The 143,202-nt window shown below is 47.6% G+C and overlaps 4 protein-coding genes across 4 annotated transcripts; 1 reads left to right on the top strand and 3 right to left on the bottom strand.

Moving 5' to 3' along the window:
• Positions 1-9,115: 9,115 nt before the first annotated feature.
• On the bottom strand, positions 9,116-16,136 carry RPUSD1 (RNA pseudouridine synthase domain containing 1). Its single transcript, XM_065412752.1, has 5 exons — positions 15,955-16,136; positions 14,553-14,676; positions 10,213-10,315; positions 9,997-10,098; positions 9,116-9,516 (listed from the first exon to the last, which is right to left on the bottom strand). Exons 1-5 carry the CDS (start codon positions 16,134-16,136, stop codon positions 9,116-9,118), a joined length of 912 nt encoding a protein of 303 aa, XP_065268824.1.
• A 2,140-nt stretch (positions 16,137-18,276) lies between these two features.
• On the top strand, positions 18,277-67,104 carry CHTF18 (chromosome transmission fidelity factor 18). The gene is made up of 22 exons (XM_065412339.1): positions 18,277-18,361; positions 19,009-19,284; positions 19,881-20,025; positions 20,771-20,969; positions 21,120-21,209; positions 22,651-22,703; positions 24,518-24,662; positions 25,408-25,620; positions 26,754-26,851; positions 26,959-27,082; positions 27,966-28,111; positions 29,126-29,219; positions 29,314-29,412; positions 29,827-29,957; positions 30,379-30,547; positions 32,401-32,625; positions 32,855-33,004; positions 42,597-42,727; positions 54,386-54,530; positions 58,929-59,057; positions 65,763-65,820; positions 66,933-67,104. Exons 1-22 carry the CDS (start codon positions 18,277-18,279, stop codon positions 67,067-67,069), a joined length of 3,042 nt encoding a protein of 1,013 aa, XP_065268411.1. The 3' UTR covers positions 67,070-67,104.
• A 668-nt stretch (positions 67,105-67,772) lies between these two features.
• GNG13 (G protein subunit gamma 13) lies at positions 67,773-70,506 on the bottom strand. Its single transcript, XM_065412837.1, has 2 exons — positions 70,409-70,506; positions 67,773-67,878 (listed from the first exon to the last, which is right to left on the bottom strand). Exons 1-2 carry the CDS (start codon positions 70,504-70,506, stop codon positions 67,773-67,775), a joined length of 204 nt encoding a protein of 67 aa, XP_065268909.1.
• A 21,638-nt stretch (positions 70,507-92,144) lies between these two features.
• On the bottom strand, positions 92,145-119,351 carry LOC135884540 (uncharacterized). The gene is made up of 19 exons (XM_065411960.1): positions 119,160-119,351; positions 117,663-117,792; positions 117,127-117,220; positions 115,722-115,872; positions 115,431-115,593; positions 114,781-114,906; positions 114,121-114,183; positions 112,354-112,476; positions 111,166-111,321; positions 107,181-107,234; positions 104,933-105,150; positions 103,428-103,504; positions 100,159-100,269; positions 99,187-99,273; positions 97,838-97,945; positions 97,497-97,618; positions 96,403-96,525; positions 94,206-94,245; positions 92,145-93,260 (listed from the first exon to the last, which is right to left on the bottom strand). The coding sequence occupies exons 1-19, from the start codon at positions 119,332-119,334 to the stop codon at positions 93,183-93,185; spliced, it is 2,199 nt and encodes a 732-aa protein (XP_065268032.1). The 5' UTR covers positions 119,335-119,351; the 3' UTR covers positions 92,145-93,182.
• Between the last annotated feature and the right edge of the window lie 23,851 nt (positions 119,352-143,202).

A 143,202-nucleotide genomic window follows, 5' to 3' on the forward strand; every position in this document is an offset into this window, starting at 1 on the left:
TGGGGGTCATAATGGACCACAAGCTAAATATGAGTCAACAGTGTAACACTGTTGCAAATAAATAAATAAATAAATAAATAAATAAATAAAAAAGGAAACATCATTCTGGGATGTATTAGCAGGAGTGTTGTAAGCAAGACAGGAGAAGTAATTCTTCTGCTCTCCTCCATGCTGGTTTGGCCTCAACTGAAGTATTGTGTCCAGTTCTGGGCGCCACATTTCAGGAAAGATGTGGACAAACTGGAGAAAGTCCAGAGAAGGGCAACAAAAATGATTAAAGGTCTAGAAAACATGACCTATGAGGGAAGATTGAAAAAATTGGGTTTGTTCAATCTGTAGAAGAGAAGACTGAGAGGGGACATGAGAACAGTTTTCCAGTACATAACAGGTTGTCACAAGGAGGAAGGAAAAAAAATTATTCTCTTTAACCTCTGAGGATAGGATAAGAAGCAATGGGCTTAAATTGCAGCAATGGCTGTTTAGGTTGGACATTAGGAAAAACTTCCTGTCAGGGTGGTTAATCACTGGAATAAATTGCCCAGGGAGGTTGTGGAATCTCCATTACTGGAGATTTTTAAGAGCAGGTTAGCCAAACACCTGTCAGGGATAGTCTACGTAATACTTAGTCCTACCATGAGTGCGGGGGATTGGACTAGATGACCTCTCGAGGTCCCTTCCAGTCCTATGTTTCTATGATTCTGTGATCTGTGCCTCCAAGGTAAAATTCCTAGCACAGCCCCGTTAAGCCAGAGGGTGCTGTTCTCATTGTTTAGCTTCTTGTCTATATGCTGAATGACTCCCAGGCAAGGGACATCAAACCTGCCCAACTGGTTCCCCTGAAGCAGCATGTTAGTCAATACCGGCATTTACGTTTCTGGTTTCTATTTTAGAATGATCTCCTGCAAAGATAGCTGCCTGGCAGAATGATTAGGCTACAGAAACCTGTTCGATGTGATATTATCTACAGGAAAAGGCCTTTGACTGCCTAAGGCTTGCAACCCGAGGTCAGGTCTAATATTGGGAACGAGAACACAGCACGGGGACCTTGACAGCTCATTGCTTACACGGCAGGCAGGGGCTTAAAGTGTGCATGATATTGAGTAGACATCAGTCAGCATAAACACAGCAGACTTAACAAGGACCCCCTCACACTGCCATGTGCACCATCAGCCAAATGCTGAAGACCCTTCTAAAGATGAGTGCCCTTTCTGTATGTCAATGGGGAAATGGGGAAAAGCAAATGGAGGGTGAAAATGGAAAGTAAGGGGTCGGGGCAGGGGGAATAGAAAATGTAATCAAACCCCCAAAGAGGTTGGGTTTGGATTGTAGGGAAAGGTTCTGGGACCGGGTCCTATTTTATCCCAGCTGCTTCTCCTGCTCTTATAGATAATCTGTTAGAAGATACCTAATCAAGACTTCCATCACAAAGGGGTCTGTGAAACCTGCATGAACCCTGAGCAATATGAATTAAACCCAGGAAACTACACTCCTTAGGGCCACTTCTCCCTGAATAAAGAACCTGTGATGTACCAAAAGCATTACATGTGAAAAAGGGTATTATGAATAACATCCCTCTCCGCAATTTCCTCCCTGAACTAGCTGAGCACAAGTAAAACAAATCTCTCACCTCTCTATCTAGCTACCTATGGCATTTCCAGTGTGCCAATCACCACGTCTGTGCCCCCAACAGATGGTTAGTATGTTTAAATCCAAAGTTACCTCGGTCTCATTTGGCTCAGGAGAATAATAAAATGCTGGTATTGTCAGTGGGACCATTCTGCCTACAGTGAAGTCTGTTTTTTACAGTAATAATATTAAAGGTTATTAGTAAACGAGGCATCATCCTCCAGGTGAGGTGAATGAACAGAGTGCTAGTCATTGAGGCAGAGCCTGATGGCTGCATATGTAACAAATCAGGAGGTAAGCTTTCAAACAGCTGCACCGGTAGGTACCTATCAAGATGTGGGCCAAGCAGACTCTTCAGAGATGCCCCAAGACAGCGAGTGCCATCTGTGTGGCAGGTTACTAAATAAGGGCCAATTTCTCCACTGCTGTAACTCCATTGACTTCAGTAGAGTTACCCCAGAAGGCCATTTGGCCTGTTGGGTTTAGAGCTATGGCCTATTCCTGCCTGGGAAAGGCAGGGGCGAGAAAGGGTTGAATTGCAGACGTTTGAGACAGGAATGGCCCCTGTAGGCAGAGCTGAGCAAATAACTCAGAGAGGACAACTGATGCATCCAATTTCATCTCTTGCTCTGGGTTCTAATCCCGGTTCTGACATTGACCTGCTAGTGTATCACTTACTTTCTCCGAGACTCAGTTTCCCCATCGGTAAAATGGAGGGCTATTATTTAACAGCTTCACAGAGGCGTTGTGAGGCTTAACTCAATAGTGTTATAAAATGCTGTGTACGTGCAAAGTATTCAGAAACCTAGGCAGTGGCATCTCTAAGCACAGGACTCAGGAGTTCTGGGCTCCCAGGCCTAGGCTCTGAGTCTAGGGAGACAAACACCTTCTCCTCCTCCTCCTTCTCCTGGAATTCAGTCACATTTCTTGTTGAAATATTGCATCAAAAGGAGCCTCTTGTTCTTTCGCTTCCCTGTGAAAAATTTCACCAACCCCTCCACCGATAATATATGGTCTATAAGGTAAGGATTCTATTAAACCAACTAGTGGAAAGTTCCACACATGGCCACCAAAGGAATGGTTCCACCCCCAAACATGGCTGCAAGCTGTTTATAACACCCTGCTACCATCTGACTGTCCTTCGGCAGCCTGTGTGAAACGAGCTGGGGAAGTCTCAGTCCAATTTCCAAGGGACATGTTGCCAGGTTACTAAAAGCCCCATTGTCATTTGTCCCCCATGCTGACGGAATCAGCAAAGAGGCCCAGGACTGATTAGCTCTGAAGAATGATCCACTCCCAAGCCCTACCCCCCCCTTCTCAATTAAAAAAAAGAGCAGTTTTTTAAAGGCAGATGCGGATGGGAGATTCAATCATCATCTAGTGACTGGGGGGCATTAATAGAGCCCTGCACGTATACAAAATTTGAGCCTGAATCCGTCCCCGACCCACGGATATCGGCAGATTTGCAGGGCTCTAGGCATTAAGGCTCTGAACAGTATTGTGAGCATGAGGTACAATGTAAATCCGTCAAAGAAACCAAAAATCACAGTTGGCATCTTTGCACCCAGTGCTTCCCATCTGGTGGGGTGGTGGGAAAGCAATGCACTGGGATCTTCTCCTTAAATGCTTAGGGCCATTTTTCACCTCCCTGAGTGCCTGGCCTGGCTTTTTCTCACCGCAATTTGCTAAAAGCTCTTTAACGATGAAGCCCATTTGTCCATCTTCCGCGCTCCAGTCGCTGCTGACCAGGAGGGCCTTCAAAAGTTTAGCACCGGCAGCTACTATTGGTGGGATTTCCCTTGAGTGACTGATCTGAACTAAAGCCTGTGTTTACATAGCAGGTTTGCCGGGTTGGCGTGAGCAGTTGGGAGACTCAAGATATTCCAGCCTGGCCAGTATGTGCTCATTCCTCCTTAAAGCCCCTCCTGGCTTGTCTGGCCTTCCTTGATACTGCAAACAATTGCTCTGCCTTCCACGGTCACTAGGCTGCACACGGCCCTGCAGCCGGTTGCACGGGGTTTAATCAAGGACTTGCGGGGTGTGTGCGTGTGTGACTCTCCTGTCACTTACTATTGTAACCCCACTGGTATCAAAACCAGCTTCTAAACCACTCAAAGGAACCTTGGTTTGAACGTGCTTCAGCTGCTCAGTGTAGACGGGATCAGTGTAGACGGGATCAAACGTCGTTTGGAAATTTCAAAGCCAAACCAGTTCTAGATTGGTTCAAGCGAATGCAGGCCAAGCTCCTGTGTGGAGAGGGCCAGAGAACTAGGAGGGACCTGCTGTTGCAAGGAGGACGACAGGGTCGGGCTCGGATTGCTGAGGTCACATTTTGGGCATTCTGAGTGTTAGGAGCGGCCTGGGCAATGCAATGCAATGGGTGTGTGTGTGTGTGTGTGTGTGTGTGTCTGCGCGTGCAGAGAGCGAGAACATTCCTGCTGTCCCCTCACTCAGAGCAAGGGGCTGACGCTCTGCTCTGACGCATGGAACTAGCATCCTGGATGCACGGTGACTCATCCGAGCTCGTGTCTGAACAAGGAGAACATGAAGTTTGATGGGCTAGACTCACCCTCCAGCTCCACCTCCAAAGAACCCATGAAGCTCAAGAGCAGGTTGGGGAGAGCATGTTCCTTCCCCGCCTGTCGCTGGCCTGAGTCTAGGTGACCGGGTTAGGCAAATCACAAAGACGGTCAAAAGTCTCGCTCTGTGTACATGATATGGAGGTATCTGGTTTCAGCTAGTGTGTGTGTGTGGAGGGGATGTGGGAGGAGGGTCGGATTTAGGCCATGAATACAGGTAAGAGAATAACTAGGGAAGATTATCAAGTATCAGGGGGTAGCCGTGTTAGTCTGTATCCACAAAAACAACAAGGAGTCCGGTAGCACCTTAAAGACTAACAGAATTATTTGGGCATAAGCTGTTTTTTTTACCCACGAAAGCTTATGCCCAAATAAATCTGTTAGTCTTTAAGGTGCCACCGGACTCCTTGTTGTTTTTTTAGGGAAGATTATGGAGACAGTAACTGGGCTGCAATGAACAAAGCACCCCTTTAAACTATGCTTCATTCTTCCTTTTCCCTCCAAGATCACCATGGAGGGAATGGTTTATCTCCCTAAGGTCCTTATCTGACCTTCATCACTGGAGGCCTCTCAATTTTAATGAATGCATCCTCACAACTCCCCTGTAAGGAAGGGTAGTACTGCTACTATTTCTCAGGTGGGGAACTGAGTCACAGAGCGACAACATGACTTGTCCCAAGTTCACACAGGCAACCAGTGGGGGAGCATGGAATTGAACCTACCCACGGGACCCTCTTGGTGTTCCATAGAGTCCGTTCCTTTAGCAAAGAAAAGGAAACTTGTCTAGTAGCATTTGTAGAATGGAGATAATTCCTCATCAGGATACCGGGAGGAGCAGTGCAGAAAGCTTTGCCTTAATTTAAGGGCTAAGGACACTGGCTATTTTTTTTTTTTTATATGGCAGCATCCTTTTCATGCGACACCCTGTCTGTGTGAATTAAACAGGCCATTGGTACAAACACGGTGCACACTTAGTGGTTTATTACAGGAATGTCCACAAATGCATTAACAATAAACAAGGATTATCCTGAGGTTTACAAAATGTCACAAAATACTCCCACAAAAACTACCCACACCACATTATAAATATATAAATAGATCAACTTAAGGCTCCTAGCAAATTACCCAAGGGAAGTAACCGTCAAATCTCTACCACATGATAAACACGAAGAGCAAGCACTGTACAACAGGGTTCCAGGGTGGAAGCAGTGTGAAAGCATTACTGCAAAATATATTTCTCAATCAACAATTCATAAAATTTCAGGAAAAAAATATTCATCTCTGATTCCTGCAACATTGGATAAAAGTGCAATACATAAAGTCTAAACCCTCTCGGGCATGCAGAGCAGACAGGGGATGCTGTGGTCTTTGCACCAACATTTGGTCCACAGGGTCCTGGATGGAATGTTTTCAAGACTTTAAACATTTGGGACAAGTTTCGTCCGTCAACCAGTGAACAAACACTAGGGTGCGCTCACCTAACCAGTGAGGTTGCCTGTACAATGGCTTAATTTCCTCTTTGCGTGTATGTGTGTGGGAGAGCATGAGTTCTGGGTCATCACAGCGAAGACAAATTGAGATCTTCATGGCCAACATGCAGCCACGCTCCAATGTGAGCCAAATGGCTCATGCCACACCCGCCGATGCTGAGCTGGTAGGATCTATGCTGAGCATATCTCAGCTGGAAGACACTTTCTAAATCTCTTACAGGGTACAATTCACCCCAGCGTACATGCCCTGCACCAGGCCTTGTGTTAAGAGCATAAAGTGTTGCCCAGGACTTTGTGTGTGATCTTTCCACCACAGTGAATTTCACCTTCCCACACTGATCAGGGAAGTCACTTACTCGGTATACTGGTGCTCATCATTGGCTTAGAGTTGAAGGAATCTCATCAGGCTACTTCCCAACAGGCTCCACTCCCTACACTTCCCCCATCACTGTGCGTATGTGTGACAAAGGTAGGTCAGACTGGGACCTTTGGTGCAGACATTACTGATAAGAGTCTTAGAGGTTTTGTCCACGGAACTTCTCATCCCTGATCCTCTACTTCCACAAATATTCTGTCCACCTCCAAACGGGCAGCTAACATTAGCCTGCATAGCAGCAGTATGTAACCTCCAGCCAGTAATGCTGATAAGCAGGACTGCCCTGAGCCAATGCTAATGCTATTCCGTGAATTGCTTCTCAAGATCATGACTCCTATGATCATGCTTCAGCCAACTGATGCATGTCACGTCTTTTGACTAACACAATCTCCAGCAGTCTCTGGAGCAAGAGATATGTTCTCTACTGGATGAGGCTCTGTCTGCCTGGCAAAATACCAGCAGCTGAACTAGGATACTCAATGGGGAGGTTCAGATACTAAAGCAAACCAAGCTAGAGTCTCTGCTTCCTGTAGCTACGAAAATTTGCTGAACGCTTTGCTCCTAATGAATGTCCCTCAGGATCAATTCACATTCATCGACCAGCTGATCACTGCTTCGGATATGAGTGGGAATAGTGTTGGGAAGAACCATGAAAAATAATGACCCACCAGGTATGATCTGGCCCTAACTGCCTGCGACACACGCACAAAACATCAAGCAAATAAAGTGCCAAACAGGAAGATTCTCCTAATCATGCATCAAAAGCTCTGATGATGAACTGTTATCTCAAAGACCCATTTCATGGCAATTCCATAGTTTCTGGAAGCTGCAGACACATACATGCATCCACTGGTGCAATGAGAGGTAATTCTATAAGACACAAACCCTCCTCCCGATGGGTGTGTCAGTCTGAGCTACACATGCTCCAGAAGGAGAACATACCAGCTATAGTGCCAGAAACAAGCGAGCCTCCGTGCATTACATTGGCAGCTGAGACTATACTGAGGATGTAGCAAATGGCGTCCATGGAAATAGGTGACGAGACCCATTCTGAGGGGCAAAACCCGAGCATGATTTAAGTGACCCTGCAGAATGTTTATGTTTCCATGTCCCGGGGAGAGCGGCGAAGTTCTTTTCATCTCCCAGTAGATATATTTGTCATCTGGGGTAACAGACAAGGTGGCTGATGTAATATCTTTTACTCTGACCTTGAGAAAAGCTCTGTAGAAGCTCAAAAGCTTGTCTCTTTCGGAAGTTGGTCCAATAAAAGATATTCCCTCACCCCCTTTGCCTCTCTAATATCCTAGGATCGGCATGGCTATAACAACACTGAGACAGTGTGCACTGTCAGATGCACAATAGGCTGGGGATTAAGGGACCCTAAAGGCATGCACTGATATGACAGCTCAGTGCTTAGATACTAAGGTGACTGGTGTGATATAAATAGCTAAGATACACAGGTCACAATAGATCTGAATGGGCTATCATGGTTTATTGTCCCAATAATCTATGACTGTCTCACAGAATTCCATTACAGTTTTATTCCTTTATTTTAAAACTACTGTTAAAAGCCGAAGGAGAAAATTAAAACACAAAAATGGCAAGTACAGCAACAATGAAGGTTTGAATGAGATTTGCAAAGCAAGGAAATTCTCGTTTAAGGCTTCCCTTCAACTCTTGACTCTCCTAAAACAGGGACACTGAGTCCCAGCCTTCCTTGCTATGGTTTGTGTGCACCAGCCCTTTAACATTCCTTTAGTTGTGTGTGTTTTTCCTCTAGTCTCACTGCTGAAGTCCTAAGAAAATTTAAACAAATGGTCTGTGATGCCTGAGACTGCCTATGGCACCATCTACTGGTGAAAGCCAGGCAGTGCCCTGTCACAGGCATTAGGAGAACGAGGTGATTCTCATGAATTTATTTAGAGTTGTGTTCTCCTGCTGAGAATTGCCTGGAATGCCCATTTTTAGTCATAGCAGTAGTGACATGTGTATTTCCAGGCAAGAGCAGGCTCTTAGAAAAGGAGCATATAAGTAAAGGGTGTAATAAAATCTCACCACCTGTAGGAAAAAGTTTTGGGGTGTTGGATATTTTTAATCTGCTACTGGTGCCAATGTACTAGAAGTGTGATGTTACAAACATCTGAGACCGACAGCACTGCAGAACTGCTAAAGGACTGTATCCCGTGTCAAATTTCCTTAGAAAGTTTAAAATTCATTAGTAGTCATCAATTTAAAACCTTTAAAAAATATAAATGGTCTAAATGCAGACTTGGGAAAGGTAGTGAGTCCTACACTCCAATTAAAGGACCCTCCCAGCAGCTCTGTTTAACTGGGGATTACCCACATTGGGATTTATTGGCAAAGCACATGGCTGGTTGGCATGACTCTCATCCTTTCAGTCGGAGCAATGCAAAATGCTGCATGATATTTCTTCATGCCCTGCACTGGAAGACAGCAATAGCTAATAGGACTCAGTGAGTGGACATGATCACTCAGTAGGCGGGAATGGGGAAGTGAAAGCAGATCCAAAGATTCCACCCAGAAAGGCTTAAGGGCCCCACCTTCTCTCCTCCATTATTGATTCCCTTTAAATTGATTGTATCTTGGCAATGTTTTAGTACTCCAGGTTTGAAAGGAGCTCCACCATTCTCTGCAGGAGCGTCATAAATGGATCAGCTCTGCTGACGCCCACCCAGCAGCTTAGCGCTAATACAAAGGTGCAGTCCACCGGGGCTTCTGCCTCATTTCTGATGTGGTGCATGACATTCAAATCCCATAGCTGAGTTGCAGAACAAGGAAAAGTGCATCCAGTGGTGGGGTGGAGCTTAACTCATGAAAAACAAAATCCTACTTGATGCTAAAATAAGTCAAATTTCAGACCCGGAAATGAACCCTTGGAGGATTCATTCTAAGATAGCTCAGCATAAAAAAGTGCTGACGCGGAGGCAGCGCTGGGTCCTGGGCAGGGGAGGGAGGGTTGTCTGTCATGTCCCACAGTGAGCAAATGGAATATTGGGTTTGAAATGCACAGCAACAGCAGCATCTCATGCCAAGGCCCACTCCGCCAACCACTGCTCACACTTGGTTCGTTCTTCCTCTCTCTCCAGGGTCTTGGTTTTGCTCGGCATCTCCTCTCCTCCACTACTAAGCAATGCTTCCTGGTTCCTCTCCTCTTCCTCTGCCCGGATAGTCTTGTCCTTCAGTTCCTGGATCATCTCATCCAGTCGGTGCACAACATGGTGAGGGACCCAGTTGCTATCCAGAGAGGTCAGAAAGGGGTCAGGGGCACTCACCTCAATCAGTTCCTTCCTGGTAGGGATCCGCAGGTAGTAAGCATGGAGCATCATTCTGTACGGGTTACTGTCCTTCTTAAAGCTGTACGTGAAGTCTCCCACTATGGGGTGTCCAGCAGCACTGCAGTGAACCCGGAGCTGGTGCGTCCGGCCTAAATGGAACATGGGAATGAAAGCGTAAAGGGCACAGAGTTCAAACACTGACACTGAATCCCTGGCTCTTGACGCCCGTGCTGTTGGGAGAGAATGCATCATACTTTTTGACCTTTGGAGACCCGGGCTCAAGACCCAATTTAGGTCATGACTGACAATGAGTTTGACTTTCATTTCATCCTAGCCCCTAAATGCTTCTGGTCCACAGTGCAGAACCAAATCACAACAGTGGAGAAAAGGCCCAGGACTGCAAATGCCAGATGACTGGGGTTTCTCCCTGCAGGACATCCTGCTCCTTCCCTCTAGCTCTCTTGCCTCAGAGAGACTCTCAATATTTTAGCTGATGAGACCCACCCAGCACCACTGTCAGGGTGAGTCAGCAGAAAAGCTCTGCACCCTACTCAAGGCCCTACGGCCTGGCTCCCCCTAACATAAGAAACAGTGCCATGCTGGGGTTGCCTCAGCCCTCCAGCACTTACCCGTCAGTGGCTGTAGAAGCACTTTAGTTACGGGGTCACCACTGTATGAACCATGCTCAAGGACGCTTAGCTCTGACTGGCAAGGCTTTGGATTTTCACAGCCTAAAACAAGATGGGAAATAGGATTTCAGCCATATCCATCATAGCTGCCCGTCTCGTGAGACGAACAATCATGATAACGGTGCAAGGAAAGGTCTGATCTATGAGCAGGCTTACCTTCTGTCCCCTCAATACACATCATGTGGGTCATGCCTTCTGTCGTGTTCTTCCCTATGGCATAACGGATCGTCATTCTGCTTTCGCTCACGTGGCCCCTGACCTGCAGCACAGAAGTTAGTTAGTTAGTTAGTTAGTTAACGGGACAAACCAACCCCTGAAACTCAGATCAGAACAATTCCAGGTCATTGAAAAAAAACAAAACCCAGTAATAAATTGCAATTTAACAAACTTGGACCCTCTTCTGGGCCATCAACTCTGGGCACAACTGTTCCCCCAAGAAAACGGAAACTCGACACAAAAATCATGCTCACACAGAAGAAGGCAAAGTCCCAGCCCCAAAGAGCTTCTGATCTAAGGTTTCGATCCTGGAACTGACAGTGCGCACGCAGACCACTGCATCTCTGTAGAGCCCATTGGTCTCCAATGAATCTACCGTGTGCTGGCACTTTCAGAATCAGAACCTGAGTACCCGATTCTAAATGTCAGTGGCTGCAGCATCCGTCCGTTAATACGACACAGAAAATACAGTTCAGACACATGATTCGCACAAAGAATACCCACTCTGAAAGCAGTACTAATATAGCCACGTATAGACACACTCAGGGTACGTCTTCACTACCCGCCGTATCGGCGGGTAGCAATCGATTTATCCGGGATCGATATATCGTGTCTCGTTAAGACGCAATATATCAATCCCCGAACGCGCTCACCGTCGACTCCGGAACTCCACCAGAGCGAGCGGCGGTAGCGCAGTCGACGGGGGAGCCGCGGCCGTCGATCCCGCGCCGTGTGGACCCCAGGTAATTCAATCCAAGATACTTCGACTTCAGCTACGCTATTCACGTAGCTGAAGTTGCGTATCTTGGATCGATCCCTCCCCAGTGTAGACCAGCCCTCACATATATACAGTATATATAAAATCTTGGGTGGGTTATCATCGAGACTTTTAACACTTGCAACATTAACAGTAGGTATCAATAATTATCTCCAGAAACACCAATAGCACTTCCTAAGATGCCTCTGTGAGGAAATGTTTGACATCCCTCAGTTCTGCTGGACAAATTGATTCTGTGACATTTACTCAACGCATGTTCGTTTTCTCCTGCGACACCATCCAAATGTCACTGATAATAAGCCGTTTGTCTGCAATTGGCTCTGAATTAATAACTCGGCCAGATTGCTAGGCAGATGATTCCCCTCAGCTCAGATCTATAAACACAAAACCATATTCACACAACGGTTGTCTCTGAAACATCTGGGGCTAACAACAGCCAATAGAGGGAAAGGATTTTCTTGCTCAGCTATGAAAAAGGGACATTGCATACACTATAATAACACAGGAGCACTGAAGCTGATCTCTCTATGGCATTTCTTTCACTCCTGTCTCCCTAGTCTCTATTCATATTTTAAGCATATGGTTAAATCACATCGACTTCAAAGTTAGACACGTGGCTTAAATGCTTTGGTGAGTCAGGATGTAAGCACTAATTACCATCTTTTTTCAACTGTGCTCGCCGTTGTTATTAAAAAGCAGAGATTAGAAACATTTCATGAAAACCGAAGTTCAAAAGAGAATAACACACAAGAGCACAGGAAATCACACACGGTTATCCTCAGCTACTAAGACGAAGGAATCCTTGTATTTAAGGAATTCAATAATTTTGGCGTATTCCCCCCACCCCAACCCGGCTGCCTTCACTCAAGATTGCTTCAGAACCAAATTGTTCTGATCTCTGCAGACTTATGTCAGCTCGTACATCAAAGATTACTGGCATATTTATACCGACTGATTTTCAATGCTGATTTAATCATGCCACAGGTTTTACTGTAGAGCTGCACATGAAGGGAAGTACTTAAATCTCCTCAGATATGAAGCAAACAGTACAATCGGGCTTTACCTATTGTTCGGTGAATTAAGCTAGGTAGGAACAATGGAACTACCAAACTCCTTGACTAATGCGTGAAACCTTCACTCCTGGGTTACCTTTAAAGCCAATTACCTGCAAGTCCAGACCCTCACAATACTACAGGGATTTTCCTTATTTGGTGCCAGTGAAAGGGGATGGATTGACAGACCTGGAAGGCACTCTTCTCCATATACAGGAACGGTACAGCATGCACATTGCCAGTGCGGATAACATCATCTCACCAACGGCTGGCACAGATCACTTCTATTGGTGATCAGACTCCAGTCCATTTGATCCTTCGCTTGCCTGGTCAGAGTACCACCACGGGGACTGCTGACGGAGTGGTTTACTCTATTGAGACCCACTGGTGAGACCACAGTTGTCAGACGGTAATCATTTGGCAGTTACTACCAAGATGGGCTGGACTGAAATTGTTGGACTAGGGAGGAAAGGATCTAGGTCCTATTGCAAATCCTCTAACCACCTACTCTCCTGGGCAATGCTGGATTTTACATGCTCAATGTGGGGCATGTTTTAAGACGGCTCCTCCGTGAGCTAGCTCTAATCTCATTACCAGGACATATGAGTCCCATGCAAAATTACTGGGTGAGGTTCTCTGGCCAGCAGTTGTGCAGGAGGTCAGACAAGGTGATTGTATATGTCCATTCTGGCCTTTAAAAACCCTCCAAACCTATGAATCTATTAATCTTCTTCAGCCTGTTGGTGGCAGAAGCCCATGGGAAGCTGTGGAATAGATGTCTGTGCCTTCCAGAGAGGATGTTCAAGGGGCATGGAAGTTATATTAGACTGACAATCAACCCCTGTAGATCACTCCATCCCGTTCTTCTGGGGATGAAATGGAACGGCCACCTGCAGCTTTATAACCTGGCACTTCCCAATACAAGCCCCGGGCATTGCTGCAACAAACACGCACTTCGCATATGCACAAACTCTGGCTAGTCTCCTGCCCATCTGTTTGGCTGGCACAACACCTGCTCTCAGATCGTACTGTCTGCCATTGGCCCCAAGTACCAAGAATTGGTTGGTTTCAACAGGAAATCGTCACAACCCTGCCAGTGCCACATCTCCTCTTGGAAAGCCCTCTTCAGGACCAGCATCATGTGCCTCCACTTATGTAGAAACACACAATACAGAAAAGGGGCACAGCTCATGGTCCATTGCCGCCTAGAGAGCTGGTGCCACAGTGCATGCTTGGAAAATTCACACTGGGAGGGTCAACGTGAACTTTGTACAACAAGAAATAATGGCCTGCCTGCTGGAAATTGCACCTCAACCAAAAGCCAGCAGGGATTTTATCTGACCACGCTACGCAAATCGCTCTGCGAAGGGCAGAATACTAGGCATTCAACAGCAAGGTCTGGGATCCTCCAGGTGTAGAGACTTGGCACACCCAAGAAAGAGCCCTAGTGACATGATCAGTGACAGACTAAAAAAAACTCTCCCAAAACTAAAGCTGATTATATATCTCCTGGGCACAATTGGCCCTGGGGTCAGGCGATTAATGCAGACAGGTCCCAGGGAAACCATCATGATCCACAGCCTAGAAAAAAGCTGATCGTGGGCAGCCCCGAGCAGCACTGTGTGCCTGTCTTTTTGGGCTGATGCTGGTCAGGTTCTGAGAACACTCCCCCTTTGTGTGCGACAGGCATTGCTCCGAGCATGCTCAGGGATGTAAACCTGACGTTGTTAGATGCATAGCTGGATAGCAGGGGTGAAGGCGGGGAGAGGTTTTCCTCTGTTCTCGTCATGGCGGCAGCAGTAATCACCATGTTAAGAGAGACGGAGGGGGGAGGACAGTCCGTGGGCCGAGGATCCAGGGCCAAAATCGAAGGAAAGGACAGGCCCATTGTAACAACTAGCCCCGTTCTCCAATAAACACGCGCTGACCTGTACAGCGCAAACAGCTGCAGAGACAAAAAGTTCCATTAACTCAAGACATGAAACACGTAGCCTGGTCAGACTCTGATTGGCAAGTACGGAGCTAGGCTCAACCTCTGCATCGTTTTTTCCTTTCTGAGGCCCTTCGTCCGGAAATGCTGCTCTTGATGGGGAGATTCCACAGCCCCTAGAAGGAAGGGTCAGAGAAAGCAATGTGGGCCCTGAAACCTGGAGCGAATAGGAAGGGGGGGATTAGAATGTTTAAAAATTAAGTCAGTCCCCGATCTTACTCTCAGGTGTTAGCTGAGCCTTATGGTTTAGTTCTAGCGCCTCATCACCGGTGCTGCTGCTGAACAGCTGTGAGCCAGATGTGCCTTCAGAATCCCAACCTTCACCAAAAATGGCTGAGGACACACCACTGGTTTATACGCCTCGGAGAGTAACACTGCCATTAAAAGGGCAGGATGCAATGAATGGTGGCCGAGAGGACATGGACCATGACAGAGCCCATGCAGAGGGGGCTACGCTTACCAGAGCGAGGTAGGCCTTGGTCACCATCCGTTCCTTAAAACACTTGTACGCGCTACCGGCAGCCGCTTTATTGAGAGCAACGCAGAGGGCCCCACTGGTGGAAAAGTCTAGCTGATGGCAAAACCTAGGAGAGATAGATAGTGCAAGGGAGGGTCAGAAACGCCCTCCTTGGGATTCTGAAAAGCCACAGCTGGCTCTTTCACCCATACAGCAGGAGTCTGGCGTAATGGTTTAAATGCAGGACACTGAGTTTGGGTGCCTAACTCCCATAGGCTACTTTGAAAATCCCACCCTAAAAGGGCAACCTATGGTGCTCGGGTACATCTAAGTACATGCTGGATCTTGGCCCAAGCCCAGGCCCACACCAAGAGCTTGTAGTCCAGATCTGCCCAGCTCTGAAGATGCAAAGCCTTATGTAAGTGCTCAGCATACTCTCAAGACAACCCATTCTTAAAGGGACACTGGCAACTTGAATTTGCTTTTACCGAAATAGTTACAGATAATCCCCATTGCTGGTAGAGCATCATTTCAATGGGACGTCTTGTAGTTTATTTATCTAAATTAATTGTAAGTGCTTTTACTTCTCGGTTCGGTTTTTATGTAGTGCCCATATCGCAGTACACCTCTACCCCGATATAACGCGACCCGATATAACACGAATTCGGATATAACGCGATAAAGCAGCGCTCCGGGGGAGAGGCTGCGCACTCCAGCGGATCAAAGCAAGTTGGATATAACGCGGTTTCACCTATAACGCGGTAAGATTTTTTTGGCTCACAAGGACAGCGTTATATCGAGGTAGAGGTGTATCTAGGGCAAACTGCTCAGAGAATGGAGGCTTTCCACTGAGACGGAGCCCCGCTAAAGTCAAGGGGATTCCGAATGGCCCAGCAGTCAGCCAACCTGGAGCAGTTTGCAGTCAGGATCTCAGTACTTAGGCCTTTATCCTCAAAGGCGCGTAACTTCTAATGATTTCAGTGGGAGTTAGGCGCCTAAATACCATTGAGGATCTGGGCTCCAGTGGATAATTTAGATCCTCCAAGCACTGTCTGTGTGCGATGGATTCTGCTCTTTGCCAGTCCCAGGTTTCAGGAGCGATTCTAGCTTTACCTTCTCCCTCTTCCCCACGCTCCTTGCTTTCTTGGCTCCCGTTACAGTGGGACACGGTCGCATCTTGGAGCATATCCTGAAGTTGGCCAGGTTTTGGTTCAGACGAATCTGCTCTGGTAGCTCATTTCAAAGTCAACTGCCCTGGCCTGTGAACGTTTCATCCCTGGCTCTCTAGGTCCCAGTCTTGCAAGCTGCATGTTCCTGGAATATCACAGCTGTCTCGGAGAGGACGTGCACTGGGATAACATCTCTGTCGAGCTGAGATGAACGTTGCCCTTCCGTGCTCACTTACCTGAAGCCATAATACGTGTCTGGGTCAGCCAGCTCTGGGAAACGGTACTTCAGCTGGCTCTGCAGGGTCAGCTTCTCATACCACATCTTGCTGTCGATGCGAACATCCCAGTGCTTGTTGACCACAATGAAGTCAGAGCTCTGGTACAGGATGGACAAGTTATCAATGCTGCCCGGCTCCATGGCCCTTTGAAGGGAAGTAAGCGCTCCACCTCGGGAGTGTGCTCTTTCGTTTATAAAATCCTTAAAAACAAAACAAAACAAAGCATCAGAATTGATCAAACATACACTGGACTGCTGGGATGCGGTGCAGAAGCTCCACACCTCCCTTCGTCCACCCTCTTCGATTGTTTGTTACACCCACCTGCTGTGTCTTCTCATAGAAAGACAGCAAGCTCCTTGTGTTAATACAGCAACAATCACAATGGGACCCTGACTGGGGCACTATCGCAACACGGGTAATTAATAATAGTGAGTGCACCCGCCTGTTGTGGGATGTACAGTGATGTGGTGATGTTAATGGATTCCCCACTTCCAGCTGTGTACAAAAGGCAGTGAACCCTCTCACTTCTACTCTCTATGCAACATTTGGGAGTCACAATGCGGTTGTACAGCGCCTAGCACAATGGGGTCCTCGTCCTTGGCTGGGGCTCCTAGGTGCTACCACAATACAAAAATTTATAATAATGAGTGCACCCATCTGACGTGGGATTGACAACGAACACACTCTGGGGGGCAGATGAACTTCAGACAGGCTTTTCCACTGGCCACGATTGAAAGGATGCTGCCAACTCAGACTAGGCCCAAAATGTAGATGGTGTAAAGCAAAGCTTCTACATAACCCAACAGAAATGTTACTGTGCTATTAAAAAATGTATAATCCAGGGGAAAAAGTCATTCAGAAATATATATGTGCCGATATATTTATATCCCTGTATGGGCTGAAACTGAAAAACGGCAGCCCTAAAAACAAAAGTGAACGTCACTTCATTGATCAAGTTGTGAGCAATGCAAAATGTAAACAAAACCCATCCAGAGTGAAAGGTTTTAAAATCCATTCAATTATAACCTAAGGCTATGTCTTTGTACTACAGAAAGGAATTGCTGGCACCTGAATCAGTATTGTCAGTAATATAGGCAACGAATGGTTTATTTATAATAGATGATTTTAAATTGGACAGTGTGCATTTACCGTCAGAAACCAGTGCAATGGGAACGCAACACACGTTGTGCATCACATATTGACTTTTAGATAAAAAATAAATCCCCTGCTGTTCAGGCTGAATGACTGATGATGGAAAAGATTCCACCCGCTAACCCATCCATCACCTCCAGGGCACAATACAAGACTGTCCCCTATACAGTACCTTCTCACGGGGGGAGGGATAGCTCAGTGGTTTGAGCACTGGCCTGCTAAACCCAGCGTTGTGAGTTCAATCCTTGAGGGGGCCACTTAGGGATCTGGGCCAAAATCAGTACTTGGTCCTGCTAGTGAAGGCAGGGGGCTAGACTCAATGACCTTTCAAGGTTCCTTCCAGTTCTAGAAGATGGATATCTCCATTATTATTATTATTATTATAGTTTGAGCGCCTGTCAAAAACAAGGCTTGCTTTGGTAGCAGTCAGCATCCAATGATGTGTACAGAAGGATGTAGGCCCCAGCTGTTGTTGGTACCCACATCCCGTTGTGGCCCACAGGTAACAACCCCCTTCATCCACCGCTTCTTGTCACTGACCCCTCCCAACGGCGGAAGCGCCAGCGAGGGGTGGTTATTCCTTGATGATGATGAACGTGCCAGCGGCAGCCCTCAGCCCTTAGCCTAGTCAGTGCGTCCTCCTGCCGCCCGGAGCCGGAGCTCAGCAGGACTTCGGAGCAACTTCTTCTTGAGACAGCTGCTCCAGCTGCAAAAACAGCGCAAGCAAAGGGGTGACGGTCCCTGCACAGAAGTGAGGGAATTCCTGCAAACCCCCCCCCCCCTTTTCGCGCTGGCCCGGGGGTTTCCCCAGCAGCGAAAACCTGCTTCCAGCACCCACCCCCGAAATGCACCGAGCGCCACCGACCTGCAGCTGCTGCTGCCGCCCTGCGCCCGGGGCCGGCGGAAAGGCGCCGCGGCTACATTGTTTCCAGCCGGGAGCGACACGAGACAGGGCCGCGGCGCGTGAAGGGCGAGGCAGCCAATCAGCGGCTGGCGAGGCGGCGGGATGGAACGTTACCCGGAAGGGCATGCGCGGCGCGCGCCCGGCTTCCAGTTGCAAGGGTAGCCCGGGCCGGCGGCGGTGCAGGGCCCCGGGAGCGGAGCGGAGCGGAGCTCGGGGCCGGGCTCATGGAGGAGCCGGAGCTGTATGGCATTGAAGATGAGTTCGATCAGCAGTTTGCAGACGAGCTGGAGGTGCTGGCAGAGATGGAAGGTGGGTGGCGCTGTGTGTGTCCAAAAGCAGCTGCTGGTTTGTTTGTAGTGTGTTGCAGTCATGCTTGCACGGGGGGGAGAGATTCCCCCCCCGCCGGTCTCTGGCAGAGCTGAGTTCAGGATGGCAAAGCCGGGGCTGCCCAGTGTATCAGGAGATTCAGCCTTGATCCATCAACCACTTGCCCCAGGAAGCGGTTTCTCATGTTGTGGCGGTTTCCTAATGTCCTTGTACATAGTGTTGGTCTTGGATGTTGACTATGCTCCCTGCAGGCTTTAAACTTGAGGAACAATGAATCTTATCCGAGGGTTTTACATGCTAATATTGTGCGTGGTACATTTCTTCATCCAATCGCCAATACTGAGGTTCCATCTCCCTGGGGCAAGCAACCATGTTTAAAGTTGCTTGTAGCTGGACTGACCTGGAATGTGGCTTGACCAGCAAATGTAGATGGAACCCAGCTGGATTTTAAAAGAAACCTGTTCAAGCTCAGCTGGCTAAAGGACGGGTTTAGTGCTATGCCTGCTGGCTGGCTGGTGTTGCAGTCTGGTTTGGCATCTCTGCTAAAATCAGGCTTATTCATGGCCGCTCCCCCCATGCAGATGGGGTCACATCATATCGCTGTCATTTAAAAAAAATATCTTTTTCAGATGTCCCATCTCAGCCATCGGCCCCCAAAGTGTCCCAGCTCCGAAGCAGAAAGCAGACATTTGAAGAAGCTATAACAGCCGGGGATGTGGTTAAGGACTCTGCCGCTCTAAAGTGCGAGCCAGGCCAGGAAAAGGACTCTCAACACCAGACAAATGCCGTGGAGAGCACTGGAGAGGCTAACCCTAAGAAGCGGCATCTAGAGTGTATTCTGCATGAATCCAAGGAGGAGGAGTGTTCGGAGAGCTTGCCCCCTCACCAGCCTCCTGCTGTGCTCAGTATGTTTTGGAAATGCTCTTTGGTTACATGTAGGCCAAGGCCCTTTTGTGCCTCCCTTTGCCTCCACTTGGTGCTGTACCTTAAATGCTCTTCTTAGGTGCTGATCCCCTTTGCAGCTCAGGCTATTGGCGTGACGCTGGATTGGCCAGTTTGTCATGTTTGTTCTAACCTAGAGGGTAAAGTGGACGCCTGCCACCCGCCTCCCAAGCCCGTGTTCCTCTTTGAGGCAACTGATGTTCATTTCTCAGGGTGTCCCAAAGGTGGCCACTGAGCAGGCCATTTCACTGAAAAGTTTTCTGTATGGAATCTCTCTAATTCAGGAAACATTAGTGTGTGTCCTAGCAGGACGATCTTGGAAACTCGGGCTTCCGGCTTCCGTTCCTGTCAATCTTGTTGACTCTTTGGGCAAGTCAGTTTGCCTTACTGTGCCTCAGTTGCCTGTCTGTTAAAAGGGGATACAAGGGGATATGAAGCTCTGTTCACTAATGCTTATAAAGTGCATTGAGATCCTTGGATGAAAGGAGTTGTATTAGCAATCTGTAAATACCCTGCTTTGATCGACATTCCCTCCCCCACTTCCCTTTGTGTCGAACAGCTCCTAAGCCAAAGCGACGAAGACTTGAAGCCGTTAAGAAGCTGAATTTTGGTGTGGAGGACAAATTGGCCTCTCCTGATTTCCCCCAGGATGACATTACCCCGCCTCCTTCCCCCGGGGACTGCTCCAAACCACAGAGTGCCAGGTTAACAGGGTTTGAATCCCTTTCTCATTATTTTGTCATTGTTGTGAGGAAGGCCCTTGACAGTCAGTAATTTTAAATCTTGGAGCTAAACTTATGCAGTAAACTAAAGGTCTTTGGAAGCTTGGGGTCAGATGTCCATTTAGGTTACAAGGGAAAACTATGTGGGTGGCTTTATCCTAGTCCCTTTTTGTGTCCACTTCACAGAACTAACAGCATAGGCAGTTTCTGCTCAGGAGAGACCCCTCACTATCTAAACCTTTATACCATACTCATTGCAGTGGTATTTGAGTGCCTTTCTTGGGCATGTCAGGAGCATGAGGTCAGGTTCAGGGGCTTTGACGGAGGGAAGAGAAGGACTGGGGAGTCATGTTTGAGGGTCAGCAGAGTGGTGTATGGAGGGGACTGTAATATCAGGACAGAAACTGCAGGTGACTAGACTACAAAGTGCTGCAGACCAGCATGTAGGTACGTTGGCAGAGCTGTGTGGAGGGCGCCCAGTACTGGAATAGCTGGGAATGCTGCCTGGCAGGCTTTGTGTGGATGACAGAGCTTGGTTGGGGGAAGTTTGCACAGCATTTTCCTGCTTGTATTTGTTGCCATTTTCTGGTGACTTTGGCCCATGAAATCTGATTTTGGGTGTATTAGATTCTAATGTTTCGGTTTTGAAGCAAGTTTTGGTACATTGAGTTTAGCCTGCTGGGAATGTGATTTCATGGGCACTTTCTCTTGTGTTCCTGTGTTAAAGGAGTCCAAAGTTCGTGAGCCCAGGTAGCCTGGAAGTGAGCGACATGGTTCCACTGCGCATGACGCCACCCCCTGAAAAGGACCCGAAACGGGTTCTCAAGCGCCCGCCCATCCTGGAGGACTATGTCAATGTGACTTCTGCTGATGGCACCAGAGTCTTCATGGTTCTGAAGGAAGATCACTCCAGAATTGGAGTGGAGGTAAGATCTGGCAACTGGAGACCGGGTTGGGTAGGTTTGTTTTGTGGCCTCCAATGTAGTGTTGGAAGCTGAGTACTCTAGAGTCTCTTGCTAAGGGTGAAATATGAACCTGTGCTTTGTAAATACTAGTGCAGTCTCTGATCTTTACAGCTCCCTGACTCTCTGGGCTGGAACGCACAAAGACCACTTCATTTACTGGGGGTTCCTTTTTCCTACCTAAAGGAGCAAGTGTCTGAAGAGGTATGGTACCCAATTCCTATTTCTAGCTCTTCCTCTCAGCTAGCAATTGATATTTCTAGGGTCAGGCATCAACGACCTGAATTCTCAAGTGTTTGTTAATTCTGGGTGCCTCGATCTTTAGTTTCGATACAGCTTAAGCTCCTGCAGTTCTGACTGTAGTTTGTAGAACCTGTGAAAGAATGTGTGACAAGCATTCATAAGCATAATACCCAGAATTAGCAGACACACCTGAAAATCAAGGTTCCAGATGTTCTGAAGTATCGCCAGCAGCAGCATTTTTCTGATCTGCTGCTTGCTTCCCATTTGAGGGTAGAAGTTAGAGATGGAAAAAGACTGGGATAACATTTCCAAAAGAATGTAAGTGACTTAGAGCCAAAGTCCTTTTGGCTTTCAATGAAAATTAGTCTCCTAAATTGCTAAGTCACTTTTCAAAATGGGATTTAGTTGCTTAAATGCTTTTGAAAATGTCACCCCTAGTAAATTTATTCCCTGTATTATGTTCTTAAGTGCTTTGCCCACTTAACATGAAACCAATAATGTGTGAGATGGCTTCCCCCACTTCCCTTTGAGTCTGTTCTGTTGGACTAACCCTTCTCCCTCCTTTCCCATGTGAAACGTTTGGTTTCCAGGCATGGCTCCATATAGCTTACCGTCAACAAAGCAGATCCTTAAGGGGCGTGGTCTCCATGCAGAACGAGCACCATGCAAATCAATCTCTAGCTAGGTCTTTAAGACGGTCTGGCTGGATGGCCAGTCTCTGTCCATCACTGGTGATCCAAGGTTTCATTGGTCACTTTCACCTCAGCGGCAGAAAAGCTCTTGGCCGTTTCAGTTACCAAGACAATTGACCAGATTGTCGCAGGTGCTCCCGCTTCAGTGTAAACACCCTCAGAATGTGACCGCACCAGCCCCAGAGGGACCATATAGATTATATCCAGCATCAAATTTACATGATTCGTTTTTCTTACTTGTGTGGATAGAACACTGAGATCAAGACGAGCTAGGAGAGGGTAGCACTCTTTAAATTAGCTTTTTTTTTTGGTATATGGTAGTTCGGAAAACCTGGTTCTTCAGAATTGGCCAGACGGCCTTCTTGAGGAACATACGGTGTTTGAGAGCCCAGCCTCATTCATACTTGTACCAAAGGACCCATCAGGTGCACACAGATTGTTTTATTGCAAGTACAGACAGAGACATTTCGAAAATGTAGCCTTAAATATCGTGTCCCTGAACAGCCAGGTCTGGGGAATGCCCACCAGGGGAAGTGACGTATTTTAATATATGGATTTTAATTCTTGGAATAAAGTAAAATAAAGTCATCTCAGCATAACCTCCTTGCCACCCTGCCAGGCAAAGAGCATTAGTTATGAAATCCTTGCTATGTTGCCAGACGTGTATTAGAGCAATTCTGACCCCCATCGCACCCCTGTTTGTTTTTAAGCGTCGGAGGCGAGTTTTGGAGGCATCGCAGCGGCTGACCGAAATATTAAACAGGTGGGTCATTTGGGCAATTCTCCTTCTGTCCTTGTAGCATCTACTGCCAGGGTTCTCACACGTCACTCTCTGGTGCCGCTTCCATCGCCGCAGTGAGGCTTCTGTTGGGATTCAGCCACTGACGCTGCCTGCTCATTGGAGCCTGCTCCAGGGTGTTCCTTTAAGTCGAAGAATGGCCTTGTGGTCCAGGGCATGAACTGGAAGTCAGGAGATCTGGGTACAGTTCCCAGCTCTGCCACAGATTTCCTTGGGCAAGTCACTTAATCATGCCATGCCTCTGTTCCCCATCTGTAACACAATAATCCTTTTCCCCCGGTGGTTTGCCTCTCATGTCTATGGAGACTGTGAGCCCTTTGAGGCAGGGACGGTCTCTTACTACGTATATGTACAGCAGCTAGCGCAGTGGGACCCTGATCTCAGATGAGGCCTCCAGGTGTTACTGTGATAATGTTTCCAGTGGGGTCCAGCAGGCATGTATTCTTGGCCCGATGCTATTCAAGATTTTTATCAATGACCTGGAAGGAAACATAAAATCATCACCAATAACTGCAGATGACACAAGAATTGGGGGCATGGTAAATAATGAAGAGGGCGGGTCACTGATACAGAGCGATCCGGATCGCTTGGTAAGCTGGGTGCATGCACACAATACGCATTTTACTATGGCTGTATGTAAATGAATCCACCTGGGAACAAAGAACGTAGGCCATACCTACAGGATGGGGGACTGTCTCCCGGGCAGCAGTGACTCTGAAAATAATTTGGGGATGGGGCTGGATAGTCAGCTGAACATGAGCTCCCAGTGTGATGCTCTGACCAAAAGAACTAATATGATCCTGGGATGCATCAACAGGGGACTCTCCAGTAAGATTAGAGCAGTTATTTTACCTCTGTATTTGGCACTGGTGTGACCGCTGCTGGAATCCCGTGCTACAAAAGTGCCGTGCAAATGCCTGTTCTCACTTTCTGGTGACATTGAAAACAAGAAGAGGGCAGCATTATCTCCTGTAAATGGAAACCAACTTGTTTGTCTGAGCGATTGGCTGAACAAGAAGAAGGACTGAGTGGACTTGTAGGCTCTGAAGTTTTACATTGTTTTGTTTTTGAGTGCAGTTATGTAACAAAAAAAAATCTACATTTGTAAGTTGCACTTTCACGACAAAGCGATTGCTCTACAGTACTTGTATGAGGTGGATTGAAAAATACTATTTCCTCTGTTTCTCATTTTTACAGTGCAAATATTTATAATCAAAAATAATACACACTTTGATTTCAATTTCAACACAGAATACAGTATATATGAAAAAGTAGAAAGACATCCAAAATATTTAATAAATTTCAATTGGAATTCTATTGTTTAACAGTGCGATTAAAACGGCGATTAATCGCGATTAATTTTTTTAATCGTGATTAATTTTTTTGAGTTAATTGTGTGAGTTAACTGCGATTAATGGACAGCCCTAAAAAATACCCAAACCCCATTACCTCTATTTATCCAGTGCAGTCGGTGATCTTTTGAAAAACCTCAACACTGGCTAGGCAGCAGTTGCTCAATGGCCTCGTATGGACCTTCCATGACCTGGGGCAGTTAGCTCTCCCGTCACCGCATTTCTCTAACTGCTCAGGTGCCTGGATTAAGTTAGCTGGATTTAGGATCTCTTCTGTCCTTTGAGTGTTGGCTGTTTTGATCCTAGGCTAGTGTTTATATTTCTATGATGACTATTGCCTGATCTTTCCATGGACTCTAGTACAGGCTCTCATGGGATGGGCACTTTGTGCTCTGAGGTTTTTAATCTCTGCCTTGTTTCCTGCAGTCACCTCCATGGAGAGGCTGGAAATGAGACCTCAGAGCCCAACGAGGAAACAGACGGTGCTGACGATGAGGACGAATCTGCCCTGCATTGCCTGTGGGTCGACAGATTTACTCCTAGACACTACACAGAGCTGCTCAGTGATGATGTAAGATCCCTATATAAAGTAGACCGAGGGGTTTTTTGAGGATAGTTCTTTAATCCTGGGGGTTTCTGGTGCCAAATTATTGTTGTTTGTGTTATAGCAGCTCCTGGAAACCCCAGCTGAGATCAGGGCCCCATTGTGCTAGACGGCGTTCATAGACCTAGTGAGAGACGGTCCCTGCCCCAAAGAACCTAGCATTTAAGTGGCCAAGCAAGGCAAAGGGTGGGAGGGAAAACAGGCACAGAGGTGGGAAGGGACAGGCCTAGGGTCACCCAGCAGGCCAGTGACAGAGTTTCACATACAACACAGGTCTCCTGATTCCTGATCCAGTGCTGGGCCCGCTAGATGGTGCTTGCACCTCCAAACCCAGATGGCATCTTCCATTCAAGAAGATTAAAATATCATATGCCTGAGTTAATTAATTATATCCATGTATTGGGGGACACACACAGAGTGCGTGTGTATTCTGGGGTCGAGGTTGGGCTGGGGAGAAATCCCTATGGCCTCCTGAAGGCTCGAGTCTGATCTGCTCAACTGTGGTGGTTTCATGTGTGCACGCAGAAAAGAACCTCCAACCGAGATCTGTGCGGTCCATAAACAGTAGCTTTTTAAGCTCTAGAGGAGGATGCTTTCAGCTCTGTACGGGGGAGTCTCTCTTGCACATGTCTGTTTCTCATTTTCTGCTCAGGCAGATCCTTCAAGCGCCTTTGATTATTTATCCTGCCCCCTTTCCTCCTCTGTCGTTCAGTACACAAATCGCTGCCTTCTGAAATGGCTGAAGCTGTGGGACGTGGTGGTTTTCGGGAAGGAAAAACCCGTGAAGAAAGCGAAGCCGAGTGCTGACGCCCGCCCTCCATTCAAACAGCCCAAGGAGCAGCAGAACAAATGGAGAAGTAAGGCACAATTCACAGAAGAGATTCTGGAGGCTGAGCTGGATCAACACAAGAGACCCAAATACAAGGTGCGGATTAGCAGCTTGGCCCCTCCTCTTCCAGCACGACCCTGAGAAATTTGGATTTACTTTTTAGAATTTAAGTGAATTCTTGGGGTTTTCCTGTCAACTGCTGCTTGCTCTTGCATTTTGCAAGTTTAAAAAGTGGGATCGCGGCTGGGGTGAAAGGAGATTATTCCAAGCACAGGCAGATTAAATGTGCTAGCTTCAACTCGGCGCATACTTGTGCTTGTCCTGTAGTTCATTCTTGTCTTCTGAAAATCACCTCCACTAGAGGGTGACATTACATACACTTAAGCAGGCACGATTCCTTCCAGCAGAGGGCAGTGCTGCACAAATACATCATAGGAGGATGAAATCATACACTCAGTTTATGATTTTATCAGTTTAGCTCTGTCCCGTAAATGGATTTTAAAGGGAAAATAAGAATAGATACTCAACAGCAGAATAGCACTGCATGCATCTCCTCTGTTGGATTAAACAGCAAGTTAAGGGATATAAATTAAGGTTATGGCAAAGATTGTTTTAAGTAAATACATTGCTGGGATCTTAACCACTTATGCAGAATGTGTCACCCTGAAGGGATCCCAAAGCACTCTACAAACTTAAATATACCGTCCTACATATTGCTGGCACAGCTGGCACTGATGCCTATAGTTCAGGTTGACTTATGTGTTCCATTAATGGATTCTCCCATCGCCTTAAATAAGTGAACTGTTTTCGTTTGCTTTTATAACTTGGCCAGACTTGGGTATGTAAAATGCATAAATATAGCAATCCGTGCAGCCGCTTCTAGGGTGGACCGAGGCTGATGTTTAATAGCAGTGCCACGGGATCATTTAAGACAGGAAGTGAAGAAGAATTTCATTGAAATGGCAGGAATTAAATAGCCAAGGTTACAATGACCCGAACTGGGATTTGATCAGGCTACTGGGCTAGTGTTGCTGTATAAAGCACCATAGGGTCTTAATGCCAAGAAGTTCCCGGAGCCTTGGGAGGTAGAGGATGGGGCAGCTTTAAAGACAGAGCAGTTTTTAGAGCTTTAACTCTTTGCAACATAGACCTTGTTTGATATCGAGCGACTGTCCTGCGGTGCTGGGCACACGGTGTGCATTGCTCTGTATTCCCACTCTCTGCTGCAGGTGGCGCTGCTGTGTGGCCCACCGGGTTTGGGGAAGACCACGCTGGCCCACGTGATTGCCAAGCATGCAGGATACAACGCCGTTGAAATGAACGCCAGGTGAGTCGGTTCTCCTGCCTGGCCTTCCGGTCTATCCTGGCAGGATATCTTCAAGGCAGAATAAACGCAAGAGGGATATAAACGGCTCCAAACGGCTTTTGTTTCAGTGATGACCGCAGCCCGGACATATTCAAAACGCGGATTGAAGCTGCTACTCAGATGAAGTCTGTGCTGGGGGCCAGTGAGAAGCCCAACTGCCTGGTCATTGATGAGATAGACGGTGCGCCAACTGTAAGCCCTGTGACTTGTGAGGGGGGCCCAACCTTGGGTTTCGTAGCTGGGGAGATCCTACCGTTTCCTCATCACTGGTTCTTCTGTGTTGGGGGAGCAGGAAAGTGACCGAGACACTTAGAGCCAGATTTTGAAAGGTACCTAGGCACCCAGGGATATTTTCAAAAACACCTACTTGCCTGACACCCACTGAAATCAGTGGGAGTTCAGTGGCTAGAGGCTTTTGAAAATCCCACTCGACGCTTTAATACCTTTAAAAATCTGGCCCTTAGTGGTTTGCTGCAGGTGTGATTAGTCATCATTGCTCTGCTTTGCAAGTCCAGACTGGTCAGTAACTTTCTGAGAGAGGAGAACTTAGCCTGGCTTCTCCTCTGGCTGGGCCCAATGAGCGATGTCAAAGCCTGACTCCTAGTGGTGGCGACTCATGTCTGCAATGTGTGCCGCGCGTACTGGGGAAGAGGTCGAGAGGGTTCTAAGCAAGTCGGAAATGGGGGAGAGAGAGTTCAGTTGTAGAATGGGGTGAAGCCTTTAACTGGGTTGTGTGCTTGTGGGCTTCCTTCCAAGAAAAGCATTTGGTACACTTGGGCGTCTTGGGGAGAGGATAGGTACAGGACTGTCGAGCGTAGAGATTGGATCGCGGCGCCCGCCCCCCAATAATGGACAGATCTCGTACTAACACAGTTCTGTGCTTGATCTTGGCAGAAGACCCCGAGGAAGAGAGATCCAGCTGATGAGTGCCCCACCCAGCGGCACTGGAGTCGAGCATCCTGACCCACCCCCCGGCTTTCCCCATAGCGGAGAATTAGCTCAGTCGTATTAACTCTTTCCCGCATCCCTCAATAACTAACGTTCACTCTTTTTTCCCCCCACCCAATTCTTCAAGGCTTCTATTAATGTGTTGCTAAGCATCATCAACCGTAAGGACACGGAGGCCGAGCCGGCAGCTAACCCTGGCGGAGCAGGTGGCAGAAAAAGGAGACGGGAAGGCGGCATCTTATTAAGGCCAATCATCTGCATTTGCAATGACCAGTTAGTATCTTTCATTTGGGGCCTTTCACTCTGGGTCAGGAAATTGAAGATAGGATCAGGCGTAAAGCCAGAACCAACCAGCAGAGGGTTTCTGGCTGGCTGCTCCGTGGTGCTGGGGCTAGAATAAAGAATGGTGGTGGTTAGTTTTACTTCTGAATGCTTTGCTTCCTTCTCTGCAGACCACACTGAGTACATGGTTTGTGTGGGGTGACTGTGAAGACCAGTGGTCCCCAAACTTTTGAGGGTCGCCCCCCTCCCACCGCCCGTTGTCCACACACCCCTGCCAGGCTGGGAACGGGGCCATGGCTGGAAGGGACTGGCGGGTGGCTGGGGTAAGGGAGCCAAAGCTGGAGTTGCAGATGTAGGTGGGCTGTGGTGGGGGCCGGCAGCCGAGCCCATGGCCAGGTGTGGCTCTGCTCCCGGCCTTGCCCCCCAGCCTCAGCCCCGAGCCAGGAATGGAGCCGCACTGGGGCTGGGGCTGGAGGGCGCAGCTGGGGGCAGGACTGGAGCAGAGCTGGGGGCAGGGAGGGGCTGTGTGGCGCTCCCTCCCTGCCCCCATGGGGGCTGGCCCAGGCCCTGCCATGCACCCCAGGACGTTCCTCTATGCCCCCTTTGGGGGATGTGCCCCACACTTTGGGGACCTATGGTGAAGACACTGTGTGATTCATTATGTGAAAGCAATTCCCCCCCCTTCTCTATCTCTCTAATCATTCAACTGTTTCTTTCTCCTCCAGCTAAATTACAATTTTAGCACTGGTCGGGAGAGATGCTGGCACATTTCTGGTCCCACCACGTTCTCGTGAGCAGCATCTGCCCACCATAGCATTCCCAAGGCAACTTAGTGACTTATCAAACCTCCCCAGAGAAGGCACCTTTTAAGCACCTTTGAGCCTTTCTTAAATCACAAAGTCCTTTGTTTGTGTGCGTTACAAACCCTCACCTACTCATTATTTTGGTTGGTTTCCCTCCTCCATACGGGTTATCCTTAAAGGCCTCTGTGTTCCCCTTTGGCAGGTATGTCCCCTCTCTGAGGCAGCTGAGACAGCAAGCGTTCCTCTTAAATTTTCCTCAGACTGCCCCCTCCCGGCTGGTGCAGAGACTGTACGAGGTCAGTATAACCCAAAGCGCCATTCTGCCTGGGATTATTTCTCTGTGAGGCCTGTGTCACACGGGAGCTAACGCACTAACCCCCTTTTCTGTAGATTGCCGTCAAGGAGGGCATGAAGGCAGATACAGGGGCGCTCACGGTGCTGTGTGAGAAGACGGAGAATGACATCCGGTCGTGTATAAACACCTTGCAGGTACGGCAGAGCTGCCGCTTCCCACAGGCCTGTGGGTGGTCAGACTCTGTGGCTCTTGACACGGGGCTGGATTCCAGCTGGCAGTCTAGAGGAAAAGCTCTGTATCCCATCACTGGGCCTTTGAAATGTCCATCCAGTTTGCTCCACTCCATGTCTTTAAGCTCTCCTGTTAAGCAGATTTCCCCCTTTCTGGGATCACAACTTAGCATCACCCTGTAGACCGAGTATGTGAAGTCAGATTCAGGTGCCATTAACTGCCATTTTTATCAGCACAAGCTTGGAAGGATGAATGGTCAAATGCCACTAAAATGCCTCTTCCTGCCTTGCCCCTAATTGCCTTCCTCTTCAGCAGGGACCCTCCCTCACGTTCTTCATGGCATTGCCTCTAATCAGACTTCTTGGTTGTGTTTCCAGTTCCTTCATGGCCGAGGCAAGAAAGAGCTCAGCATGAGGACGGTGCAGACAATGAAGATTGGCTTGAAGGACCAGAACAAGGGGCTCTTCTCCATCTGGCAGGAGATCTTCCAGCTTCCAAAGGTTCAGAGGTAAAGGGAGTGCTGGTTATGTCTCCACCATGGAGAGAGCAGGGTAGCATAGGAAACAGACTCTCGTTTGTTCAGTATGTGGGAGGAGGGGGTTTCAGGCACCACTAAGGCTACAGAAACGAGTAGCTATGTGCATTTGTTTGCAATGGAGAAATCTGAAATCTCCATTACAATGCATAGGCCATCATTCATATCCTGCGGCACAGAGGGCTTCATTTAAGCAGCTCTTGGGTACCTCGTATTCTTGTGTTCTCTTGTGCCATCTCCAGTGTTGGTTGTAACTTGGATGGAGGGCAATGCTAAAGCCATTCTGAACAGCCTGAGCGTGCTCTGCTAATCTCTTTATCTTTGGACCGCACCCCCCTTTCTTCCTTTTATTATTCACCCACGCTCCCTCCTTTGTTCCTTTGTCTCTCCCCAGACAGAGGATTGGAATGGACCCTTCCTTGCCAAATCAGATCCTCCTGGGAGGTGATGCTGACCTGTTAAACATGGCTGGGGGAAGAGCTGGTCTTAACGCATCCACCCAAAGGTTTCATCACATCCTGCACCTCGCCACCTCTTCTGGGGAGCAAGAGAAGCTCACTCAGGTACAGCAGTTTCAGCAGGAAAGCCAGGTGCTGTTGCCTCCACCTCCCCAGGGTATTTTCCACCCAGGTTATGAGGCAGAGATCTGGCTAACACCAGCTACAGCTGGCATCACACCAGGGAGGTCACGCAGCTTTAGTCTCTAGGACCACATCTATTGCCAGCTGACCATTCTAAAATAAGACCAAGCCAGAGGCTGCGGAATGGAATGAAAGGGAAAAACCATGTTTCACTATGGTACGGCGGTGACTGAAAATTACTTCCAGGTTCCCTTATGACAGGGGTTCTCAACCTTTTTCTTTCTGAGCTCCCCCCCACGCTATAAAAACTCAACGGCCCAGCTGTGCCATAACAACTGGTTTTCTGCATATAAAAACCGGGGCCGGCGTTACGGGGTAGCAAGCAGGGCAATTGCCTGGGGAAGCTACATTGCTCAGGCTTCGTCTTCAGCCCCGGGTGGCAGCCCTGGGCAGAGGGGCTTTGGCTTTCTGCCCCGGGCCCCAGGGAGTCTAGCCTTGGCCCTGCTTGGTGGGCCCCCTGAAACCTGCTCACGGTCCCCCAGGGTGCCCCGGACCCCTGGTTGAGAGCCACTGCCTTATGATACCTTGGTAGATGAAAGAATCATGGCGCCTTATGCCGTTCATCTCAGCCATGGCGGGTAAAGAACCATTGGACACCACCGTAACTCCATGCAATGTGTGGTGATACTGCAAGGCAGCTTGGAAGTGGTGGACTCAGCCGCTCCCATGTGGCGTTACGGTGCAGTGTGTCGTGACTGAACTCAACAGTGTCGCGTGACGTGGCCCGGTATCTTATTCTGGTGGACAGAGGGAAGTAAATATGTCGCTATTCTACCCGGAGAAAGGGGGGTGAATTTTGTGAACCAGACTCTGAGGTGGAAGTCGGTATAGTTCCGTTGACTTCTCAGTGATGTTCTGCTTACTCTGGGCAACAGGCCCTTTGTGAGCTGAAAACTTTTCTTGGCAGAGATGCTACTTGATTAGTAGCAGCATGCGTGGGAGTTTCAGTTCATCTTGGGAATGTTACTGACTGAACTCGGTGGCTGTCTGGAGACTTCCAACACAGGCGTTCTGATTGTGAAATGAAATCAAGTTTTTATATGAGGGCATTTGTGTGGAAGTTTAGCCAGGGAATGGATTTCTTCTTCAATTAACTATCACAAATTATAAATGTTTACAGTTCCCTTTGATTGGGGGTGTGGGGGTGCCAATGCTTAAAAACCTGAAAGACACCCTTTACATTCTTTTTGGAGGTACAACAAATACTTTCTGATGGAAACACTGATAACTTCATACTGTTCTAATTGGCTAAAGATCTATAGGCCTTTATTTTTGCAACTGGGTACCTGCACAAAGGTGCAATCATTTAGATGCTAATTTTTGTTGGAAATCTCACATTTTCATGGGCAAATACGATGCTTGTACATGCAATTGTGATGCAGGAACGGTAATTGTCCACCTCACCTGCGCCCCCACAAATGCACCGTTATGTAAACGTGGCCTTTAGTCTTCAAAGGGTAAGAATTAAGAAGCATGATAAAGTCCGGTCATTGTGATACACCAACTGTGATCAAACTTGGGATTGGGCAAGAGCAGCCGATCGGATTGCTGGTTGTCACAAATAAATAAAACCCGTTCAGTTGCCTGTGTGCGTCTAACACGCAGATGCCACAAGGATTGATTTGCTGTTACTTCTGAATAGTGCAGGAGGTGGATACACAGCAATTGAACTACATATTAGTGGGATGCTTGAAACCCTGACTCCCAGCTATGTAGGTGACAGGCTGTCTAGTCAGGATCGATATGTAACCGTCGCTCTGCTCTGTTCCTTCCAGGGCCTGTACGACAACTTCCTGAACATGAAGTTAAAGGATTCCAATTTCAGCGCGGTGTGTCTGGCTCTGGAGTGGCTGGGCTTCTCCGACATAGTCAGCAGCACCGTGATGCACGGCCAGAACTTCCAGCTGATGAGATACCTGCCCTTCCTCCCCGTTGCTTTTCATTTGCTCTTTGCTGCGTCCAGCATCCCCAGACTAGCCTATCCCAACAGCCAGTATGAGGCAAGTACTGAGAACTAATGGGCCCGGGCCGGTGCTTTGGGGCCTATGAGGGAGGGTTATTGGCTTCCTTTCTGTAGGTGAGATGGTTACAGCTGTGTTGCTGGAAGGAAGCAGCCGTTGGAGCAGGGGAGCTTGACTCGGACTCCTGGGTTCCTAGGTGATTTGCCTTTGGATGTAAGTGCGTTTGCAACACAGTGGCTCACAGGTTTCCTGCTCTGTCTTAAACCAGGCTCTGACCAAACTGAACCAGATGCAGAATCTCGTGGCTTCCATGATATCGGGGATCGCGCCCAGCTCTCGGAGCCGCGCGGGGCCGCAGTCTCTCATCCTGGAGGCACTCTGTCTGCTCCTAGACATCATCTCCCCAAAGCTCAGGCCGGTGAGTGACCCCTGCGCATGTCTCCGTGCCGGTGGCAAGTGCTTTGTGCTTGTCCATGGGGCAGCGGGAACCATCCCTTTGGAAAGTGTCCCTCACACAAACTGGGTCCCAGAATGCTCTGAATAATTCCGAGCAGCAGACGGGGATGGGGTATGAATTGCAGAGAATAGAAATGAGCTGAGCCCGCCACCCCAGAGCCTAGTGCCCCAACCTTTGGGTTAGCTTTAAAGTGGGGCTGCTGTGAAAGGACATCCCAGTCCCGATGCTGGACGTTTGGGGTCTGTGGGGTAGTGCTGAGTGCCTACAGCTGAAGTCAGTAGGAGCTGCAAGAACTTGGCACCTCTGGTAATCAGCCGCTTGGGGAGAGGGGTGTTCACGCACGTGTCTGTTCTTATGCACTTACGTGTCAGTTTGCACTTCCATAGGTGGGACATAAACAGTCCTGGTAAGTCCCCGGTGCCTAAAGAATTAGGGTGTCTGTGAAGGTCAAACCAAAGCAATGAGGCCAGCAACGCTGGGAAGGGAGCAGAGACGTACAGGCAGCCGGCCAGTGAGGGGGAGAGACAGGTAGCCAGAGCTGAAGGAAGAGCTCTTGTACCAGCAGAGAGCACAGAGACGGCCGGGAGCAGAAGCGGGGTATAGAGCAAGATTTGGTCTGTGAGTGCAGCCAGAGGAGAACACGCTGTTGTGTTAGGACGGGATCAAAGCACCCCCAGTGGATTCTGGGACACTAGTGCTTTCCTCTCTGATCCCTCTTACAGGCCCTAGTGGCTGCGGAGGCTGGGTCTGACTTGGGTCAGCGAATGCTGCTCTTTTGCATTGGCACCGGAGAGCAAGGGGCTCTGTCCCTATCAGCCAGGGGGAAAGTGGCACAGCCCTGTTTGGCGTCTCTCACTCCAACCCACATGGACGTTGCTCTGGTGCAGGCCCGTACATTGCAGTTGCTGAGGAGTGCAGGCCGCTTTCTCCCTGGATGGCGCGTCTCTATTCAGCAGCTCTTGTTTTGTACAGGGGTGGCTGGTTTCAGTTACCTGGGCACTCAGTTAGATGTCATGGTGGATTTTCCTTTTGGCCTGCTGAGAAGGCTCCCCGCTCCATCAAGCACATTGTGTCCCTAATAGGAAACTCTTTCCCCTCCCCTCTCAGTGCTTTAATCCTCCTGGGTATTAACTGTCCTCCTTGTATCAGGGGAAAAAATCTACTTCATGTTGTTTTTGCGTTTAAAGGTTTTACGGATTAATTGCGCTCGACCCTCGGTTAACCTCACCTGTGTTCCAGATGCATCCCCCATGGTTGGGAAGCTAAGGCTGGGTGGTCTTGTAACTGGCATTGCTAGGATACAAGCAGTGACAGAAGGCCCAGTCCTGCCAGGTGGAGGTTGTTCCTTTATGCTCTCCTGTTGAACAGATCTTCCCCTTTCTGGGGGGATCCTCACTCCCAGCTACACCAGATTAGGATCATCCTATGGACTCTGAAGTCAAGAGTTAAAAGCTCTCAGGGATGCTCGGTACGACCCAGAGTTAGCAGCATTAAGGCTGGGTCCCTGTAAAGTGCTGGCACGTTCTGTCCTTTGCATGTCTGATGGCTGGCTTCGACCATTCCCCCAGAGGAAGAAGGAAGGGAGTGGTCTAGTGGATAGGGGGTTAGGTTGGCACACTGGAGAGCCAGGTTCAATTCCTGGCTCTGCCACAAACTTCCTGTGTGTCCTTGGGCAAATCACTTAGTCTCTCTGGGCCTCGCTTCCCCATCTGTAAAATGGGAATCACAGCCCCGCTCTGCTCAAAGGAGAGGTGTGAGGCTTAATGCATTAAAGGTGCTGAGGCCACCAGTTGCCATGAATGGCGAGTGGGGCACCGAAGTACCAAAGGGAGGTAGATTGTCCCTTAGTGGCCACAAATGAGTCTGGGGAACAGCCTGCTAGTCCTGCAGTGGATGGACCGAGTGTGGCTTCTATCCTGGCTGGGAAACATTTGCGTGGGGTTTTCCCAGCCTCATTGTCACTGGGTCAGAAGCAAACAGGAATTCGGACTCTTCCTCAGAGTCCCCTATTTGTGCATGTCACCAGACGGGCACCGAGCAGGGCGCTTCTTGCTGCCCTGGCCAGCCCGTGCTTGGCGCTCCCCAGGCCTGGTGTAGCAGGCAGTGCTGCGGGTCTGAATTGAGGAGCAGCAACTGGGGAACAGGGAAGGAAGGTTTATAGCTGAGAACACCCCTTTGAGCGCTGTGAAATGGTGGGACCTGGCCCATTGCTGCTGCATCAGAGCTGGGTTTGGGGGTACGAGCACCGAACTCCTTTGGCTTCAGAGAATCCCTGGGTGGCCCCAGGCTCTGGTGAAATGGTAGATGCCATCGAGGAGATGAGCTTTCCACGCTCCCAGCTAGGTGGGGGAGCACTGTTGTGATAGGAACGGGTGGTGGTTGGCATAATCCACCGCCCACGAGAGCAATAGGATGGGACCATATTGTCCAGCACTTAGAGCCTGGGAGTGAAGAAAGCTGGTTTCTATCCCAGGCTCTGTCGCTGACCTCCTGCATGACCTCAGGCAAGTCACTTAATATCTCTGCCTCCGTTTCCCCATCTGCAGAATGGCATCGTCTGCAGTTGTAAGCCTCAGGTCAGCAGAGAGCAAGTGCAACGCATTGTTACTTCCTCGGATCCCTGCCGTGGCTCTGCCATTAGACGTAGATCTTTTAAAAAATGCCGTCACGTCAGCTTTTCTTTCTTGACACAGATTTCTGCTGTTACACACTAGGACTTTCATCTGGTTTATCTGTAACTTCCCTTTGTCATTTCTCTGCAACAGGCCTTCCTCCCCTTCTGTAGGGGGTGGGGCAGCCCTTTATCAGTTCATGTGTCACCTTCAGCTTTGAATGCTGCAGAAACTTTCCTGATTTGTATTTGATTACACACACATACAGTTTGGGCTTTATTTTATTTTTGCAAACATGTCTGCTCACACTCATGTTTTGAACACAGCTGCTGCCTTGTCAGGCTTGGTTATATTCTGGTTATCAGATGTCACGATGCAGTAAAAATGTGTTCTCATGCATCCTGAGTTTTCCTGTGAAATAAATTGGCAGGGAAAGGTACGTAGCTTATTGTCCACTGTATGCACAGCTCAGTCAGTGACGAAGGATTCTCTTGGGGATTTATCAGCATTAAAGTTGCTAGTAAAAATTGTTCCATTTTGCACTTATTTGTCTTCCTTCAGCCATCTCAAAGGAATAAAACTTTAAGTAGCTTGTGTGTGTTTCCTCCCATTTTTCTGAGAGGTAAACTGTGATTTACCCAAGCTAACACAGCAAGCTGGTGACAGAACCCAGGAGTCCTGACTCCCTGCAGCCCATCTTCCCGTACTAGCTACTAGGTCACTGTACAGAAAGGCCTTATGTTCTTGAGGGGAAGGTCTTTAACTGACATTGATACAACTAAAGGTAGTGAGTCTAATAAATCAAAGCTGGCTTCCCAGAGTCTTTGGTGCAATGGGCTGTTTCTTTCTGGAGGCCGCCATGTTTTTAGAAAGGCCTTGATTGGGAACATATGCAAATGGCAGGTGGTCACTGCGGTGTGTTTACGTATTGTGGTGTCTAAAATGCACCTGCCGGGGAAGAAAAGCACGGTACCGACACGCTAAACATTGTCTCTGCAGCCCTCCACAAACGTGTTCAAAAATAGCCCTGGAAAGCAGCACAATGATGTGCGCTGAGTTTATTTGCTCAGTTGTGAGTTGCTTGGCTCCTTGGAAACCAGCTGAAACCAGCGTTCGGGGCCGAAGGATTATTGGGCTTAATTTTGTTTTTCCTTTCTGCCTTTTTTTATTTTAATATGTGCTGCAAGAATCCGTCTCTGATAAATTAAAAATCACAGTGCGGCAGCAGCTATTGCGCGTAAGTGAGGGGAAGAAAGATAGGGCTGAAGGAAGCTGTTGAGTGGACGTCTCTGGGGAGTGGAGAAGTAGCTTCTCTTTCACTGTTACGTCAGCTCTGATTCCTAAATTCCAAGGCCAGCAGGGACCACTGTGACGATCTAGTCTGATCTCCTGTATAACGCAGGCCAGAGACCTGCCCCCAAAATAATTCCTGGAGCAGATCTTCTAGAAAAACAGCCAATCTTGGTTTAAAAATTGCCCCTGCTGGAGAATCCACCAGGATTCAAATTGTTCCCATGGTTAATTACTCTCACTGTCACAAATTTACACCCCGTTTCCAGTCTGAATTTGTCTAGCTTCCACTTCCAGCCATTGGATCGTGTTCGACCTTTCTCTGCTCGATTGAAGATCCCCTTATTAAATAGTTGTTCCCCATGTAGATCCGTATAGGCTGTGATCAAGTCATCCCTTACCCTAATGTGTTCTGGGGGGCAGGAATCCAGCCCCGGCTGATCCAATGGACGCCGCTTGGACTCCGCCAACGGTGCCAATCGGGGAGCAAACTCGCTGGTATGGTGGGCTTCACAGTGTGGGCTCGCAGCTGTTGGGAATGGACTGACACCCGGTGACACCAAGCAGCTATCGTGGGGGAGGGAACTTGTGGTCACTGCAGAGCCAGGCTAGGTTTCCGCTAATGGCCTAGTGGTGAAGGAGGCCATAGACTGCTTCCAGCCCCTGAGCCACCCTGGCGTGTGTGCGTATTATTTCGACAGGCACTTTCTTGTTGATTTTTGGATTCAGTCCTGCAAAGTGCTTAGTCCTCCACTTCCATCGGGCATCACTGGGAGTTGACGACACTCAGCACTTTGCAGGCCAAGACCCCTCAGCCTCTCCTTCCCCGCTCACTAAATTCATTTCGGCTCCTGCCGCACTAACTTCGTTGTGGGCAAACCAGAGCAAAACTCTGGAGAGGGTGGGACTGTGAGGAATAACTGGTATGCCAGGAGAAGCTGTTGCATAGACCAGTCCTGGTCTAGCTCCTGTCTCTGATCAGTGGGAAGAGTAAAGCCCCTGCCCCCCCCCCCTCGCTGGATGTCCAGAGGGAATGTGTGGATGGTGATGAAGGGATCTACTCCCAGTGGGGGCAGAGAGAACTAGCTTGTGCCAGTCGTACCTGGCATCTGACCTTGAGAACGCTTCCACTGTGGCTTGTCAGTCCACACTAGGTGCAGAGTATGTTTAGCCCAGGGCGCTCCTTTCCCTGATTCAATGGACAGGCCACTGAACTGGGAGCTGAGAGACCTGGGTTCTGTTCCCAATGCTGACCTTGGGCAAGTCCCTTCTTCGCTCTCTGCCTCTGGTTCCCCTTCCACCCTGGCGTGGTTAGACTGTGAGCTGGTAGGGGCAGGGGCACTTGCTGTGTTGTGCACACCCAGCTCAACGGGACCATGATCTCGGTGGGGTCCTCTAGGCGCTACTGTCGTGCAAATAAGGAAGAGCATCGCAATTTATATACCACTTCAAGCCAGGGCTCTGTCTGATCGCGAGTCCTCTGACAGGTGGTAATCAGTACTACGCGCTGCAGAGAAAAAGGCAAGAATCCCAGTAATGGACAACTGTGGAACAATCTGCCAAAGGGGCAGCTTCTTCCGATCCTTCGATGGCTATCGGGGCACAAGCCCTCACTCCATGAGGATCAGAACCCTTATAAAAGTTTGTCCTGATTCATGGAGCTGGATATTCTGTTTCCTACTGCAGTGGCATCCAGGAGTTGTCCTGGGTTGCTGGTACGGGTCGGTATGTGAGGGACCGCACCCCGTCATATAGCTATGCCATGCTTGCTCCCATCTCGTGACCCATCCGTCCAAGCTTTACCTGAGGCAACCTTCCCATATTTAGAGGCTAAAGGGGACAGCTATGTAAGGCAGCTAGACAAAGGTATATAATCAGGAGAGGACTTGAAGCAAAAGCAATTGCTAAACAATGTCTTGGGGCTGCTTAAAAGGTGACATTTATTTATTCAGAGCACTTTGATCTTGCATTCAGATGTCTTTCAAGATCTGGTATTTCTGCTGAAAAGTGTCACCTGTTTAATCCATCATCCTGCGGTTATGTGTATTTGTTTGTTTGTCTTTCAGCAAAGCCTCAGAAATCAAGGCTAATGTGTAGTTTGTGTGAATAAACGAGCCTGTTACTTTTAGTGCGAGCAAGGGGTTATTCTAAAGCCCTTGAACTACATTTTCCCTTCTTCACACTCCAGTTCTACTCACACCCTTGTACAGCATTCTGGATATTTGTCGGTTACCAACCTCCTCCCCAGAAATGGCTGCATTTCATTGATATAGTTTAATAGCGTGTGTTAGAATCTTTGAGGATGAAGGGCCTTGCGTAAATGTCCAATTATTAGCATAGTCTCTTTCCCATAGCTGCAGTGTATTTAGTGTAGGCCATAGGTTGCCTGGATACAACACTTTGGTAAGTAATGAAGTTGTATATACTGTAGATCAAGGGCTAACATTTGCTCTGTTACTGCAGAGTAAATCTGCAATATCTCCATTGATTCCAATGCAATTACTTTGCATTTCTACCAGTTTATCCGGGAGCAGGGTTTGGATTCAGTGCTGTAACAACCTCTAAATATGGGCCCAGATTTCCAAAGTCGGATGTCCAACTTTCAGTTTCTCACGCCATATCTAGGCAAACAAGTTCCCTGATTTTCTTCAAAAGTGCTGAGGACCCAGCAGACGTCCACTGAAGTAGGGAGGGGGTGCACGTGCTCAGCACGTCTACAAATGGGGCTGCTTACAGGAGTTGGAGCCTTCACGTTAACCACTCGTCTTTGGAAATAGGCTGCCTTGTCTCGATAACCATCTTGTCTGTCTCTTGCCCAGTGGAGGACGAAGTCTTTTATAAGTCACTTATATAAGCGTATTTTCACACGAACTAGCATTCGTGAATGGGGTTACATGTGGGACACCATGAGAAATAAGAATTACCCAGTTACATTAATCAAGATAAGGGGAATAAACTCGGGGGGATGGATAGCTCAGTGGTTTGAGCGTTGGCCTGCTAAACCCAGGGTTGTGAGTTCAATCCTTGAGGGGGCCATTTGGGGATTTAGTTGGGGATTGATCCTGCTTTGAGCAGGGGGTTGGACTAGATGATTTCCTGAGGTCCCTTCCAACCCTAATAATCTATGATTCTATGATTCTATGTACCATCATAGTAAACATAAAAGAGCCTGGGAGAGGATACATCCACGTTGAGCCCCAGCTAGTAATTCCCTGTCTCTTAGTATGGGTTGTTGTGTCCCCCCCCCGTTCCTCCCCCGCCTCGTTGTTATCTCGCTGGATTGCTCTGAACACTGTGTTGTGGCCGCCATCCTTGCTGACCTCGGCTCCTGCTTTACTTGGTAACCAGGATTTCTGTCGCTGGTTTTAGGTACCACTCCTTCCCTCCCACGCCCCTGAGCAGGCTGTGCTCAGATACACCTGCTGCTAGCAGCCTGCTATCTGTAGTCCTGTATTAAATGCCAGCATGGGCTTGAGCTCTCCGGCATCCTACAGCCGCTTCATGCTCTGCCGCTGGCAGGTTCCACCCCAGGAGGACCGGCCTGCTGTTGGGAGGATTCCCTAGCGGTCCAGGGGCAAGATAGTAACTCCTGTGCGTCTCTGCTCTAGCATAGGAAGGGGGGGGGAAGGAATGCATGGAAAAGGGGCGGGGAAGGCACACTGCGAAGCTCTGCCAATCCCTGGCTGGGGATTCGGCTCATTAGGGGCCTTAGCAGCCGGCAGAAGTTTAGAGCAGCCCTCAGCCTGCTGTAGCTCAGTGCAGGGGAACTGGCCTGCAGAGAGCCTGTCCCAGGATCAGGGGAGTGTCACGTCTGAGCTGTGTGCGCACGGGCCCTCCCCTGACCTGCGCTGCCGGCGGTTTAGCTGGACACCTACTCTCCAGCCGTCAGTACCAGCAAGGCTCAGGACCATTCCTCTCCCACGATGTAGCTACCCAGGCCTGTTCCGTGTCCTCTCCTTCCCCAGCTGGGCGGAATTTTCATACTGCACACGGACACGTTTCTCTGTGTGTTAGAAAATGCTGCCTTGCACCGCTCGTGGGCCGGCAGTAGCTCGCTAGCCAGCCACTGGTGCTGTAGGCTCTTGGGATTTCATTGCTGGTGAGGGTGAGGGTGTGGGCATTGCAGAGCACGAGCTGCCGGAGAAATGGCTTTTCAGGGCGAATTTGCACCTCATTGACTGTTCAAGTAATAAATCACAGAGGCTGGAGGGCAGATTTTGTCTTTCCTACTCCGTTGAGGGTGCTGCTGGGTTTGCAGCCATTGGCTGGAGGAGTTCATAGAGCCAGCAGCTTAATGCAAACCCTGCCTGGTCTATCTGTGCTAGCAGCGCCCCTAACCCCAGTCTTTCAAATGATATTGCCTGACTCAGGCTTCAGAAGAGCCCAGAGTCTGTGTTGAAGGGGGAAGAGGATTTTGTTTTCTCTCCCGCCCCGTGCCAGACTGGCTAATCGTAGCGTGTATATTTCAGACGTGGTAATAACAGCCATCACTTTGAGTCCCTGGTTTAGTGCGGGTTTTGCTCCAGGTCGATCTCCCACTCTCTGTCCAGCGCTGAGGAATTTTAACTCATCCTTGTGTAACAGCAGCTTTGGTTACATAAATGCAACCCTGGACACTTCATACGATGCTCCCAAGGGGAGGAATAAATAAAATGAGGATGAACGGGGCTGCCGCTGTCGCCCTGAGGCTGTCTGTGCCCACCTGCTGCATTAGGAGAGGGTACAGAAAGGAACCAAGCACCACCACCGGAACAGCTGATCAAATGCCGACTGCTGCAAAGTAGGCGTGTGTCTTGCTCTTCATCACACAACAGGGAGCTAATTGCAAAGGAGAAGGCCCTGAACGGAAGCCCTGTTGCCTGGTCCTGGAGAGGCCAGCTGCAGGAACTAGGCGATAGGAGCCACATTCAGTCCTGGTGCAAGCCAGTGCACCTCTGCTGAATTCAGTGGAGCTGCAGTTGCTTACCGCTAGTGGGCTCAGGTCAGCCTTCCTGTGTTTGCCTCGGGAAGAGTTCTCAGTCAGCAGGGGCAAGCTCAAATTGAGCCCCATTCCTTTCTCAAGCCCTCCCGCATGGCTGATCCCTTTGTGCCAGCCGGTGGGGGCGTCCATGGCAAAGCCTGGCGTGTTCTGCGTTAGTGCTCTGGTACCGCAGGTTACCTGCACCTGCTCTGTGCTGAGACCCCTCTTCCCTCACCGCCGCTTCTGTCGTCCTGCTGAAATCCCCCCTGGCTGGGGGTCGTGATGGAAGAGGAGGAGAGGGAGGGTCTTTCTTTAGCGTGTATAATCTTGCAAACTGCTGCCTAATTGAAGCCTAGATCACAAAGGGGTTTGACTGACCTGGGACCCTCTCTGTTGTCCCTCTGTGAAGCTGAGAGGTGTTTACATACAGAGCAGGCATGAGTGAGACGGCAGTTGAGTGTAGGAGACCAGGGTTCCAGGCCCTGCTGTTTCACAGACTTCCTGTGTGACCTTGGGTAAGTCACTTAGCCACTCCCTGCCTCAGTTTCCCCATGTCTCTGATGAGGATAATGCTGCTCTGACGATTATAGGTGCTCAGATACTTTGGTAGTGGGGGCCACATAGGTACCTTAGAGTGATAGCTAGCTAGCCCTTGTGTGAAGGGGTCTCAGTTTGGGTTATTTCTTTACAGGTGAACACGCAGCTGTACAGTCTCAAGGAGAAGCAGCAGCTGGCTGACCTGATCAGTACAATGCTGGCCTATAACCTGACCTACCACCAGCAGCGCACTCCCGAGGGGCAGTATGTCTACAAACTGGAGCCGTGAGTATGCGTTGAGCAATCGCGTGCGATAAAAGGCTTTTGTGACACAAACACTTGATCGCCCGGGGTCATTAGGTGAAATGGGAAGGCAGCAGATTCGAAAGGGATAAAAGGAAATAGTTCTTGTCTCACATGCAATTAGCCTGTGGTACTCATTGCCACAAGAGATTGGTGAGGCCGAAGATCTTGGCGGGATTCAACGTGGTATTAGACATTTCAGTGGCGAATAGAAATACAGAGTGAGAATAGGTTGGACATTAGGAAAAAGTTCCTAACTGTCAGGGTGGTTAAACACTGGAATAAACTGCCTAGGGAGGTTGTGGAATCTCCATCTCTGGAGATATTTAAGAGTAGGTAAGATAAATGTCTATCCGGGATGGTCTAGCCTGTATTTGATCCTGCCATGAGGGCAGGGGACTGGACTCGATGACCTCTCGAGGTCCCTTCCAGTCCTAGAATCTATGAATCTATGCATTTATTTTTCACGTTTGAGGGCATACGGCAGCCCTCTGACTACTGGAGGTCAGGTTTCCGTGGGGGAAGCTTATGCCATAACTGTGAAAGAAACCTTCCTCCGAAGCAGCTTGTGCCAGCCCTGGGTGCAGACAAAATACTGACTAGATTCTCTGAGCCAATCTGGCAGTTCATTTTTAATAACATTTCAGTTGAATGCGTTGTCCTCAGAGTTGGTCCAAAAGGTTTCCCTGTTTTAGCATGGAAGCTGCATTAGATCATCCAAAAGTTTAAAAGCTCACCCAGGAAAATGCTGAGCTAATAATACTCAAGAGCCTTCACTGTTTACAGCCTTGGACATTCCCGCAATCAGCGAGCGCTTGGATCTTTTCTTTGCTGCGGATGTTGATATAAGCCCCATGGGAAGAATATGCTGCGTTCCCTCTCTCTGCATACAAGACAAAACGGTTCCAGCTTTAAAAATGCTCGGCAATGTCCCCTCAAGATTCAGAACAAAAATTGCAAGAGTCAGAACAGTGACCGAGGACGTCACAGATCTGCTCGGTTATGTAATCAGAGCAAGAAAGCTCATGGGCTGGGCTAAGCTCTCACTCCTGCTGCAGTCTTTGGGAAAAGCAGGTATTTCAGAGGTTAGGAGCAGATGGCAAACTGGCTAAAATATCACATTCATTTCTCTGCCTGTTGACTTTAAACACAACCCTGCCCCCACAATACCCATGCTCTTCCACCCCCTCACTGCCCTCCCACTTGCTAATCAGACTTTGTTTTATCCTCCTTAACTTTCACCAATCTGTCTTGTCTCTGGCTTTTTCATTTCTGTAGAAGGTTCTTTCATGGGTATTTTGGGGTCATGCCCTCTCTCTGCTTTACAGCAGGCTTCTAAATCTGGCGGCTGATGCTTTGCAGTTAACTCTTTAACAGGCGGGAGGGTGTGAGCAGCTGCTTGTATCTAATCCCTGTAAACAGAAACCCCACTTTCGTTAGCAGATGGTTAATGGGTGTCATCTCACTGTCCAGAGTGGATATTCCATTCTAGTTGTCATTTGTTAGACATCATTGTTTTTTAACCGCAATAAGAAGGAATTGCTTGCATTATGATGGACAAATCAGAGCAGATGTTGATATAAGCCCCATGGGAAGAATATGGTCACTGGGAAAGGTGTGGGTCTGAAAACTTTTAATTCCTTTATCGAGCTGTACAAAAGAAACCATGTGTAGGCTGAAAAGGATTCGATGGAAACCGTTAGTCATTGGTAAATGTCGATTTCATCGGACACACACACATCGATGGGGGAAAAAAATAACTATTGATAGTAGTCTGTGAGGGCAGCCTCCCCTGCACGTAGCACTTGCAGGGATCCGGTACCCCAGCCTTGGCCATGCAGGGAGCCCCCTGCAAACCCACCCACTCGCTTCAGGAACTGTCCGGCAGCAGAGTGGTCTCTCCCATGGCCAGGAGCTCGTCCTTCTTGTTGTGGTTCTAGGCCTGCCTGGAGGAGCTCTGCTCTACTGGGCCAGGACCTCAGCCTTCCCCATGCCTTGTGCCAGGTATCTCAGGCCCCCTGTCGACATCTACTGTCTTTAAATAATTGTCTGGTTTCTACCATCACCCCTTCATGTCCCACAACTCTGAAGATTCAAATCGATCAAATCCAAAATTTCACATAACTGAGAAAACGAAAATTGATAAAAATAAAAACATGCTTAAAATACAACCCGATATTCTCCATCGAAATTGCAGCCAAATCAAAATCCGATTCTGCCACCCTTGCCCATAAGGCAGCCGTTGTCTTAGCGTGTGTGCAATGTGCCTCAGATGGCATGTGACCAGGATTCAGCACCGAATTTGGTCTGCTAGTTGGATCACTAGCTTTGGGTTGGGTATTGATGGGGAGCGCGACCAGTGGTGGTGAGTTAAGTCAACAGCCACGAGGAAGAAAGCCACGTGAAAATAGGGATAGCTTGCCCGTATCATCTTCCCAAAGAAGTGATGCTTATTGGCCTACCTTGATGTCCCATAGAGGCCAGGGGCACAGTGAGAACTGTGTCCTTCTGCAAGTTATTTGTGACGTGTTGTGCAGTAGCAGCCAAGTGGCCTAGTCATGGACCAGGACCCTGTGTGCAAGGTGCTGTATAAACACAGAACAAAAAGATGGGCCCTGCCCCAAAGAAATTACAGTCAAAGTATGTAAATCAGACATACCTACAAAGTCATGTAAATGACTGCTTATAACCCCAGACTACCCGATGTGACTGCCATGCAAAGAATTTGGCCACTTACTTATTTTTCACCTTGGCCGTTTCTGTGTGAATTTAGTGTTTGGCCAAAGGCTTTGGACTGACTTCTGTTCTGAGATGCACATCTGTGCCCTGGGACCGAGACTGAGACCACTAAACAGCCATCAAATCGTAACAACTTAGCATCACCCACTGCCCAATTTGAACCAACTACTGAGATGCTTTGTGGTAGGAGAGGTGCCTTATTAAATCATGGAATATCAGGGTTGGAAGAGACCTCGGGAGGTCATCTAGTCCAACCCCCTGCTCAAAGCAGGACCAACCCCAACAAAATCATCCCAGCCGGGGCTTTGTCAAGCCGGGCCTTAAAAACCTCTAAGGATGCAGATTCCACCACCTCCCTAGATAACCCATTCCAGTGCTTCACCACTCTCCTAGTGAAATAGTTTTTCCTAATATCCAACCTAAACCTCCCCCACTGCAACTTGAGACCAATACTCCTTGTTCTGTCATTTGGTACCACTGAGAACAGCCGAGCTCCATCCTCTTTGGAACCCCCTTTCAGGTAGTTGAAGGCTGCTATCAAATCCCCCCTCACTCTTCTCTTCTGCCGACTAAATAAGCCCAGTTCCCTCGGTCTCTCTTCAAAAGTCATGTGCCCCAGCCCCCTAATCATTTTTGTTGCCCTCCGCTGGACTCTCTCTAATTTGTCCACATCCTTCCTGTAATGGGGGGCCCAAAACTGGATGCAGTACTCCAGATGTGGCCTCACCGGTGCCGAATAGAGGGGAATAATCACTTCCCTAGACCCGCTGGCAATGCTTCTATTAATGCAAACCAATATACCGTTAGCCTTCTTGGCAACAAGAGCACACTGCTGACTCATATCCAGCTTCTCGTCCACTGTAATCCCCAGGTCCTTTTCTGCAGAACTGCTGCTTAGCCAGTCGGTCCCTAGTCTGTAGCAGTGCATGGGATTCTTCCGTCCTAAGTGCAGGACTCTGCACTTGTCCTTGTTGAACCCCATCAGATTTCTTTTGGCCCAATCCTCTAATTTGTCTAGGTCACTCTGGACCATATCCCTACCCTCCAGCGTATCTACCTCTCCCCCCAGCTTAGTGTCATCCGCAAACCTGCTGAGGGTGCAGTCCATCCCATCATCCATATCACTAATGAAGATGTTGAACAAAACCGGCCCCAGGACCAACCTCTGGGGCACTCCGCTTGATACCGGCTGCCAACCAGACATCGAGCCATTGATCAGTACCCATTGAGCCTGACAATCTAGCCAGCTTTCTATCCACCATATTGTCCATTCATCCAATCCATACTTTTTTAACTTGCTGGCAAGAATACTGTGGGAGACCGTATCAAAAGCTTTGCTAAAGTCTAGGTAATGCTTAATGATAAAGAGGTTCTCTGAGCTGTCTAGTCCCCCCAAAAACTTGCCATTTCAAAGCAAAGGAATGCAAATAAACAGTGGCAAACCTCGGGAGGTTCAGGAGAAGCAAAGGTTCAGGTTAGAACTGGTTGCCGAATGTAAAAGCTTTTTGCAAAAGTTTTTCTTTGTGGGTTTTTTTTTTTTTTTTTGTTTTCCCCCAATTGAAAAATTGAATTTTGGAAAACTTAGACAAATTCTAGTTCATCTGCTCAACCCTACCTTCTTGAGCTTTTCAGCCAGGCTACCAACATGTATCCTACGTATATCATATTTCTGCTTCCAGTCGTGGCTGAAAATGGGAAGCACAGCGACAGATGAAAATGAATTGCATCTGCACTCTGAGATGCACAGTTCGGTGCACACTAGAAATCTCTTAGCCTTTTCTAAAATGCTGGCTGCAGTTTGTAAGCTGAATTCAGCAGAGAAGAACCCTGTTCATGCTGATCCTACTTAGCTATGTTCAAATTTTATTATCAGACTTTATATGGATTCCATTTATAAAACAATTAATAGATGTTATAGGCATCTAACAGATATGAGTAGCTTTGTATAGCTGGTTATAAGCACATCAATAGAAGGTGTTATATTTCAAACAAGAATTAATTCTGGGACTCCTATGACTTGACTTGTGTCATTTAGAGGTCAGACTGGATGACAACAGTGGTCCCTTCTGGTCTTATCTATGAATCTTTTCCCAATTCTGCCACTGACTGATCTGTGGGTGGGATCAAGTCCATGTAGCCAGCTCTGTGTAAAATGGAAGTAACACCAAAATGCTCTATAAATCGCTTTCAGATGCTCTGATAAGTACTAAAAAAATCCAATTAACGCATTTTTGTTTATATAGTGTGTTAATTAAGCCTCACACCTCCAATGAGGTAGGAAAATGTTATTCCCATTTTACAGGTGGGGAAATTGAGGCACAGCAAGGTTAAATGATTTGCCCACGGTCACAAAGTGGGTCATTGACGGAGCCAGGGATAGAACCTAGGTCCTTTGCTCTAACCCCCAGCCAAAATCCCTTTCATTTGGCATTGCACAGAACTCCCCTGGGAGCATGGACCAGGATTTCACAGGGAAAGAAAATGGCTCAAGAAAGTTAATTTAAATATTTGAATTAATTATAGAAGTTGGGTGAAATTTACATGCTGATGTGCTTGCTGGGCTATCAACTTTGATCATTTTAATAATAATAATTTTTAAAAAACGCAAACCATACATAGCAGCAGTGCTTGTGATTTACAAAGGGGTGGAGGGAATGGCTGAAATTGAGCAATAAAGATTTTCTAAAGCACCTAATGAATGCAGGAGCTGATGGCCCGTGGAAAGGACTTGTACTTCTTTATCTCTCATCTCTCTTTTTTTCATTCAAGAAATCTTTTTGCAAAGCCGCCTCCAAGGTTAATTCTGCTGAAATGTCCTGTCGTTCCAAATCCTTCATGTATCTAAGGGGCTTAGTGACGTTTTTTCAGTATAAACCCCCTCTTTTTTTTCTTGATGGTGGGTCTTTCTGCACCACTGAGCCATCTCTTTCCAGGAATATATTCAAGTGTCACAAATCCCCCACATGAAGTCTCGGTTTTTTCTTCCCTCTTGAGAACAGCAGAAAGGGAGAGTGGGCAACTCTGATGCATTTTGTTCTCCCACCACCTGTCTGATGTTCGCAAGTTTCTGCTCTCTCCCTGGGCATCCACGCGAGCGAACGCTAGAGTGAGATTGTTCGCTTTAATCGGATTAAAGGAGGGGAAACAGCTGCCTTTCGGCTTTTAACAGAGAGGCGTGAAGAGCCGGCAGAGAGAAAAACCAAAGATGCCCGTGGCTCTTCTTTTGTCCAAGGAACAATAGAATGCAGCACGAACTTCTGCTCCTATGTTCCAGGCTCGCTGCCATGAGACTTTGTTCATCACGGATTGGGGAGTGCCGCTGGTGATTGCGCTGCTCCTTCTCGGGTTGATCTATCTGTTCGTTTACCTGCCCGCCACGCTCCAGCAATCCACCCTCGATGAGACCGTGAGGAACTTAACAGAGAAGTATCGTTACAATGGCCTGAACTTCGCCAAACAGTGAAAGACTCCTTGCTCTTTTACATGGCCCCTGTAGGTGAGTGACCGGTTTGACAAGAGATAGGTCTGCTCCACCTCTTGTTCGATGAGATGGGATGGAAGCAACTGGTGTAGATGGAGAGAGAGAGTTTTGATTTATTAGACATGGGATGATCTGAAAAGGAGAACTCGATACAGCAAACTCCTTGAGAGCGGCTTTCCCAGGACAGGAGATTTTGTGCAGTGGGCTCTGAGATTCTGCGTAGCTCTCTTCAGTCATCTCCAGCTTGCAGTGTTCTGAGCAGGAACAATGCAGTATTGTCCGCCCTGAATGGTATTCTGTGCAGTGTGATTTTTAAACCTGGCTTCTCAGTAAAGACAAGATTGGTCCAAAGACAAGTTAACATCATCTCGCCAGCACAAAGCAGATGAAAGGGGATCCAGCACTTGGAAACAGCAACACTCTGCAAACAGAGAACTCAACCCAAGGACAATGGTTGACTTTCACTGTGAACTTTGTGTTGGGTTAAATGTTGGGGGTGCGTCTGGAAGTCGAGGCTGGTTTTGGTGAGAGAGGGGGGCAGTAGTTTTGAAGATGGTTCTGCCCAAGGCAAAAGGTCCTATGCTTTGTCAGAGATTCATAGCTTTAAAAACAAGGGATGTATCTAATAATCTGGAGATTTCTCTCTGCATCAGGGCCATTCCCCATTTAAATTCTTGGTCCACAAAATGCAAAACCATAGGAAAATGGCGTCATTCCGTTTGCCAGAAACGTGTGTCAAGTTCCATAGGCTAATATGGAGTAACTGAGGGTTACAGTAGAGGTCTCCAGAAAAAACATGTGTAGCTATGACTGGAATTTTTTGAACTGTACAGTGTCTTTAGCTTTGCAGCTCATGTAGATGGAATTAAGTTTGTAGATTTCAGTTGCCAGAAAGCTTGCCGAGAGGGTTATTGTTAATATGTGACTGACATCGCTGTTCACATGCACACAGGAGATCAGATTCTACTTGATTGCACCAGGAGTAAAGCCAGTCATTTTTTGCACCAAAAATATGCTGGTGATTCACAGCCTTCCCTAAGATTTGAGTTCTGTCCACTTTGGTTTGTGTTACTACTTGATGTAACCTCACTGATGTCAATGGGGTTGCACCAGGAATGAATCGGTCCCCTTGTTATATTTTTATTTGCTGAATATTAGTAATAATGGTATTCGATTACCAGGCTACAGACCTAATAATTTTTAAATGTTCTGCTTTAAGTATGTACAGTACGGTTCACACATCCAAGGTGTTGGGAATACATTACAGTGTAATAACATAGGACCTAGACTATAGCTAAGACTTGTGCCAATGTAGTCTCCAAGTTTAAAAAAAAAAAAAAAAAAAAAAAAAAAAAAAATTTAATATATATACACTGTTACCTCGATATAGCGCGACCCGATATAACACGAATTCGGATATAACGCGGTAAAGCAGTGCGCTGGGGGGGGCGGGACTGTGCGCTCCGGCGGATCAAAGCAAGTTCTATATAACGCGGTAAGATTTTTTTTGGCTCCCAAGGACAGCGTTATATCGAGATAGAGGTGTGTGTGTTTATATATAATCTCCAGAGTTAAGTCATACACTGTATTTCATTATAATGAAACCTTTTTCAAGCGGCAACCCAAAGGGCTGGAAAAATTTGAATTGGCCTTCTAATAAAGGAGAAGCTTAATGGAGGTGGATCTTCCAGTGATGGATTAGAATTGTACTTGGTACATCTGAGGATATTTTGTGTGATCTTTTAAGCCAGCAGTTGTTGGACAAACATTTTGCACAGGTTTCACTCTGCATCTTATTGCTGGCAGTTACGCTATGCGGTAGGTTTTTAGATTTGTTTCAAGTGATTCTTTCACCTTTCTTGAAGCGGCATGTGTAGATTTCACAACATGCATATGGAAACAATGTAGAACTGACTTAATACACTCCGGTTGCAGTGAAATGGTATTCTCTCCCCCATTGTCCCTGGTTTGGGCTTCTAATTGAAAATGTTGCAGAGTGTGGAAACCACATGACATTAAAAGCACCATTTGGTGCAGGCATGTGCTGGGATGATATTTGATCTTAAGTTTTGAGTCTGGGCTTTGTTTTCTTTTGCTGGCATTTTCTGCAATGTACTGTAATAGTGACTGTAACGATCTGAACATGCATGAAGGCGCGTTATGTCCTATTTGCACTTTTGGCTGTGTGACCGTGGGTTGCTGGGAAGACAAGACTGTCCAATGCAGCTGTTTCTCAAAAGTGCTAGTGTCCCTTCTAATTTCAAATAGTAAAATCTCTCTACATCTCATTTTAAGCCATAGAAACTTTTAAATGAGAGGAATATTTGAAATGACAAGCACAATATTTTAAAGCAAAGCTGTGTGTTAGAAGTCCTTATTTTTCCTACAGTTACAGATTCAGTCAGATGTCTGTCTTATCACTTTGTTGCCTGTCTCTGAAGACAGCAGAGAGACAATAGGAAAACTGGAAGAAGGATGCCTTTTCAAATAGCAAAGCTGGTCTATAAATCACTGAGAATTCTTCTGATGCATGGGGTTTTTTGTTCTTTCTCAAGAGAAATATTATCAAGTGCAAATAAGACATAAAATATTTATAATTGTTATACAAGGAGGTTAATCTGGTTTCTAAGAAATTCTCTGGCTGTGTTCATGTTTTAACTGCTCAGAAAAAGGCCTTCCCTCCAAGTCCAGCGCTCAAATCCTGTTAAGAATAAAACTGCTTTGCTTAGCCAAAATGACTGTTTATAGCCTAGCTCAATAAAATAAACAATGGGAGTTGGTTATAATCTTTTTCTCTCCTTTGTTGCATTCCGTCCTGGATAGGAAATTGGGGCAGGAGGTTTCCCATGCAGTTGATGTGAAGGATGATTAATTAAACCCATTCAAGTGGAATGGGTAGAGATACTTTGATACCATAGGCAGGGTTGTTCTTTTTTTAATAAAGAAAAAGACGAACAGGAAATGCTCTGTCAGGTTGCTGTAGCTTGGAGGGCTTTACCTCTGAACCCACTTTTACGTTCCGCAGACAGGCAGATCAGACAATGCAGCTCTTTTGCCAGTGGGCTGATTTATTGGGGAAGCCTGTCAGCCAAGATGAAGAAATGGTCTCTCTAAAATTGAATTCTCTTTCATGTTGCAGTGTGACACTGGGGAGTTAATTCTAAATACATCTGTTGTTCAAATCCATTGAAAGTTGTTGGACTTATCTGCAAGTGGGTAGATCTGCTCCTGAGTTTATTAAATCCCGAAACGTTACTTGTGCTGCGTGTTTTAGGCCTAGGATCCAAAATCCTTTGAAGCGGATGGTCAACCCCATTGACCCCCCCTGAGCTTTGGATCAGGTACTAAAAGCCCAATAAGGGATCCAAGAGGAAACTCCAGCAAAGACCAAACCTCTCTTCTTTATAGCTGGTTCTTACCTTGTCCGGGATTAGATGCCCACCCTTTGTTTTGCAGGATCGGGTAGGAAGTGTAGTAAATAGGCAAATGTCTGATATATCGGTTGTAGAAGTTAGAGCCTTTTGACCGAGTTGCAATATATGCAGTAAAATCTGTCTCCCATATTATTACGTTGTCTATTTCCTTGTCTAGTCCATCCCTTCCCCTATATTCCCTTAATCCTTTTAATCCAGGATTTCTCACTGAATAATCTTCAGAAAATATTTTAAACCCAGGTGACCTGCTTTATTTTAGCTTCTACAACTCAATGGGCAGAGCCCTGGAACTAGACAGAACAAAACTGAGCGAGCTTGTTCTGATGTTGAAGAATTGACATTTCTATCAGAGACACAAGGCGCGTGAGGCAAATATCTTTTAATGGATCAACTTTTGATGGTGAAAGAGACACGCTTTTGAATTACTCAGAGCTCTTCTTCAAGTAGCTTTCACCACCAAAAGTTGATCCAATCAAAGATACCCACCCAACCTTGCCTTTCTAGTATCCTGTGATCCACATGACTACAACAACACTGCAAACAACAATGGAAGATTTCTATCAGATGCATTTGCTATAGGTACTGACCTTGTACATCTCAGGTGTCAGAGCCCTTCCAAATTTTGCTCTCTGTTCGGTAGGGCTGTATATATGGGAGCTTGAGAATGAGAGATAGTGAATCATAACTGAGGTTGACAGGTGGACTTGATCACTGGAGATAACTTCCACTCATGCAGGCACTTATCAATTACTAACGGGCTCTATAATTAGACAGACAAAGGTCTGATGGCTGGAAGTTGAATCTAGACAAATTCAGACTAGAAATAATAGAGAGGTGATAAACCATTGGATCAGGTCACCACGGGATGTGGTGGATTCTCCATCATTTGACGTCTTTGAATCAGAATCAGCTGACTTTCGAAAAGATACGCAGTGGATCAACCCCAATTTATTGTGCTCAGTACAGGCATTACTGGGTTGCTATGTTACATACAGACCAGACCAGAAGAGCGTAATGGCTAGGTGTCTGTTTGAAGATAGACCTGTACAGTGGAGATTTGGTGGGTTGGGGATGGTAACAGAGTGCAGTGCTTTGACCGTCCAGGTCACTGGGCTGAATGCTGCCCAGGGTCAGTGGTCTCTGTGGGTCAGCCTCTTGGACCAGTTCCTACTGGACCATACAGTTAATACTAACTGGCATCCCTGATGGCACCGGTGGCAAACAGGCCGAGGACTGGATTGACCATGGCAACTGCTACCCTGGCTGCGGTGGAAGTGTGTTGACAGAGCAATGGGCAAAGGGTCCTTTCACTGCTGCTGCTCGTGCGGTGGCTAAACGAAGCTCGGATAGGGCAGAGCTGTCAGTGTGGCTTCTCGCACAAGCATTACATTCGCTGCGTTCACATTAAAATAAACGGTAAGAAGTATGTGACCTGAATGAACTTCTCCCTGGTTTGGAATCCATTGAAACGACCTTGCTCTGCACTTCTGGCACATTTCACCAAGTGATTTCAAAGTGCTTCTCAGACCTCGAAACCTCAGCACGACCCTGATGGGGAAACCGAGGTACAAGGAGACAGTTACTTACCCAAAGTCACACACACAGGAAGTTACAATGTTGGGGCTAGAACCCAGGTATCTCAACTCCCGGCCCCCTACCCTATGGCCATGAGGCAACGCTTCCTCCCAATAAATAAAGGTTTATTCTGAAAGGAAAGATAATAGAAAAGCAAGTACTGAATTTTGAATGTGGCTCGGATGAAACAAAACCCAGTTCTGCAGATCAGTTTAAATGAACCTTTGACCCTAGATTTTGAGGGTAAGATTTTCCAAAGGCACAAGTGGGAGCTGGCTATCCTGCTGCACTCTGTACCTTTCTAAAAATCTCCCTCTTGACAGCAGCCAAAGGCTGTCAGACACTACCAGCCAATATTAACTTGCTCCGTTTCATTTATTCCCCCAAATCTGTTCTTTTCAAACCCCCTAGAAACGTGGAAGACGTCTGTAGGTTCCCGGACCTACCGGCTCGGAAACCGTTGACGTACCAGGCCAAGCAGCTCATTGCAAGAGAAATCGAGCTCGAGAAGATGAGGAGGACGGAAGCTGTGCTCCAGGCCCGGAACGCCAGCCAGGTAGGAGTGGGACACTGATCATGGGAGACGGCCCGAAACTGAAGGGGAGCAAACGTGGCAGATTCATCGAGCTCCCTGTGTGGCCCGGGCGTAGCTAAAGAGGGACAGAGCGCCCTCTTGAGTGGGGGTAGGTTACACAAATTATAGGGGCAGTGTGAGCGTCAGCAGTGTACTCTCTGTCCTATGCACAGAGGCCAAGACTAATGATTCTGGATGGCTCGTTATACGGGTGTGCAAGCCCTAACAGAGGGAGGGTGCTCAGCGATGACTGGAAACCAGCCCCCTTTATAGTGACTCCGTTGGGAAAGTCTTCGCTTAAGTTGCTGCTCTCTTGTGTTCTAAAACTCCAACTGCCTCTGCCCAGATCCTCAGCTCTGGCCTCTCAGTGGGCTTAGCTGTCTCTGCCCCAGGATGGCAGCGGGCAGGGGGAAAGCTTGGCCTGGCAACTTCCCTCTGAAGCCAAGAGCAATGCGAAAGCTTTCCTTTTGCGAGTGAAAATCCCAGATTAAAACCTCCCTCCACCATCAACCATTTGTATGTCGTGCACCAGCCGCTTTAAGGCTGTCCTCGGCTTGCACCATGTGAAACGTGTAACATTAGCATTGAGTCTGACCGAGCCAGACAGCTCATCTTTCTGCGGGGACCCCGGTAATAAATACTCACTGAAATTTAAAGTGCTGAACAGTGATTCTGCAACAATGGCTGAGGTCATTCTGAATGTATCCCATCTCCTTGCAGTTTGCATGTTTCAGTGAAGCAGCGGTCCGTATAGAGAGATGCTCTGGCATCTGCTTGCTGGTAGATAGGCAATTCCGTTATTATTTATTATTGGACCCTTCTGTTTCACCTTTCTCCCAAAGATCCCAAAGCACGCCAGGAACATGAGGTCATTTCATCCCTCACTGAAACAGCTGTCTCTGCAGCTAGCAATGATTCCCTGGCTGCGCATGTGTGCTCGGGTGCCTGCTGCATCCTGGGCGGTCCTCTCCCCCTTCCTCTCTGAAACCGAGAGCAGCTCCCAACCTCAGCCAGGAGAGGGACCCGGTAAATCCACAATTGGGCCTGACCTATTCCACGCAGTAGAGGGCAGCAGTACGTGCGCACACACAGATTGTCGCTGCGGCTGTAGGGTATTGCTAATGTGTCTTTAGCAAAGGGTCGCATTGAGGTGGAGGGCAGGGAGAGAGGTGAAGTGAGGCACAGCTGGGACGGATATGAAGTGCCAACAGTGCTTCTAGCGCTGCAGAGAACACAGAGCAAGGCATAGTCCTTGCCCCGAGATGCCTAAACAGCTATCGGCCCTAGGAATTGGTTTCCTGTGCTGACTGCTGTTCCCCTCTGTAATGCTAGAGTTCTGTGCAGCGCGTTGGTTTTCCCTGCCTTGCGAGCGGCACGAAGACTCCAGCTGAGGCCGCAGGTGCTGTGCTCTCCTGCCAGCGAGCGACGGCCCCGCCTGTCAAGTTCTGCTCTTGGTGCTCTTGCGCCATTCGCGCCGCTGCAGCATTCCAACGGGGAGTGGCCCCCAGCGCAAGAGCCGTGGGTCGTGTGTCTGGAGCGACGAGGGAGGGAGGGATGGGGAGAGGAGGAGGCTCGGAACCGGCGTCATTGGGGCTCACGTGATTTCGATTGCTTTCAACAGAGGCCTCCCTTGGTGCCGCTCGGCAACATAATTAATCCTTCAGAGCCGGCGACTCGCAGCAGAGGGTGTTTTTCGGGGAATGCAAGTGGGGAAAAGCGATGGTGTAAAAATCTCTGGAGGATTCTTGTTTACATGATGCCATCGGGGAAATGCACGCGCCAGTGATCGAGAGGCCAAGCCGGGCTGAAACGTTCAGAGTTCTTAAAATGATGGCAAATAATTGCCACGGTATTAGGATGTTGTGTTTTAAAAATTTTTTTTTTTTTTTTTTTTATTAAGCATGTTTATTACAGCAGTGCCTAAGGGCCAACCATCACGGGGCTGCACCGTGCTAGGCGCTGTACGGACACACAGCTTCAAAGAGCTTACAGTCTAAATGGACAAACCAGAAACTGTGTTCTGAGATCTCCAGTCAGGCTCTTTGAGAGGAAGGCAGTGGGTCTCAGGCTAGCTCTCCTGAACTTTGATTCCCAGGGAGTGGAGTGAAAAAAGTCTGACAACCAGCAGGGAAAATGCCACTTGCATGAGCGGAGCGGGACTGAGCTCTAAGTAGGACTTTAGGGTATGTCTACACTGCACACAAAACCTGGGCTGTGACTCTGGTTTGAGCCCAACCCCGCTTTTGTCCACACACACACACTCATCGGTCTGACTGGGGTCAGCAAGCACTCAAGACCCAGGCCCAAAGACCGTGCTAGGGGGTGGGTCCGAGCCTGGGTCCAGGCCCTGTCCTTTTGCAGTGTGGACGTAGCTCAAGCCACAGACCCGAGTCAGAAGGTCTGCGTAGTGCAGTCTGGATGTGTTAGCGCGGCTGTGAGCCCCAGATCCAGCAATTGTAAGCAGTTCTCAAGCACGGGCTTGAAAACACAGAGTCCGCGAGCCCGTATCCCACAGACAGTGCAGTGTAGACGTGCCCTTAAAGGGAGACTTCCAAAGGCCCGGGGGGCTGTTAGACATCCACTGACTTTCAGTGGAAATTGGGCACCTACCTGCCCTTTCTGCTTTTGAAAGACTCCCGGGAACAAATAGGAAGGAGGCAGCAATAGGAAATGGTCAATGAGGGCGTGATCCAGACTCCACTGGGCCCTAAAGCTGTTAACGAACCTGTGTTTTAGGCCGGTTCTGAAGCAGACGTTGCAGTGAGGAGCCGGGATGCCCGTTTTGTCTGGCATGCTTAGCGGGAGGAGAACTGGAGCTTTGAGAGGTCGCGTGTTGTAACGGAGGTGGGCAAGGGCAGGTGTGGCCATAGCTTTGCCTGCTGCCTTCATAAGGCTGGACTGGATGGCAAAGAGCTATTGGAAAGGGGGGAAAAAACTCAGGTCTCCTGGCCAGACTGCTCTTAAGGAGGGATATAGCTGTTACGTGCTCAGCCGCCACGGTAATGGACACAGAGTCTTGGGGAGAGTTCAAGGTGCCCCCACTCCTTTGAAAGGTCCCCTCTCATTCTGATTCCGTCCTCCAGCCAGGAGAAAAGAGAGCGACACTTAAGGAAAAACACCAGTGTACCTTGTAGATCTGATGGGACCAAAAAGTAATTGGAGGCTCATCCCCTGGGGCAATGTGCTCTTCCTCCCCTATAGACCCTTGTGTCGTGCTGACAATAGGCCGCACTAAACACAACTGGCCTAAGTGAGCCCTGTTTCATGTGAAAACTGCTTGGTAACTTCTCTTATCTCGCTTCTCAAGGAAGGATAAACCCATGGAAATCTCTCTCTGTGGTAGTTTGTCATCTTCAGTCTGTGACATTCCTTACGTCCCTGAGCATGTATGTTAGCTCAACAGCCAGGCAGGAAAAAAATAAACTAAAATTAGATTTTTATTTCCAGGCCGGTAGAAGCTTGTTATCACCTCGCGTTGTATTGCAAAAGCCCCTAAAATTCCCAACTCGGCCCTGGGTCCCGTTGTACTAGGTGCTGCACATACACATAGTGAGAGACAGTCGAGACCCCAAAGAACTCCCAATCTAAATAGACAGAACAGGGAAAAGGGTAGGAGGAAGAAGAAAGGCACAGAAAGATGAAGTAATTGGCCTCAGGTCGACACAACAGAGCAATGCCAGAGCTGGGACTAGAACTAGGGTCTCTTGACAACGGGTTCAATGCCCCAGCCACGAGACTGCACTGTCTTCTCGTTGTAAGTGCACCTACAGCCCACCCAAGAGCTAGGTCCCCACAGCACAGCTGGTTGGCTGACTTGGGGCCTTTGAAAGGGTGATACTGCCCAAGCAATTAGCACTCCAATGTTCCCATTCAGAGGCTTCCCAGAGCAAGTCCCATGTGAAAGGTGATGTGTATTGCTGAGTTATAACCTTGGGGGAGGGGATAGCTCAGTGATTTTAGCATTGGCCTGCTAAACCCAGGGTTAAGAAGTCTCCTGTTGTAACGGTGGTGGGCCAGGGTTGTGAGTTCAATCCTTGAGGGGGCTATTTAGGGATCTGGGGCATAAATCTGTCTGGGGATTGGTCCTGCTCTGAGCAGGGGGTGGGACTAGATGACCTCCTGAGGTCCCTTCCAACCCTGAGATTCTATGATTCTAATAACTGGATTTGTAACAGAGGATGTTCCTTAACCTGCTGTTGCGCTTCCCAAAGAGTATCCTGGTCATTTCACCCTGAATTTTATGAATAAAGAAGGAAGAGGTTGCTCATGGAGAGCAACTTTTACCTTGACAGGATGAATGGTTTGTCTCCAAGAGAACAATTGAGAAGGAGGAACTGTAAATACAATGTGGCTTGTCCAAGTAAACTTCCCTCGTTGCAGGTGTCTGAAGAAAGCCTCGGTGAAACAGAAGATAAGCCAAGTACAAAGCCGGGGATGCCCAAGTCCAACGTCCGCAACCATGAGCAGCGTCTGGAGCACATCATGAAGAAAGCCGCTTTTGATGAAAAGGTGAGATGGAAGCCCTTCCGCAGTGGAGATAAATTAAAGGGGGTTGGCTGGCCCAGGGCCTGGGGCAATGGCACACGTTGCTGTTCCCACGCTGAGGTCAGTGGTTCAAATCTGGCCCAGGTAAAGTTGTTCTCATCTGGCAGCTGCTTGTTGGCCATGATGAAATGAGTCGTTGGGTTGCAGTCAGCACAGGTGGGTATCTGTGTTGACAGGCTCTGAAGAGGTGCTTGCAATAGCTTTCGAAGGCCTGGTCTACACCTAAAACTTATGTCAACCAAGCGACGTCACTCAGGGCTGTGAAAAATTTCATGCCCTGTGAGATGTAGTTCAATTAACCTACCCCCCAGGGTAGGTTACGACATGGGTTACGAAAGGCAGATCGTGCCAAACCAACCTGATCTCCTTCTTTGAGAAAGTAACAGACCTTCTAGATAAAGGAAATGCGGTGGATCTAATTTACCTCGATTTTAGTAAAGCGTTTGATACTGTGCCGCACGAGGAATTATTGGTTAAATTAGAAAAGATGGGGATCGATATGAAAATCCAGAGGTGGATAAAGAACTGGTTAAAGGGGAGACTGCAGCGGGTAGTACTGAAAGGTGAACTGTCGGGTTGGAGGGAGGTCACCAGTGGGGTTCCTCAAGGTTCGGTTTTGGGTCCTATTTTATTTAATCTATTCATTACTGACCTCGGAACCGAATGTAGGAGTGGGCTGATAAAGTTTGCGGATGACACAAAGTTGGGAGGTATTGCCAATTCGGAGAAGGATCGGGATATTCTGCAGGGAGACTTGGATGACCTTGTAAATTGGAGTAACAATAATAGGATGAGATTTAATAGTGAGAAGTGTAAGGTGATGCATTTAGGGATGACTAACAAGAATTTTAGTTATAAGTTAGGGACGCATAGGTTGGAAGTGACGGAGGAGGAGAAGGACCTCGGAGTCCTGGTTGATAGCAGGATGACTATGAGTCGGCAATGTGACGTGGCTGTGAAAAAAGCTAATGCGATCTTGGGATGCGTTAGGCGAGGTATTTCTAGTAGGGACAGGGAGGTGCTGCTTCCGTTATACAAGGCGCTGGTGAGACCTCATTTGGAGTACTGTGTGCAGTTCTGGTCTCCTATGTTTAAAAAGGATGAACTCAAACTGGAACGGGTACAGAGAAGGGCCACTAGGATGATCCGAGGAATGGAAAACCTTTCCTATGAAAGGAGACTCGAGGAGCTTGGTTTGTTTAGCCTAACCAAAAGAAGGCTGAGGGGGGATATGATTGCTCTCTTTAAATATATCAAAGGGATTAATACCAAGGAGGGAGAGGAATTATTTCAGCTCAGTAGTAATGTGGACACGAGAACGAATGGATATAAACTGGCCGTGGGGAAGTTTAAGCTTGAAATTAGACGAAGGTTTCTAACCGTCAGAGGGGTGAAATTTTGGAACAGCCTTCCGAGGGAAACGGTGGGGGCGAAAGACCTCTCTGGCTTCAAGATTAGGCTTGATAAGTTTATGGAGGGAATGGTTTGATGGGATAACGTGATTTTAGTCAATTAGGCATTAACGTGCCATCGCGGGTAAAATGAGGGTCCGGCTGTAGAATCTTGCCTGTATGCTCGGGGTTCTACTGATCGCCATATTTGGGGTTGGGAAGGAATTTTCCTCCAGGGTAGATTGGCAGAGGCCCTGGAGGTTTTTCGCCTTCCTCCGCAGCATAGGGCAGGGGTCGCAGGCTGGAGGATTCTGTTGTGGGTGGGTCAGCTTTTGTGGCCTGCATCATGCGGGAGGTCAGACTAGATGACCATATTGGTCCCTTCTGACCTTAAAGTCTATGAGTCTGTGAGGGTCGATGCAGCTAGTTTGACAGAAGAACTTTTTCTCTGACCTAACTACTGCCTCTCACGGGGTTGGATTAACTACAGCAACAGAAAAACTCCTTCCATGGCTACCGCAGCATAAGTGTAGACACCCCCAAACTGGACTGCAGTTTTTCATGGCATTTAAGTGACTGTATTTGCCTCTTATTTGTAAAACTATCAATCTTGGCATGTTCTTTGATGTCAAGGCAACCTCTTTCCCCGCTGTTGCCCACCTGGTAACATGCTCCTTTCCCCTCGGTACGGGCTCTGTAGCATAGGCACTGAGTTTCTAATCTGCTGGGGGGTGCTCCCCCCCAGCTCTGCCCAGGCCCTGCCCCCACTCCACCCCTTCCCCCAGGCTCCACCCCCACCCTGCTTCTTCCCGCCCCCTCCCCTGAGCACGGTGCGCCCTCATTTCCCCCTCCCGCCCCCACGCCTCCTGACACCACAAAGCAGATGATCCACAGGAGGCGCTGGGAGGAAGGGGGAGGCGCTGATCGGCAGGGGGAGGTTTTGGTAGGGGGGCTGCCGTTGGGTGCTTAGCACCCGCCATCTTTTTCCTGTGGGTGCTCCAGCCCCGGAGCACCCACGGAGTCGGCGCCTATGCTCTGTAGCATCGCTAGACAGAAGTCCCTCTTTTAGAGGAAACACTAAACCAAGATCCCCTCCGTGAGCGGGGAATAACCCTCCCACGATATGTGCGCGAGCTATTATGGAGCTTGGAACGGCTCCTGCAGCTTCTTCCTAGCTGATCGTCACTTTGCACCGAGCTTTAGGATGGTAAGACACCCCGAGGACAGGGGCCTTCGAGAAGCCTACTGGATCACGCTAAATTTCATTCAAATTCTGTTCTGCTTTTCAGCACTGATCGGTGAGCTCTTTAGCTGGTGTAAATCGGCCTAGCTCGGTTGGCTTTAGTGGAAATAGGCTGATTACACCAGCTGTGGGGCCGGCCCCGGTATTTATAAGGCATATAAATGTTTTTGGTGGAACGAACCCGGCGGTTGGGTCTGCTTGTGCTGCATGCACGACCCATCTCTCTGCGGTTGGAGCGCTGGAGGGTTTATCTCAAGGCGCCGGGTTTCAGAGGAGGTGTAGCTTAGGAACCTAGCATCCGTTGCCTCTGCCAAATATGCTTTGGGATTTTAACATCCGGGGAGCCAGGAAAAAACCCATCTTCCAAGAGGCCAGGAGGCTGTTGCTACTGCTGTGACCCAACTAAAGCCCCACCTCCCGAGAGGGCAGGCAGCGTTGCTGGAGTGCCAGTGCCTCTGATGCAGATTGCATAACCACGTACGAAACTGCAGTACCCGCTGCTCCACGCTTCAAACTGCCTTCTCCTTCACTACACTCAGGCTTCCGCAGCAACGAGGGTGTTTGGCTTCACATCCTAATGCTGCCGGTATTGGGGAGGAGGGAGGAAATCAACTGCCTGCGCGTAGCGAATAGACCGTTCACAAAGGCATGGCGGGAGAGGGGGAGGTCGATAGTGGATATTTCTAAACCTCTCTTCCTCTCTGCAAAAACAAAGGGATTCAATACCATGCTTCCCTTAAATGCATCAATGATTTTTATAGTGCATAGAGCAGTGTAATTAAATATTGATGGCAGAATTACCTACATGCCAGGCACCAGCTGCACCATTAGCAATGTTTATGAGCCTGCGTCAAAGTCCTCAGGGTCAGATCCTCACCTGGTGTAAATCATTGAGGCTCCATCGAATGCTAGGGAGTTCTGCCCATTTGGGGCTTAATTTTTCAGGGCAAGGCTAAACGGGGGAAACCCTGCCGCTGGTTTGAGGGGCGTGGGACTTACGAAACAGATGGTTGGAGGCTTCGGGAGGCCGGGTGGGTGACCTTGGGAAGCTTGCCCTGAAGTGCAGAGTCGCTCAGCCTCCCTGCTCAGATCAGCACGGTATCTGGTGCCGAGGCTCCCAAGAAGGGGGCCCCGTCGGCGTCAGGCTCTGTAACGCGAACCCCCGTGTGACATTGTGGGGCTCACCCAGAGCCATCAGGGGTTCTCTCTGCTTGTCTTATAACTTCGGGTGCCTTCATGCTGTACTGCTAGGCTCAGGGCTCTGGCACCAGCAGCCAGCCGACAGGCGTAAGGTTTCACCCTGCCTTCCACCAGCCTGGTGACCCCTTGCAACATGGATCAACAGCCCGAGTCTCCCCAGCTCTGTCTCCTTAAGTTCTGAACTCCCAGACGCTTGGACTTCTCCCCTCTGGGCCATCACCCCCGTAGGGGTGAAACCTGCCACCAGTGAGTTCACTTTGGAACACCAGGATTGCCATTCCCAAATGTTCAAACCCATGAGTCAGGCTCACCAAAAAAAAAATCACGAGATTGGCTTTAAAATTGTGAGATTATGCAAAAATAATAGATTTTATGTTCTTTTTATTTGCCTTCTGCTTTGAGCCTTGAAGGTGCACTGGGGTCACATTTTGAAGCTTTCTCCACCTCCACCAGGGCTAGAAACTTACTTTTTCTTTAAGACTGAAGGTTGAAATCGTCATATATCCACTTGACTCCAGGAGCTGGGGCTTTAAGGAAACCAATAATTATCATGAGACTCATGACAAAATCATAAGAATTAGCAGCACTACGACATAGTCCACACAGTTTGCAAACGAGAGACCTGCTGGGGGTAAAAATAAACCGCAAGTTTATTTGACGGGAAAATCGTCGGTTCAGAGATAAACTGGTGAGGAAAAGCAACACACGCAGGTTACGCAGAAAATCAGCATAAAGACGCAACCTCAGGCTTTACACGCCTGTGTCTGCTAAACTCCCTTTTCTCATACAAGTTACCTATTGCTGCTGGACGGCTTCCCAGCAGGTCCTCGGCCTAGCGGGGCTCCAGTGTGTCACAGGCAGCACCCTACTTCAATGCTGGCCTCTGTTTCTGGCTCCCCTTCACTTTAGCCCCTCTTTCCTTTTAACATGGTAATACCTGATTACCCAGAGGGGGGAAACTCCCTCCGTCCTTGGTTTTCTTGGAGTTTTAATGTCTTTCCATTAACTTTCGTGGTCCACTATTGTCTGTCCCTGGGTTGTACAATGCTCGGTGCCTGGAGTTAGTTTTGTGTAAACAGCTAGTCTGGGAGGTGTCCTTCCTTGCCTGTTGGCTTCGCTCCCTGTTGTGAGGCAATGCTGTAGTTGCGCCACAGCTACAATTACAACTTTCTACGCAAAGATACACGCATACGTGCAGAACTCTAACCTGGATACAGATCTCCTAATGACCACTAAGTTCAGAACATTGCACGCTTCCATCAAAGACATTGCCTGACATATATTTATACACCATAACCTTGTATACAACCAGTTGATTCACTTGCTTATTCTTCGGGGTTCAGATCCCCTGTTCGTCCATTGGGGTGTCTGGGGGTGTGGGCACTGTGCTGCTGAGCCTTCCAATAAGACAGCCACTTAGCATCAGTCAGCGTAATGTGAACCTCTGTCTGCTGGGCATTGAGCTGTGACCTCTGCCCCACTCATTTCACCCAAGCCATCAAACAGCCACTGGGGCTTCCATCTGGTTGTCTTGAGCCAGGTTGGGTTTGAATCGACAGCCTATTCGGGAGAGGCTCTATATCCATCTACCAATCTCCTGAGCCATCCAGTTCCCCTCCTGCAGTGCCATTGGATACCTGACAGGGAGTGCAAAGCTTCCAATGCAGCAGCAATGCCCAGAATGTGTGGCTGTTACCAACCGGAGAAATGCTTGGAGTTATTTCTAATCCAGTAAATCATTATACGCCAGTAATCTCATCCAGCGGGAAATCAAGTTAATGGCAGATAGAGAGTATAAGCCATACGAAAGATAAGCTCTGTGGCTTTGAGGATGTGAAATAAAACCAAGAACCAAAGACCACATTTTAAAAATAACAAATACATTCAGAACCATCTTGGTTTGTGGAATCATTTTCCTTTTTAGTCTTCTGACCTTGTAGGCTATTACGGGAGGACCTGGCTAATTCATAGTAAGCACAGGGAGACCTGTCGTCAACTACTAGATTCTAGGAGCTAGGGAGTAAAAAAGACAACTTTAATTTTCTTACCATTTCTGCTTTCTTCCTCCTCTGCCCCCCATGTCTGCATTTCACAGTGAAATCAGACCAGTCACTTTCACGCTTTGTTTCTAATCATTTGCATTCTAGTTCCCATGCACGCTAAGGTTTGTTGCTTGGCTTTCTGGACCTGTGCAGGCTATTTGAATGACTAAAGAAAGGGGACTGAAATATAGAGTGATCTAAGTATGCTAAATCCTACCTCAGTCCAAGGAAATGGTCTAGATGACCTCTCCAGGTCCCTTCCAGCCCTACATTTCTGTGCTTCTATACAGCGGCGGCTCCAGGCACCAGCGCACCAAGTGCACGCCTGGGGTGACAAGCTGTGGGGGGCGCCCTGCCGGTCGCAGTGAGGGCAGCAGTCAGGCCGCCTTTGGCGGCATGCCTGCAGGAGGTCCGCCGGTCCCGTGGTTTCAGCAGCAATTCGGCGGCGGGGACGCCGAAGGCACAGGACCGGCGGACCGCCCGCAGGCATGCTGCCGAATCGGCGTGACCAGCGGACGCCGCCGAAAGCCACCTGCCTGCTGTGTTTGGGGCGGCAAAAAACATAGAGCCGCCCCTGCTTCTATAACAAAAGGAAACATTTGTACTGATAAATTGTGTAATTTTTTTTTCTTAATGAAGTCACGTTTTGGGTTTGTAACTAGATAAAAATCCCATCTGATGTTGAACTGTGCTGGGCTGGCACTAGTCTCTTTAAATACACACTATAACCAATATGTACCCAGCGATCTGCTGAGGAGGAGTATACTAAAACCATTTTGATTTCTTTTCACAGCCAGAAATGGACTTCTTTGGGCGCCAGCTTGTTAAGAAACAGGTGTCTCCATCAGCAGGTATGTGCAGAAAAGGCATGATGTTGGTCAGGAGAGATGGAAGGAAACTGAGAACATCTGTTGTAGTAGAAAGCTTTGCAATATCTTCTGTGGTTCCATAATGCTGAAATCAAACTGACTGTGGTTCACCGAAAGGGTGGATGGAGCTGGGGCGCAGTTTCCATGGCGTGTTTTGCAACGGTCTGACAATATTTATGTATAAGGGAGGATTGGAAAAAAACTTGGGCCATAAAGCCAGTCCAGTCCCCTACATGGAGCAGCTAGGGTAGGATATTTCATTATAGAAGCACCCAAAGGCCCAGTTAATAGGTAATAAAGATGGCTGCGGTTCTGCTCCTGCAATGTTTTAAGCAATAATTTTACTTAGGGCATGTCTATGCTACAGCTGTGGCGCTGTAGCGCCATAGCATAGACGCTTCCTACACTGATAGAGGGACTTTTCCTGCCGCTGTAGTTCATCCATCTGTCAAAGAGACACGAGCTAAGTTGATGGAACAGTTCTTCCCTTCACCTAGCTGCGTCTGTGCCAGGGGTTAGGTCGACCGAACTGTTGTGGTCAGGGTGTGACATTTTTCACACCCCTGAGCGACGGAGCCAGGTCAATCTAATTTTGAAATGTAGACCCGACCTTAGCAAAGTTAAGCAAGATGCTAAAGTGTGTGTAGGATCAGGGGCTTTTGAATGTAAGCCCCTAGTTCTGAATGCACTTAATGTGGCGTACTGAATTGACTATGGAACCACTCGCTCAGTGGTTTGAGCATTGGCCTGCTAAACCCAGGGTTGTGAGTTCAATCCTTGAGGGGGCCACTTAAGGATCTGGGGCAAAATCAGTACTTGGTCCTGCTAGTGAAGGCAGGGGGCTGGACTTGATGACCTTTCAAGGTCCCTTCCAGTTCTAGGAGATAGGATATCTCCATTAATTAAATTAAATTAAATGAATTAACTATGCCCAGCAGTAATGTTTGCAGGTGCCGTCCTTTTCAGTGTCTTATTGGTACTTCCTTGACAGTCTGTTGCCTAAACTTTAAGACTTTCCCATTTTAAGTCCCTTGATTTAATTGTATTATCGTATCTTCTCTCCCCACCCACCAACCTTCTCTGGTTACCATCAGCTAATCAAACGTCCGAGCACAACTCTGTTGAAAAACAAATCGGAAAGGCCGTTGGAAAGAGCGATGTTTGGTTCCGATTTAATGAAGGGGTTTCGAATGCCGTCCGGCGGAATATTTACATTAAGGATTTGCTCTAGTGATAATTTAAAGAAATAAAACTGAAGAAACAATACATACAGAACAGAAAGAAAAATTTGACTCTTAGCCTTCTAAAGAACATGTATGGTTCATGAGAACTTTCCTGCTTTTATTTTCTATTCAGCTGTTTGTAAAAATAAATAAATAAATAAGCAAAATAAATGTTTTTAAAAATTTGTGAAGTATTGCTTTGTTTATTTCATTTATAAACCCTTAGTTCTCATATTTCGCTGGCTTTGCTGCAAAATTGTATATTCTACAATATACAAAAAAAGTATTGAAAATGTTTTTATAAAAGTGTTTTTTCTTTTACAAGTTCAAAAAGGCTTTGTAAGGTTCACAGAAGCATAGTTAAGCGCAAGCTTAATTGAAAACTACAGGATTAATCAAGAGAAACCTTTTGCCCGTTGTTTGACATTGCTTTTCAAGTCCCCATTCTGATGCTGCTAATCAGCTAGTCTCCAATACATTGCATCTCTTACCAATTTACTCTTTTACGGCATGTGCTTTTTCAGTATAAAAAAGAATCGCTTCTACTAATAAAAATAATAAGACAAGATGAGGATAGTGTTTGTACAGTTAGTCATATTAGGAAACTAATAAAAAAAATGTACATTCAGAGTTAATGCAAAATTGAATATCTCAGGAGGAAGCCATTTTGTCAGCCACGGCCGCTTGGGAGTGAAGTTGGATTTAGGGGCATTAGAGTATGGTACATTTTCCTTTTTCCACCCAAGGGTTGCTTTTCATCAGCTCTGGATTCAGAAATGGGTCTTCTGGAATGCTGTCTTCTATCCACTTCATCAACCTACAGAGAAGAGGGGAGAGGCGGGGTGGTTAAACGGCTCTGGGCGTTTCTCATTGTCTTATTCTGGCTGAAGTGGAGCTAGAATGTTTCTTTTCATTGTTACGCAGTAATGATACTTAGCGTTTCCATGGCATCGCCCAGCCAGCCCGGCCCGTCAGGTAGGTAAAATAATAGTATCCTCAAAAGACAAGGGGGCCAGGCAATTGCCCACGGCTACACAGAGTCAGGAGTGCGATTGTGAAGAGAACCCAGCAGTCCCACTAAACCCTCAACGCCCAGACTCTGAGTTTCCCAATGCTGTGGGGTTGCTGCCGTCGGAGTGAGCTACATCGGCTGCAGGGCACAGCATTGTTCAGAGTGGTGACGAAGCCCGATGGGCTGGTCTGTGGTGTGGGGAGCAGGAAACTTAGCAGAGGAGCAGTGGCTCTTGCATTTATTTGGCTCTTTAATTTTGTCTGTCCCTTGCACCGTGTCTCAGCAGGCCGCCTTTGGGATGGCTGAGTGGGTGAGCTGCCCCCAGGCCTCCTGGCACCGTGTTCAGCTACACTTGCCACTCGCTCTCCTTTCTTCTGTCCAGTCTTCTCACTTCTCTTCTCTCACTTTTCGGTGTATTTTCCTTTTCACGTGTCTTGCTGACTACTCCCCCTCCCTCTCCTTATTCCCCCCCCACTTACCCAAAGGGTGTAGACGGTTGGAGGCAGAGCACAGAGAAGTGTGGGATGGCAGGTCGCCATCAATAGCTTCCTATTGTCTAATCTCTAACAAGGCAGGTAGGCTAGAGGAAGGATAGTCCCGTGGATAGGGGGTAGGTCTGGGGCTTACGCCTAGTTCGTCCACAGAGTTCCTGTGTCACTTTGGCCCAGGCCCTCAGAGGTATTTGAACACCTATCTCCCATTAATTTCAATGCATCTGATGCAGTTGGGATGGCCGGGGGGGACAGGTCAGTGGTTTGAGCATTGGCCTGCTAAACCCAGAGTTGTGAGTTCAATCCTTGAGGGGGCCACTCTAGGGATCTGGGGCAAAATCAGTACTTGGTCCTGCTAGTGAAGGCAGGGGGCTGGACTCAATGACCTTTCAGGGTCCCCTCCAGTTCTAGGATAGGTATGTCTCCATATATTCATATTTATTTATTACTTCTGCTATCTAGATAGGTCTTGGATTGGATTCTTAGCGCTCCCAGGGCTTAAAAGAACAGTGCACGACTCCTTTCTCATGAGAATTTGCACAACAACACTACAAAGATTTGGAACTTAATGAAGTCATTAAGTCGTATGAATTTTTCCAGAAGCCAGGAGAGGTGCCTAGAATGGACTAGGTCCTGCCGCGTGCGCTATGGAGTTGTCCCCAGTGCAATCAGTTTGCACCCGAAGGTGCAGATTTTCAAAGGTAGATGCAAGTTCAGTGGCAGCTTCCCTCACCCCCCCTCCCTTGCACCAGCAGATGCCTGCCTTTACACACGTATTTGGCACAAGTGTTGCCGAGCGACTCTGTTGTACGTGCACTTATCCAGGCTGTGGGTGCGGAGAGGGGAAGTGATGTTTCTAGGTGCACCTCCAGCCTGGCTCCGCAGGGAGTGCTATCTTCAGGCCCGCTGGGCGGTGCGGGGTGCATGGCCACCATTAAATATGGACTAAAGCAGGAACCCTGCAAGCTACTACCACCTCGAGAGCAGGTCACCGAAGGGGAAGCATCCTTTGCTTTCTAATCCAGGGGGAAAGAACTGAGAAACAGCTGATCCAACCCAAACATGGCTAAAACCGAGCTAAATTAAAGTTAGGTGCAGACACGTGTTAACCTAGCGTTACCCTTATCCCGGGCAAATCTTTCCTGCTGGCCTGGAACCCCAGTGCTTAGGCTTCCTGGAAGATTGGACACACAACCCACTTCTCTCTATGTATCAGTGCTTAGATCCTATGACGATAATGGGTGCTGGAGAAAACTGGCCATGCTGAATGCTTTTGGCTCTGCCGTCCTCCCTCGGTATCGGTGGTGCTGCTGGTGGGGCAGAGACAGTTGTGTAGCTAAGGTTAGGAATTTACGCCTAGATTCTCTGAGGTAATTAGGTGCTTAACTGCAATTGATTTCAAAGGTCCTAAGTATTGTGGAAGATCTGGGCCCAAGTATTCTTGATGCCGATTTATTTCTGGTAAAGGGCGCTGGAGTCGAGACCCTAGAATCTGCCGTCCTATTCAGGGCCAGCAGCAGGGCCCACTTCCCACAGGGCCTGCCAATGCACCTCCCTCCTCCCAACCATGCGGCGCACCTAGAGGGGTTTTCCTGTCTGTGTCTAACTCATCCTGAGCCTTTCGGCTGAGGCTGCTGACAGCGAGAGCAAGATCCTGAGCTGGTGCATATCAGCCTGGCGCCATTGACCTGAAAGGAGCTACACCAATTTATATCCATGTGGTTCAAACTGCCTGTTTGAGATGAGGGTGTATAGCCACTAGGCCTTGGTCTGAGACCCACCACCTTGTTCCATGTGGGCTACTGAACGGCCGCCAGAAGGGGCCGGGGAAAGCATTGACTCACTCAGGTATTGTTTTAGAAGACATTTCCCTCTTGTAAGCCAGTTGGTATTTCAGGCTGTCTACTTCCTTCTTCCACTGTGGGAGGTCCCATTCATCCATGGTGGCAGGTCTTAGCGAACGTCCTTCTTAATGGGGAAGCAACCTGGGCTGAAAAACAAAGGCAAATTTGTGCTCGTTAACACTCCCAAAGCCCATTCCTCCTCAGGTGCGTTGGTTGTAGCTCGTTCCCTCCCGCTCTAGCCCTTCATGGCTGAACACGTCAGTGCTGGACGGCCCTTGGAAATGAGCTTTCCTACAGGCGTCTCTAGTTGCTGGAAAAGACCCTGCCCTGGCATTCACAGATCAAGTGGCTTGTCGGGAACGCGTCAAGGTTTTCGGTGCAACCTGCCCCTTTGCCCGGGGCCTGTTGGGTGTAATGGGCGTGACGGTTACCCGGTGATGGTGGCTCCACACGTAGCCCTGCCATAAGAGTTCAAACAAAATGAACTCACAACCTGGGGCTTAGGATCTGCTGATGCAGAATCCCCCCTTCGGCATATTCACCGTGCATGCGCCACGGACTCGGGCTGTCGTCACCACTGGGGGTTGCAGATGGTCAGCGAGGTCATGCCAGGAAGCTGAGCTTTGGCTACCCTTCATCGTGGTCCCTGGCATTGACCCTCCCCCCCAAAATCTGCTCCTGCCATAGCCCTTAGATGTCCTTCCAGACCTTTACCGGGGGCTCATTGTTTGCAGCTCCTTCACTGCCACCCAGCCCCACCTCTCTAAACATGGGAGAAGGCCTTCGTAGCCCAGAGTCACACCATCGTTTGACAGCTGTTGCCCTTCGCTCTTCTTTCTGTGCTGCAACTGCGTCGTACTTGGGGTCCCACCCATGCATTAAGGGTCCCGGCCATGGCTGCTGCTCAATCTGAGGCTACCGCTAAGGAACTAGGTCGGGCTCGTGTGTTCATTTGAAAGTAATTCTCCCCTGGGTTGTTCCCCCTCCCCTCTGCAATTTGCATAGTGCATCATACGGCATTATCATTTGACTAACAAATCCTTTTGAGTGCGGCACGGGGCGGGGGAGCTGGCAGCTGTTCCTGACCGATGGAAATGAAGGATTTAGCCTTGATGTAAATATCTGCCTTTGAGGAGTGGTGTAACAGCGGGCTAAGCTCCAAAGTGGGTCGGACACATGGTACTTGCTAACCACAGCCCCTTTGTTCCGAATCCTGCCTTCCCTGTGTGAAACCAGGCCCAGATCCTGCGGACTGAGACTCTCCTGGCATTGTGTGTCTCATGGTCAGAGAAGATCCAAGTGTACTTGTCTCAGACAGTAGGACAACACTTACAAGTGGCATGTGACTATAAGCAGCCTGGGATTCAGATGGGGGAAGGCAAAGGGTTCATGAAGAGAGAGGCAACGAGTGACTTCCAGGGGAGACAAACCAAACACAATTCTTACTGAATGAGCCTGGGGAAGGTTTCCTTTTGGACACCTGGGAGAGACCCACCAATGTTCTGATTTGGGCAAGTCGCTGGTGCCACATATGCAGATACCTGCTAAGTCTGGATACGAGAGGGAAGACAAATTTTGTGTGAGGGGCTTTCAGACAGCTGGGGAGAGGCCCTGGGTCAGAGGAAAGAATGCTGGCTCAATCTCCGAGCCAAGATTGAGATTCTCTTGGCATAGGGCTAATCTGCCAGTGGACACAGAGGAGGTCCAACCACCGGAGACAGCATAAGCTGTTCTAACAGCTGGCTGTTGGCAAACACAGCTGAGCACAGCTTCCTATTGTCTAATCTCGAACAGGGCAGGTAAGCTGGAGGAAGGATAGTCCCGTGGACAGGGGGTAGGCCTGGGGCTTACGCCTAGTTCTTCCACAGAGTTCCTGTGTCACTTTGGCCCAGGCCCTCATAGGTATTTGAACACCTCTCTCCCATTAATTTCAATGGGAGTGGGGGCTCTTATATACCTTCCAGGATCTGGGTCCTTGTCTCTCGGGAGCCTGATTCCAACATGGAGGTGGAACCCATCGAGTTTGTTGGTATAAAACGTCGCGGGTTAGTTAGTTTGCTGTCTGTCTCACCTAGAGTTCTGCTGCATCACAAGCCCCTGAGGCCCTTTTGAAGCCCCAAAGGGAACAAAGCATTGCTTTCCTGCAGCGCATGCAAGGGATCGTTCAGAGATTCCTCCTGGATCTAACAGGACTTTAAGGGCCAGATTCTGGTACCCTTAGCCTGAGTCATACATTACAAATAGCCTCACTGAAGTCAGTGGGACTTCTGATGGCGTAAGGTGCTGTTCAGCACAAGGAAAGATATCCGAATCTGGCCTACGGTTGCAAACACTGGGCCAGACCCTCAGCTGCTGTCAGTCAGGCAAGCAACATTGACTTTAGTAGAGCTGCAGTAATTTACATCAGCTGCGGATCTGGCCCATTGGTAGCACAATGAACAGAATGATCCGGCTTGTACCATTTTACTAAGCAGGGAGTCCCTTGGTGTGAAAGCTCTGAACCCCGTCTCACAAGCCTACCGCGGTGACATTTATATTAAATTGGGCACAGATTGAAAGGGGCATTTTTCTTACCTTGCCTTTTGGTACATTTCCATCCTCATGGATGGAAATATGGGGTGTGTGTGTGTGTGTGAAATCGATGTTTATCGATATTTACTGATAAAAATCGAATCCTTCCAAGCCAATACCAAACAGCCACCAGAGGAGAACAACTTTGTCTAACGCCCGCCAAGCCTGAGTCCTAGCCGGTGAACTAAAGGTGAAAAGCGCCTTTACAAATACCAATTTCCTGAGTCATCTTGTTCACGCTCCCCCCCACCAGCTCCTTCCAAGTCCAGTTCCCATTTCTCCTTCCACCTCGAAATTAAAGGTTCCAGGAGCTGCTGGGGAATCCAGACTCCGGGATCCCTGGAGAGGTACAATTTCAGGGGACTGAGGCCCAGCCTCCCTGTTCACAGGTGCAATCTGTGCCTGCAGCAATGAACGCGCAGGCACCAAATGGACTATTGGCCCTTCTCCCTGCATTGGGTAGAGGTGCAAACCACCAGAGCTGCTCCTGAATTCAATTCTAAATACAACGTTGCAGGTACAAAGTGCACCGGCCTGGGAAGACGGTGCCCTTCTCACAATCCAGCCCTTATTGTAAAAGTGTCTGTCCGCTGCCCACCTGCTATTGCATTTGTCTCTGTATCTCAATAACAGCCCCACACCTACCTTTGCACAGGTCCTAGTCCGCCAAAGTCAGAGCTAAGCAGTGGCATAAATAACACAACAGCTTCTCATTTTATAGTGTGGGCTAGCAGGTTTTGTGCTTTGCATACGCTGCCAGAAGCATTAGCATTCAAATAAGTAACCGGGAGAACCAGGTCAGCTTTGATTGCGATTTAGATTCTCTGATGCCCTTAGGTGGAGTGTGGCACGTAACCACTTGGACACTCTAAACGCAGCATGTTTGATGGCCGGGGAATACATTATCTGGGCTGAAAGGTTGTCAGAAGGGGGAGCAGGTGGGACGCAGTCCCTAAGTAAAGAGACCAAGACAAATTTTGCCTTCACTAAGAAGTCATTGACCCTTGCACAACAGCGGGGGAGAAGGGCGGAGATCAGGCCCACTCCCAGGCAGCCAATGAGTTACTCCTGTTTTACACGGCTGTAAGAGAGATCGGAGTCAGGGCCGTGGTTTGGTTTGGGGGTCGAGATGCACTGAGGGTTCACTGCGGGCTGTTGCAGTTGGGTTCATAGGCTTGAGGGGGCCTGGCAGGACTGTCCCCCACTGAGCAGCGTAGTGATCTGTCTCAGGGCAATCCCTGCCACCTGACCAGCCAGCGCTGGTCAGGTTTCCAACAGCTACTGCCCCTTGCCAGCTAACACCACTAGACACGTGCTTAACGGTGGGCAGTGATAGACTGGCGAGGCTGAGAAGAGAATGGGAAGGACTGCGGAGAGGAAAAGAATTTAAAGGAGAGAGAGGAAGGGAAACAATCACAGAACATAGAAAGGGGGGGAAGGAAGAAACATCAGAGCCGAAAGCCAAAGGAAATGTACACTGCAATGTCTGTCTCTGCTCTCATGCTGCAGCTGGCACCTCTAGCTCTTTGCAAAGAGGAGGAAGGAAGTATTATCGTCCCTATTTCACAGCGGGGGAAACCGAGGCACAGAGCATTGACATGGCCTAAGGTTACGCAGCAAGGCCATAACAGAGTCCAGTTGAGACCCTGGAAGTCCTGGCACCAAATACCACAATCAGTCCATGATAAGCAAAGTTGTTTCACGTCTGAGGAAGGGGCCAGAAGACCCAACCACCTGACCTAAGATGCTAACTTTTCTTTGGGCCAGGCCCCTCTGGCTAACACCTCAGCTCCAATGGCTGGTTGTCCCCAGTGGTCCCTGCTGCACTTTGCTGTCAAACCGCGCTGTATTGGTCAATGGCGGGGGCAGGGTGGTACCCAGCCAGTTCGATCTAACCCTCGTCCTGGTGTGTCCCTCTGGGCAGCCTCCAGCAGTGCGTGGAAAGCAGCATGTAATGTAATGTAAAGAAACCATTCGTGCTGCTAGAGCAGGAGGGCACTTGGGCAGCAAAGCCTCCGACTCCAGTTCCAATAAACCATTCGGGGGGGGGGGGGGGTCGCAGAGCTCACCCCCGGGCTAAGAGTCAGTACGCCAAAGCGCATTGGGATACAGGCACCTTAAAGGAGAGCGAGCCGCCGGCCTGCGAGGGGGTAGCGGGCAGGAGGGACTTCATCAGAGCGGGGTTTTGTAGGTGGTCAGACCCATCAGCTCCATTCTGCTCCTCCCCTAACCCAAGGCAGCCATGGTGCTCAGTCATATTTGTCCATCTGCCTCTGGTCTGCTTCAAAACCCAGCCACTTGTATGTGGCACTTGCCCCCAAAGACCTAAAGCAACCCGGCGCAGAGGCCACCGCCCTTGTCACACTGTTCAGCCCACCCCCTGCATTCTCTAGGGGGGCGGCCACGGCCTTTGGGGGGGGTCGTCAGTCTTAACTGTGCTGCATGGATGCAGCAGCCTGAGGTGTGCGCTCACCCCGACACACACACACTCACTTTCTCCCCACGTCTAGCTGCCAGCTGACCCTGACCCCTCAACGCCACACACGCTCGCCCCCGTACAGCCAGACGGCGAGCGCTGCCATCAACTTAGCCTCAGCGGCTCGCTTACAATATTCGGCGGCTGTTTTGGCCCTGAGACTGACTTCCCTGCTGATGAGCCAGACAAGATGGGTGAGGTAACTGCTTTTATTGGACCAACTTCTGTGGGCGAGCAAGACAAGCTTTCGGGCGTACACAGAGCTCTTCTCGCCGATCACGTTCATCTACCGTGACAGTAAACGCCAACAGTCCCCTCAAAAACATCCACCCGCCGCAGGGATCCCAACAGAGCATCATTGAGAGGCCGCACATGGCTAACTTTAAACACCCCCCATCCCCCAACAGAGCTTCCCCGGCTGAACGGTGCGAAGGCCCCTGCTTTTTAAAAAAAATGGCAACGCAGCGTGACCGAGACTGAGATGCTAGCCCCAGACAGCAGCTGCAAAGGGCCGCTTGTGCGGGGCGATTCCCATCTCCCTAGACTTTTCAACACGCCGCAGCCGCAAGCTCCCCTCCGGTGCCAGCGAGCAGGCGATGTGTGTCTCTGCTGTTGTTACAAAGAGATGCAGGCAAATCAATAGCAAGGCATACAAGGCGGCTTTGATTTAATCTCTCACCCAGCTTCCCCTGGAGGGAGTGGGGGGGGAAATAATTCCTCCCCCCATCTCCCCTCCCCTGCCAAAGCATTTGTAGTGCCGCTTTTCAAATAAACACATCAAATCAGCCACCTACCTTGTAAGAAAATGTGTAACCGGGAGGGGGAAAAGTACAGGTCCCTCCTAAAGGATGCGTCCTCCGCTGGCTGGGCGCGACTCAGTGGCCTTTTACCAGAATGGATCCAGCTAAAGCTCTCTTCCCTGTTAACAATCTCAAATCCTCAGTGTAATCTATTAATGTACAGCCAGGCCAGCTGCCTCAGACACAGCGCCGAGCGGGATAATGAGACCGTCTTTTCCCCACCCCACCCCACCCCAGAGGATTTGGCTGGCTAACGGTTTGGTACTGAGCTAAGCTGAACGCGAGCGAGCCTGTGTCCCTGGCGCCCGTGCTGATCACGCCAATGCCCTCTGTGCGGGATAACGGGGTCTGATGCTGATGCTGCTGGCTCATTAGTTCTTGACCAGGCTTTTTTCTACTGACAGCCGCTGAGAGTTACAGCTAATGTTTGGCTACCATAGTTACCTTTGCCTAAAGACTGGTGCCTTAAATGTGTCCCTAAGGGAGCAGGGAACCCAAGAGCTGCTCACTAGAATAACACGGTGCAATACAGGCGTTACTGTATCACTCAGACACAGTGATCATCCCTCAGGCTTTGCTGGCTACATTGCACAAGATTTCCTGGTTAGTATTTGCTGAGTTATTAAACCAAAAAAATCTAGTCCCACTGCCGGCTTTTCCACTGTGCCCTTCACGCAACTGGTACAAGAGCGGTCGTTCTGGTTCAGCACCAGGGCCAGGTTTATTGCTGGCACCTGCGTGGAGCCGAGCGGGCCACCTCGCCAGCAGAATGAAATGGCTACACTACATGTTTTAAACGTATTAAAATGAGACGCGGAGCAGTAACAGAAATGATGGCGGATTAAAAAATTTTTAAAAACGTAAACCCCTCTGAAAATCCAGGTAGCTAAACGGCTAAGAATTAAAGTAAGTAACACGGCCACTGTTTTAATTACCGTGAAACAAAAACTGAAATAATCCCACCCAGCTAAATGGAGCAGAGCAGTCATGTAAGAAGTGTGAAAGTCTGGTACTGATGCTCTAGGCCAGGGGTGGCCAACCTGAGCCGGAGAAGGAGCTGGAATTTACCAATGTACATTGCTAAAGAGCCACAGTAATACGTCAGCAGCCTCCCATCAGTTCCCCCCTCCCCCACTCCCAGCGCCTCCCGCCCACTGCTCAGCGGTTTCGTGGCGCGCAGGAGGCTCTGGGGGTGAGGGGGAGGAGTGAGGGCACGGCCGGCTCAGGGGAGGGGGAGGGAAGGAGTGGAGTGGGGGCAGGGCCTGTGGCAGAGCCAGGGGGTGAGCAGTGAGCACCCCCCAACACATTGGAAAGTTGGCGCCTGTAGCTCCAGCCCCGGAGTCGGTGCCTAGACAAGGAGCCGCATATTAACTTCTGAAGAGCCGCATGTGGCTGCGGAGCCACTGGTTGGCCACCTCTGCACGATGGTCTAGAATAGACACCTGGGATTCGAGACTTCTGGGTTCGATGCTGCGTGCTGGAAGAGAGTATGGGCTAGTAGCTAGAACTAGGGCGTCCTCTTTAACCCAGAGCAAGTCACTTCCCCTCGTCAGGTTCCCAGCTGTAAAACAGGGCTATTTACCAACCTTCCAGGGCTGTTACAAGTCTTAATTCACTCAGGGGTTGGTTTGTTTGTTTACATGCTTGGAGCTTTTCCGGTGTAAGTTGCAGTAGAACCGATAATATTAATGACGTTGAAAGCCTGGACTGAAAGCTGCTACACAAGGGCCCAGTATCCTATTACACTAGTTTCGTTCTTTCGCTCCCTTACCTTGCTATGATGGTAGCCTCATTTCTAAAGACACCAGCTGAGCTCACGGGTGTATTTTTGGTTAGACTCGCTTTCCCAGTTACTGTCTGGTCCATCTCACCACTGTGGTCAGTAGCCAGGCGCAGGCAGTGAGCAAGCCTGCGTCTAGGAGCATATTAATGCATTCAGTAGCATGCAGTTAGCACATCTCTGCTGCATTAGACCCACAAATTGCATTCAGCTGCAACACAACAGTGGTCATGAACCAAGCACAAAATACATCCCAGCACGTACACAGTCAGTACCCTACTTCTAGCACATCGTACAGACGGTAAGTGTATGCTTATGGTGAATTACCCCTTGTCTCAGCGGTTTGTATAATAGGCCAGCCTGGCAGCTACTGCTTCTTAGTAAGGTTGCCTGATACCACACCGTGTTTTCAGTTACTTATAACGTTGCCAAATTTTAGCTGTTTGGCCGGCAATGTTGCCATGCTGGCTGGGCGGCTGCCTCAGGCTGAATTGTTTCGCAAAAGTTCAGCCCAAATGGTCCAGCTGTTTCCAAGATGGAGGCGAGTGAAAAAACACATTGTTTTGCCCCTGCTAAAAAAAAAAAATCCTTTGCAAAGCTCTAGTGCACCGTGCCGTGGCACAAGGACTAGTTACTTGTAACTTAACAGCGCTTTGCGGCTAAACATAGGAGATTCTGTCCGGGGCTGAGCGGGACTTTCCCGGCCTTTGCAGCACTGGGTGGCTGTGGACCAAGCCAAGGTTGGGCACCAAAGCTGAGAGCAGGGCCCGTGTCGCTGATGTGCGCTGTGCTTCCCTCCGCTGACGCCCAGCGTGTTCAGGAGACAGCTGCCTGATTTGAACGCAGAGCCAGCCGGCGGGGACGACGGGGCAGAATTCGATTGGAACAAGGAGCCTGGGGTGGGCTGCAGGGGGAGACTGGGCGTTTGCGGGGGGGGGGGGGGAGTGGCGATTGGGCAAGGAGACTGGCGATTGGGAATTGGGAGGCCAAGGAGTCATAGATTTTTTTAAGGTCGGGGAGGGGGCCACTAGATCAGTCAGTCTGAGCTCAAAGGTGACTGGGACTCGCTTGGCAAAGAGCCTGGGACAAAGAACCGGGTTGTGGGGTGGGGGATGGGCTGAGCGGGGAGAGGAGAGCCAGATTGGCTGAGGAGCTGGGAGGGGGAGAGCTTGGCTATTGCTTATGCAGTGGAGGCAGGCATAACACTTGCCCTGCCCAACCCCTTTGCAGTGAACCAAAATGTGCACTACCCCAGCTGGCCAAGCCGTGACTGAGGACTGTTCTAGCATTATACTGCTCGATGGTATGGGCCATGCTTTGTGTTACTCCGTTCCAGGCCAAGCATTTTAGTTCAAGGTGGAGCCGGCCGAAATCAGCGGGGCCTTGAGCGCAGCAAGCTGACGGATCAGCGGCAGGGCTGGCTGGAGGAGATGGCAGAGGAGGAGACTAAGCGCTCCCAATGCTCCAGAGTTACATTTTCGTTGAGAACCAGTCGCTGGGCACTGGATTGGGTGTCAGGACACCTGGGTTCCATGCTGGGTGACCTTGGGCAAGGCCCTTCTGGCTCAGTGTTTCTGTTTCCCCTTCGTCTGGCCTGGCTCTTGCTACGTGTTTGCCCAGCATGTCCCACAACAGAGTCCCCATCTTGGCAGTGCTGGAATGTGGCTGGTGGTGTGCTCGTTGTCGCCTGTGAGCAGTTGCCGGCTGTCACACTTTCACATGCTCCTGTCTCTGGCCTCTTCTCTAACCGCCCTCTCTTCAACCTGGCCACTAGGTGGCGCTATCAAGCTGTTGCGTCTTTGCGCAGCGACAACGCCACATGGACACAGCTGGGTTCCAGTTTTACCAGCCCTGCACAAAGCTGCATAGGTGGCCGAGCGACACCGCTGCTTCGTTAGGGTCTGGGGGTGTCTGCAATGGAAGGTGGGGAGACCCACTCGGACGCTCCCAAACTATTTAAAGGGATACCACCCACTTCCTATACACTACATTAGCCCTCTATTGCCATGTCGGCTGAGGTGCCAGATCAGTCACATCACAGCGTTCACAACATTTGGCACTAAGGCACCCCCTCTCCCCCCCCCCCCCCCCCGCTTTTGCTGGGCATGTGGGGAGAAGCTGAGAAGCGATGCCAAGGACAATGGGCCATGGAGACAGCACTAGTTCCGGTGATCCCCCCCAGGTCAGTGCCGTGCCATGTAGGCAGGAGAGTGGGGTGCTACAGGCCTTCTGCGGGTGCCTGTGCCGGAGTGAAGCAGAGCCCGCGCACCAGACTGGCACCTTTCACGAGCAACACGTCTGCACAAACCCATGAAAAAGTGGCACTAAAATTAGAATCAGGGGGGAGCCGTGTTAGTCTGTATCTACAAACACAACAAGGAGTCTGGTGGCACCTTAAAGACGAACAGATTTATTTGGGCATAAGCTTTCGTGGGTAAAAACCTCACTTCTTCAGATGCATCACCACACTCCTTGTTGTTTTTGTAGATACAGACTAACACGGCTCCCCCCTGATACTTGATACCATGCAAGGCACTAAAATTAGTAAGGGCTCAATGCAGAGGTAAAGGAAGGCAAGACGTTAACCCGTGTGCTGCTGTTTCAACAGCGAGCGCGTGTAAGAGAGGGAAGCTGCACACACATGCTGGTAATGTGAGTCAGCATGCATAGGGACAGGACAGAGAGAGAGAGAGTGTGTGTGTGCGCGCGCGTGCTCGCACTATGCTATTAATGGCTCTTGACCGTTCTCCAGCAGCCCGTGCTTTCTCGTCAAGGGCAATACATTTCCCGCTCCAAATCAATATGGGCGCCAGGGTAGTTGCTGTTGGCAGGTACTATACGTCTGTTATTGACAAAGTCCTTTGCGGGCTCCATCCGCTGCATGTCAAATCAAAAGAACTTTAGGTGAGTTCCTGGGGAGTCGCTGCTCATTCGACCAGTGCAGGCTCAGCTGATGGGAACCAAAGTCTGCCTACAACCTGCAGTATGACCTGTGTTTTTATAGGCAGCAAAACCGTGGCTCAGCTCTCAGAAAAACCAGGCTACACGCCTTAGACTGGTTCAGTTTGGCGTTGATGGTCAATGCACACAACGAAAGGGGAGCAGAGAGGGGCTAGCAAGCCTGCCGCTGTAAGAACTAAAGCCAGCAGGGGTCACTCTACTTGATTAGATTAGATTAATGGAGATATCCTATCTCCTAGAACTGGAAGGGACCTTGAAAGATCATCGAGTCCAGCCCCCTTGCCTTCACTAGCAGGACCAAGTACTGATTTTGCCCCAGATTCCTAAGTGGCCCCCTCAAGGATTGAACTCACAACCCCGGGTTTAGCAGGCCAATGCTCAAACCACTGAGCTATCCCTCCTCCCAATTATATTGAATTATATTGGCCTGGCAAGTCAGGCTTGTGCTGCTGCTGGGAGGACTGGGGCTTCTCAGGTGCAGGCTGGCTGGAAAAGATGGGGGTTTCTTGCTCCGTCATGGAGCTCAGGCTGTGTTATCACCCTGCCTCTCACGACACACACAATGCTCACTGTGCTGTTTTCTCTGGCCTAACAGTGACACCTCCTGCTGCAATCTCTGCATAAGGTTCTCAGTCTGGTTGCTGCTCAGCATCCCGAACTTAATTCCCAAGAACATTTTCGCTGGACATCCTGACTTTTTTTTAAATCGATGTTCAAAATTTCCACATAAAGTTTAAGAGAAATGATGACGTTCAGAAACAGCTGGCCCGTGCCTCACTTGCGCCGTTCTTTTCATGACAACAGCGGGGAAGGCACCACATGCACGATCTTTGCTGGGGCGGAGATGGAGTCCAAAAGGGACAATATCGGGCCAATCTGTGCTGCTCGTTGGATGCTCCTTCCCGGCCATAGCATCTGTCTCTTTGGGCACCATGTCCCCTGTTCAAAGTATTCCAGGGACTTGAAAAATAATAAAGGACTTGTATGCTGACTAAGGGAGAAATTCACCAGCGAGCAGGGAAGGAGAATTCCACTGCAGTCCAGGGACAATAGCCAAGCCACCACCCATGCTCTTCTAGACCAATCAATTTATCAATATCACAGCACTAGGGCAAACTCTCATTGGCTAATCGTGACCTGGAGGGCATGACACTGCTGTTAGCAGCTTAACCCTTTCCTAGGCATCACAAATATCATGCCTAAGCTCTTGACAGTTGGTTTCAGCTTTTTAACTTCTGTCCATTTTATAAGGCCATCAGGGCTTGCCTTACAGGACCATCTTCTAGGCACCCCTCCTCTGCTAGTCCCAAGTCCTTTCTTGCTCTCGTTTTGATGAGGCACTTTTTTTCTGAGAGCCAGCCTGGAGCTCCAGTGCTTCTGACGGGGGTGCAATGTTGGGGGGAGAGGGCAAGGGGCCCAGGCTCGCCTGGCCAGCTCTGAGGGAAGACCCAGAAGCCTGCATCATCTCTCCTGGCCGTGCCTGACATGGCAGCCCTGCAGCCGGGGACCCACAGCCCACTCAGGAGGTTACAGGCGGGAGCTCGGGGTTGGGGAAATGTTGGGGCCTCCCCTTCCCAGCCTGCAGCATTGGCAGGGGCTTCCCCATATGCAGGGCATGCAGGTGCCCCAGCCTGTTACCTTCTGTGCGAGAGGCCGGCTCGTGCTGCTGTCTCAGGCGTGGCCGGGATGGGAGGTGGCAGCTGCCGGGTCTCCGCTCAGAGCCAGCCAAGGGAGGGGGACTAGGCTCCCCACTTCATTGCACCCTCATCCCCCCATGAGCAGTACCGTAGGCCCTTTACCTTGTCACAGGCCTGGAGGGAGGATAGGGACCCCTGCTTCTCTGCTTTTGCTGCCCACGAGTAAGTCAACCCAGCCTAGTGGCCGCAGGGCACCAACGGAGGAGCTCCAGCACCTCTTCCTTTGGGGCACCAGCACCGGGCTGCTGCTACCCATCGCCTCGCATCTGAACACCTGCCAGGTAAAAACAATAGCAACAGCCCAGTGGAAGCCAAAGTCTCTGGCACGTTCTTTGTAGCCAACCCGGCGCCTCCGGTGCTTTTCCCTTTTCAGGGTAGAAACTCTCAGGGAGCAGGGGTGAGTTTCTTTCTTTAGTTAGTTGGTTGATCTGTTTATTTCCGGGGGGGGGGGGTTGGAGGGGGCCTCACTAGACCTACATAATTAAGCAATGCTTTCTCTTAACGAGAGCTGATTCATTTCTATTGTGACACCAACACTGGGCTTTTCTTTCGGGCTCTAAATCCATGATGTCGGGCTCCTATTTAGCAGCCTCTTGGGGTTCCTCCCTCTCTATGGTGCGCTGCATTTTCTAAACACCACCACGTGTCGCTTAAAGAGGTCAGCGAGACGGGATTCAGAAATACCAGCTTACTGAGCCGTTGACATCAATCATAAGCTCCTCGTGCCACCTCTCCCAACAGTTATGGGACGGGATTGGGGGTTTAAGGACAAAATGACGCTGAACGTGGGTTATTGGATTTTCTTGGCTTTTCAGACATCTGACTAGTGACAGCTAAATAGGGCTACGCGCATCTGCAGCAGAGCCCAGAAAGCCCCCTTAGAGAAGAGCTTTGTTATGAATGACGTCATTCGCTTTGGACTAAAGCTGACCCAGGCCTGTTAGCTGACTTTGGGGCAAGTCACTTCACGTCTTTGCTCCTCTGTTTCTCCCATCTGTAAAATGAAGCTAATGCTGCCGCCCACCTCTGCAAAACACGTTGAGCTGGATGGCTGAAAACGGCCATGCGGCAGCTGAGCATTAATACATCACAGCATCCGTTGCGCTGTACCTTGAATCAAGACTGGTACGCAGTGAAACTTCAGCTTCCCCTCAGACTGAACAGCCCTCCCTTGGGGTACTTTGGAGGAGCATCCGTCCCTTTCTTTAGCATCATGCACAATGGCCACGCATCTGTTGGCCTGGCCCTAGCACACAGATCTGGCCACCTGCTCACATTGAAATATCAGTCGGACCAAATTCTTCAGCTGGTCAAAAAAGTCAGTTTTACAGAGGAATATCCCCAGCTGGGGTGGGCGTCACCCCAGCAAACGCTTCTGGGCCAGGCCTGGCAGATTGCAGGCCCAGCTTTATAGATTAGGGAATTATGAACTCCTGAAGTTTTGCAATATTAATGATTGTAGGCCATCTGTTAATCTGGCAGCCAGCAACGAGTTGCTGGTTAGTTGCTTAGTCCAATTTATTAAAAATTATTTTTGTGGCAGGCAGCTGGAAGAAAGAAACTGGTGTGTGCCCCTAGTTCATTGAGAGAGTGTTTAACTAACAACACAGTAACTGACAGGAAATGTATTAGGGTTACAGTGCTGCCCCCAGAGCCTCCCTGTGATTACAGCCCTTTTGGGCGAGGAGCTGTACCGAATGAGGCAGGCCCGTCCCTGAAAAGCTCACAGCCTAACTAGAGAAGGCAGAGAGAAATGAGAGATTATCATTTTACACTGGGGGAACTGAGGACCAGATTGAGTGACTTGCCCACAGTTGTTGGGCCCAGGTATTCCCTGGCAGAGCTGGGAAATGACCCAGATCACTTGAATCCCAGCCCAATGCCTTCATCCATCCTTCACTCACTGTCCAATTTTAAAGCTTCGATTTTGAAGTTCCCATGCAGTCCAGATTCAGATTCCCTTCTCCATCCCATCTTCTGAACCCAGCCTTGATAACCAGCCAGGTAAGGAACTATCCTCACACTGCACCTGTGGAGGACAGGAGCTCCTGCAAACTGTCACAACTGCACCTGTCCAATGCTTGAATTCGTTCATTCATTAGCCCAGTGAATGGCAGCATGCAATATGAATATGATGTTCCTTCTACTGGAGAGTTGGGCACGCTTAACCACGAGTTTGGAGGTGAATACATGTACACTTCAATCTAGATATTGCCAATGTGTTTAACGACTTATTACCTAGATGCCATCTCAACACCAGCTACCTGCCCGGAATTTTCATGTCACGTGTTGCAGTAACGCATTGGAGCTACTTAGAACTTTCCAGCCGACGGGTAATTCTTCCACCGAAGCCATGATGGGGGCTGCAACCACAGGCGCTTGCCTGAAAACTACAGAGCCCTCTGACAGTTCGCTCCATCTGGAAAATAGTAAGTGACCTCCCCAATGCAGGACCTGTGAAATGTGTTGCATCCAGTGGAAACCAAATGCGCTACCGCTGCACTTACATGCCTATTCGATAGCCACCAAAACACACCCAACCAAAGACAGGACAAGCTCATTACACTGCAGCCCTTGGAAGTACTGAAATATGGAGCTTCTAGAAGACTACATCTATTATGCTCCAACCCATTTACTGCTCTAGCCGCTGATCTACTCACCTTCCTTAATGCCTCATGCAGCATGATGGAGTTATTTTTGTTGGGGCTTTGATCTAATGTCAGATCTGACCCTTCTCTCAGTGAAGTCCCTGGTGTTTTTGCCATTAGCATCGGTGGCTGCAGGATCAGGGCTGTAAACTGTAAGGGCCAAAGACCTCCAATGTTTGGAGCCTAGAGACGCAGGCAGGGACATAGGTGCATGCTGTAGGACACCGATCACATTGTCATTCACCGACTTCTGTCTTATTTTGCAATCTCACCACTATGTTTGGGGGACATGGTGGGGCAGGGAATATCTTTTACTGGGAACTGAGTTGGTTGCATGCGGGCTGCTGGCCTTAGTGTTCTCTGTCTTTGTAAATCCTCTCCTACACTCACTGAGCCAGAGAACCTTGAGGCCAGCAAGGTGAAGTGGCCTGTTCACAATATAGCATGCCATGTGAGGACAATGGCATCGCAGCAGAAATGAGCCCACCCAGCTCCCCACAAAAAACCCACAGAGCAAGCACAGCCTCATTAGGCGGAGGTCACCCAAAACATTGATGGTGCCCTCAGAGCAGGCGGCTAATTATGGATCTCTTTTGAATGGTGTTTTAGCTAATGTAGCTTTCTGGTGCATGCTCAGAAGGGATAATCTCATTTAGCAGGTTAATTAGTGTCCTCTGTAGAAATAGTTTATCAGTGACTGTCCTATCCTGCTCAGCAGAGACAGTTTAAAGATATAGTATTGAAGGTCTGGACTGCAGGAAAAGCCAAAGAGACTTTCAGTGTTGACTGTATATGGCACCACATCTTGCTCTTATTTTGATTGGGTAGTTGACTGCCCATTGAAAGTCTTAGGCTTGGTCTACACTAACCCCCCAAATCGAACTAACGTAGCTGAAGTTCGAAGTACCTTAGTTCGATCTTACCTCGGTCCACACGCGGCAGGCAGGCTCCCCCGTTGACTCCGCGGTACTCCTCTCGCCGAGCAGGAGTACTGCAGTCGACGGCGAGCACTTCCGGGTTCGACTTATCGCGTCCAGACAAGACGCGATAAGTCGAACCCAGAAGTTCGATTGCCAGCCGCCGAACTAGCGGCTGGGTATAGACGTACCCTTAGAGTATGAACATACACAGATTTCCAAAGTTGGCAAGGGTGGGGGGGGGGGTAGATACCTAATCTATATTCGAGTGAATAGGAATTTGGTGGCCAGAAGCAGGTTGCTTTGCAAATCTCAGCCTTAATCTCAAAACCGAACGTTTCAAAACTTGCGCTAGTAGTAATGAATAGCTGTATAGCAGCAGGGCTGAAAGGTCCCGTTGGGGCTTAGGCCCCCATTGTGTCAGGTGCTGTACATACACACACAAACCCTGCCCCGAAAGCTCCTGCTCTAATTAGAAACACAAAGCAAAGAGTGAAAGTAAACAATAAGTGGGGCTGGGGAAGTGAGGATGAGGGCAATGGGAATAAAAACCATGATTACGTTTTCTCCCCACACTCGCAATCAGACTGTAGCACTCACTGTCACAGGAAATAATTGAGATTAAAAATTTAGCAGGATTCCAAGAGGGACTGGACATTTAGATGGATAAAAAGTGTATCCAGCATTACAATAGTTACTACTACAATTTTTTTGGGGGGGAAGGGATATGCCACCTCGTGTTTCACGTTTAAGCTAATCTCCAATATTAGGGTTTAGATGAGATCTCCAGAGGGGGCAAATTAGCCCAAGTCTGCCTATTGCAGGGTTTATTGCACCCACCTATGAAGCATCTGATGCTGGCCACTGTCCGAGACAGGATACTGGACTAGCCGGACTCAGTGTTCGCTAGTCTGGCAATATCTGTTCATAACTAGATTGTTCTGACATTTCTGTATCAGTTGATAACCTCATCCTCCAGGATGCAATCAAGAATTAAAATATACAAGTGGATAATTTAGGAGCCGTATAATATCAGGGAGCATTGATCATGCAAGATTAGCAGCAAGGACTGGTGAAATCATTTTCCTAATGGGTCTAAAATGAGCTGGAAATAAGCAGCCACAAACGCTATGTGAAAAACATGGTATAAAATATATGGCATATGGCAAATCTTTTAGCCTTCCCCCTTCGAAAGGCTTACAGAGCACCTGCCATGCTGCCACTGGCGTAGGAGTCCAACTCCACCCTCCTCAAGCCAAGGTCATAGAGTGCCAGGATTAGATATTATTTTATTAGCAACCTTAACTCAAGTCCTGGAGCCTCACACTGACCCTACTTTAAAGACAACTGAAGAATCTTGTGAAGTATCTTCCTTTTTAATCTCTCTTTGCAAACTGGCTTGATACTGCTACAAAGTCAGGAGCAACATCAAGTGACATAGGGAAGCTGTTGACTAGGAGTGAGCAGTCCATTGCTACGGAAGTCAACAAGAGTTGAGACTATTCAGTCTTACAGGATCAGGCCCAGGTTGTAACTGACCTGAGGGATGGACGGAGCAGCTCTTCTCTTGCACAGACTAGATTGTTTTTGGAGAAGGAGAAGTTACACAGAGTGTTAGTATCTTACGTTCCAACTATGGACAAGACCTGATTTCAACCCTGGGATAGCTACAGCGATGCAAACCCTTAAGGTAGACAGACAAAGCCATAATTTCAACCGCCCCATTCCAAGCAGTGGTAAACACTCATGTTGGAAATGGGGCTTGGCGTAGCTGTGCTTGTAGTTTGCAGGTGGTTACACCAAGGCTTAGAATTGGGGCTAATTCCAAGTGAAGACAAAGTGTTAGCCTCCTAGCACCCATTTGCCAAGCTGCAAAAGGGATAGAATAGAGGTCATACGGTCCAGGGGCCAAGGCATGTGTCTTCTATACCAGCCTTTGACACTGATCTGCTGTGACATCCTGGGAGGAGGACTTCCTCCTCTGTGCTTTAGTTCCCTACTCCCAGCTCCTGTGTGTGTCTTGTAATATCTTTAGGGCAGGGACTGAGTTTTACTAAACCTGCCATACAGCACTTAGCCCAACAGGGGCTCTGCTCCTGGGAAAAAGAATCCCTGGCTCTTAATACAGTGCTGCTCACAGACAGATCTCAAAGTGCTTTGTCAAAGGTGGTCAGTAGCATTGTCCCCCTTTTACAGATGCAAATAATACCTCATTCAGTGGGGCTATGAGGATCAATTGATGCTTGTAAAGTGCTCAAAGATCCTTGGATGAAAGGTGCTGTCTAAATACAAATCAGTATTATCCAAACAGAATTTTGTTTCTTTCACACTCCAGCTCCTACCCCCAACATCAAACAGCATCAACACCTGTTAGTAGTTTTTAGGATATACACTATAGTAGGCAAACATTGTTCCCCCACACCCATCTTCAGAAATTTAAAGAGAGCAGTTACTGTGGCTAATCACAATCTCCTGTTAGGTTAGGAACAGTGTATTTTGATCCTTTGACCATACTTTTGTTCCCACATTATCTCCCCTCCTGGACACCAAGAGTAGCTGGAAATAACCTTAAATCTGATTTGATTGAGGTCAAGAAGGTATCCCCTAAGGTTGTCTTTAAGGCTGTCTTCTCATGACCTTTCTAATTCTTTGGAACAGTGTACAGCTCATTTCTCTGCTGAAGGCATCATGTGTCAGTATTTCTCTGTCTGAATTAGAATTTAAAATTAAAATTACAGTTAGCTTTTAATCTAGCTCTAGATGACTTAACTAAGAACAGGCTTCTTCTGCATACCTCAAAAAAAGCCAAGCTGAGGTTTCTTGAACCTGATGCAGGAATCTTCCATAATTGGTAATGAAACCTGTCACATGTAGTATTAAGATAGGAGTAGCTGAATCTTCAGAAATGTTTTGTTCTTCAACTCAAACTTCCATTGACTCTTCCTCATACTGGCCTGTATTTAGGGCAGAAGATTTCACAGCATCACATACATAGGTGATCTTAGGAGACAACCCTGCTGAACTTTTGATCTTAAGGTTTTATTTACGGCAAAATATAAGTTGAATTGCCCCCAAAGAGTGATGGGATATATGCTAAAGGCTGCTAATGGTCACTGAACCTGTTTGACAATGGAGTAGTGAATAATCCCTATCAGGGAGTAGGAACGGATGTTCAGATTGTAGAGATTACTATTCATTCTTCTGTCAGGCACCGCACAGGTCAAATTTAAGCTCTGATTGCAAAACCTAGGGAACATTACTTAGAATTGACAGGCAGGCCAGATGTCATGAGAAGAGCAAAGACACAAGGGGGGTGAAGCAATATCTTTTCCTGGACCAACTTCTGTTGGTGAGAGAGACAAGCTTTTGAGCTCACACAGAGCTCAGCAACAGGTTTGAAAACTTACTCAGGCGGTCCCAGCTAAATACAAGGTGAAAGATTGTTTAGCATAAGTCGTTAACACATTTCAAGGGACCAGTCAAGGTGAAGTGGCCGCTTAACACTGCATAATTCCTAAATATTTACATCTAAGGAAGATTACCCCCCACCATACTGGATGTTGAGAAAGAATTTATTATTATTACACATTTCTAAAGCTCCCATACCCTTAGTACCAGTAATACTACTTTCTACTTAGACAGTGCTTTCCATCAGAGGATCAGCTCAATTTTACTCAAATTCAATGAGTTTATCCTTACTGGCCAGGTAGAGTATGGAAGTACTATCCTGTTACTGATGAAGAGACGGAGGCAACAGGTGGTTTGTGTGACTTGCCCACGGTCACACAGGAGTTGTGAGGCAAAGGCAGGAATGGAACCCTGGTTTCTGACACTCAGTTTTGTGCTACAGTCACAAGACCATCCTTCGGTCTTGTCACAGACTAGCCCTTTTGTTAGTCATTCATTCAGAAGGCCACGGCAATGGAATTATGAAACATGGTTCTTGAATTGCCAAGGTTACATGACCCCACCACCATCTCCAGATGCAAATAAGTGGAGCCACTTCCTTGAATCTCTACATTAGAACTGAGCTAATTTTCGGATGAAATTTGACTTCGCATGCAGACACACTTGCATTTTTTGGGCAGTACTGGCTGTATAATGGTGTCTGTTAAAGGAACACCCCAGTTTAGATAACTAGGAAATTTGGATCCGAGAAATACTAGCAAAAAAACTCAACCGTTTTTGATCATATAGAACTTTTTACATCCAAAATGAAACTCTGCTTATCTTGATTACACATGCATTAAACCCGATTGGTCTTCAGCCTGACATCCCACACTGACCACCGGACTTAAGCCTTTGAGGTTATGTTGATGCTAGTCTCACAGGAAGGCTGGGAAGAGGTTTTCAACTTCTGTTGATTATCCAAATTTGGATAAACAGCTATGAAGAAATATTGGTCTTCAGAAAAGCCAGTCCTTTATACACATCAGATTATACCATTATCTATAGCATGATCCTCTCTGTAGAATTTGGCTAATCATCACAATTCATTAAAATTCAAGAGGAGATAAATAATGAATAGGCATGTCATTTACTCATTCAAATTCAAGGATTTCCCTAGTTCTCCTTTTGATGATTTATTCAGTCCCAATGCGTCTCAGGAAACGCACACATCCTTGAGCCATCCTCCCCCTCTAACACTCTATTTTCTTCTGCAGACTGTCAGTGGAATTGCACCCCAGCACAGGCATTATTTTATTTTGTTTGAGATGCAGAGCTGGATTGCTTGGTTTCAGGGGTTTTAAGAGTGCAAAGGCACCAACCAGAGGTTATGGGGGTTGGTGGGATAACAGTGCGGAAGGCAGTCAGAAGAGTACTGACCGGAGTGATGGGTAAATCCCCCTATGTTACCACGAGCAAAGGCCCTCTCCCTGCTCAAGGACTCTTTCAGTGGTGAATGGCCCAGTGGTCTTATATTTCAGGGGGATTCAGTTTGAGGAACTTAGGGTAGTGGGATTTGACAGGGAAGTGAGGGAAGTACTTCTGAGCCTCATTTAGAAAAAAAAAAAATCTATAGTTTTGCATTTCTGATGTCAGGATATGATTCTCACTGCAGTCACTTTGCTAAGGGGTGAACAGGGAGTTAAATAGTCAAATGCGAAGGCTACGCTTCTCTCTGTTATTTCCCAACATATGACAGCCATCCCAAATTCCTCTAGAAAGGAACCAATGTATCACAGGCTGAAATAAGCGTATTTTTAATAGATTACATCTATCTGATGAGTTGGGAAAGTGTGAAATGAGAAAGGACTTGGCGAGGTGTGATGACCCACCCCCCCGGACACTGGCTTTAGTTTACAGCTGAAGCGATGGGTTTTGTGAGTTGTAAGAATATAGACTTTATGAGACCCCAAGCTGGCAGTCTATGCTGCAGGTCAGGACCCATGTGCATTTGGGGGAGGGGAAACTTTAATAGCCTCTGCTTCTAATAAGTGAATAGGCATCAAATTGCAAATTAAGTAAACTTGGAAGGATTAGATTTTTACCAGTAACCATCAATTTCATTGCACACACACAAACCAATGAAAAGTATTTCCATCAATAATTGAAATTGACAGATAGCATTTCTTGCTTTGCCTGCTTGAGAGCTCAGAGTTGGATTCCAGGATACTTAGTTTGTCTATTTTGACATGTTTCGCTGACAATGTGTGTTTTAACGGGTTATAAAGCGAACTCGTTGAAATTCAGCATCTGCTCTCATGGTCTGGCCCACCCCGCCTAATTTCCTACAACTGTGAAATTTTAAATAAATACAAATGTTTAAAAAAAAAAAAAAAGAAACCCAGTGAAAGAATAAAAAATAAAATTCTGCCCTGTCTACTACTAAGCAACCACCATAATTTTATTTGAACTAAACAGATGCACAGCAGAGGAGAGTACCACAATAGTTACCATTTATTTAACGCTTTATACAAGGGGTTTAGATACACATTTTCACTTTTTTTTTTTTTTTTTTAAAAAGACAAAACTTCAATAAAAAAGTGTTTTTGTAAAGAAAATAATTTAGCCGAACTTGGCACGAATAAGCAGGAAAAGCCATTATAAGCCTTAAATGTGCAAAATAAAATACATGGACATGTCAACATTTCTTCCCCTTCACTCCCAACATGGAAAGATGTCAAAGGGATTGTAGTCAGACTGTATTTTCTGCTGAATTACATTTCTCTAGTTCTACATCCAATTTTAAAGTCAACTGTTAAACTACAATTATGATAGCAATTCAAGTAACCCAGACGTGTTAGCACCCATCAAATAGCCATCAACTGCAATACATCAAAAACCAGCCGAGTCTGACACACCTGAAAGTTAAAATTTCTCTTTACAAACTAACTATTAATTTACAGCATTAGAACCATTTCTAGTTTCTGTATGAGTACTTGGGATTGGAGAAATCCAGGAAAATGGAGAGTGGAGGTACTAATCAAAACCAAGTGGGTCATATACATAATTAGATGCCACATAGAGGAGGCATTCCAAAGAACACACACTATCAAACTTTTGCAGGACCATGAATTAAGAGTTTCCCTTATCCAGGAGCTGTTTGCTCCCTCAGCAAGTCCTCTGCTGCTGACATCACAGGTCAGCATGCATGTGTCATGGTAGAGAACATGTCTGTTGCTCTCTCAGCACTTCCATAGAATAAGCAGCCCTGTAAGCATGTTAAGTTATATTCCAAGAAAGCCAGATTGCAGAGAACTGCTAGAGCATGCGCCTGCAAGAAGGAAGAAAGCATTAAGCACATTTCGGCTTAAACGCCTCCTCCATTCAACACACAAGTCTAGGATTGGATGGGATTTTTAAAAATTTGTTTGTAAATCAGCTTGTAGGCTGAAAATTTTATTGAGGGGAAATAGCAAAAGGCAACCAATTGGGAGGTGTTATACGGCAGGTTAGAAAATTCTTGAGACCCTCAGAGTGTTACAATTTTTCCAAAACAGCTATGAACTTGGCAACTTCACGATCAGTCGTGGTACCAAGAGGCAGCTTCCGTAATCCCTGCACAGAGAAAAAAGGTGGTTAGAAGTTTTTATTGAAAAGAAGTTTTTTTTAAAATTCTATAAAAAAAAAAAAAAGAGGCACCCACTTACTAAAGCCATCTCCCATGGAGGGGATAGCCAGCCTTACATCTCCCAAAATACCTCCCTTCCAGAATCCCTGACTACCTGCTGGATTAACTGTTCCCTTCGTGCCCTCCTCTCACTCACACCTGTGTGCCTTCTTCTACCTGGTCCCATACACATGAATCCCTCCTCTCTCCACACAGTCCACGTTGCCAGTCTCCTCTTTCCTCAAGATTACTTCTTCTGAAAGACCTACAACATTGGAACTCCCTGGAGAGATGTGTTCAACTAGATGGGAATAGGACTATCTTTCTCTACAAAAAAATAAAACCTTTTAGAAATCCAAAAAAAGGCCCATAATTAACAAGATGGGTACTAAACTTCATAATTCAGTTTGCTTTCTGTTCCTCTCCAGTCTGCTTTCAGGGGATTGTCTGTTTAGATCGTTAATGCTCTCAGACGAAGGCTGGGTTTTAAGTTCAATGTGCTTCATGCTGTAGACAGACGGCCCTATGTAAACTAACAACACTATTCGTTCGGCAGAGGAGAAAACAGTCCATCTACCCTGGTGTGTAATGCTGTTCTGACCAAGCACTAGGAAATGTGACACATTGCAACCCAAGGAAAAATCACCACCATGGCAATTCCCTCAGCATTAGAGCCAACAGCCTTAAATCCAATCCATGGAAAGAAAGATGGACAAGAAACCTTCTAAGGTTTCCAAGATTTATTAAGACCCACCAATTCCTTTGTATTGTTGCTAGCTTCAACCTAGCTATTTTATTTCTTCCATTTGCTTACAGAGAATTTAACATGTGACGACAAATTTAACATTTGAGAACCATTGCTGGGGTCAGCAACCTGAGGTACAGGCACTTACTGTGTTCAGAAAGTTGCAAAGATGCTTTGCCCATGGACACCTGAAAACAGATTTAGATTCTTAATCCACTTTCCACATATGGACAGCCTCCTTCCCCATTTCAGCTACTTCGTAATGAATGGAAAGTTGCACTGAGAGCGTGACATTCCCAATATTTTGTTACACTTGCTAGTCAAATGCTCAAACGTCATGTCCCAAAATGTGGGAGAGGTCGCCATTGAAGTCACCTTGACATTGAGCACATGTTGAGACATATTACGTAAGAGCTAAATAAACTGCTCTGCAAGCTGATGGAATTCAATAAATATAGCAAGCTTGACAAAAAAAGGATGTATTCAGACCTCCCTCATGCACACATCTACATCATCAAGCTCATGAAAGCCAGTGATTAGTCACCCCATCCCTTTTGCCATGTACAGCGGAAACAAAGCAAATGAGAAGCTCTTTAAGAAGCTGATAACTTAAGTGTCCCTGATTTCCTCTCAGAACAAGATTCCAGGAAGTGCAATTGGAACGTTATGCTACAGCCGTCTGCAACATGTTTTGCCTGTGAATTAAAAATTAAAAATTTGGAGCAGGCAACTTCTGTGCCTTCAGATACACAAACATTTAGCTACCTTGTTTTAGGATTAATTCAATTCTTAAGGCCTGGTATGCCAAGGCAAAAAAAGAGCCCACATTTTAAAACCTTGAATGCTTTACTGCCAAATCTAGAAATAAAATACTGCAATCATACCAGACAAGGCTTATGCTTACCTGTGAAACCACTTTCTCTCTGTAACACATCTGAAGCATTTATAGCAATAACTGTATTCCAAAAGTACTGTTACGACTATTTCAGAAACCCTTCCCTCCACACCTAGTCACAGAGCAGATGATTGTCTCCGAATTTTATACACAACTTGAGGCTCCACACAGTTTGCCTAAAATGGGACAGATCAAGCATTGGTGCACCTTTAGCCCCCACTAGAAGCACCTCTATATTAAGGATGCAAAACTCCACACCCAATCCCAGTGGATGAGCTGTTTGAATGAAGTGAGTCTTGCATGTTGTGCTCTCTAGTTTCTGTGGGACACACTTCCTTAGAAAGGTGCAGGGCCTTACTTTAGCGTTTCATTGAAACATGCAAAAAAACCCTGATTGAGCTCCATATTGTTGGAATTGTTGCTGCTATTAGTGACCATCACTTTTCATTAAAATGACCAGATGCCTTCCAGGTTCCATAGCTTCATGGAAACTGCCCCAGGCCAGGGACCCCATGTCCTCCAGGCCAATTGGCTCCTCAGGCTGCCTGACGCCCATAGCCTGGGAAGCCAGCTTCCCTCAGTGTGTCAGGAAGCACAGGGAACCAGCTGGCCCAGGGGCAATTGCCATGGGGAAACTGCACCGGAGCCACAGACCCTGGAAGCTGCTGACTGAAATCGACCTGATTTTTGTCAGTTTCACAGCTGAATAGAAAATGTGCCTATTTCCTTTCAAAAACACATTTGCATTTCTCATACAAAAAAAAAATAATAATCAGAATTTCCAAGTTTTGGCCATTTTAAAAATGTTTCTATCTACTCCCCATGAAGTTGGAAAGCGCCTCGGACTTCAGACCAAAGACATTACCACTACACTGAAGACTTTATACAAAAGTGGTACAAAAGAGAGCGCTATGCTATTTGGGGGACAGGTTTCCAGCTATGTTTTAAGAAAGTTTGCGTGTTCTGTTAACCAAACATTTGTGCAGTATTAAGCATTCTTAGGAACCCAGTAACGTGATTAATAAGCTTTTCCTAAATTTATTTAGCTAATCAAAAATGGCTTCAACAGAGGATGAGCAGTGGCTATTAGTGGAAGGAACACCCACCTGTTTTCCCAAGGCAAATAGAAAACTAGTGAATATTATCCTGGTCATTGGTCATGTTCCTAAAAACAGACTACAGACTTCTTTGACAAAAGATGGAATGGGAATGCAAAAAAGCCAGAGGGGCCCATCAGGTAACAGGGCTTGTCACTGAAATATTGACATCAGAACAATTTTAAACCCACCAAATTTTTGAATCTCATTACTGGCTGTAACAGCAAGGATAAAATTGTGCAAAAAATCCATAACAAGACTGTGTGAATGTTAATGGAATTATGAGCAATTCATCAGTGTAATCTTCACTGCTATAATCAGCCTGGTATTTGACTCCAAATATTCATACTTACATATACAGGTTCTCGCTAATTAAATGGATGATGAAGATGCCAATGGACTGCATCTTCCTATTTCTGCAAGTCAGGTACAGGCAGAGCAGTTCACCTACATATTGAGGACCAAGTTTTTTCCACCTGAACAATAAAGAAAATTGGAGTAGCAGGTGATGGCACTTGTATCTAGTTCTAAAAACGTATGTGGCACCATATATAATTTGGTTCATTTGTTTTGTAGACCATTTCCTCTTTTCCCACAGAGTCTTAGATCAAAGACATCTCACCATGGAGAGAGGAGTCTATTGAGTAATGCAGCTCAACTGGTGTCCTTGCCTGACTCTCATACAGCCACTGGTTGGAATACAGTTTTCCCAGTCTTAAAACTACTTCCCCATGATTGAGAACCACTTTGAAAGTGAAACCTTCACCCCACGTGCTCTAGAAGAACACATATCCGGTATGAGAAGTCACTTAGCAATGCTTTAGGAGAGCCCTGCGCAAATACAAAATGCATATCTGCGGATGCAGATATCCGCGGAGTTGCAGGGCTCTAACAATGAGAGAGACCAACAGGGCCATGACCAGCGACCGGGAACAGGAAACGCAGTAGCAAAAGCAGCAGCATGTCAGGCCATCGCTTGCAGGAAGGGACTCCTGTCTGGGAGTGTGTGAGCGGCTTGCACATACTAGCGTGACCAGTGACAGCCGCCGGTGAGCCTGGTGCCCGCCCCAGTGGGCAGGGCAGGGGGCGGTACAGCCATACTGGAGGAGCTGCCCGGGCTGGGCACTGACCCAACATGCTGCTACTTTCACCGCTGCGGTTCCTGGCCCGGTTGCTGGCCATGGCCCTGCTGGTCTCGCTCGTTGTTGCAACTCTGCGGATATAAATTTGGTATCTGCGCAGATATAAATTTTGTATCTGAACCCTTTTTAAAAAAAACAAAACAAGTTTGGCCATGTCTTACTGACAATTAGCTGGTTGTCTATAACCCCCCACCCCCCAACACACACAAGTTACATCTCTGGGGGAGGGGGGGGGAACCCCACATCTTTGGCATTTAACTTTTCCCACAGATAAACGATCAGACCTCAACAAAGTGTTTACTCACAGATGCAACATTGTTGCCTTCTGAAAATTCAGATCTCTCAGAAGCAAGTTAATAGTGCCATGGAGAATGTGTTCTTCACAGGAAAGGCCATTTAATAATAGCCTCAGAGCCCAGAAGTTATTCTAGTAGGTAAAGAGAGGAATAAGCTAGTGAAGGAATTCTATGCTACAGTACCTCATTTTATTGGAAATCCCTGAAAAATAAACAGCTGGTCAAGTTTAAATATAAAGAAAACAAAATATAAAACTTGACAAAACGTGCATAAAATTCAATATGCTGTTAATTGTATTTTAAGCATCATTTGTTTTAATTTACTAGAGTTGAAGATTCCTAAGACTTACCCCGAAAGCCAGTGTTATTTCTAGAAAGGAACTCAAGTATGGAAGGTCGTTTAGAAGCATCTGCTGCACTGCTTGCACTGTGAGGATAAGACAAGCCTCAAGCTGTAACTGAAGGAATCAGAAAAGATGTTAAGAAATATTTAAGGCCTGATTCTCCGTGGCCTTGTACCCTATGTTGTCATTGATAGCCGCTCACATCAGGTGTAAATTGCTGCCATTCTGAGCTAGTAGTGTTTTACACGGACTTTGCACAGGTGTCAATGATAACATATAGTGCAAGGCAGGAGAACCAGGCCCTCAGTTCACATTGGGCAATATCAATACAAGGTGAGCTTGCTAAGAGCCTTCTGGACAAACTGACTGCAGAATAGATGGTTACAAAAGTCATAGAAACAGAAGAGATCTAGTGACAGGCAATAAGACTTGCACATGGGAAGGGAGATCAGAATTCTTTGCACTTCTGTGGTATCTTTTACCAAAGGTTCTCAAACTGCCTTACAAACATTAAGGCTCACAACAGCACTGTTAAGTAGGGCAAGTGTTGTTACATGGACCAAGAAAATCCTGTAAAAAGCAACAGAGTCCTGTGGCACCTTATAGACTAACAGACGTATTGGAGCATAAGCTTTCATGGGCATTCACCCATGAAAGCTCATGCTCCAATACGTCTGTTAGTCTATAAGGTGCCACAGGACTCTGTCGCTTTTTACAGATCCAGGCTAACACGGCTACCCCTCTGATACTTGACAAGAAAATCCTGACATTTGAGTTACACAATTAGGAAAGAAGTTAAACATGATTTCCTCAGAGGAAATAAAAGGAGTAGTGTTAATCAGTTTGCTTAGGTAAATGAATATATCCTAATTACTGATAACTTTCATCACGTTCACACTAAACAAATCAGGTACCATATACAACTCTCTGCTTCCTGATTATTAAATTATGGACAGCCAGGTTTTCCAACTATAGTAGATTTTACTTATTACCAACCCATCAGTTGCCATCAAAAAGTTGCCTTATCTAGCAGCAGCCAGTCAACTAATCCTAATACAGAAATTGAAGTCTGTTCATCCCCCTTTTGTAGATGGGGGAAATTGGGCGGAGAGAGGCAATCGTTGTCGAAGGTCACAGAGTGGCAGGAATAGATCCTGGGAGTCTCAGCTCCAAGTCCTCTGCTCTAACCACTAGACTGTGCTAGGAATTCCTATGCTACTTCCTAAAGATTCTCAGCCTCTCTCGAAAGCATTTAATACATTTGAATTGAAAGACAGCTATTTTCAAACCTAACAGTGCAATCAAAATCCACTATTCAAAACAATCACCTCCCTCATTAACCGTTACATACTTACAGGACCAGAAAAAACATTTGATGGCAGAGAAACATTGACTTTTGTCTTCAGTTCATTTAGAAGAACGCAAGATACAGACACCACCATCTGCAACAGGAAGTTATGATAGTCACAAGCAGAGCAAGAAAGAGCCCAAGTATTCAACAAATGTCAAACCGTGTCCAAAACTAAATTCTTTGGCATAGGGTGTTTTAATGTTTTCAGTCCCATTTCTGCTTGCTATGAGGTTGGTTATTCTATCTATGAGGAATGCTGTAATTGTATGGTCCATCCTCAGCAGTCCCCCTAAATGTGCTTGTATTAATGTAACTGTGCTTTAGGTTTACTGTGTTTAGAAAATATTCTGTTATACAAATATTGACCTTTTGTGTTATCCCTAAAGCACCTCCTTTAAGACTAAATCCCTCCCTCCCTCTTGGTTTTATAATTATCCAATGCACTTCACAGCTAAAAGATCTGGAATCAGCACCAAGAACAGTTAAATGCCATAGTGAATTAAGTGTTATAGCTGTGTTGGTCAGGATATTAGAGAGACAAGGTGGGTGAGGTAATATCTTTTATTGGATCAACTTCTGTTGGTGAGAAAGAGAGAAGCTTTTGAGCTTACACAGAGCTCTTCTTCAGATCTGTGTAAACTCGAAAGCATGTCTCTCTCGCCAACATAAGCTGGTCCAATAAAAGATATTACCTCGACCATTTTGTCTCTCTAATGGTGAACTAACTAACTCCTATGCAGTTACCAGATGGGACACAAATACTATATCAGACTAAGTCCAAAACATGTCAGGATTTCCATATGAAAAGGTTAAGACTTGGTATTCAAGGTGTTCTTTTGGCATGTGCCAAATTAAATTGATGGTGTAATACAATGTGGATCCATTCCCAAGACTCCAAAATGAGTTAATCCCCAAACTGAAGAAAATAATTAAACACAAGGCAAAAGCTTCTCCATCGCAAAGTGGCGTCAGTTACCTCTTGGAAATCATGTGGTGGCTCTTTCAATGAGACAGCATTTACATGCCCATTTTTCTCCAGAGTAGTGCTACTACCCAAAACCATGATGAGGGAGCTCCAGCATTTTGGCTGAAACAGAGTAAAAACTTTCAATTAACAAAACCACAGACTTTCGTGAAGTTTGCTGAATCAGTCTTTAGATCTAAAGAAAGACTGAACAAGGTAAATATTATATATTCAAGTAAAGACAAAAGTACATAATATTTGGGATAAAAAAATGGTTTCCGGCATGGTACACACCACAGAATCTGCAAAAAAAAAATCAACATTTTCTGCTTTATGTACCACAAACCAGAGTGAGTGAGACAGAACAGAGGGGTTTCTTCCTGCGTGACTCTGTAGTGCTGACAGTGAAATGGTAATATCTGGCCTATCAGCAAGAAGTCACAAGGGCAGGAGGAGCACAGATATTTGCAACAGTGTGTCCAAGATACTAGTTTCAGAGTCACTGTGCTGACCACACTCTGGAGTTATACATTGGAGTATACGGGGCTTGTCTTTTCCCCTCTTATACAGACACTATCCCCATTGTGCCTCACCTGAAGCAAAGGCCGCTTCCCCCTTCCCCCCGATACACACACACACACACACACACACACACACACACACACACACACACACACCATCACAGTACAACAAAAGGCTTCAGGGGTAGACCTTCAGATGGTGCAATTGTCATAGCTTCATTGATGTCAATGTAATGGACCATACCATGGACTTCTACCCGCTGACGATTAAAAACATTCAACCATGGTAAGTTTTATTTGCTTTGTTCTAGGTCAGGACACTGTGGTAAAGGTGGTCAACTTGACTTAGATTGCTTTTCCCTTTTACACAGTGTCAGAGGTGCCTGCAATTCTTCACCACTCCTTCCAGCCCACGGCTCAGGTTCATAGGTCCTGGAGTTCCAGTCCTTTTCTCTTCAAATTTCTTTTAACAGACAGACAGTCTTTCCATCGCATCCTCAGTCTTCCATGTTTTCTCACTGTTCTTTGGTGCTCATTCTCCCATTCTTATCACATGTCCAGCCCACCTCAAATGTGCACTTTCCAGCCCAGAGTCCCAAGTTCATCTTCCCCCTAATTTCTTCCATGCACACGGTCTACCCTCCACTTGCCTGACAATCTTCTCAGTATATTATTTTCTATGACCTGTATCTTGTTTTCTTCTATCTCCAGGAGACCCACTGTTTCCAAACCATACATCACAGAGGGGAAAAAACACAGCACAGACTTCCTTTCAAATTTGTTACTTAATTGCCTGTCCCACAGTACTCCTACCGCCCACACACACTGGGTGGTTCTTTTCAGTTTGAGATCTTTCTTGATGGCACTGAGCATACTTCCCAAGTACACAAACCTTCTCTTTTGATTCTGCTTCTCTCCTGAAATGTCAGCCAACAGCTCTTCTTCCACCTTCCTTAGTTTTCTGTGTTTACCTTCAAACCATGATCTTCAAACACAGATGCCCACTCCAATGCCATATTTGCCAAAAGGGCTGGACTGTCAGCTTACATTCATTCTCTCTGTCTCCCCACAGGCTTGGTTCTCCTACTAATTAACTCCAAAAACTAGGATGAAGAGAAGTGGATTCACAGCACAGTGCTTTCTCTCAAGCCCACTGTCACCTCAAAACTCTCCAAAATTCCAATACTGTTATCACCTAAGCTCTTGACCCTCAATACAGCTCCTCGATCTCCTCCACATCTTGAAGTCCCCCTCCCATTCATCTCCATACTCCAAACACCAGCTCCCACTGTACGAAGTCACATGCTTTCTCAAGATCAATAACTGCTACAATGCCCTCCATTTACCATTCTTTCAGGTGTCTGTCTCATTGCAAATATTGCATTTGCAGTACTCCTTCCGTTTCTAAGGCCACATTGCTCCCCTCCTATATTTTCCTCCACCTTGCACTTCAACCTTGTCCCCGAAACCCTCTCAAGGCCTTTAAAGGGTTGACTTAACATTGTCAAGCCCTGATCGGGGTTTGAATCATTTGCACCATCCTCACCCTTCCAGAGAGGCACAATCAATCCTGTTCTTCAGTCATCTGGTAGCCACCTTACTCCAGTACCTCCAATTGCCTTGATCATAACCACACTTCTCTTCTTCACCAGCTGCTTTACCATTCTTCATGTTATTCGGTGTTTCTTCTACTTCCTCTACAGAGATGGATACCTTTTGAGACTTTCCCATAGTTGTCAGCAGTGCTTGAATTTGCAGCTTTCTTCTCATTTAATGGTCTTCAGAACTATTTTTTCCCCATACCTCTACCACTTCTTTACGGTTAGTCACCACACAGCTCCCATTCGTCACACAGTTATTCATATTTTGTTTCTCTTTCATCAAGCCAAAAGCCAAAATTTCCTACCACCATCTTTCTGTGTAATTCCTCTTCAGCCTCCATTCTTACCTTAGCAACTGACTTTTTAGCCTGTTCGTATGCATTTTAAAGTTTCTCATTAGCACGAATCCTCAAAACTCTGAATATTTTTAATTTGTTTGTACAGACTTCCACCACCATCTTATTCTCCGAAAGCACCCCCATCTTACCACTAATCATGTTACCTCCACTGCCTTAATGAAACATTCTTTAAACTTCCTCCATTCTTCCTTCAATGACTTCACCGCCATTGGCAAAGGATGAAAACAAGCCTTCCTTTACTTTTTGGAAGAATTCTTCCTTACCACCCTGCTTCTCCCTTTACATAACCACCAATACAATTTCATCTTCTTTCATGTCAACTCACTAAAAACTGGACTACATAAGGGGACATCTGACAAAAACTAACTGATGAGGTTCTAGTTCAATCAACCAATCCTTTGCACCATCTTGCTTTTTACAGCTTCACAGCGATCTCTACTTTGTCACTGGACCCTGCTGTACCTCTGACGGACTGATCTCAGGGCTAAGAGCCAGGAACCCCCAAGTTTGACATTGATTAGTATGTGGTCTTGGGTAAACTGCAGCTTCTCTGCCTCAGTTTCCCCAACTGTGGAAAGGAGCTAATGTCAATCCGAGGTATTGAAAGGATTATCTTTTTGCAAATGTTTTGAAAATATAAGTACAGTATTAAAGTTTGGGGGAAAACCTGGCATAAAGTCAGAAAAAAAAAAAAAAAGGCTGTTCAACAGTGTATTCTTGTATTAGACAAACAGTGGCTATATAGAACAGAACTGTATAGAATCTAACAACAGAAGCATAAGATTAACACAAACACTCACATTTCTGTATAATGACAGATTGCAGTAAAGGAGTTTGAGCGCATGCTTAATTAGAATGGAGTTCTTCACAGGAGAACCTAAGGGAGGAAAAAAGTAGACAACTCCTTAAACCTGATAAAAATGAAGGAAATGAAGTGCATATTTAAAAAAAAACAGGCGGCAGATTTAATTAAGTACAGTAATGTTTTTACACGTATTTAATGTTAAGATTTTTGTCACGGTTATTTTTAGTGACAGACAGGTCACAGGCAATAAACAAAAATTCAGAGGAGCCAGTGACCTGTCTGTGACATTACTAAAAATAACCAGGGGGCAGGGCTGGGGGTGGAGTGGGGAGAGAGGGGGGGCAACTGACAGCATGAAGCTGAAGAAGTTACAGAGGTCTGGTAAAGTCACAGAATTGGTGACTGCCGTGACCTCATACGTGTAAGGATAAAATTTAACCACCAGTAAAGCAAAGAGGGGATAGAAATGAGAAGTGTCCACGCTACTTTACAATATTTCATGCCACAATTCTAGGTTCCAGTCATCAGTTGTAATATGCTCCCCCAAAATCCTTAGGAACATGTACAAGCAATTAGGGGGGAGGGATAGCTCAGTGGTTTGAGCATTGGCCTGCTAAACCCAGGGTTGTGAGCTCAATCCTTGAGGGGGCCACTTAGGGATCTGGGGCAAAATCAGTACTTGGTCCTGCTAGTGAAGGCAGGGGGCTGGACTCGATGACCTTTCAAGGTCCCTTCCAGTTCTAGGAGATAGTATCTTTAATTAATTGAGATATCCTAAAACATATCACATGGAATAAATCCTCTCACCAGGTACAGAAGGTTTACAGTACATGACTATTGTGCTTAAATATCCCATGCGCCTACAAATATCACCAACTAATAGCTACTGAGCGGACTTGTGTGAAATAAGCTTGGGGCATCAGACTCGTTCCTGTGGGGCAAGTCTGTGTGTACCAAGGTCTATTATCACAATAGTCTCAGCAGAAACCCTCTAATAAACCACAATGTACACAAAGGCAATGTATACATTGCCCACATTATCCTGATATATCAGCCTTGACTTTGAGCAAATGCCTTTAGTGAAATGGGTCTCAGTGTCTCCACAGTCCATTCACTCATTTGCTCAAGGTCAAGGCTGACACATCATGACAGTGTGGGTAACATATACGTTTATGAAAGGGTTTAATACTCAGCACTTTTTAACAAGGCAGTCCTTTAGAAAAAACAAAAAGGAGCTGAATGGCTGACAAGGGTTAGCATCTGTGTAAGTTAGAGCATGGTAAAACAACAAAGTAATTTCTGCTTGAGTCTAAAACTTAAATAGCATTGTTCCTCACCAACACTTATGTACCATGCTTTAACCCAGATAATTTATGGCTGAGTTGGAAGTCCCATAAATCTCATGTTAGATTTAATCCAAACAGATAACCACACACAACCGTAGTCAAGTGGGGTACCAAATGGATAGAAGCAAGAAGCACTTCAACAAATAATACTTGCCAACTGAAATCCACTCTCCAGGGTCATGAAAATTATTTCCACAGGGAACACTCCCAGTTCTGAACATCTTTAGGTAGATCTCAAACTGGAAAGGGGTTATCCGGCAGGCGGTACAGCATGCAAGGTTATTGAAGGGAAGCAACAATGAATGTACAGCACTAACGAAGTCTCCACTTTTGCACAAGTAGAATGGGATTTTATCTCTAAGCTTTCTTAACCTGGATACAAGAAAGGATTGCAGATTTGATTTTTGTGGATGCCATTAACAACATGGAAGCATTACCGGGATTTCCTTTGAGACCTCTTGCCACTTGGCTTCCCAAGAACTCAGTTTGATTCCAGACTTTGTCACTCAGGTATCTTTATTTGGCATACAGCAACGCTACACTGAGTTGATTAGACTCGAATGAAGGGGGTGGATGTAGGGTACATCACAGAGAAACCATCTTCCTTTATGTACATTTACAGATTTCGTTACATTTACTATACGTTGTGTTACACATTTTGGGATTGGCTTGGTTACTTTGTAGGAACCAATCCCTTTTCAGCATGCTTTGCCCACGCACTGTCCATGTTCGACCTACTCTTTACAATCCCAACTTATCTTGTTCGTTGTTATTTTGCTCTTTGTAAATGGTTCCCTGGTTGTTCCTGTGACACTCTGCATCCCATATTCACCATAGGGATATCATTATGATAGGATTATAACATAATTATGATGCATCTTGTACAAAACGTGTCATGTGAGGCGTCAATGGAAAAGTTATGGTTTGCTGAAAGGTTATCTTATTGTATGCATGTATCATTTTTGTATCTGGAGTTACTAATAATGACTATGCATCTGTATTTCAAACGTGTTTGCTCCTGGGTAACACTCACAAAGTAGCTTACATCCAGCACATTGTGAATGAACTATTTAAGGCAATGGCCCATCAACCAAAAAAAGGCCACAGGAAAAGCTTAGCCTCACCTAATAAGCTTCCCTGTGGACACTTCCGCCAAAATATGGGTAATGGATGCCATGACTCATCGAAGCATGCAAGGGCATGTAACTAAATCATGTGATATTGGACTCCATTTTGGTGCCTATACTTTTCCACAAAGTGTGCTGGGGGCTTGTTTGGGACAATGAAATTCCCTCCACATGAAAGAAGCTTTAAAAAGGGGGAAGTGACATCACTTGGCCTCACTCCCTCTACAACACAACACCTGATGAACAAAGACTGAACTGAGGAAGGAGGTCCGAGGCAGGAAAGAAGAAAGCCTGCCTGTGTATGGAAGCTTGGTGGACTGTTGGTATTATTTAACATGGTACACTGCTTGATTCAAATCCTGTCTAGTTTGTAAAGCTTAGATTACCTAAGAAATAAAACAAAATGCAATCTACTTTGATCTGTATGTTCACTACTTATAATCACTTAAAATCTCTTTCTGTAGTTAATAAATTTGTTTTATATTTTACACCTAAAACAGTGTGTTTTGCTAGAAGTGTTTGGGGAATCTGCTCAGGAACAAAAACTGGTGCATTCTCCTCTCCACACCGAGGGAGGGGCAGACTGGGTAATAAACTTATACTGGCCAGGCTTTTGACCAGGGCAAGATGCTACAGTCCAGGGGTACAAGGCTAGGGAACTATGGGGAGTTGGCTGCAGCCTCTCTATTGTTAGTTCATGAGTGGCTGAGGAGAAGCATTCATGTAACTGCAGCTGGGTGTGTCCCTGCCTGTGCAAAGGTTTGAGAGAGTGCAGGACCAAGAGCCATCTGCAGCTTGCCACAGTCTTCACAGTACGAGAGGAAGCCCAGACTGGCATGCCAGAGGGCTCAGCGGTACCCCAGTTCCAGGGTGCACCCCGGGGAAGTCTGTCACAGTTCCTTCCCCTTATCTTAGCTAGTTCAAACATTCTATTTTAGCTCACTGACCCTTTTACCTATCTTAGTTAGCACAAACATTCTGTTTTCAGTCTGCTGATCTATTTATCTTCCCAATTTGGTCTTCCAAGACACATGCCTCCCCCATGCTTAATTACTCATGTCAACCCAGGCCTACAAATGTTATAAAAAAAAAAAAATGAAATCTGGATCCTACTATGTTTACCAGCTAATATTTGTTAGTGATGCAATGTTGTGTTCAGCAACTAAAAAAAGTCTGTCAACCAGAATCATTTCTTTTCAAGGTGTGATTTTACTGAAGATTAGACACACATAGGGAAATCTTAAAGCAAAGATAAAAAATAAAAAAGCCACTTACCCTAGAGTGTCATTGCATTTCACAGCTTTCAAGTAGCGAACTATTTCCTTATAACTAAGGAAGGGAGGAGAAGAGGAGACATTAAATTTTGAGCAGATGAATGAGGAATACTGATGAGAATTAATGAGACAAAGCAATAGCTCCCACACAGAAGACATTTATGTACAGAAAAAACAAAGGCCTGGATAAAACTGCTGGTATCTCATTGTTTTCCGATAAACCCCAAAAGTACTGAAGTCCCTGGACAGATTAAAAAAAAAAACAAAAAATGGGCAGCACCCACCAATACAGAGTTATTCAATATTTAAGTCTAGGAAAATGTCACCACTGTGGTACTGGCTGTGGGAACACCAGCTGTGTAATCAATAGGAATTTACCCTCTCTCTATACCAGGGGTGGCCAAACTGTGGCTCTTTCACAGTTAAAGTGCAGCCCCGGAGGGACCCCCGCATTCTCCGTCTACCAGACTCGGGGGCTGGTAGGGGAGCTTGGGGCTTCTGCCCTGTGGCAGAATGAGGAGGCTAGGGGCTTCTGCCACAGATGACTGGTGCCTGCTGAGGGGGGTTGGGGGGGGGGGAAGGGGAGGAGACAGGGACAATTTAAAAAGGTTCGCCCCCCCCCAGTAGCTTGAGTCATACCCCCCAAGCACACACACCCCTTTCCCTCAGTGGCCCCTCCTGTGAGCTCCAAGGTGTTAGCTCTGCGTGGAGAAGCAGCAGCAAAAGCAGCGGCTCTCCCTGCAGCTCCCAGCTGTTTGCCGCTGCCTCTACCCAAGGTGCAGCTCTCAGCTTGCCGGCTCCAGCAGCTACCATGCAGGGACGGGGCCCGGCAGCACCATGTGGCCAAATGAGGCCAGCAAATGCCGGCAAAAATTTGGGAGGGCACGTGATCCCATGTGTTCCCCTCTCACATTGCCTCTGGCTTCAGCGCAGCAGGGAGGGTGGTCTCGGGGCCGAAGTCCCAAGCCCTGGCAAGCGCGCCCTGACTCTCGAACTTCTGAAGATTGTTGTATGCGGCTCCGAGGGTCAGTAACTTTGGCCACCCCTGCACTATACCAAGAAGTGTTGAAGAAACTGAAAGCATTAGAAATGGTCTACATCCCCGATCTAACATCCCCTACATGAACCTTCAATCCTGGTCCTGTACTTAAGCATGATTGCCAAGCTATACAAGCTACATGGGGCTAACGTGATTTGGAAACTGCAAAGGCTACTCCCTATGCAGCACCCACTGAAAAACAGGAATTAAGATGATACGTGTGCATGCACATTGTTATTCTGGAGAGAGACAATTACTAGCTTTAATAGCACCTATGCCAGGGGTGGCCAACCTGAGCCTGAGAAGGAGCCAGAATTTACCAATGTACATTGCCAAAGAGCCACAGTAATATGTCAGCAGCCACCCCCCACCCCACTCCCAGCACCTCCCACCCCGCCGATCAGCTGTTTCGTGGCGTGCAGGAGGCTCGGGAGGGGGAGGGGGAGGAGCGAGGGCCTGGCAGGCTCAGGGGAGGGGGCGGGAAGGGGTGGAGTGGGGGCAGGGCCTGTGGCAGAGCCAGGGGTTGAGCAGTGAGCACCCCCCAGCACATTGTAAAGTTGGTGCCTGTAGCTCCAGCCCCGGAGTCGGTGTCTATACAAGGAGCCTCATATTAGCTTCTGAAGAGCCGCATGTGGCTCCGGAGTCACAGGTTGGCCACTCCTGACCTATGCTATGCTTCCCCAATGGACTTCCCAGTGGAACAAATTCCAAAGGAAGAAACCACTAACAGAGAAGCCAGACAATGAGGGTTGAAATCTGGGTTCTGGTAGCAAGTGCTGTGGCAGCATATCAAATGAGAGGGTTGACTCACATGCCTGGGGCCCCAAACCATTCAGATCTTTAATTGGACCATGAAGATTTGTTTAGACAGAACCATGAACATCAAGTACCTTGAACTGTCCTTAACATTCAAACTGGATATGAATATAAAAAAGAGGAACAGAGTTTTCTTACAAAAATGGATACAAAGTTTTGAATGAACCCAATTAACATTTAATTGGAAAAAAGCTTTCATTCTATCCCCAATGGCAGCTGCTATTATAGGATCTAACCTTTACAAAAGGTATAGTCAGTACAGACAGCAATTTACCCAGCAAGAAAATTTATCTTTATACACTGTTTGAAAGAGTCATTTGCACAGGTCCCAAACGTATTAATTGTATGTTCATAGACCTATCAAGGTTTTATCAATGTTGTAAGAAGTTTCAGAGACAAAACCAAAGAGATACTGTTAACATTACTACTTATGGCCTTACAGGAAGCAGATCAAGAATCCCTCTAATAATTCACTAGCTTTCTACAGTGCCTTTCATCCAGTGATCTAAAAATGCTCTGTAAACATCAATCAAGTCTCACAACACCCTTGGGAGATAGGCATTATCCCCATTTTACAGATGGGTAGAGGCAGAGGTCACAATCTGTGGAAGAGACAGGAACAGCTCCCAGAGTCCTAATTTCTAGTTCCTTGCTCTAGCCCAGTGGTCACCAACCGGTCGATCCTAGAGGATCTTGCGTTGGCCCCTTCTGGGAGCGGTGTGGGGCCGGGGTAGGCAGGGAGCCTGCCTTAGGAGCAGCCATGCTGTGTCATGGACCAGGAGCCACTGGGGGTAAGTGCTGCCCGGCTGGAGGCCATACCCCAACCCCCAGCCCTCTCCCAGAGCCAGCACCCCATACTCCCTCCTGCAGCCCAAACCCCAGCCTTGAGCCTCCTCCCAGAGCCAGCACCCCAAGCTCCAGTCTGACCCACCTCCCAGAGCCAACCTCCTACCCCCTCCTGCACCCCAACCCCCTGCCCCTGCAGTGACCCCCCCCCTCCCAGAGCCAGCACCCTGTATCCCCTCCTGCACCCAAACTCCCTCCAAGCCCATACCCCCTCCTGCACCCCAACACTGCCCCAGCACAGAGCCCCCTCCTGCACCCCAACCCCCTGCCCAGAGCCCCCTCCCACACTGCGAACCCCACGGTCCCAGCCCAGAGCCCGTACCCCCTCCCAAACCCCTACCCCAGCCAGGTGAAAGTGAGTGAGGGTGGGGGAGAGCGAGCCATGGAGATGGGGGGGAAAGGAGTGAGCAGGGCGAGGCTTTGGGGAAGGGGCGGGATAGATCCTGGTTTGCCCTTAAATTCAAAAAGTGATCTTGGGCATAAAAAAGTTGGAGACCACTGCTCTAGCCAGTAGAACAAACCGCGCAAGAGAGAGAGAGAGTCTCTCATCACTGTACCCAGATTAGAATGTCCCATTCCTACCAAGAGATTTTATTTTAAATGCCAGGCATCTGGCCGAGAACCACAGTTGCCAACTTTCACGCGGTAAATAAGCACCCCGACTTTCACAATAAGCCAAAAATCAAGCTAATCCCATTTCAAAACAAGGCCAAAACAAGCCAATCCCTAAGAGCCCCAACACTCTAGGTGACTAGATCCCCCCGGCGTGCAGTCTGGAACTGTGGTGGGCCCTCTGTGCACCCCTGACTCTCTCCCCTTCTTGCCCCTGCTTGCCCCTCCTCCCCCTGCTTGCCTGGAGCCGATCAAAAAAAGAAACAACAAGCTATAAGCCAAACAACCAACAAGCCAAAAACTAGCCAACAAGCAACTCACAAGCCAATTAAGCCAAAAACAAGCCCAATTTCTGAATTTTTTTCACGGGTTTGACATGTCTGCTGAGAACTCCTGGGGGTTAAGGAGACAAAAAAGGAGCAGAGAAGAGAAGAAGCAAGCTTCTTTGTGAATTGTACATTTTAAGACCAATAAGGGTGTCAGAAGCACCTTTGGATGGTCTTTATAAAGCATGATGGAAAAACATTCATTACACGCTGTCAGTCGTCATACTTTTTTTTTTTTTTTTTTTTTTTTAAACACACACACACCTTGCAGCAATTTTAGGACACCATGCTCTATAAAGCGGATATGATGCAGAATGCAAGTCCTCAAAAGATGGATAAGAACTTACTGTCCCTGGTTTTCCATTTTTTCTACTCGAGCCTGTATGACAGGAAGTACTTCCCACAGAAATACTTTCTTTCCTTTCTGTGTTCTTTGACCAGTGATGTTCTGGCCTTTTAAGACAGTTGTCAGTAATCCATGATCCCATGGCACCACATTTAGGCTGAAAATTAAAGTTAAAGAATATTTTTCTAAAAACTATTGCAAGGTACTATAAGAATTCACAAAACAGAGCAAAGAGACACCCATATCACTGCAATACCACAACTTTTTTTTTTTTTTTTTTTTTTATTTATTAAATGTTAAGGTTTGGTGCAACATGGACTGCTACAGTATTTCTAAAGGTTATGACTCATTTCAGAAAATTAACTTGATGGACCCCACGTTAGTCATGGCAGCAGAATGAAGCTACTAGCACCAACTAAGCTAGTTACTAGCAGACCTTGGTGCAATACATCCCCAGTATTCAGGACAATTATTCGTTAGAAGAAAATGGTGTTGGAATAGATATTTGTGTAATACGATTGGGTTGCTACAGAGATTGTATTGATCATGACAGACTAATCCTTCTTGCTAAGTCATCATAATGCTCACAATATATTTGACTCAGTAAATCTTGAGTTTGCTAAACTAAAAACATCTTAGAACCTAGACCACATAACCATTGCATCTAAAAATGGTTGTTTGCCACCCGAGTGCTGACAGTTCTAATTTAAATGTCCACAAACCACACAAGCATGACACCATGTAGCTTTTTCCAAGGAATTTCAGTAATTTTGTTTGGAAGTACCAGAATATTAGCCAGACAAATGTGACAATGTGTGTCTTATGGAGATGAGAGATATCATAATGAATGCTTACAGTCACTATTACAAAAAGCTTCTGAACATTTCCTGTAGTGATTTCTAAAGGCAAATAAAAGTAAGCCTGATGCAGCCCTGCTGTTTTAAGCTTCCATTTCCCAGACTACCAGTAAAAGGAATATTTAGTAGGAAACTATAACTAGTTTCTATTAAACCACACGCCAGGCTTAGTCTCTGGACAGATTTCAAGAGTTCAGGTTGTTGGCCACAGTCTGTTGTAGCAACACATTAGAAATCCCAATGGATATAACATGTAAATACTCCCTTTCACACTTGAGTACATTTAAGTCCACCGAGTAATAACATTTAGTCAATAGAAGCAAAGAACATACCTATTTGAGAAGGCATAGCAGTGACACGGAAGTGAGATAGTCTGGAAAAAACTAATGAACTTTTCATATAAAACTTTTGGAAAGTCACACAGCACGAGCATCCTCTGAAGTTGTGTTGTAATCCTGCATTTACAAAAATAAACTAGTTTTAAAAGTCAGCGATGTGAGTAAAATATTTTGAAGCCAGCTGAATTGTTCACTAGGTCAGTTTCCTTTTCTGATTAGGAACAAGTCTACAGTGTTTTATAAAATATTTCGAATGGATACTTTGGATTAAAATTTAGATTTTGTATAAAAACAATTTTACAAGATTTACTGTGACACTACACCCTATATTCATCATGGGGGTATGATGATGACATAATTATGATGCAATTTGTACAAGATGAGTCATGTGAGGGGTCATTGGAAAAGTTATGATTTGCCTGTGTGAATGCTGGTGGAAATGTAGGACCGGGAGCAGCCTATCGCTTATCACAGCAGCGCAGTGCTGAGAGGGAGCCCAGGCTGGTGAGTCAGAGGGCTCAGTGGTACCCCAGTTCCAGGTGGCATACAGGGGTGGGGAGAACCACCATCACACTTACAACCAGTGTAAGTTTTCTTTTTTTAAAATTCAAGTATTTATTGTGGGGGTTTTTAAATCAAAGAGCCTCACACACTGTTTGCAACATAAACCCTACAGCATCATGCCAGTGTGTACCAAATTAGATAGATCATTTGTAGTCAAAATTCAAAAACAAAACAGAACAGTAGTGGTAAAAAAAAAAAAAAAATCAATTTGATTTAAAATTTAAATTTGAGATTCTTTATTTTAAAGTAAAATATTTTAAACTGACACTGTCCTTTTAAATAAGTAACTTCAAATGCCATTACAAAACACTTTGTTTTTAATAGGTACGTAGCAGCGAGTAGGAAGTCAATTCTGACGTGAACCATTGATATTGCAAGAGTGGTGGTGAAAACGCACTTGATTTCATGGTTTCTGTCTTAAGTGGGAGCTCCTAAACAAATCAAGGAAAACTGGAGGGCAAAAAAATAAAAAAAAAATAAAAAAATCCTAATTTCATGTTCCTTCAGGATCATGTTTTTATTCTCTTGAAGCCCTAGTCATAACCAGGACTCCCTTGCGCTAGGTGCTGTACAAACACAGAACAAGACGATGGTCCCTGTCACATAAAGTATACAATCTAAGTGATATGGTATTACCTTTGTAAAGAATTATTTCCCTAATGTAAAAAGCAGTCATTTAAAATGAGGACAGATGTAGGCTGCACCTGGCCATTGGTTTAAATTAGGGAAACAGTGGGAGGGAAAGGATTTAAGTCTTCCCAAAAATCAGTCTTATCTTTGTGGCTGGTGGATTTACTGTTAAAAGTAAACTGTAAAGCTAAAGTAAGAATTGAGTTAAACAAAGAAGTGCGCGTTACATGTCCCCATTCCTCAGGCTTCGGAAGAAATTTAGTAGAGTGGTAAGTTTTAACTAACCTTTTCTACTGATATATCCTGTTTTATAGAATATAATTGTGTAACATTATGGATACAGTTAGTATTACTTAGTGTTAGAGCTATACAATTCACCTTTAAGGAATTCTAGATCAGGAAATTTAGATTTCAAGCACCAAAGCTATTTTAAACCCTTCAGTAACTGAAGGTGGCCTTTGAGGAACTGACATGTTAATGTACTTCGTAACACAACTATAGAAACTTTGCAGCCAACCACCATCCCATTGACATCTGAATCTCACACCATACTAAGCGAAGTCTTACCTTTCCATTAGACAAGGTACAGCCATCCTCAAAGATGCAGAGACACCAAGATTTTGCAAGTTCCTAACACAAATGCATTAGTTTAGTGCTTACATATTCTTCCTAGGACTGGTTTTAAAGCAATCAAATTGACAAGAGAAACAAGTTACATAAACAGATGACATCTACCCCATTGAATTTTATTAGAAAAATATTCCAAAGTATTTGCAGAGTTATAATGTACTCAATGCATTGAGTACCTTCTACAATTAATATTATCTGTATTACAATAGCGCTTAAAGCCCTGACTAAAGTGAGGGCATCTATTGTGCTAGACACTGTACAAATATATAGCAAGAGATAGCTCTTCAAGGCAGGGGTTTACAAGCTCAACACACAAAACAGAGATGGAAAATTATTACTCATTTTAAAGATGGGGAACTGAAACAGCGAAATAGAGTGCCTGACCCAAGCTCATAAAAGAAGTCCAGATAGTAGAAGTTGCAATCCAATTAACTGTTAGACCATCCTCCCCCTTTGTTTGGGATTTCCAACTTCTCTCCCATTTTGATTTAAAATTATTTTAAGCTCTGCCATGATTCAGTTATAAATCATCTGGGGCGAACAGCCACAACTGTAGCAAAGGGGCTTGGGGATTAGATGGTGAACTGGAATACTTACTGAGCAGGGTCCTTATGAAGTGCTATTTCTTTGGCTGCTCCCAGGAGCATGACAGCAGCAGCTTTAGGATTCTCTTTTTCTGCCTGATTTAAAAATGTTGTTACCAGTGCAAAAACGCCAGAATACCTAGGAGAATTAAAAGTCCTTACAGTGAAGTATATCTGCTCTGAACTGGTTTGCCAGCATGAAAAGCGTTTGCACAAAATACTATAGTCAGCATTTAAATTGACTAGTCACGATACTTCAGATTCTTTCAAGGGAAAGACACAAGTTGTTTAAAGTAAACAGCAACATTTAAAAGGAACGTATTGGGATTGAAATTGGACCCTCCACCCCAGGGGAAAAAAAAAAAAAAAAAAAAAAGAATCTAGTCAGGAAGCAGAATTTATAATTCATGGAAGTTTAAAACTAAACAGTGAGGAAAAACTGTTAAATATTTGGTCACACAAGGACAGACGCTAAAGTTTAGGGGTTTATTTGAACTGGATCCTGGTCTGGCCTAACTGGGGAAGGGGGAAAAAAAGCGAGTTTTCTATGACACGGTTTAGTTATTAACCTTAGGTTGTCATGAGTCTAACTGTACTGGAAAGCAAATCCCTGTGAATTAAAAAACATTCCTTGGAAATTCACTGAACCCTCTCATCAGTTACCTGTATATAAGCTCCACATGGCGCTGTCTGCAGATATTACATTGCCCAGGTCCCCGTTTTGGGTGACAGAAACATTCATGTGAATTGGGAGACACTCTCTCACCAACCAGGTATTTGTTATATTCCACTGAAAGTTCATGGACAAATTCTATCAGAAGGTTTCCTGGGGGATTGAGGAGGAAAGAGTGTTGAAATATGCTTTCTTCTAGACGTGTTATGCCCATAAAAAGTCCTATATATTATACAATAAACCTCGTTGATTCTGGGACAGCACAAAAGCATAATGCTTACCACCCTGTCGAAGGTCTGAATCTATATCTGTGAGCTCCAAGTTGAACATCACAAGAACACCAGCCAAGGCCAGACCACGCTGGTCTTTCCAGAATGTGCTTTTGTTATGTGCATTGCAGTGACAGTGAGACGGGGCTGTCCAGTTTTGGCACTGTTTTATGAGGAGAAGGGGGGAAAGGAAGAGGAAAAATTGCATTCAAGTTCACCAAAACAAAAATTAGTTACGATCCCTTGCTCAGCGAGGTCAACATTGCATTCGAATTGCTAGGTATCTTTTATACTGAGCTACTGCATATTCATATGCAAACGTTAGCTGATTTTACAAACTGTACAGTAACATACCTGTGCCTGGAAAGGCATAATCTACACTATAAACCTCCTTGATAAATCTACTATGTCAAAATTACAAAGTAGTACTTCTTCTCACACATTACCAGACCTAGACTAAAGAATATAAAACAGCCAAGGTCTGACTGGTTGTGAGCATGGAGATTTTAGTTCTCTTTACTCTTAAGTACGTTTCTTTCAGTTGATCATTCCCAGTGTACTCAAAATCCAAATTTAAGATACTGGAGCGTGGATATCTACCAACAACTGGAAATACTATTACAGGAGAGGAATTACATGAAAAGCAGACTGATCTAGAAAGAGTGAGAACTGGATCTTAGAAAGATTAAGCCTTTATACTTGTGTAACTAACTCACAGGAATGCTGTGAGGCTTAATTTGTATCTGTAAAGCACTGTCATCCCTGGATGAAAGGCATAATATAGTTTAAACCCACAAAGTTTAGTGAATATTGGGGGGGGGGGGAAGGGCAAAAAACCCTGAAAATATTTTAAGCCACTTTTGAGCTAATAAACCATTTTCTATAGAACACTTGGCTCCATGTTCAAAACTTCCCTAAAATCTTGGTAAAGAGCTGGAATATTTTGATGAATTACACATTTTTAAAATTTTAGCCTTTTTTTTTTTTTTTAACCTGTCTGCAACAAAAAGTGGAGAAATCTGAGTACTTCTGATATCAAGCTAATCCGGGGGGGGGGGAAAAGAGGAATGAGAGTTTACTTCCACAGAAACCACAACGCAAGCCACCATCGTGTCCGAAGCAAACAAGAGCTACACCAACTGAGGATCTCGCCCCCATAAGTTTACAGAAATTGATTCTTGTAAGTTGTTTTAGTGCAATTCGAAGAGAGAATTATTGATGTTTAGGAAACTATGTTAAAATACTCAATGTTATATTATTTATTGTTTTAATTAGATCCTGTATAAGAGGACAGGATACTGGGCTTGATGGACCTTTGGTCTGACCCAGTATGGCCGTTCTTATGGTTCCTATTTTACAGTTCACTTTGGACAACTCAAGGCTGTGTTTCATAACTACACCTCAAGTCCTTCCTTACCTCAGAAGCTAGTTTATCACAAATGTAGCAGTAGCACTGATGACAGATATTGGCATTGTTCTCAAGGGGTGAACGTGTTTCACACTCTGTTCGCCTGTAGGTTGATAGAGCAGAACACTATTTATAGTATACACTAAATAACTGTTCTGTTCCTCTTCTACTTCATGACGGTTTTTCTGATTATTAAAACCCTGCCACAATTATTTAACACAATCAGCTAATAAACTTACACCGGTAAAACTTAATATATAGCACTAAGGCACTAATAAAAAAAACAAAAAAAACCCACGGTATTTTAGAATAGCATGTGGCCCAGCAGGAAAGTTGAGACCTTGCTTTGTGCCCTGATTGCAATTATATGATTTAAATTTTCTAGCCATAAAAAAAGAGGTCACTGATATGGGGCTTTTTCAGACTCTTCTATTGAAATTTAGTACAAATTAAATAAATGCACACAAAATATCAATAATAAAAGATCTGGTATTACTCCCTATAAAAGAGGAAACCCATAGTATCCACTATGCTACTGAACATACTCAAATGGGTGTGTCATACAGTCATATCTTGCATGAGGCATCACTTTCCCTTGTTTACAGAAAGTTACTACTAGTTCACATTCCTCATCCACAATCTCTTCAGCTTTCTTGTCTTCCAGAATAGGTTTTTCTGTAAAAAGGGAAATACATTGTGGTTTATTTCAGAGTAAAATGATTTCAGATTTAGTTAAAACCAAAACTAGCTATTGGCTTTTATTCATTAAGCATGTTGGGGCAAAGACGGTCTTTGTTCAGTGTTTGAACAGAGACCAGCACAATCGGGTGCTGGTCTATGACTGGCACTACCACAACAGAAATTAAAGAGGTTATTCACATTGATACAGGACAGGCATTGGAAATCCTACTGGTACTTTGATACCACACACCAGCCGCATTTAAAGAAACTGGTTAACAACTTAAAACTACTTCGTGCTTTAAAAAAAAGTTAACATTTCTGGAGATCTTACGTGGAATTTTTTTAAAAGATGTGAAATACTAGGAGAACCTTGTGCTTTCTCTCTGTTTTTGAAAAAGATCTCATTTTCTAGCAGCATAAGCACTAATATCACACAGCTTGTCCTTGTATTAGTGACCCTCCTGATTCTCCTCCCCAGTTTGTTCACTTATTACGTTATTACGGTATCTGCTGCTAAAGCCCGATGAAGATTTCCTGCATTTCAACTACTTCTCCGCATTTTAAACTGAACAAAATGAAGGATCATTAAATGGCAAAAGATGACTACAATTTATTTTATATTTGTCTGACTTAGCTCACTTTCCACGGGGAGAGGGACCAGATGATCTAACATGCCATTTCCATTTCTAGTTTCATGCCAATAGGACTCACGAGTTATCGCTATTTAGTAGGAGGCTTCAAAACAAAAACAAAACAAAAACAAAAAACCCACCATACACCAACAAACAAAAAAACCACCAAGAACTACTCAAGGATGCGTTCTCTCCCCCCCGGGAGAGAGAGAGGACTCCACTTTTTCTGATGAAAGTTTAGATTCTGGGGAAACAGTTAACAAAACCACTTAAAACAACTTTCCTTAAGTATACTTTGCCCTTTAAAGGAATTTAATGTAATAGACACCAATTTAAGAGAGACAAGGGCCACTTAAAAAAAAAAAAAAAAAAAAAAAAAAAAAAAAAAAAAAAGATGTATTTTATATGCATATTTCGTATCTGCTTTTGTAACTTGCTACAGCAAATATTGCCATAACAGAGAAAGGAAATGCTTATTTTTCCAGTTTGTTTAGTAAGTGCATTTACAAACATGTTTTATTGCTGCTCCTGGTTAGTCAATTTTCTTTTTTGTTTTTGTGGTGGTTATACACTGCAACAAGACAGAGGAAACACCCTCACACTTTGATTATTTTAGAACTACAAACACTGGCAGGGAGACTCAAGAGCAGTAGTAATACTTAAAACAAATCTGAACTAAAAAAAAATCTCTTTGCAGAGACTTACATAAGGCAAGAGCACAACACTTACGCAATGGTTCAACTAACAGGACTGAGTTCCCGAGAGGACTCTCAGCTTCATCATCACTTATCAGGATCACACTTTCCTCCTGCGCACCTCCTTGTTCTGGGCCCATGATACCTAATCTCAAAAACAGAAAACAATTTGGGACTAGAGGAGAGAAATAAACTTTGCTACAATACATTGCTCTTAATATAGAGCTTTTCATCAAATGACTTCAAAGTGCTTTACAAAACAGGTGAGTGTCATTATCCCCATTTTACAAATGGGGAAAATAAGGCTCACAGAGGGGACGTGATGTGCTCAAAGTTGCCCAGCAGGCCAGTGGCACAGCTAGGAATAAAACTCAGGTTTCCGGAGTCTATGCTCTATCACCTAGGCCACCCTGCTCATCCTAGGAGCCTTTAAATCCCACAGATGCTTTGGCTGGCAGCTCAGAAAACCTTATACAAACACCACCCACAGCACCGAAAGCCCCACATGAAGGTAACTAGAAAGTTTTTAAAAAAAATATTTGGACTTCTGACTCGTGATTTAAACTGTTCCTGCAGAACTAGACCAGGAAAACTAGAAACGGGCTGAAGAGATCATTTCCCTCTCCCTCCACTGTCCCCGACCTCCCCCCACTCTCTCCCCATCCCCCAGACCTCCCCCCACTGTCCCCGACCCCCCACTCTCTCCCCCCACTGTCCCCAACCCCCCAGACCTCCCCATCCTCCCCAGACCCCCCCACTCACTCCCACCCTTGCTGTCCCCCAGACCTCCCCCCACTGTCTCCGACCCCCCACTCTCTCCCCCCACTGTCCCCAACCCCCAGACCTCCCCACTCACTCCCACCCTTGCTGTCCCCCAGACCTCCCCCCACTGTCCCCAACCCCCTCCACTCTCTCCCCCCACTGTCCCTGACCCCCCATTCTCCCCCCACTGTCCCTGACCCCCAGACCTCCCCCATTCTCCCTCAGATCCCCCCACTCTCCAAACCCCAGACTTTCCCCCACTTTCCCCAACCCTCCCCACTCTCTCCCCGCACTATCCCCGACCCCCCATTCTCCCCCAGACCCCCACACTCTCTCCCACCCTCGTTGTCCCCCAGACCTCCCTCCAGCCCCGCCCCGCCGTCACTGTCCCTGTCCCCCGCCCCACAACCCTCCCCCAACCCCCGCGCACCCTCGCCGGCCCCCTCACACAGCGCCCACCCCGCCACTGCCCTTCTGCCGCCAACAGCGGCCGCCGTCGCTTTCAATTCTCGCGGCTGATGCACCAGGCAGGACTTCCGGAGCCGCGACCCCGCGCGGAGGGCCCGGGATGTGGCGGCGTCACCGGCGCTTCCGCCAGGACTTAACGGAGCCGCTACGCGGTCACGTGACGGGCGCCGCGGCGGCCATGTTGGCTCCTGGCACTGCTTGCGGAAGGTTCCATCTGAGCCAGACCGGGGGGGGGCATTGCTAGTGCTGGGCCCTGGAGGCCTAGAGGCGCCGGGCCGTAGGGGGCAGTGACAGCCGTTGGACCTGGACCTCACCCCCGAGACCTTACCCCCCCCCTCCTCACAGCCCTGCCCCAGCCCAGAACCCCCTCCTGCACCCCAAACCCCTCACCCCCACAGCCCCCTCCTGCCCTCCAAACCCCTCATCCCCAGCCCAGAGCCTCGTGTAACTCAAATTTTGCGTAAATTGAAAACTTATACCTGACCTTTACACAAAAAAACCAAACAACCCCCCCCCCCCCTCCTATTTCTAGCTTATGGAACTTTTTCCGTAAGTGCGGATTTGCGTAAGTCGGGTTTGCGTAACCCCGGGGAGGGGGGGGGGGGGCGTCTGTACTTTCTATTATTTAGGTTACTCACTTTTTGCAGGTTCAGACCATTTAACTTTAGGAAACATCCTAACAGCCCTAGAATCATAGAATCATAGAATCATAGAATATCAGGGTTGGAAGGGACCTCAAGAGGTCATCTAGTCCAACCCCCTGCTCAAAGCAGGACCAATTCCCAACTAAATCATCCCAGCCAGGGCTTTGTCAAGCCGGGCCTTAAAAACCTCCAAGGAAGGAGACTCCACCACCTCCCTAGGTAACGCATTCCAGTGCTTCACCACCCTCCTAGTGAAATAGTGTTTCCTAATATCCAACCTGGACCTCCCCCACTGCAACTTGAGACCATTGCTCCTTGTTCTGTCATCTGCCACCACTGAGAACAGCCGAGCTCCATCCTCTTTGGAACCCCCCTTCAGGTAGTTGAAGGCTGCTATCAAATCCCCCCTCATTCTTCTCTTCTGGAGACTAAACAATCCCAGTTCCCTCAGCCTCTCCTCATAAGTCATGTGCTCCAGACCCCTAATCATTTTTGTTGCCCTCCGCTGGACTCTTTCCAATTTTTCCACATCCTTCTTGTAGTGTGGGGCCCAAAATTGGACACAGTATTCCAGATGAGGCCTCACCAATGTCGAATAAAGGGGAACGATCACGTTCCTCGATCTGCTGGCAATGCCCCTACTTATACAGCCCAAAATGCCGTTAGCCTTCTTGGCAACAAGAGCACACTGTTGACTCATATCCAGCTTCTCGTCCACTGTGACCCCTAGGTCCTTTTCTGCAGAACTGCTACCTAGCCATTCGGTCCCTAGTCTGTAGCAGTGCATGGGATTCTTCCGTCCTAAGTGCAGGACTCTGCACTTATCCTTGTTGAACCTCATCAGGTTTTTTTTGGCCCAATCCTCTAATTTGTCTAGGTCCCTCTGTATCCGATCCTTACCCTCTAGTGTATCTACCACGCCTCCTAGTTTAGTGTCATCTGCAAACTTGCTGAGAGTGCAGTCCACACCATCCTCCAGATCATTAATAAAGATATTAAACAAAACTGGCCCCAGGACCGACCCTTGGGGCACTCCGCTTGAAACCGGCTGCCAACTAGACATGGAGCCATTGATCACTACCCGTTGAGCCCGACGATCTAGCCAGCTTTCTATCCACCTTACAGTCCATTCATCCAGCCCATATTTCTTTAACTTGGCGGCAAGAATACTGTGGGAGACTGTATCAAAAGCTTTGCTAAAGTCAAGGAATAACACATCCACTGCTTTCCCCTCATCCACAGAGCCAGTTATCTCATCATAGAAGGCAATTAGGTTAGTCAGGCACGACTTCCCTTTGGTGAATCCATGCTGACTGTTCCTGATCACTTTCCTCTCCTCTAAGTGTTTCATAATTGATTCCTTGAGGACCTGTTCCATGATTTTTCCAGGGACTGAGGTGAGGCTGACTGGCCTGTAGTTCCCCGGATCCTCCTTCTTCCCTTTTTTAAAGATGGGCACTACATTAGCCTTTTTCCAGTCATCCGGGACCTCCCCCGATCGCCATGAGTTTTCAAAAATAATGGCTAATGGCTCTGCAATCTCATCCGCCAACTCCTTTAGCACCCTCGGATGCAGCGCATCCGGCCCCATGGACTTGTGCACATCCAGTTTTTCTAAATAGTCCCGAACCACTTCTTTCTCCACATAGGGCTGGTCACCTTCTCCCCATATTGTGCTGCCCAGTGCAGCAGTCTGGGAGCTGACCTTGTTCGTGAAGACAGAGGCAAAAAAAGCATTGAGTACATTAGCTTTTTCCACATCCTCGGTCACTAGGTTGCCTCCCACATTCAGTAAGGGGCCCACACTTTCCTTGACTTTCTTCTTGTTGCTAACATACCTGAAGAAACCTTTCTTGTTACTCTTAACATCTCTTGCTAGCTGCAACTCCAAGTGTGATTTGGCCTTCCTGATTTCATTCCTGCATGCCTGAGCAATAGTTTTATACTCCTCCCTGGTCATTTGTCCAATCTTCCACTTCTTGTAAGCTTCTTTTTTGTGTTTAAGTTCAGCAAGGATTTCACTGTTTAGCCAAGCTGGTCGCCTGCCATATTTACTATTCTTTCTACACATCGGGATGGTTTGTTCCTGCAACCGCAATAAGGATTCTTTAAAATACAGCCAGCTCTCCTGGACCCCTTTGCCCTTCATGTTATTCTCCCAGGGGATCCTGCCCATCTGTTCCCTGAGGGAGTCAAAGTCTGCTTTTCTGAAGTCCAGGGTCCGTATTCTGCTGCTCTCCTTTCTTCCTTGTGTCAGGATCCTGAACTCGACCATCTCATGGTCACTGCCTCCCAGGTTCCCATCCACTTTTGCTTCCCCTACTAATTCTTCCCTGTTTGTGAGCAGCAGGTCAAGAAAAGCTCTGCCCCTAGTTGGTTCCTCCAGCACTTGCACCAGGAAATTGTCCCCTACACTTTCCAAAAACTTCCTGGATTGTCTGTGCACCGCTGTATTGCTCTCCCAGCAGATATCAGGGTGATTAAAGTCTCCCATGAGAACCAGGGCCTGCGATCTAGCAACTTCTGCTAGTTGCCAGAAGAAAGCCTCATCCACCTCATCCCCCTGGTCTGGTGGTCTATAGCAGATTCCAACCACGACATCACCCTTGTTGCTCACACTTCTCAACTTTATCCAGAGACTCTCAGGTTTTTCTGCAGTTTCATACCGGAGCTCTGAGCAGTCATACTCCTCTCTTACATACAACGCAACTCCCCCACCTTTTCTGCCCTGCCTGTCCTTCCTGAACAGTTTATATCCATCCATGACAGTACTCCAGTCATGTGAGTTATCCCACCAAGTCTCTGTTATTCCAATCGCATCATAGTTCCCTGATTGTGCCAGGACTTCCAGTTCTCCCTGCTTGTTTCCCAGGCTTCTTGCATTTGTGTATAGGCACTTAAGATAACTCATCGATCGTCCCTCTTTCTCAGCATGAGACAGGAATCCTCCCCTCTTGCGCTCTCCTGCTTGTGCTTCCTCCCAGGATCCCATTTCCCCACTTACCTCAGGGCTTTGGTCTCCTTCCCCCGGTGAACCTAGTTTAAAGCCCTCCTCACTAGGTTAGCCAGCCTGCTGGCGAAGATGCTCTTCCCTCTCTTCGTTAGGTGGAGCCCGTCTCTGCCTAGCACTCCTCCTTCTTGGAACACCATCCCATGGTCGAAGAATCCAAAGCCTTCTCTCCGACACCACCTGCGTAGCCATTCATTGACTTCCACGATTCGACGGTCTCTACCCAGGCCTTTTCCTTGCACAGGGAGGATGGACGAGAACACCACTTGCGCCTCAAACTCCTTTATCCTTCTTCCCAGAGCCACGTAGTCTGCAGTGATCCGCTCAAGGTCATTCTTGGCAGTATCATTGGTGCCCACATGGAGAAGCAGGAAGGGGTAGCGATCCGAGGGCTTGATGAGTCTCGGCAGTCTCTCCGTCACATCGTGTATCCTAGCTCCTGGCAAGCAGCAGACCTCTCGGTTTTCCCGGTCGGGGCGGCAGATAGATGACTCAGTCCCCCTGAGGAGGGAGTCCCCGACCACCACCACCCTCCTCCTCCTCTTGGGAGTGGTGGTCGTGGAACCCCCATCCCTAGGACAGTGCATCTTTTGCCTTCCAATCGGTGGAGTCTCCTTCTGCTCCCTTCCCTCAGATGGGTCATCTAGTCCACTCTCCGCATTAGTACCTGTGGAGAGAACATGGAAACGATTGCTCACCTGTATCTCCATTGCTGGTGCATGGACGCTCCTCTTTCTCCTTCTGGAAGTCACATGCTGCCAAACCTCTTCACAATCCTTCTGTCCCTGCTGTGCCTGCTCTGAATCTTCAGAACATTGTGGCCGTAGAAGCATCTCCTGACGTCTGTCCAGGAAATCTTCATTTTCCCTTATGCAACGCAGTGTTGATACTCGTTTCTCCAGCCCTCGAACCTTCTCTTCCAATATGGAGACCAGCTTGCACTTTGTACAGACAAAGTCGCTTCTGTCCTGTGGAAGAAAGACAAACATGGCACAACCTGTGCAGGTTACAACAACTGATCGCTCACCTTCCATATCCCTGTCCTCTTAAGAGCTTCCTCAGCTGTTGCAGGAACTACTCAGAGAAACCTGCAGATGAAAGCCTCAGTGAGCTCTCTCCAGGCGAACTCCCAGGCAAACTCCCTCTGTTAGCCTCTGCTGTTCGCCGCTCAGCTGGTTCGCTGCTGACTGCCCTTATATACCAGTCAGGCCCACTCAAGGCCCACCTGGAACAAAGCACTCCCAATTCACACTTTTCAAACAAACAAGCAAGCAATCAAGCACACGGTCAAACTGACCAACTGTCCCAGCAGCAGACACTCAGATACTCACCAACACAGCCCCCCTAATGCAGCACTTAGCGTACCTCCTCTCGGACAGCTCCCAGGCAAACTCCCTCTGTTAGCCTCTGCTGTTCGCCGCTCAGCTGGTTCGCTGCTGACTGCCCTTATATACCAGTCAGGCCCACTCAAGGCCCACCTGGAACAAAGCACTCCCAATTCACACTTTTCAAACAAACAAGCAAGCAATCAAGCACACGGTCAAACTGACCAACTGTCCCAGCAGCAGACACTCAGATACTCACCAACACAGCCCCCCTAATGCAGCACTTAGCGTACCTCCTCTCGGACAGCTCCCAGGCAAACTCCCTCTGTTAGCCTCTGCTGTTCGCCGCTCAGCTGGTTCGCTGCTGACTGCCCTTATATACCAGTCAGGCCCACTCAAGGCCCACCTGGAACAAAGCACTCCCAATTCACACTTTTCAAACAAACAAGCAAGCAATCAAGCACACGGTCAAACTGACCAACTGTCCCAGCAGCAGACACTCAGATACTCACCAACACAGCCCCCCTAATGCAGCACTTAGCGTACCTCCTCTCGGACAGCTCCCAGGCAAACTCCCTCTGTTAGCCTCTGCTGTTCGCCGCTCAGCTGGTTCGCTGCTGACTGCCCTTATATACCAGTCAGGCCCACTCAAGGCCCACCTGGAACAAAGCACTCCCAATTCACACTTTTCAAACAAACAAGCAAGCAATCAAGCACACGGTCAAACTGACCAACTGTCCCAGCAGCAGACACTCAGATACTCACCAACACAGCCCCCCTAATGCAGCACTTAGCGTACCTCCTCTCGGACAGCTCCCAGGCAAACTCCCTCTGTTAGCCTCTGCTGTTCGCCGCTCAGCTGGTTCGCTGCTGACTGCCCTTATATACCAGTCAGGCCCACTCAAGGCCCACCTGGAACAAAGCACTCCCAATTCACACTTTTCAAACAAACAAGCAAGCAATCAAGCACACGGTCAAACTGACCAACTGTCCCAGCAGCAGACACTCAGATACTCACCAACACAGCCCCCCTAATGCAGCACTTAGCGTACCTCCTCTCGGACAGCTCCCAGGCAAACTCCCTCTGTTAGCCTCTGCTGTTCGCCGCTCAGCTGGTTCGCTGCTGACTGCCCTTATATACCAGTCAGGCCCACTCAAGGCCCACCTGGAACAAAGCACTCCCAATTCACACTTTTCAAACAAACAAGCAAGCAATCAAGCACACGGTCAAACTGACCAACTGTCCCAGCAGCAGACACTCAGATACTCACCAACACAGCCCCCCTAATGCAGCACTTAGCGTACCTCCTCTCGGACAGCTCCCAGGCAAACTCCCTCTGTTAGCCTCTGCTGTTCGCCGCTCAGCTGGTTCGCTGCTGACTGCCCTTATATACCAGTCAGGCCCACTCAAGGCCCACCTGGAACAAAGCACTCCCAATTCACACTTTTCAAACAAACAAGCAAGCAATCAAGCACACGGTCAAACTGACCAACTGTCCCAGCAGCAGACACTCAGATACTCACCAACACAGCCCCCCTAATGCAGCACTTAGCGTACCTCCTCTCGGACAGCTCCCAGGCAAACTCCCTCTGTTAGCCTCTGCTGTTCGCCGCTCAGCTGGTTCGCTGCTGACTGCCCTTATATACCAGTCAGGCCCACTCAAGGCCCACCTGGAACAAAGCACTCCCAATTCACACTTTTCAAACAAACAAGCAAGCAATCAAGCACACGGTCAAACTGACCAACTGTCCCAGCAGCAGACACTCAGATACTCACCAACACAGCCCCCCTAATGCAGCACTTAGCGTACCTCCTCTCGGACAGCTCCCAGGCAAACTCCCTCTGTTAGCCTCTGCTGTTCGCCGCTCAGCTGGTTCGCTGCTGACTGCCCTTATATACCAGTCAGGCCCACTCAAGGCCCACCTGGAACAAAGCACTCCCAATTCACACTTTTCAAACAAACAAGCAAGCAATCAAGCACACGGTCAAACTGACCAACTGTCCCAGCAGCAGACACTCAGATACTCACCAACACAGCCCCCCTAATGCAGCACTTAGCGTACCTCCTCTCGGACAGCTCCCAGGCAAACTCCCTCTGTTAGCCTCTGCTGTTCGCCGCTCAGCTGGTTCGCTGCTGACTGCCCTTATATACCAGTCAGGCCCACTCAAGGCCCACCTGGAACAAAGCACTCCCAATTCACACTTTTCAAACAAACAAGCAAGCAATCAAGCACACGGTCAAACTGACCAACTGTCCCAGCAGCAGACACTCAGATACTCACCAACACAGCCCCCCTAATGCAGCACTTAGCGTACCTCCTCTCGGACAGCTCCCAGGCAAACTCCCTCTGTTAGCCTCTGCTGTTCGCCGCTCAGCTGGTTCGCTGCTGACTGCCCTTATATACCAGTCAGGCCCACTCAAGGCCCACCTGGAACAAAGCACTCCCAATTCACACTTTTCAAACAAACAAGCAAGCAATCAAGCACACGGTCAAACTGACCAACTGTCCCAGCAGCAGACACTCAGATACTCACCAACACAGCCCCCCTAATGCAGCACTTAGCGTACCTCCTCTCGGACAGCTCCCAGGCAAACTCCCTCTGTTAGCCTCTGCTGTTCGCCGCTCAGCTGGTTCGCTGCTGACTGCCCTTATATACCAGTCAGGCCCACTCAAGGCCCACCTGGAACAAAGCACTCCCAATTCACACTTTTCAAACAAACAAGCAAGCAATCAAGCACACGGTCAAACTGACCAACTGTCCCAGCAGCAGACACTCAGATACTCACCAACACAGCCCCCCTAATGCAGCACTTAGCGTACCTCCTCTCGGACAGCTCCCAGGCAAACTCCCTCTGTTAGCCTCTGCTGTTCGCCGCTCAGCTGGTTCGCTGCTGACTGCCCTTATATACCAGTCAGGCCCACTCAAGGCCCACCTGGAACAAAGCACTCCCAATTCACACTTTTCAAACAAACAAGCAAGCAATCAAGCACACGGTCAAACTGACCAACTGTCCCAGCAGCAGACACTCAGATACTCACCAACACAGCCCCCCTAATGCAGCACTTAGCGTACCTCCTCTCGGACAGCTCCCAGGCAAACTCCCTCTGTTAGCCTCTGCTGTTCGCCGCTCAGCTGGTTCGCTGCTGACTGCCCTTATATACCAGTCAGGCCCACTCAAGGCCCACCTGGAACAAAGCACTCCCAATTCACACTTTTCAAACAAACAAGCAAGCAATCAAGCACACGGTCAAACTGACCAACTGTCCCAGCAGCAGACACTCAGATACTCACCAACACAGCCCCCCTAATGCAGCACTTAGCGTACCTCCTCTCGGACAGCTCCCAGGCAAACTCCCTCTGTTAGCCTCTGCTGTTCGCCGCTCAGCTGGTTCGCTGCTGACTGCCCTTATATACCAGTCAGGCCCACTCAAGGCCCACCTGGAACAAAGCACTCCCAATTCACACTTTTCAAACAAACAAGCAAGCAATCAAGCACACGGTCAAACTGACCAACTGTCCCAGCAGCAGACACTCAGATACTCACCAACACAGCCCCCCTAATGCAGCACTTAGCGTACCTCCTCTCGGACAGCTCCCAGGCAAACTCCCTCTGTTAGCCTCTGCTGTTCGCCGCTCAGCTGGTTCGCTGCTGACTGCCCTTATATACCAGTCAGGCCCACTCAAGGCCCACCTGGAACAAAGCACTCCCAATTCACACTTTTCAAACAAACAAGCAAGCAATCAAGCACACGGTCAAACTGACCAACTGTCCCAGCAGCAGACACTCAGATACTCACCAACACAGCCCCCCTAATGCAGCACTTAGCGTACCTCCTCTCGGACAGCTCCCAGGCAAACTCCCTCTGTTAGCCTCTGCTGTTCGCCGCTCAGCTGGTTCGCTGCTGACTGCCCTTATATACCAGTCAGGCCCACTCAAGGCCCACCTGGAACAAAGCACTCCCAATTCACACTTTTCAAACAAACAAGCAAGCAATCAAGCACACGGTCAAACTGACCAACTGTCCCAGCAGCAGACACTCAGATACTCACCAACACAGCCCCCCTAATGCAGCACTTAGCGTACCTCCTCTCGGACAGCTCCCAGGCAAACTCCCTCTGTTAGCCTCTGCTGTTCGCCGCTCAGCTGGTTCGCTGCTGACTGCCCTTATATACCAGTCAGGCCCACTCAAGGCCCACCTGGAACAAAGCACTCCCAATTCACACTTTTCAAACAAACAAGCAAGCAATCAAGCACACGGTCAAACTGACCAACTGTCCCAGCAGCAGACACTCAGATACTCACCAACACAGCCCCCCTAATGCAGCACTTAGCGTACCTCCTCTCGGACAGCTCCCAGGCAAACTCCCTCTGTTAGCCTCTGCTGTTCGCCGCTCAGCTGGTTCGCTGCTGACTGCCCTTATATACCAGTCAGGCCCACTCAAGGCCCACCTGGAACAAAGCACTCCCAATTCACACTTTTCAAACAAACAAGCAAGCAATCAAGCACACGGTCAAACTGACCAACTGTCCCAGCAGCAGACACTCAGATACTCACCAACACAGCCCCCCTAATGCAGCACTTAGCGTACCTCCTCTCGGACAGCTCCCAGGCAAACTCCCTCTGTTAGCCTCTGCTGTTCGCCGCTCAGCTGGTTCGCTGCTGACTGCCCTTATATACCAGTCAGGCCCACTCAAGGCCCACCTGGAACAAAGCACTCCCAATTCACACTTTTCAAACAAACAAGCAAGCAATCAAGCACACGGTCAAACTGACCAACTGTCCCAGCAGCAGACACTCAGATACTCACCAACACAGCCCCCCTAATGCAGCACTTAGCGTACCTCCTCTCGGACAGCTCCCAGGCAAACTCCCTCTGTTAGCCTCTGCTGTTCGCCGCTCAGCTGGTTCGCTGCTGACTGCCCTTATATACCAGTCAGGCCCACTCAAGGCCCACCTGGAACAAAGCACTCCCAATTCACACTTTTCAAACAAACAAGCAAGCAATCAAGCACACGGTCAAACTGACCAACTGTCCCAGCAGCAGACACTCAGATACTCACCAACACAGCCCCCCTAATGCAGCACTTAGCGTACCTCCTCTCGGACAGCTCCCAGGCAAACTCCCTCTGTTAGCCTCTGCTGTTCGCCGCTCAGCTGGTTCGCTGCTGACTGCCCTTATATACCAGTCAGGCCCACTCAAGGCCCACCTGGAACAAAGCACTCCCAATTCACACTTTTCAAACAAACAAGCAAGCAATCAAGCACACGGTCAAACTGACCAACTGTCCCAGCAGCAGACACTCAGATACTCACCAACACAGCCCCCCTAATGCAGCACTTAGCGTACCTCCTCTCGGACAGCTCCCAGGCAAACTCCCTCTGTTAGCCTCTGCTGTTCGCCGCTCAGCTGGTTCGCTGCTGACTGCCCTTATATACCAGTCAGGCCCACTCAAGGCCCACCTGGAACAAAGCACTCCCAATTCACACTTTTCAAACAAACAAGCAAGCAATCAAGCACACGGTCAAACTGACCAACTGTCCCAGCAGCAGACACTCAGATACTCACCAACACAGCCCCCCTAATGCAGCACTTAGCGTACCTCCTCTCGGACAGCTCCCAGGCAAACTCCCTCTGTTAGCCTCTGCTGTTCGCCGCTCAGCTGGTTCGCTGCTGACTGCCCTTATATACCAGTCAGGCCCACTCAAGGCCCACCTGGAACAAAGCACTCCCAATTCACACTTTTCAAACAAACAAGCAAGCAATCAAGCACACGGTCAAACTGACCAACTGTCCCAGCAGCAGACACTCAGATACTCACCAACACAGCCCCCCTAATGCAGCACTTAGCGTACCTCCTCTCGGACAGCTCCCAGGCAAACTCCCTCTGTTAGCCTCTGCTGTTCGCCGCTCAGCTGGTTCGCTGCTGACTGCCCTTATATACCAGTCAGGCCCACTCAAGGCCCACCTGGAACAAAGCACTCCCAATTCACACTTTTCAAACAAACAAGCAAGCAATCAAGCACACGGTCAAACTGACCAACTGTCCCAGCAGCAGACACTCAGATACTCACCAACACAGCCCCCCTAATGCAGCACTTAGCGTACCTCCTCTCGGACAGCTCCCAGGCAAACTCCCTCTGTTAGCCTCTGCTGTTCGCCGCTCAGCTGGTTCGCTGCTGACTGCCCTTATATACCAGTCAGGCCCACTCAAGGCCCACCTGGAACAAAGCACTCCCAATTCACACTTTTCAAACAAACAAGCAAGCAATCAAGCACACGGTCAAACTGACCAACTGTCCCAGCAGCAGACACTCAGATACTCACCAACACAGCCCCCCTAATGCAGCACTTAGCGTACCTCCTCTCGGACAGCTCCCAGGCAAACTCCCTCTGTTAGCCTCTGCTGTTCGCCGCTCAGCTGGTTCGCTGCTGACTGCCCTTATATACCAGTCAGGCCCACTCAAGGCCCACCTGGAACAAAGCACTCCCAATTCACACTTTTCAAACAAACAAGCAAGCAATCAAGCACACGGTCAAACTGACCAACTGTCCCAGCAGCAGACACTCAGATACTCACCAACACAGCCCCCCTAATGCAGCACTTAGCGTACCTCCTCTCGGACAGCTCCCAGGCAAACTCCCTCTGTTAGCCTCTGCTGTTCGCCGCTCAGCTGGTTCGCTGCTGACTGCCCTTATATACCAGTCAGGCCCACTCAAGGCCCACCTGGAACAAAGCACTCCCAATTCACACTTTTCAAACAAACAAGCAAGCAATCAAGCACACGGTCAAACTGACCAACTGTCCCAGCAGCAGACACTCAGATACTCACCAACACAGCCCCCCTAATGCAGCACTTAGCGTACCTCCTCTCGGACAGCTCCCAGGCAAACTCCCTCTGTTAGCCTCTGCTGTTCGCCGCTCAGCTGGTTCGCTGCTGACTGCCCTTATATACCAGTCAGGCCCACTCAAGGCCCACCTGGAACAAAGCACTCCCAATTCACACTTTTCAAACAAACAAGCAAGCAATCAAGCACACGGTCAAACTGACCAACTGTCCCAGCAGCAGACACTCAGATACTCACCAACACAGCCCCCCTAATGCAGCACTTAGCGTACCTCCTCTCGGACAGCTCCCAGGCAAACTCCCTCTGTTAGCCTCTGCTGTTCGCCGCTCAGCTGGTTCGCTGCTGACTGCCCTTATATACCAGTCAGGCCCACTCAAGGCCCACCTGGAACAAAGCACTCCCAATTCACACTTTTCAAACAAACAAGCAAGCAATCAAGCACACGGTCAAACTGACCAACTGTCCCAGCAGCAGACACTCAGATACTCACCAACACAGCCCCCCTAATGCAGCACTTAGCGTACCTCCTCTCGGACAGCTCCCAGGCAAACTCCCTCTGTTAGCCTCTGCTGTTCGCCGCTCAGCTGGTTCGCTGCTGACTGCCCTTATATACCAGTCAGGCCCACTCAAGGCCCACCTGGAACAAAGCACTCCCAATTCACACTTTTCAAACAAACAAGCAAGCAATCAAGCACACGGTCAAACTGACCAACTGTCCCAGCAGCAGACACTCAGATACTCACCAACACAGCCCCCCTAATGCAGCACTTAGCGTACCTCCTCTCGGACAGCTCCCAGGCAAACTCCCTCTGTTAGCCTCTGCTGTTCGCCGCTCAGCTGGTTCGCTGCTGACTGCCCTTATATACCAGTCAGGCCCACTCAAGGCCCACCTGGAACAAAGCACTCCCAATTCACACTTTTCAAACAAACAAGCAAGCAATCAAGCACACGGTCAAACTGACCAACTGTCCCAGCAGCAGACACTCAGATACTCACCAACACAGCCCCCCTAATGCAGCACTTAGCGTACCTCCTCTCGGACAGCTCCCAGGCAAACTCCCTCTGTTAGCCTCTGCTGTTCGCCGCTCAGCTGGTTCGCTGCTGACTGCCCTTATATACCAGTCAGGCCCACTCAAGGCCCACCTGGAACAAAGCACTCCCAATTCACACTTTTCAAACAAACAAGCAAGCAATCAAGCACACGGTCAAACTGACCAACTGTCCCAGCAGCAGACACTCAGATACTCACCAACACAGCCCCCCTAATGCAGCACTTAGCGTACCTCCTCTCGGACAGCTCCCAGGCAAACTCCCTCTGTTAGCCTCTGCTGTTCGCCGCTCAGCTGGTTCGCTGCTGACTGCCCTTATATACCAGTCAGGCCCACTCAAGGCCCACCTGGAACAAAGCACTCCCAATTCACACTTTTCAAACAAACAAGCAAGCAATCAAGCACACGGTCAAACTGACCAACTGTCCCAGCAGCAGACACTCAGATACTCACCAACACAGCCCCCCTAATGCAGCACTTAGCGTACCTCCTCTCGGACAGCTCCCAGGCAAACTCCCTCTGTTAGCCTCTGCTGTTCGCCGCTCAGCTGGTTCGCTGCTGACTGCCCTTATATACCAGTCAGGCCCACTCAAGGCCCACCTGGAACAAAGCACTCCCAATTCACACTTTTCAAACAAACAAGCAAGCAATCAAGCACACGGTCAAACTGACCAACTGTCCCAGCAGCAGACACTCAGATACTCACCAACACAGCCCCCCTAATGCAGCACTTAGCGTACCTCCTCTCGGACAGCTCCCAGGCAAACTCCCTCTGTTAGCCTCTGCTGTTCGCCGCTCAGCTGGTTCGCTGCTGACTGCCCTTATATACCAGTCAGGCCCACTCAAGGCCCACCTGGAACAAAGCACTCCCAATTCACACTTTTCAAACAAACAAGCAAGCAATCAAGCACACGGTCAAACTGACCAACTGTCCCAGCAGCAGACACTCAGATACTCACCAACACAGCCCCCCTAATGCAGCACTTAGCGTACCTCCTCTCGGACAGCTCCCAGGCAAACTCCCTCTGTTAGCCTCTGCTGTTCGCCGCTCAGCTGGTTCGCTGCTGACTGCCCTTATATACCAGTCAGGCCCACTCAAGGCCCACCTGGAACAAAGCACTCCCAATTCACACTTTTCAAACAAACAAGCAAGCAATCAAGCACACGGTCAAACTGACCAACTGTCCCAGCAGCAGACACTCAGATACTCACCAACACAGCCCCCCTAATGCAGCACTTAGCGTACCTCCTCTCGGACAGCTCCCAGGCAAACTCCCTCTGTTAGCCTCTGCTGTTCGCCGCTCAGCTGGTTCGCTGCTGACTGCCCTTATATACCAGTCAGGCCCACTCAAGGCCCACCTGGAACAAAGCACTCCCAATTCACACTTTTCAAACAAACAAGCAAGCAATCAAGCACACGGTCAAACTGACCAACTGTCCCAGCAGCAGACACTCAGATACTCACCAACACAGCCCCCCTAATGCAGCACTTAGCGTACCTCCTCTCGGACAGCTCCCAGGCAAACTCCCTCTGTTAGCCTCTGCTGTTCGCCGCTCAGCTGGTTCGCTGCTGACTGCCCTTATATACCAGTCAGGCCCACTCAAGGCCCACCTGGAACAAAGCACTCCCAATTCACACTTTTCAAACAAACAAGCAAGCAATCAAGCACACGGTCAAACTGACCAACTGTCCCAGCAGCAGACACTCAGATACTCACCAACACAGCCCCCCTAATGCAGCACTTAGCGTACCTCCTCTCGGACAGCTCCCAGGCAAACTCCCTCTGTTAGCCTCTGCTGTTCGCCGCTCAGCTGGTTCGCTGCTGACTGCCCTTATATACCAGTCAGGCCCACTCAAGGCCCACCTGGAACAAAGCACTCCCAATTCACACTTTTCAAACAAACAAGCAAGCAATCAAGCACACGGTCAAACTGACCAACTGTCCCAGCAGCAGACACTCAGATACTCACCAACACAGCCCCCCTAATGCAGCACTTAGCGTACCTCCTCTCGGACAGCTCCCAGGCAAACTCCCTCTGTTAGCCTCTGCTGTTCGCCGCTCAGCTGGTTCGCTGCTGACTGCCCTTATATACCAGTCAGGCCCACTCAAGGCCCACCTGGAACAAAGCACTCCCAATTCACACTTTTCAAACAAACAAGCAAGCAATCAAGCACACGGTCAAACTGACCAACTGTCCCAGCAGCAGACACTCAGATACTCACCAACACAGCCCCCCTAATGCAGCACTTAGCGTACCTCCTCTCGGACAGCTCCCAGGCAAACTCCCTCTGTTAGCCTCTGCTGTTCGCCGCTCAGCTGGTTCGCTGCTGACTGCCCTTATATACCAGTCAGGCCCACTCAAGGCCCACCTGGAACAAAGCACTCCCAATTCACACTTTTCAAACAAACAAGCAAGCAATCAAGCACACGGTCAAACTGACCAACTGTCCCAGCAGCAGACACTCAGATACTCACCAACACAGCCCCCCTAATGCAGCACTTAGCGTACCTCCTCTCGGACAGCTCCCAGGCAAACTCCCTCTGTTAGCCTCTGCTGTTCGCCGCTCAGCTGGTTCGCTGCTGACTGCCCTTATATACCAGTCAGGCCCACTCAAGGCCCACCTGGAACAAAGCACTCCCAATTCACACTTTTCAAACAAACAAGCAAGCAATCAAGCACACGGTCAAACTGACCAACTGTCCCAGCAGCAGACACTCAGATACTCACCAACACAGCCCCCCTAATGCAGCACTTAGCGTACCTCCTCTCGGACAGCTCCCAGGCAAACTCCCTCTGTTAGCCTCTGCTGTTCGCCGCTCAGCTGGTTCGCTGCTGACTGCCCTTATATACCAGTCAGGCCCACTCAAGGCCCACCTGGAACAAAGCACTCCCAATTCACACTTTTCAAACAAACAAGCAAGCAATCAAGCACACGGTCAAACTGACCAACTGTCCCAGCAGCAGACACTCAGATACTCACCAACACAGCCCCCCTAATGCAGCACTTAGCGTACCTCCTCTCGGACAGCTCCCAGGCAAACTCCCTCTGTTAGCCTCTGCTGTTCGCCGCTCAGCTGGTTCGCTGCTGACTGCCCTTATATACCAGTCAGGCCCACTCAAGGCCCACCTGGAACAAAGCACTCCCAATTCACACTTTTCAAACAAACAAGCAAGCAATCAAGCACACGGTCAAACTGACCAACTGTCCCAGCAGCAGACACTCAGATACTCACCAACACAGCCCCCCTAATGCAGCACTTAGCGTACCTCCTCTCGGACAGCTCCCAGGCAAACTCCCTCTGTTAGCCTCTGCTGTTCGCCGCTCAGCTGGTTCGCTGCTGACTGCCCTTATATACCAGTCAGGCCCACTCAAGGCCCACCTGGAACAAAGCACTCCCAATTCACACTTTTCAAACAAACAAGCAAGCAATCAAGCACACGGTCAAACTGACCAACTGTCCCAGCAGCAGACACTCAGATACTCACCAACACAGCCCCCCTAATGCAGCACTTAGCGTACCTCCTCTCGGACAGCTCCCAGGCAAACTCCCTCTGTTAGCCTCTGCTGTTCGCCGCTCAGCTGGTTCGCTGCTGACTGCCCTTATATACCAGTCAGGCCCACTCAAGGCCCACCTGGAACAAAGCACTCCCAATTCACACTTTTCAAACAAACAAGCAAGCAATCAAGCACACGGTCAAACTGACCAACTGTCCCAGCAGCAGACACTCAGATACTCACCAACACAGCCCCCCTAATGCAGCACTTAGCGTACCTCCTCTCGGACAGCTCCCAGGCAAACTCCCTCTGTTAGCCTCTGCTGTTCGCCGCTCAGCTGGTTCGCTGCTGACTGCCCTTATATACCAGTCAGGCCCACTCAAGGCCCACCTGGAACAAAGCACTCCCAATTCACACTTTTCAAACAAACAAGCAAGCAATCAAGCACACGGTCAAACTGACCAACTGTCCCAGCAGCAGACACTCAGATACTCACCAACACAGCCCCCCTAATGCAGCACTTAGCGTACCTCCTCTCGGACAGCTCCCAGGCAAACTCCCTCTGTTAGCCTCTGCTGTTCGCCGCTCAGCTGGTTCGCTGCTGACTGCCCTTATATACCAGTCAGGCCCACTCAAGGCCCACCTGGAACAAAGCACTCCCAATTCACACTTTTCAAACAAACAAGCAAGCAATCAAGCACACGGTCAAACTGACCAACTGTCCCAGCAGCAGACACTCAGATACTCACCAACACAGCCCCCCTAATGCAGCACTTAGCGTACCTCCTCTCGGACAGCTCCCAGGCAAACTCCCTCTGTTAGCCTCTGCTGTTCGCCGCTCAGCTGGTTCGCTGCTGACTGCCCTTATATACCAGTCAGGCCCACTCAAGGCCCACCTGGAACAAAGCACTCCCAATTCACACTTTTCAAACAAACAAGCAAGCAATCAAGCACACGGTCAAACTGACCAACTGTCCCAGCAGCAGACACTCAGATACTCACCAACACAGCCCCCCTAATGCAGCACTTAGCGTACCTCCTCTCGGACAGCTCCCAGGCAAACTCCCTCTGTTAGCCTCTGCTGTTCGCCGCTCAGCTGGTTCGCTGCTGACTGCCCTTATATACCAGTCAGGCCCACTCAAGGCCCACCTGGAACAAAGCACTCCCAATTCACACTTTTCAAACAAACAAGCAAGCAATCAAGCACACGGTCAAACTGACCAACTGTCCCAGCAGCAGACACTCAGATACTCACCAACACAGCCCCCCTAATGCAGCACTTAGCGTACCTCCTCTCGGACAGCTCCCAGGCAAACTCCCTCTGTTAGCCTCTGCTGTTCGCCGCTCAGCTGGTTCGCTGCTGACTGCCCTTATATACCAGTCAGGCCCACTCAAGGCCCACCTGGAACAAAGCACTCCCAATTCACACTTTTCAAACAAACAAGCAAGCAATCAAGCACACGGTCAAACTGACCAACTGTCCCAGCAGCAGACACTCAGATACTCACCAACACAGCCCCCCTAATGCAGCACTTAGCGTACCTCCTCTCGGACAGCTCCCAGGCAAACTCCCTCTGTTAGCCTCTGCTGTTCGCCGCTCAGCTGGTTCGCTGCTGACTGCCCTTATATACCAGTCAGGCCCACTCAAGGCCCACCTGGAACAAAGCACTCCCAATTCACACTTTTCAAACAAACAAGCAAGCAATCAAGCACACGGTCAAACTGACCAACTGTCCCAGCAGCAGACACTCAGATACTCACCAACACAGCCCCCCTAATGCAGCACTTAGCGTACCTCCTCTCGGACAGCTCCCAGGCAAACTCCCTCTGTTAGCCTCTGCTGTTCGCCGCTCAGCTGGTTCGCTGCTGACTCTCCCTGTCTTATCTTAATCACCCGTTAATCACGCTGTTTATAAACACAAATCAAGGAAGGTTTTTTAGTCTTTTTAAGCTCCCCCTAGAACTCTGTGCATGCGCACAGCAGAGATTGAGTGAGGATGAAAAACAAAATAACAAAAAGTGGAAGAAGCCCCCCCCAAAAACCCCAAACCCTGCAACACGCTACTTATAATACATTAAGAGCAATTTTAAAAAAACAACCCCAAATCCGCTTATTGTAAGTGGCAAGTTGCTTGCAGTTTAAATGCGGGGAGGAGAACAGGCCAAGCATGGAGCCACTGTATACTCTTAGTCCATGTGCTTGGAGAATATAAATCCAGGCATGTCTGGGGGCATTGCTGAGTCACCAGGCAAGGTTGAGCAATGCTTCTGGTGTGGCCTTCTGCAGGTAAGTCATTGCATTGTAGCTCCCTTGCTGGACGATGGCTGTTGATGGTTGTTTGACACCCGTCCCTGAGTTGGTTATCGTCTTTGCAGAGCTAGTATCTGGGCGCTTCCCAAACCCACAGCATATTTTAGTGACAACCATACAACACAATTCTCATAACTTCATATGCATTAATGATATACATATTTAGATGGAACAGTGGGTTTCAGCAGATCATAACCTTTTCCACAATATTTCATATAAAGCATGCCATGTGAGGTGTCACAATTATATACAATGATGAATATGGAGGTTACAGGGCACTCCCCTGGGGTGTAGAGTGTCACAAAGATTTTCTTTGCTTTAGATTGTAATTAAAATTTTAACACCTTCTGGAACCACCACCCTCCTGCTTGCCTTCCACAAGGAGTTGCAACCTTGTTGTTGAGAAACACTAGTCTACTATGACCTCCTCCATGACAGGGCCTATAACATTTTGCCCAGTGATTCCTACAGTTCAGGGAATTGTTCTTCCCCACTATAGTTGTGTGTGGGTGTAAAGCAGCAGGATTTAGCCAGTGAGTGGAATATATATTGCCATACTCTTCTTTTTAAAGTGTCACAGAAACAAATGTGGTCACAGAGTATTTCATTATGCTTAATAACCATTGTGGCAAAATGAGCTAATCACAACACACTCTTCTCCATTAGAAATCGATCAGGCAAGAGGGAAAAAGTCAACTCGCATAATCAAAACAATATCCATCACACTTCAAAACCACCTTGCTAACACTAGATGGTACTTTAGCTCTTTGCTGAGCTTTAAAATTGACAGTTTCTTTCTCTAGGAGCTTGGCCAAGTTGTGCAGGGAAACAGTTTTCAGAGCATGAAAAAGCCATAGAGAGAGTGCCACAACTTCCGATTATTAACCTGGCACCTAGGAAGCTATTGAAACTCAACTGCCACATATTCTCAGGTCCTTCTAAGGGAATATAAATGTCGAAAGATTATGCATAAAACAGGATATTCTTAATAAACAATCTTCTAATTTCCAGGATTAGGAATGCAATGTATTATTTGGGCTTAAAAACGAGCAGGATGTGTGAAAGTATACCATCTGGTTGGGGAGGATTTGAGAACTAATTCCCGAGAAATTAATGATTACCAGCAATTAGTTAATAACCCAAGGAAAATCTAGGGACTATTTTGATTTGACCAGAAACATCATAACAATGAAGAACAGTTCTGGTATTGTTACTATTAGAAGCTATGGGGGGAAAAAAACAACTAATAATATGACTGGTGTTTTATTCAAATGATGCAAATATAGTGTAGTATTCAGAGTAGCAGCCGTGTTAGTCTGTATCCGCAAAAATAACAGGAGTACTTGTGGCACCTTAGAGACTAACAAATTTATTAGAGCATAAGCTTTCGTGGGCTACAACCCACTTCTTCTCTAAAGCTTTTACTACATATTAGAAAAAAGTTTTCATGAGAATGATCACTATTCTATTACTAATAGGATTGGATACATGTAATGTCTTTATATCTTTAGTACATTGTTTCAATCTTGGGTACCTAAAATTAGGCATATTCTGACACTTAACTAAGTAGCCTGATTTCAGAGGTGTGGAGCACTTTTTGGATAGATATTTCATCCACCAGTGAAATGCTGCCACCTCTGTAACATAGCAGCACTTTAACAGCAGACAGTAACACTACATAGCAATTTAGGGCAAGAAATGAAGGATTGACACTGCAGAGGGAATTAATATGAGCAGAACTAGAGTTTGGCCAGGACACCAAGGCTAAGACTGCAACTCTTGGGAAAAGTGCCATGGAATCGTGTAATGCCCAGAAATGGTCAGGACTTCAATGTTCCATCTCATCTGAAACACATCTACGTTGGAGTTTTCTCACCCATAAAATGGAGGGCGGATGTTCTGTTTATACTTTTAGTTTTGTGGGGGTAAAAGAAGTTGATTGAATTTTACGCAGACTGCATTCATGCTATCCCATTGCTCCATGCCAGGCTTTGTATTTGTAAATGTAGAGGAATTTATCTGCAAGTTTGCATACATATTTTACATATACAGGATTAGAATTCAAAATGACCTTGACAAGTGGGAGAATTGGTCTGAAACCCATAAGATGAAACTCAATAAAGATAAGTGCCAAATACTACACTTAGGAAGGAAAAATCAAATGCACAACGGGAAATAACTAGCCAGGTGGTAGCACTGAAAAGCATCTGGGAGTTATAGTAGATCAAAATTGAATGAGAGTCAACAATGTGATGCAGTTGCAAAAAAAGGCTAATATTCGGAGGTGAATGAACAGGAATGTTGTACGTGTGGCACAGGAGGTAATTGTCCCGCTCTACTTGACACTGGTGAGGCCTCAGCTGGAGTACTGTGTCCAATTACAAGAAGTTATGGGCATAAACTGCAGCAAGGGAGATTTAGGTTAGATATTAGGAAAACCTTCTAACTATTTTACCATATCATTATAAAAATTAATCAATTGGAATATAAATAATGTACTTACATTTCAGTGTATAGTATATAGAGCAGTATAAACAAGTCCTCATCTGTATGAAATTTTAGTTTGTACTGACTTCGCTAGTGCATTTTATGTAGCCTGTTGTAAAACTAGGCAAATATCTAGATGAGTTGATGTACTCCCTGGAAGGCCTCTGTATATCCCTAGGGATATGAGTACCCCTGGTTGAGAACCACTGCCCTACCCCATTCCGCCTCAATTCTCAGTCCCACGTGACATCACCATTCCATCAGTTCTGTCCCCCAGCACTCCTCCATCAGTTTTCTCCCTCCGTGCCCCCAGATACCACGCACAATAATTCTGTTCCCTCCAAACACTCCCTCCCATCAGTTCTTCCTCCCCTGACACCTCACCCATATCTGTTCTCAATCCCCCAAGACATCCATCCATGACTTCTCTCCCTCTCTACACACATCTTCTGCTCACTCCCATAATCTCCTCTTGTTCACCCTCCTCCTCAGTACTTCACACACAGACTGGGCTCTTCTGAACAACTAGAGAAGCACCTGCTCTCCTTCCCCGACCCATCACTCAGCACTCCTAGTGCTGGACTCCTCCCCAAGACTCTTCTGAGTGTCTGATTGGAGGAGGAGAGGATCTGAGATCAGAGAGGCATTACATTGGGTGATATAAGGAGGCGGCAGAGTCAACCACCAGAGCCAACCACCGTGACAGCCAGGAGTTGGGGGCAGGCCAGGAATCTGGAGAGAACAGGAAAGTCAGAGTAGGTGGCTGAAGCCCCAGTAGCTCCATCTGGGAATTAGAGCTGCAGAGAAGGGAAGCTTCCTGTCTGTGTCCAGCAGCCTCAGTGAAGAACTCCCTTTATGTTCATCACAACCAGTCCTGTCTCCTCTCTCCCACAGAGCAATGGCAGTTGTTATTCTCCATGCTTCATATGGTGTAATTAGTGTTTGCAAAGTGCCTTGAAGACTTTTCATGAAAGGTTCTGTACAAGTGCAAAATATTATTATTATCCATAGTACTGTAACTATAGCTAAGGTGGGTGTTATTCATGATGGACCACAGTTCTAAATTTTACAGTGCAACCATTCAGTTTCATACATGTGAATGGCCAGCATCAACCGAACCATAGCTCGCACTGTGCTGGAAATGTCTGGGGACGTGCCTGGCAATACAAGTGATGAATTTCTGCTCACTTTTTAGCTAGTTGGAGCTTTACTAGGAAAAGTTCAGGGGACTACATCACCATCGCTGCTTCAGAACTTAGTCCACTGTGCTGGGCATGTGCCACTGACTCCTGTCGTGCACTGGAAGTTGGGGCTTGGCCCTTCAGACTGCTGGGGCGAGACAAAATACATAGACTCACTGCTTAGGTACCTGGTGTACTGTGTGTCATAGCTTCCCACTGAAAAGAGCTGGATGTCATGGGAATAAAGAAGAGGGCATCCCCAAAATAAAGAAGTGGGAAATAGCCAAGGTTGAGCTGCTTAGTGTGAAAGGTGGGATAGCTCAAGAAAAATGTACACGCTTGCATGTCATGCATTAATAATGTACTATTTCAGCATACGTGAGCATGAGTCAATTCTTGAAGAGAGTCTGACGTTCTCTTTGTTTATTTTATACAGATGGGGCCAAGCCACACAACTGAGCTGTAGTGTCTCAAGCAGGAACACTTAA

This window comes from Emys orbicularis, chromosome 10 (genome assembly GCF_028017835.1).
Source record: "Emys orbicularis isolate rEmyOrb1 chromosome 10, rEmyOrb1.hap1, whole genome shotgun sequence".
NCBI lineage: Eukaryota > Metazoa > Chordata > Testudines > Emydidae > Emys > Emys orbicularis.

Bases quoted from the DNA above. Each gene is read 5' to 3' on its own strand.
- RPUSD1 (XM_065412752.1), bottom strand. From the start codon at position 16,136: ATGGAGCCGGGCAGCATTGATAACTTGTCCATCCTGTACCAGAGCTCT. The intron at 14,677-15,954 runs GTAAGTGAGCAC...TATCTCTCCTAG, and splicing joins GACACGTATTATGGCTTCAG to GTTTTGCCATCAGCTAGACT. The intron at 10,099-10,212 runs GTAAGCCTGCTC...ATCTTGTTTTAG, and splicing joins GTGTATTGAGGGGACAGAAG to GCTGTGAAAATCCAAAGCCT.
- CHTF18 (XM_065412339.1), top strand. From the start codon at position 18,277: ATGGAGGAGCCGGAGCTGTATGGCATTGAAGATGAGTTCGATCAGCAG. The intron at 26,852-26,958 runs GTGAGTCGGTTC...CTTTTGTTTCAG, and splicing joins GCCGTTGAAATGAACGCCAG to TGATGACCGCAGCCCGGACA. The intron at 32,626-32,854 runs GCAAGTACTGAG...GTCTTAAACCAG, and splicing joins ATCCCAACAGCCAGTATGAG to GCTCTGACCAAACTGAACCA.
- GNG13 (XM_065412837.1), bottom strand. From the start codon at position 70,506: ATGGATGAATGGGACCTCCCACAGTGGAAGAAGGAAGTAGACAGCCTG. The intron at 67,879-70,408 runs GTGAGTCAATGC...TCTTCTCTGTAG, and splicing joins TCTTCTAAAACAATACCTGA to GTTGATGAAGTGGATAGAAG.
- LOC135884540 (XM_065411960.1), bottom strand. From the start codon at position 119,334: ATGTATTGTAGCAAAGTTTATTTCTCTCCTCTAGTCCCAAATTGTTTT. The intron at 117,221-117,662 runs GTATGTTCAGTA...ATCAACCTACAG, and splicing joins TGTATGACACACCCATTTGA to GCGAACAGAGTGTGAAACAC. The intron at 103,505-104,932 runs GCAAGTATTATT...TTCCTCCCTTAG, and splicing joins TGGAGAGTGGATTTCAGTTG to GTTCTCCTGTGAAGAACTCC.